This window comes from Sus scrofa, chromosome 5 (genome assembly GCF_000003025.6).
Source record: "Sus scrofa isolate TJ Tabasco breed Duroc chromosome 5, Sscrofa11.1, whole genome shotgun sequence".
NCBI classification, from domain to species: Eukaryota; Metazoa; Chordata; class Mammalia; order Artiodactyla; family Suidae; genus Sus; species Sus scrofa.
Window position 1 is genome coordinate 29,436,228 of NC_010447.5, and position 144,179 is coordinate 29,580,406.

At 39.6% G+C, this 144,179-nt stretch overlaps 1 protein-coding gene across 1 annotated transcript; it reads right to left on the reverse strand.

The window, feature by feature from the left end:
- Positions 14,215-107,686, reverse strand: WIF1 (WNT inhibitory factor 1). The gene is made up of 10 exons (NM_001315718.1): positions 107,080-107,686; positions 106,462-106,601; positions 51,728-51,836; positions 40,482-40,622; positions 39,493-39,588; positions 26,916-27,011; positions 21,998-22,093; positions 19,223-19,318; positions 18,607-18,702; positions 14,215-15,063 (listed from the first exon to the last, which is right to left on the reverse strand). Exons 1-10 carry the CDS (start codon positions 107,225-107,227, stop codon positions 14,942-14,944), a joined length of 1,140 nt encoding a protein of 379 aa, NP_001302647.1. The 5' UTR covers positions 107,228-107,686; the 3' UTR covers positions 14,215-14,941.

Sequence of the window (144,179 nt, forward strand, 5' to 3'; positions counted from 1 at the left end):
TGATTTTCTTAGATTTCATGGAGTTACTGACACAAAGGAATAAATTTTCAGGATTCTTGATATATATTATCAAACAGTGTTTTAGAAAAGTTGTTCTGATTTATGCTTTTAGCAGCAAAGTCCATCTCATTGCATTAACACATGCATTAAGTATTATTTTAAAATATCTTTGTTAATCTGAGAGATGAAAAACACTACTCATTTCAAAATTTTACATTAAAATTTTTTACAACTATTGAATACTAGTAAATTTGGAGTTTTTAAAATGAGCTTATTAGTTATTGATATCTTTTCTTCTGGGGACCATCTGATCACATTCCTTATTGCTTTTTTTTTTTTTTTTTTTTTTTTTTGGTCTTTTTAGGGATGCATGTGAGGCATATGGAAGTTCCTGGGCTAGGGGTCAAATCGGAGCTACAACTGCCAGCCTATACCACAACCACAGCAATGTCAGATCTGAGCCATGTCTGCAATCTACACACAGCTCACGGCAACGCCAGATCCTGAACCCACTGAAAAAGGCCATGGATTGAACCCACGTCCTCATGGATACTAGTTGGGTTCATTACTGCTGAGCCACATGGGAACTCCTTTATTGATGTTTTTGTAGTGAATATTAGGATTTATTTTCATATCTATTAGGAATAGCTTGTGCACACAAGAGAATGTATTTAGAGAAATAAAATAAATACTCTTGAACTCACCACCCATTTTAAGAAATAAGATATCGGAGTTCCCATCATGGCTCAGTGGTTAACGAATCCGACTAGGAACCATGAGGTTGCAGGTTCGATCCCTGGCCTTGCTCAGCGGGTTTAGGACCCGGCGTTGCCGTGAGCTGTGGTGTAAGTCGCAGATGCGGCTCGGATCCTGCATTGCTGTGGCTTAGGTGTAGGCTGGTGGCTACAGCTCCGATTCGACCCCTAGCCTGGGAACCTCCATATGCCGCAGAAGCAGCCCTAGAAAAAGCAAAAAGACAAAAAAAAAAAAAAAAAAAGAAAGAAAAGAAAAAAGAAATGATATCATCAATTCTTTTGAAATCCCAGTGCAAGTCTCCAAGTCCCATTCCTCAATATTTTCACAAAGAAACCATTGTTTTTTTTATCTATCCCCAGTGGCATATTGTTTCTTTTTGTCTCTTTTGAAAACAGTCATACTGCGAGTAGTCTCCTACATTCAACATGGTTTCTAAAATTCATCAATAATTGACTTGTGGGAGTTCCCGTCGTGGCGCAGTGGTTAACGAATCCTACTAGGAACGATGAGGTTGTGGGTTCGGTCCCTGCCCTTGCTCAGTGGGTTAACGATCCGGCGTTGCCGTTAGCTGTGGTGTAGGTGGCAGACGCGGCTCGGATCCCGCGTTGCTGTGGCTCTGGCGTAGGCCGGTGGCTACAGCTCTGATTAGACCCCTAGCCTGGGAACCTCCATATGCCACGGGAGCGGCCCAAGAAATAGCAACAACAACAACAACAACAAAAAAGACAAAAGACAAAAAAAAAAAAAATTGACTTGTACAACTGCAGTCCATGTTTTTATAGCTGTGTACTATTCTCTTGTGTGTATATATTGCCATTTATTTATCCAGTGTCCTGTCATTGGGTAGGTTGTCGGCTTGTTTCTAACTCTCTAGTGTGACAAATGATATGGCTGCAAAGAAGCTTACTCATGATTCCTGAGGTTTTATATGCAAAATCTTTGTAAAGTTTGTACCTAGAGGTGGAACTGCTGTCATAGAGGATGCATAGGTTCAACTTTTCAAGATACTGTGAAACACCTTTCCACTTGGTTGTATCAATTCATATTCCCACTAGCAGTGGATAGGCTCTCCTGTTGCTTCACAATTTTTCCAATGCTTAGTACCTGTACTGGAGAGGCTGAAAAATGTGTCTCATTTTGGTTTAAATCTTTCAAATAATTATTGGCTATTTACCTTTCCTCTCCTTTTTTATTTATATTTAAAGTGATAACCATCGTTACCACAGTCATTGGCTGGGTACTAACTACTTTGTGTGTGCCAATCCCTGCCCATGACGTTATTTATTCATCAACCTTATGAAGTAGTTACCATCAGATTTGGGGGCCCCAGAGAGATTTTTAGCAGAGTGTATATTACAAACTATATTTCTTCCAAATGATGGCTGTCACATCTTTATAACATGTGCCTTGAGACCCAGGACAAAACTGTCATCTTGTTAGACTGTCATTTGACAACATGTATCTCATTTCTAAAGTCTGTCCTAGGAGTTCCCGTCGTGGCTCAGTGGAAATGAATCTGACTAGTATCTATGAGGACCTAGGTTCGATCCCTGGCCTTGCTCAGGAGGGTTAAGGACCTGGCACTGCCGTGAGCTGTGGCATAGGGCACAGATGTGGCTCGTGTCCGGCATTGCTGTGGCTCTGGCGTAGGCCAGCGGCTACGGCTTCAATTAGACCCCTAGCCTGGGAACCTCCATATGTCATGGGTGTGGCCCTAAAAAGCCAAAAAAAAAAAAAGAAAAAAAAAGAAAAAGTCTGTCCTAGATCTTTCAGGGATTTAAATAAATCAATAATAGTTGTACAAAAGAAAAATTTCTAGAGTTTACCTTCGAGGCCGTTTTCTTGTTACCTTAGGACAAAGGAGGAAGTCAGCGGCAGTTTTGCTTATGTCTAGAATAAACTAAGAAATCACATTCATGTGAAAGTACCTGGATCAAGGTACGTGCCTCTTCTCAGAGGGCTTGTCTTTGAAAAGAATCTATTATTATTTTTTCAGTGAATAATTTTTTCCTGTTGGAATTCCAAAGGGGAGTTGGCTGGTGGTTATACAAGCCTGGAATTTCAGAAAAAGGGGATGTCGTTATTGTTTCTTTGGAACAAATCAATCCAATAAGCCTCTATTTTGGGTTACTTTATAGAAGACCCTAGACACAGAGGTTTGAGAGAATGAGAGGATATCATTCCTGTTTCCTATTAAGTTGGGAAGTTTCAAACTCTCTGAAAGAGGATTCATTCACTTTTATTTATTGCAAATAAATTTTCTGTCATTTATGGGTACCCATGGTGTGTGATAGTTAAGCCAAGTTTAGGTTAGGGAGTTTAGTTGATCTTGAAATACATGGAAAGTCATCATTTTAAGAAATATGTTCAAGAATTCCCCTTTTGGCTCAGTGGTAATGAACCTGACCAGTATCCATGAGGATGCTGGTTCGATCCCTGGTCTCGCTTAGTGGGTTAAGGATCCAGCATTGCCATGAGCTCTGGTGTATGTCGCAGATGCAGCTTGTATCCTCTGTTGCTGTGGCTGTGATTATGCCTGCAGCTGCAGCTCCAATTCAACCCCCAGCCTGGGAATTTCCATATGCCGTGCATGCGGCCCCAAAAGACAAAAAAAGAAAAAAGAAAGAAATGTATTCAACAATGTTAATGGTATATGAGAGTTGAACAACCAGCCCAGAACTTCCTATCAACCTTCCTGTGAGAAAATCCATAGGAAATAATGTGGGACCGATCCAAAGGGAAGGTGTTATCATTCTGCCTTGAAAGGCTTTGGCTAGACCCCAGCAGGCTAAGCAGGTGTTGTCTCCCAGAGCCTCCCTCACGTGATGGTTGAGGCTTCAAGCAGCCCGATGAGAGCTATGTATGTGAGCATGGAGACAGGTGACATGCTTTGCTGACCTTGCCCTTTGGGCCGAGCTAGGGTCAGAAAGTCCATGGGCCACAGGCCCTCTGGATCTCCAGCAGCAGGCCAAGGGAGGGGAGCAGGAGGTCAGGAAAGGGGTGGAGGAAAGAATGACACTATGGGCCACGGGGCCAGACCTGAACCTGAGCTTTCCCATTTCACCTCTTGGTGCATCCTCTCCCCAAGGTGCTTGTCCGTCAGCCCAAAATCTCTCTCACACACACACCCCATATATTCCACACTTATATCCTTTTTTTCAACCTTTCTATCACTCACTTTACCATTAGCATATGTGACCTTGTGCCATATTCGCTTTTTAAAAAGTAATTTTATTGAAGTATGATTTGCATACCAAAAAAGTTACCCATTCAAAGTGTATAATTCAATAATTTTTGGGGGGGTAATTTACTGAATTTTTCAAGCATCACCAAAATCCAGTTTTGCAACAGTTCCCTTACCCCAGTAAGACCCTTCTTATTCATTGGCAGTCACCCTACTTCCTATTCTCCAGGCTCAGATCAACCAGTAATCTGCTTTCTGTCTCTTAGAGAATTGCCTTTTCTGGATGTTTTGTATAAATGGAATCATGCAAAGTGTGATCTTTTGTGTTTGATTTCTTTCCCTTAGCGTGAAGTTTATGTTGCAGCATGTATCAATTTTTATTTCTTTTTATAGCTGAAGTGTTCTATGGTTTGGAGACACCTAGTTGTGTTTATCACTTATCAGTTGATGGTCATTTGGGATGTTTCCACCTTGGGGCTATTATGAATAAGGCTCCTATGAATGTTTACGTGTAAATCTTTGCATGGATGGATGTTTCCATTTCCCTTGGGTATATACATCAGAGTGGAATTACTGGGTTGTGTGGTAAATTTATACCTAGCTCTTTATGAAACTGCCAAACTGTTTTCACATCAGCTGCGCCATTTTATGTTCCCTGTGACTGATTTCTAATGAGTTCTGTCTCTCTTCATGGGCTATAGGCTTCTTGGGGATAGTACTATTGCCCGAAGCTCTTTGTCACCATAACTCTCAGGCTAGAATAGGTTTGTGGTCATTAATGGTGATTGTTGTAGTGGGCTGAATGGTGGCTCCAAACATATATCCACGTCATAATTCCTAGAACCTGGGGATATTATCTTCAATGGTAAAAGATGTGATCAAGTTAAGGCTCTTGAAAGGAGGGGCCCATCCTGGAATATCTGGGTGTGACCTAAATGTCATCACCAGTGTTATTTTAAGAGCATAAAGGCAGAGGGAGCAGGCACAGATACAGCGGAGAAGGTCATGTGAACACAGAGCAGAGAGAGAATGGGCCACAAGTCAAAGAATGCTGAAGCTGGAAGGGGCAAAGAACAGATTCTGTCCTAGATCTTCTAGAAGGATGACACCTGATTTCAGTTCAGTGAAACTGGTTTGGACTTCTGGCCTCCAGAGCTGTGAGAATAAATTCCTGTTGCTGGTAATTTGTTACAGCAGCTGCATGGAACTAATACAATTGCTAAAAATGGTAGCTGAATGGAGAAAGAAACACAGCATCTCTGGAGGTTGTCAACATAGTCCTGGATGTAGGAGAGAACAAGTTTTCCAGTTCTTTAGAGTAAGACTTTATTAAGAACGAAATGCATCCATGTACTCATTCAGTCATTCATTTTCAACCATTGAAGTTCTAGTGTTTGGAAGGGAAAGGGGTGTAGTAAAGACCTACCTTCATATTCTAGGGCAGTTCCTTCAGAAGGGAGCTGTGTGGAATTTTATTCCCGGAAAATATTTCAGGGGAAAAAAGATCTCTGACCAAGCTGGTTTGGGAAATGCTGCACATTAGTCCCCTCTTGGAGATGTAAGAGCTCGGAGCAGCGCAATTGGAAAGACACCTCCTTTAGTGTAACTCCCCATCTCTTAGACTTATTTGACCCCAGAATCCTCTTTCCACATAACCCCGATTAATATCTCAGGCAACCTATGCTTTCTGGGACATGATTTTGGAATCCCCACACCTAGCATCATTATTACTGTTTCTAAATGGTTTTGCGATCTTCAGCAAATCCGAGCCTCACCTCCTCCTTTGAACTCAGAACCCCCTCACAGAGATGCTATGCACCAAAACTGCCACAGAGCGGTGTCCTGAAAACTTTGGAATGCTACTTCTGCGTTGGGCTAATGTTCATTACTGAAAAGCCCCCTGTTGGTTCTCCGGTTACTTCGCTCTGCCAGACTCTCAGCAATGCCCTTCCATGGAATGTCCATCCCAGGTTGGCCCGCACAGAAAAGCACAGACACTCGGCAAAGGAAGCTACAGCTTGCTTCAATTTCAAACCTGATGGTCTGTTTCAAAGGTCACTTTTTTTTTTTTTTTTTTTTTTTTTTTTCCTTCTCAAGGCGCAACCACTGTGGTCATTTCCTTTAGTACATTTTTAGCCACTTCCATCGAGACAAGTTGTCATGGAACAATGCATGTTCACATCATCATTTCAAGGGTGGCTTAAATGTGGAGCCGGGATGGCTGCAGCCTTAAGGCTCACCTCGGCTTGTTGCTCTGAAGCTGCCTTCTCAGTCTGGTTTTCGTTTAGAAACAAGGTAGTACGTAATCCAAATAAACAAGCCAGGGCAGAGGATCCAAAGGAGTGAGAAGCAAAGCAGCTTTAAAACTCCGCTAGGATACTTGGGGTTTAGCTCTTGTGACACAAGTCAAGGATTCATTATTGAACAAGGTGCCCCGTAGACTAGGTGTGTGTGGCTGGCTTGCTGCCGCAGAGGCAGCATTTGCTTCTTCTCAAAGTGTGTTATGTTTTAGGCTCAAATGCAAACTCTAAATAAAAATTAATCTTTACAAAGTAGGAAAAAAAAATTCACAGATTTGCTTTATAGTTTTTGGGTGTTTCCTTGACGTGAGGCAAGACTAATTTGGACTTTGAGGACATTTGCCTTTGGAGTTTCTGGAGAGTGTCATATGAATCTTCATTGTGTCAAGCTTCCATGGGTGGAGATGAACTTAATTTCTGTCACAAGGCTTAAGATCCCAACTCCAGCCAGGTTTCTGCCTTTCCTTCTCCTAATAAAGAACAGCGGTTATAAATTAGAAAAGCCCAAAGATTATCTTTTTGGTTAAAATGGATTGTTCACAGAATTCCGAAACATAGCTTTCCCCTTATGAGCTCTAAACATAAAGCTACAAATTCTTTCTCAAGCAGGAACTGAAGTTCAAAGAACTTGACTGGCCTGAAACATAAAGCAATACTTATTTGTCCCCTTAATTTGCCCTGTCCTTTCTTTCTTGTTTTTGTGTTTGCAATGCTAATACAGGAGAAATTTCGTAAATGGTCACTGACTTGGGTTTGAGGGCCACTCAGTCCTGTGTTCTCAAGGCTTGAGTTCTGGACTCGAGAGAAGAAAAGGCAAGGGAAGAACTCTTTTGGCCAGTATCTAAGGAGAGGCTAGTGTTGTGCATTTTATCTGAACCTCCTTGTCCATGAGCCCAAGACCTTGCTCCTGGATGGGGCCAGCTCTCTGGATATGTGAACTGCATAGTTGCATGGGGCCCCCACACTGTAAGGGATCCCAGGTTTGATTCAGTGCCCCCTTTGCCACCATTGGAGTACTTTTTGAACCCTCATCTCACGTTTTCACTTTGCCCTGGGCTTCTCAAATTTTGTAGCTGGTCCTTCCCAGGATTACAGCTGATTAAGACTCTCTGCTCTCCCCTTGCCTTTCTATCTCACCCATGGCCCCAGATCTAGTCTCAAAACCATGTTGAAGGCTGGACTGTCCAGTATCATGTCCACTGGAGCAGGAAGCTGAGTATTCACCCTGCCGTGAGTCAGCTTTCAATGATCCTCCTATGGATTTTATAGATTATTTGTGATTTTAGAGTAGCTTTCCTTGGTTTGAATTTTTGAGACACGCTAGGTGATTTGAACAGTTGTGCAAGCTCAACATGCTTAGGAAGGGAAATGCGTTAATAAAGAACAATCCTGCAATGTCAAGGCTGACTACAAATTACTTTTCATTTGTAATTTTTATACTCTTATCGATGATAAACCAGTAAACAAGTGCAAAATCAATTTACATTGAGTTTACGTAGAGAATTTTTTAAAATCTTGCGGAACACCTGGATACTTTGTTTTCTGATGTCGGTTTCCTGTGTATGGTTTCTATTTTTTTATGTCGAGCCACGTGGGGGACACTTATTCAATCTGCTTCTTAAACTCTTCATACCCCTTGCCTAAACTGCCTAAACTTATGATGATGAAACTCCTGTCTTTGGATAGTCACTTGTTTTCGTTCCTTTTCTGCCTTTCTATACTTTATTGGCTCAGGAAATTCTTCTGAAATGGCCGTGTTTCTCATTTACCCAATTCAAAAATTTCTCGCCTTAACAGCAACCCCTCGCCTTCTCTTATTTTGGTAGAACAGCTTTCCTTAAACTGTACTTTATTGTGATGCTTTGTGCCTTCTTGAAGAAGATGGAAAGAAGCAGTCCTGTCACTACTCTGTCTATATTACTGGGAGTGTTGTGTGTTGTGTGACACTCTGACCTCTTTTTGAGAACCCACAGGAGGCATTACTCTTTGCTCTCAGTTGGAACTGGTGTAAAGGCTGGTTCATCTAGGGCTATGCCTAGCATATCAGAGTCAAATTGTGTAGTTAGGCTCACTGGACATGGACTGAAACGAGAAAAAAATCTAGTTAATAAAAATCCTTTGAGGAGGAGTCCTGTGTATGGTTGAGGGAAATACTTTGAGATGTCATTTGCAGAGGTGTTAAGAATTTCAAGGAGCGTGATCATGTAACAGTATGCTCAAAAAACTTCCCTCCAAGTAGCTTGGCTGGATTTAACTGCACAGCTTTTGTTTGCTGCGTGGGGCATAGAATTCTACAGTCAGAGAAAACTTGCCTGGGATACTGGATGAGAAGCTCAACCCTGTCAGCAACTCTTCTTTGTGTTTTTGTTTTTTTTTGTTTTGTCTTTTGTGGACTGCACCCTCGGCATATGGAGGTTCCTAGGCTAGGGGTCTAATTGGAGCTACAGCTGCCAGCCTACACCACGGCTCACAGCAACACCAGATCCTTAACCCACTGAGCGAGGCCAGAGATTGAACCGGCAACCTCATGGTTCCTATCGGATTCGTTTCTGCTGTGCCACAGTGGGAACTCCAGCAACCCTTATTTAAAAACCTTTTATTCATGCAGTTCCTCTATAAATAAATGTGGAAGAGCTATTTTAGAGACTATGAGCTTGAAGGGATGCCAAAAAGTAGCTTTCCCACAGACCTCCCTCTCTTGATTCAGTCCTAAGGTAAATTCCTTGTACAGTTTAACTTCTCCCAAGCAACTAGTTAGCTTTTGTGTTTAGGTCTTTGGGGCTCGCAACCAGCCATAATTTCCTCTTCAAGATGCTAGAGCAGAGCTTACAGTTAAATATATGGTCTTCCTCTCACAAGTGTGAAAAAGTCTCTGTGCATCTGCGTCCTAAGCTCACTCCTGGATCTACATATAGTTAACTTCGTTGGCTGCTTCCCTAGGCATTTGTCTCTTGATAAAATAGTATGGCCTTTACTGCTTGGTAAATCGATTGGGCCCTTCCTCCTTCCTTCCCGCCACCATATGTATTATGAATCTTCATCCAAATTATACCCTTTGATCATTTTATTGTCTAACGTTTATTTCCCTTTGCCTCATTTCTCCTACTTATTTTATCTGCCACATGGTGTGCATCTTCTCAGACTGCCTTCACTCCATCCTACTTCAACTGTTACATTATTTTTTAGATACATCTTATATTCTCGTCCTCATCCTTCTCCTTTTTCTTTTCCTTCTTCCTCCCCTTCCTTCACTTCTGTGGCAACTTTGTAAGAGTAAGAACAATTATTTCACATCCCCATATTATTGGCTTTGTTTCAAGAGCTGGCCTCCCATTGCGGTGATGCTACATAAACTGGAAAAATGATCAAAGGGTATAATTTGGATGAAGACTCATAATACATATGGTGGCGGGAAAGAAGGAGGAAGGGCCCAATCGATTTACCAAGCAGTAAAGGCCATACTATTTTATCAAGAGACAAATGCCTAGGGAAGCAGCCAACGAAGTTAACTATATGTAGACGCTACATATAAAACACAATAAAACTCAAGTGAATCATACTGCATATACATAAAGCTATTATGTATATTTTGATTAAAAGTCATTCAATATATAATTAGTATTATTCATTTATCATATGGCTAATTATCAACACACTTTTGGCCTAACCTCCTAAACAATATTTCCAAATGCCTTAGGAGGCATTTCCACCAAGATGTCCTAAAGGCATATCAAACTCAGCATTTTCAAAAGCAAACTCGACATCCCTGGAAACCCTCACACCTACTCACTCTTGTTCCTCCTTAGATATTAACATCACTGTCCAGATTTGTCTCTTTTTTCTTCTTTTTTTTTTTTTTTGTCTTTTTTTGCCTTTTCTAGGGCCGCTCCTGCGGCATATGGAGGTTCTCGGGCTAGGGGTCCAATCGGCGATGTAGCAACTGACCTACGCCAGAGCCATAGGAATGCCAGATCCAAGTCATGTCTGTGACCTACACCACAGCTCACGGCAACGCTGGACCCTTAACCCACTGAGCGAGGCCAGGGATTGAACCCACAACCTCATGGTTCCTAGTCGGATTCATTAACCACTGAGCCACGACGGGAACTCCACCTCTCTTTTCTTACCCTCTAATTCAATTGGTAACTGGTCTCTTGCTTAAATGTGAAATGTCTCTTGAGTCCAAACTCTCCTCTCTGATGCTGAGGCCATTTCAGACCCTGTTTACACCTCTCACATTTATCCGAAGTCTCCTCTGGGATATGTGTGAGTACTCCAGGTGGACAGAAAGATATCTTTGGGGGGGGGGGGAAGTGAAGAAAATATTAGAGCTGTTATCTATATATTTTTTCCTCTTCCTTTTTTTTTTTTTTTTTTTTTTTTTTAGGGCTGCACCAGAGCGGCATATGGAGGTTCCCAGGCTAGGGGTCGAATTGGAGCTGTAGGTGCTGGCCTACACCACAGCCACAGCAACACCAGATCCAAGCTGCATCTGCAACCTATACCACAGCTCTGGCAACACCGGATCCTTAACCCACTGAGTGAGGCCAGGGATCGAACCTGCGTCCTCATGGATGCTAGTCAGATTCGTTTCCGCTGCACGACAACAGGAACCCCATACCTCTTCCTTTTAACATTTCTTGTGTTTATAATGTGTATATTGGTATCATTACATATGTATTTACATATGTAATGAATATAAATAATAGTCATATACAGGCCTATGCGTTCATAAATTTCTACTAGGAGGGTGGTGCAATCAAAATGGTTTAGAGATGACTAACCTAGACTATGGCAGTTGGTCACCATTCCTTCAGTCTAACTCCTTATTCTACTCTTCATTATGAGTTAATACAGGTAAAGTGTTTAGAATAAACTAAGCACTACATAAGTGCCAACTATTAACTTTCTGCCTACCTCTTAGATTCTCACTATCATGCATCTAAATTTGTATGTAAGTCTTTAATAAATAAGTCAGTTCCCATATTAGGGTACCCAGGGTTAGCTCCCTCGCTCCTGTCCTGCTCTGCCAAGTCTGCGTGAGCACAGGCTGACAACCTGGGCTCTGGCGAGTTAGAGAAGAAAGGTGGCTGTGGTCTCGCATCGCAACAAGATGTGTTCACTCTGCTTCCAGCCTCTGCCTGATCTCTTCCCGTCTCACATCACTGCCCTAAATCACACAGTTGTTTATGCCACTGCCTAGCACAAGAAAACCTGTGGACTTTATCTATAAAATAAGGTAAAGATCTATTGGAAAGTTGCACCCAAGTTTCTGGTATTTGTGAATTTTGTACAGCAAACTGTAGAGCGGTTTTATTTCTGCTGTATTTGCTGAGAAACACAGGAGGAAGAAGAGCAGTGTGTTAAAGCTTCAGAAGAGGATGCCATGGATTCAAACCTGTCCCTATCAGGTGTGAGTAAATTGCTTCCTATCTCTATGACTCAGTTTTCTTACCTGTAAGAGAGTGTAATGGTAACCATCCCACAGGATTGTAAGGTAACACATCAAATGTCCTTGGGAAACAAAAGACAATTTTTCTTAAAATTTTATTAAAGTATAGTTGATTTAAAATGTATTAATTTCTGCTATACAGCAAAATGACTCAGTTATACATATACATGAATATATATATATATGTGTATATATATATTCTTTTGTATATTCTTTTCCATTATGGTTTATCACAGGGCATTGACTATAGCTCCCTGTGCTATACAGTAGGACCTTGCTTAGCCATCTTATATATAATAGTTTGCCTCTGCTGTCCCAAACTCCCAATCCTTCCCTTCCCCACCCCTCCTCTCCCTTGGAAACCACAAGTCTGTTTTCTATATGAGTCTATTTTTGTTTCACAGATATGTTCATTTGTGTCATACTTTATTTTTTTTTAATTTTAATTGAGTATATTTGACGTCACAAAGTTATGTTTCAGGTGTACAAAGTAAATCAACTATATGTATACATATATCCATTCCTTTTGAGATTCCCCTCTTATATAGGTCACTACAGAATATTGAGTATATTTCCCTGTACTCTACAGTAGGTCCTTGTTGCTTATCTGTTTTATATGTAGTAGCATGTATACATTAGTTCCAACTCCCTAATTTATCTCTCTCCATCCTGCATATTTTCCCTTTGGTAAACATAAGTTTAGTTTTAAAAGCTTTGAGCATGTTTCTGTTTTATAAGTTCTATGTATCACTTTTATTAGAGTCCACATATTAGTGATGTTTTTATGATATTTGTCTTTCTCTGACTTCACTTAGTATGATAATTTCTAGGTCCATCTATGTTACTGCAACTGGCATTATTTCATGCTTTTTATGACTGGGTAATATTCCATTGTATATATGTACCACAGCTTCTTTATCCATTCCTCTGTTGATGGACATTTAGGTTGCTTCCATGTCTTGGCTGTGTAGTGTTGCAATGAACATTAGTGAAATAATGTATCTTTTTGAGTTAGTTTTTGCTGGATATGTGCCCAGGAGTGAGATTTCTGGGTCATATGGTAGTCCTATATTTAATTTTTTAAGGAAACTCCAGTGTCCTTCATTGTGGTTGCTCCAGCTTATATCCCCACCAACAATGTAGGAGGGTTCCCTTATTCCACACCCTCTTCAGCATTTGTTTGTAGACTTTTTGATGATGGCTATTCTGATTGGTATGAGGTAATACCTCATTGTAGCTTTGATTTGCATTTCTCTAATAATTAGTGATGTTGAGCATCTTGTCATGTAATTTTTGGCCATCTGTCTACTTTGGAGAAATGTCTATTTAGATCCTTTGGCCTTTTTTTTTTTTTTTTGTCTTTTTAGGGCTGAACCCATGGCATATGGATGTTCCCAGGCTAGGGGTCGAATCAGAGCTGTGCTCTACACCACAGCAACAGCCACAGCAACACCAGAACCAAGCCAGGTCTGTGACCTACACCACAGCTCATGGCAACGCCGGATCCTTAACCCACTGAGCAAGGCCAGGGATCGAACCTGTGTCCTCATGGTTATTAGTCAGATTCATTTCCTCTCAGCCACAACAGGAACTCCCTTCTGGCCATTTTTTTTTAATACAAAGCTGTATGAGATGTTTGTATATTTTGGAAATTAATCTCTTGTTGGTCACTTTGCAAAGGTGGTCTCCCATTCGGCAGGTTGTCTTTTCATTTTGTTTATGGTTTCCTTTGCTGTGCAAGTCTTTAAAGTTTAATTAGGTCCCATTTGTTTATTTTTGTTTTTTATTTTCATTACTCTAGGAGGTGGATCACAAAAGCTGTTGCTGTAATTTGTGTGTTGTAAGCTATGTGATTTCATATGGTATTTGTCTTTCTGACTTGTTTCACTTAGTATGGTCATCACTAGGTCTATCTATGTTGCCACAAATGGCATCATTTCATTCTAAGGCTGAATAGTACTGCACTGTATATGTATACCATATATTCTTTATCCATTCCTCTATTGATAGACATTTAGGTTGCTTCCATGTCTTGGCTATTGTAAATAGTGCTACTCTGAACAGAGTGGTGCAGTTATCTTTTCAAATTGGAGTTTTCTCCAGATACATGTCCAGGAGTGGAATTGCTAGGTCGTATGGCAACTCTATTTTGAGTTTTTTGAGGGACCTCCATACTCTTTTCCCTAGTGGCTGCACCAACTGCCATTCCCAATTGGTAGCACGTTCATTTGCAACATTGCACGCTAATGGGATATTTAATACATTCTAGTTGGAGTTCTTAAAAGAAATGACAACTAGAAAGTCAGGAGCTGACATAAATAGGAGTGTTGCATGCTATGACAACAGAATGTAGTGTGCCTGGCTGGAGCAGAGACAGAACAGGGAGGGAGAGGCGAGGCTGGAGAGCTAGGACAGGGAGAATGGAATATCTTTTTATGATACAGCAGAAGTTTATCTTCCATGCACTTGCAACCAACTTTATTTCCATAAGAGAGCACAAACACCACTCCATACAACACTCAGAAAACTAAAGCAGCACCTTTATTTTATACATACAAACAGTATAAAATGCTTATTATGTAAGAGCTGTGTTTTGTTTACAATATATTATATTGCTTCAAGCCAATGCCAAAAGTTCATACATTATATTCCCTATTTTATTGTGTTTACAATATATTATATTGTTAAATGCCACTACCACAGTGTTCTCTTTTTTAATATGCAATTCTCTGGAATCATGGTAAGGTCAAAATATAGTGTTCTGTGAGTTTAAAAATAAGAGGGATTTTTAAAATGTGACACATGTTCGAATACATGACAATACAACGTGAAATGCTGTTTAACTTCAGTACTTTCAAACTGCTTCATCCAAACCCTTGTGATTTATGAATTTTTGTTGCATTTATCTTCTCTAATGTTGCCCAGCCCCTCTACACCACGAATGCATTGTTCTTTTGGAAACTATCTGCCAGCTGCACATGGAGAAGACAAAAATTTAACCTGATCGACTGACATAATACAAAATCGGTTGCCAAGCACTGAAACAAGAAAATCTATACCATCATGCTACAGACGTACTTAGAAAACTTAAAAGGAAGAGTAAATATCAGCTCAGTGATTTATAATGAAGCTAATAAAATTCAGGCCAGTATTCTTAACTGTAATGAACATTATTTGAACATTCAACACATGAAAGGTTAACAAAGGCCATGAACTTGGTGTAACTTAAAACGTTTCAGATGTCGGAGTTCACCAGATGTAATTGGATTCAGGTGGGTCCTGCCGCTCCTCAGCCTTTTTAAGTGAAGGCGTGTGCTGCCTGAGTCGGGCGCCTGCTGGCCTCAGGGCGTGCATGAGGCTGGCTCCGTACCCTGCAAAATTACTCACAGCTTAAAAGAAAAGACGCTACAAAAACAGGCTCTTCAGATTCATTATTAACCATTCAAATGAAATCCATTTCCCCTTTTTAACCCGGAGTGAAAGGCCACAGCGACCACAAAGAGCTACCTGAGTGAAGACATGTTACAGGTTCAAGATCTCTGTAGAAAGAACCTGTTTGACGAACTCTATCAAATCTGCCTTCCATCGAATCTGATTCGCTATATATTTTGGCCATGCAGACACTTCTTTTTACTTTGGTTTAAATTGAAGTATAGTTGATTTACAATGTGCCAATTTCTGCTGTACAGCAAAGTGACATTCTTTTTCTCACATTGTCCCCCGTCATGTTCTATCCTGAGACTAGACACAGTTCTCTGTGCTATACAGTAGGACCTCATTGCCCAACCATTCTAAATGTAATAGTTTCATGCAGACACTTTTTTCTTCTTTTTTTGTATTTTTAGGGCCACACCCATGGCATATGGACTTTCCCAGCCTAGGGGTCGAATCAGAGCAGTAGCCACTGGCCTACACCACAGCAACGCCAGATCTGAGCCACGTCTGCAACCTATAGTAGAGCTCACAGCACTGCTGGATCCTTAATCCACTAAGCGAGGCCAGGGATCGAACCTGCATCCTCGTGGATACTAGGCAGATTCGTTTCCACTGAGCCACGACGGGAACTCCTCATGCAGATACTCTTGATGCAAACTTTGGATGAATGTGATTGAATGGAAGGATGATCTCCACCTCAAGGCTGGTAAGGATCTAGTGCTGAGGTCTCGATAGCAGGAATGCTTCTGCAGATGATTTGGTCATTGACCCTTTTTGTGTGTTACAGAACCGCCTCCACCGCATTGACCTAACAACTCCCATGCTTCATATAGATGGCATGATTAGATGTGGCTATTGCATTTACACAAAAGAGGAATTGTCTAAGAATTAAGGGCTTCCAGTATACCTGTTAGAGAAGGGTTACGATTTGAATTGACTCCTTATTGACGGGGATTTGTGAACTTCAGTCGAGGTGGGCTTCTACCCATGGCATTTCCAGCTCACTGCAAGTGGAGTGTGTATCACTGAGTTACATGACTTAAGGCCTCTTGTAACTTGTGACCTTCTGGAGATGCGTGGGGCATGGACTCATTTCTACTGATTTGCTAAAACTGATCCAAGACAGCAATCAGACTTTAAAAATCTGCCTCCATCTTCCTGAGCATTAGATTCAAGTTCGGCATTTCATTTGCTCCTTGTGGTTTTTAAATGCAAGCACCCCACTAAATAACTACTGAGCACAGAATACTTTGTTCCCGAATGTGTTTCTTTGAATTGTCAGGATGTCAGCTAGTCGCTCCTAGAACAGCCAGAACAATGAACCAAAAATGCGCTGGAGTAAATCCCTACCCTGCTGCTTGTTCTGCCACCCATGAAGCCCAAACCTCCCTGGTGAGGGGTGCTTAGGCCAGAAAGTCTGTCTGTCTCCAGTATCCTCCTCCCCACTAGGAGTCTGGGTGCCTAGGACCTCCCAATGTGTCACCCCACTGGGAATCTTTTCTCAGCAGAATTGTGCGCCTCAGTGCTTCCTCGTCACCTCCCTTTAGTCAAAAGAAGCTTCATTTTTTTCAGGCTGATTCTCTTAACCAATGTACAAAATTGTTGGGTGGCCTCTCCTGGAAAATGTTTGCATTTTAATCAAGAACCAGAGCATCTTCTTGATGTGCAATGCCAGGTTCTGAAGGAGGTGTAGATGATAGAAGCTTTTAGCTGCAAGGTCCACCTTGGTGCTTTTGTGGGGCTGGCAGACCTGGTAGAATTGCTCATTTAAATGACATACATGACGGCCGCTAACCTGCCTTCATTATGGAAGAATGAACAGAAATGTTGCAGGAACAGTGCCTCTCATATTCTGCTCCATCATCGTTGGTGGTCACCAGACCCCAAATGTGAGTCCTGGAAGACCTTTGTAATAGAGTCCTGGGACTTGATGGTCTCACCTCAGGTCAGCGCTAGGCTCAAGGGCTTCTGGGGACTTTGGTTTGGGGACTGAGTTCCTGGTTTGTATTGTGAGTTAAAGGTGGCATAAAGGGTTTAACTCTTTTCCAAAATGGTGTCAGAAATGGTTAGCTTTCTATAGGTCTTTTACTCCAAGGAAGGTTCCCCCCCACCCCACCCCAAGTATGTCCTAACAGGGATACCATTCAGTCATTCCCACCTGGTGAAGGAGTTCTTTTTCCAGAGGAGCTGCACGTCTTGTTAAGCTATGCCCCCCTGAGGCCACTTCTGTCTGTCACCCAGCTAATTCAATGGGCGAGACAGATTCAAATCAATGGCTTAGTGTAGCCTAGACCAGATACCAATTTACCTTAAAATAAGCAAATAAACATGTATGCCTGCCTATAAATGGAATATCTACACATCAGAATAATATAACGTGAATGTTATATGCACAGAAATTAGAGGTTAAGATATATAAACATCTACTTATATATTTATACAGAAATGTAATAAAAATATAAAATATAAAAAATGCTTTTCAACTAATATTTTCCCTTAGAGCCCCAGCTGATCATTCCACACTCACTGGGCTACACTTACACCCTTCGGAGACCACTGATCTAGGAAAAGATCTGATGTGAAAGTGATTCGTTCAACTGACATCCCTTATTTTGCAGACACAATACGACAGACACAGTCTAGACCTCTGTTACTGAAAGGAGTGGCGTGACTGAATGAAGCCTTCCTTTCCTCAAAGGAAAGTGAACAGTGAGCCCACACTTAGGAGACTGAATTCCAGCTGCAAGATGTTCTGAAACTACATTTTTTATTTCCTTCAGCTACTGACTGACTGTCCCTCCTTCTTGAACCTGGGCTCCACCAGGAAAGGCCTTTTCTGTCTGCTCACTGGTTTGTCCCCCATGGCTGGATTCATGCTTCGCACAGAGAAGATACCAATCAACATGGTATGATTGGATTTATCAGGTTTCATTTTGTGTATGAAACAGGCCAGTAATTTATTATCCATATAACCAGTTCATTTTTGGTAGTCAATACATTTGGAAAAAACACAGCTCCACGATAACATCTCTTCCGTGCTTAGTTTTCTCTTCTTCAAAAGGACTGATTTAAAGACTGTATTAACCAATACAACTTAAAGATTTTACAGCGCAAAACCTGTTTTATATGCTCATTGCTCAATCCTGAAGGATAGAATTAGAACCATATAGGTACTGATTCTACATTTGATTTAAAAATTTACTTTCACTTATTTTTATCAGAGTTAACATACCCTATTACCAAATCATTCCTATCTAATTTAACCTGGAAGATATTTGTGAAGCTATTTTACAGTGATGCTTTCCTCTTTACATGCTAAAGCTTAGGCTCTAAAATTTAGAGTTGCAGGGGTGGGGGGAGCATGGGGGAGAAGCAGCAAAGAAGAAAATGCTTTTATGAAACAGAAAATAGGGCTGAATTATGGCTTGTCTATCTCCCTTTGGAGCTGGGAAACAGTTGTGAAGGAGGCATGTACTCACTTTTATTGCAGTATCTTCCATGCCAGCCTTCTTGACACTGGCATTTGTTGGGTTCGTGGCAGGTTCCGTGTGCACCACAGCCAGGCTCACAGACAGCTAGAGTCAAAGGAAACAAAAATAATGTCTCCTGTGCCTTCATTTGTCAACAGAATGATGCGGCTGCTTTTCCTGCAGTTCTTTAGAATGTATTAGTTTGCGCTTCATCCCCTAATTCTTTTTCTGTCTAGGTCAATCTCCAGGTAGAAGTCAGTTTCAGACTTTCTGAAAAAGGCCTGAGAGTGATCTTACACTAGGCTTGATACTTCTCATCCGCAGATGCTCAGAAGGCCTTTGAAACCACTGGACAAGGGAACTTTATCTCCCTTAAGAAAATCTCTAAGAGTTAAACAGGTTGCTTGTGTATATGAATGTGCCTAAGTCCTTTTTTTCTGCATGCATGGATTTCATACAATGTCTTCGGGCTACTTCAAGGAAACATATATGTCAGCAAGGAAAGATTAATTGTGATGCCTAAACAACATGCAGTAGGTACAGAAGTTATAAAGTAAGAGAGACGAGACTCCTGCTAGTTTAATTATCCTGTAACCCAGATCCACTGTGCGGCTGGGGTACTTACGCTTTGAACAGAGGTCTCCTTGGTAACCTTTGGAGCACTTGCATTTGCTCTTCCCAATGCATTTACCTCCATTTCGACAGGGCTGCGGGCATTTGCCTGAAATAGAGAAGAGAGCAAATAAGCCAGGAACCGTGCTTCATTCAGAGGCAATTACATTTTTTTCAAAGGAGTTGCCAGGCTTTGAGAGGATAAATGCTTTTAAGTGGCAGCTATTTCCACTTATTTCAAGTCTACCCTGGCTTTGTTACTGTTGGGTTTCATTTGTGGAACCCACAGGCTAGTATTTTTCACTTAGGATTTTGGATATCTATCTTTTACAATGAATATGTTGTTCAAATGCTGTACTTACATTACTTTTTAAAACAAACAGAATTACGTTTTAACTGAGTCATAAACACTTGTCATTTAAGAAATACTGAAAGTGAAGACACGAATGACCCTCTCGGTGATCTTCTCTCCGGGTTGTGATTTTTGCCACTTTTTCTGAAAGCAGGTCTATACCTGGACATGATAATATCTATCTTAGCCTGGAATTCTCCAGAAAGCAAGGCCTGAATGCAGAGAGTTTATCTGGGGAGGTGATCCTAGGGATCAGGAATGGGGGTGCCGGGAGAGTAACACAGCGCGGGAGGGAAAGCCAATACCCAGTGATGGCAGTGGGTTGGTGATTACTACAGCCACTGGGCTCTATCCTGCTGCACCTTCTGAGGAGCCAAGTGGTCTGACTACACCTCCAGGCTGCCTGTAGGCAGGGAGAAGGGGTCATTTAGCATCTGCACTTGTCTCCCACTGCGCAAAGTTCACCCCATGCAATAACTTTGTTGCCCTTCCATTCCATGACTATGTGAATGCAAACTGTATATATATGTATTTTTTTCAGGACTCCAAAGGAGTCTCTGGGTGGAAAACAAGGGAAGTGTGACACAGCTAAGGTGCAGTTAGGCTATGCCTGTGCAAAATAGGTGGCAGCACTAGCCGGGGTGAAAGGTTGGCTGAGAAGGGGCACAAAGGTGCCTGATACCACACCTGTGCATTTTATACACTATCTTATATCCTAATGATACATGATTCTTTCTTTTATCTCTGTGCCAAATGACTATTGCTAATGTTTTCACAGATCTTTGAATCACAGGATTTTAGAGCTGGAATAGGGTCTTAAATATAAAAATTATAGAATATTGTTCTTCTTCCCTACTCCGGAAGCTATTTATCCTCTCTTTGCCATCTAGAACTTGCCATCCTAAGGAACAGAAAACATTGCCTTTGTTTGTGGAAAGGTCATAAACCTAAGAGCATGAAAGAGCATAACCACACGAAATGAAATGAACCCAAGAAATAAGATTCATAAACATGAACTGACAAAGTATGCAAAGTCCAAGAGTAAGTACAGGGAGAAACTTGAGGGGAGTTAGCTCAGAGATATCTTTATCAGGGCAAGGTAATTAATAAGAACAGAAACCACATCCTGGCAATTAATTACAGGTTCTATGGAAACTTAAGAGGTATTTCACTTGAACTCCATAAAAAATCATCACTTCATCTACTACTCATTAAAGTACAAAAACCCACAAATAAATTAGAGGTTGAAAGTTAAAATAGAAAGTCAGTATTATTTAATGTTGAACTTGCTACAACTTCAGAACCTGGCTGTACCAAACACAGTGGTGTTTTATGGATACAATACAGCTGGAAGTGACAATGCCATATTCTAGAACTTCCAGAAAGGCAAGGACACAGCACCTGCACGTGTCACCCACCCTCCTTTCGCTCCTTCCTGAGCGGTGTTGTCTGTCTTCTGGGTCAAGAAACAGTTGCGGATGGACTTGGCTCCTGTGCTTCAGTGATATGGCTGGGAGTGACAGGGCTGGGGCAAGCAGCTTCATCTCCTGATTCCCACAACAGTGATTACTTACCACATTCCACCATGAAATGTGTATTTTTTTTCTTGTATCAAACCATGACAAACATTGAGTGAAAAGTATAGTGTGCACTGATTTAAGGTTTATAGCTCAACTATTTTTTTTACACAAATAAACACTCATGAGACATGTCCTCAATCATGATATAGAATATTTCTGAAACCCCATAAAGTTCCTTTGTGTCTCCAATCACTATTCTGGTTTCTATCATCATCCATTATTTTTGGCTGTTCTTAAACTTCATAAAAATGGACTCATGCTCTTTCTTGTGTCTAGCTCCTTTTACTTAGCATAACATCTGAGTGATCCTTTGATGTTGTCGTGTATGCTAAGAAGGTTTTTTTTTTTCCTTTAATTGCTCTACACCATTTTTCCTCTTTTTTTTTTTTTTTGAGTTTATCTTTTTCTCTTAGATGGATTACTAGGCTCTGTCTGGTTAGGAAATGTGGCAGTAATGCCAGAGAAAAAACTCTCTATGCCTGCAGGTAGGTGTACAAATTCCAGCTGTCCTAAAGTTCTGGTCCACATTTCTTGGCTGAAACAATGGCGGCTACACAGTGTGAAAGGAATCATATCACTAACAAGGAACATTGCACTACCTAAACCTAGGCATAACTGAGTCAGAGAACGTTCACTCTGAGTCATCTGAGCTAGGCTGTCACTCTTTGCCCCACCTTTAGCCAAAATGGATGGTGGCTGAATCTAGTGGGGGGAAAAAAAAAGCCACTGGCCTGAGACCTTGGACAGGCTATACATTGTCTCCAGGCTTTGGATTCCTCATTGACAATATGAAGGGGTTAGATGGAGCTTCCAAGGTTCCCCCAAAACAAAGAGGATGCAGAAGGTCAATACTCACTGATTTCACACTGTTCTCCCTCTAGTCCTGGGGGGCAAATACATTTTCCAGGGTAGAAACAGGTCCCTCCATTAAAGCAGGTGGTTGAGCAGTTTGCTTTTAGAATGAACAACAGGGTATTGCATTAGATAATAGGTTAAATCTAACAGCAACCAAATTTCATTAAGTGATATTTCTTAGACATATACTACTTTCTCACTTACTTAATAAAATTTTATATACACAAGAACTGTAACTAATCACTGGACCATTTGCAGATTCCAGCAACATAACAGGATACCACACACATTACACTGTACTCACCTCTAGGGATTTACTGCCTAGTGAAAAAAGCGCAGTGTGTAAAAAAAAACTATCTTTTTGTTTTTCTTGTAAAAAAAAAAACTTATGCTAGTAAAAGGAGAAGAATGCTGTAAACCCAAGAAAATATTTTTTAGGATAAAGGAAGAGTAAAAAAGATAAAACTTTCTTAGGAATAGATAAAAGGGAAAGAAGTCATAAACGTTAGGATCTGATGAAGGAGAAAGCAACTTCTTTACTGAAGAAGAACAGAAATGCATCTTAAACAGTATGAATTTGTTTTTTGGCTGTTCCTATGGCATGTGGCAGTTCCCACAGCATGTGGCAGTTCCCAGGTCAGGGATCGAACTTGCGCCACAGCAGTGATAGTACTGGATCCTTAACCTGCTGAGCCACCAGAGAACACCAACAGCAATTTTTAGAAAACAGTCTTTATGACATTTGCTAGAAGGAGTGATTGTGTTCAAGAAAAGACAGACAGTTGTCCCTTGTGAACAGGCAGGGGAGTGGCAACAGCATGAGAGATGAAAAACTTGGGGACCTAATCGTGGAAGTCCAATTAACTAGATTATCCAGGTTATAATCATGCTGCCTGTGATTCATCTTAAACCCCCTCTCTTAGAGTCAACTTCTGGAGTTTCACTGCTCACTGGCACCTAAAAATAGAGGGAGGACAGAAATGGGGAAGAGGGAGAGCAAGTACCTAAAAACAGACAAGTTGGCTCATTCTATGAAGGAGACAAAAATAAGAACTTGGATTCTCAGTGATTCCAGTTTTAAGGCCTATTTGTCCCCATCCTCTATGAAACAGGCCAACATTGGCTAGAGGTGAATGAAAGCCAAACTAAGCTTCCAGGTGGAAAATCAGAAAAGAAATCCAAAAGGTCTAAGTATATGCTTTCTTTGTGGAAAAGAAGTCCAACTAGAATATTCTATGAAAATCATGCTGCTTAAATTTAAAGCTTTTTATTACAAATCATAAATATCTCTCAGCTTAAGGCCACACTGTATTTGCTTTGACAAAATCAAGCCCCCCAGCAGCACTGCGGGATAGGATTTAGGATATAGAAGGATCCGCCTTTTGGGCTTCCCAAAGCTTTGCCACTTGTTACTAGTGTTGTTAGGGCTGGACAGTTGTTTTGTTTTGTTTTTGCCTTTTTAGGGCTGAACCAGAGGCATCTGGAGGTTCCCAGGCTAGGGGTAGAATTGGAGCTATGGCTGCCGGCCTATGCCACAACCACACCAGATCCAAACCATATCTGTGACGTACACCACAGCTCATGGCAATGTCGGATCCTTGACCCACTGAGCAAGGCCAGGGATTCAACCTGGGACCTCACAGATGCTAGTCATATTCATTTCCACTGAACCACGATAACAACTCCTGTTGTGTTTTTTTTAATTATGGAATTCTTCACAAATTTGTGTGTCATCCTTGTGCAGGGGTCTCAATGCTAATCTTCTCTGTATTGTTCTAATTTTAGTACGTGTGCTGCCAAAGCGAGAACAGGACAGTTGTTTTATGTATGGCCCATCCCTGTTTCTCCTGGGGATAACAAGAGATGAGAAACATTAGGATCCATGTCCACTTGCCCTGAGCCATCCTTTAAGCCCTCTGGGCACCATCTCTTACTAACGTATAAAATGCAATGAACCTGGGAATTCACTCAAAGGTTATAGAGAATGGCCAAGCTAATTATGGAATTTGGCCTCATTTTTAGTATTTGAGTAGTACTTCACCATATGGATCAATCTTCTCTACATTTCTGTTGTGCGATGATTCTTGATGAAGAAAACAAGCCAGAGACACCAAGTGACTTTCACTGGGGCTGAGGGTTTGCTGGGCAAGTGTTTAACTGCTCAGTTGTTACGGTTTGCAGCAGCTGTCCCAAGAGCCAATGAAAGTTAATCTTCAGTGTTTTTTTTTTAACATGTAGTGCTAAAGTCTAGCTCTGTGCCAGTAATGGAACCATTTTTCAGAAGCTCTATACTCCCTTCTGGATAATAAATGCATCTTTTTGTTGAGGCAGTAAAAAACCATTATTTTTTAATGTTCCCAGATCTCTGGTGAGACCAAGTGGAATTTCAACAGACTTTCCGAAAGAATTTTTTAAAAGTTACTGGAGACTAACAAGGAGGAAAATCTTTCATCTGAAAGGTAAAATATCACAAATGTAAAAGGAACTAGAATACGCATACTTTCCTTCAGCAGGGACCAGGCAGTGTTTGTTATGCCATAGCATAGGACAAGTGTTATGAGTGACAGTCCACTGTGCAAACCACACTGATAATAGCCACATCTATGTAAGCAGGCCTCACAAATGGTCTCTTTAAATCTGATGATACATTTGTTCTTCACATACATTTCTGAAGGATTGGCTCTATTTCCTAATAGTTTTGAGATAATATGAGTTTAATTCTGCTTCAAGAATTAAAAAAGAATGTATATATGTATGTGTGACTGGGTCACTTTACTATACATTAGAAACCTGACAGAACACTGTAAACCAGTTATGATGGAAAAAAATAAAAATCATTAAAAAAAGATTCTGCCCAATTTTAAAGTAGCAGGGATATACTAAACGCTAAATTTAGACAAACGAAAAGAAGCTTACAAGAAAGGATTTTATGCACTGGCTATTATCAGTGTCATTAATGCTTCATCTTTATGAGGACAAAATTTAAAAATTGTTTTCACTCCAGTGCTATAGTTTTAGATGATGACTACAAATAAAAGGCTGACATGCTCTCACACGTTATCTCAATTAGCTTAGAGGTATGGGAGCCAGGGTTCAATGGCTTAATTTCCAGTTTAGAGACAGGAAAAGCATGGCCCACAGAGATCAGGTTCTCTGCCCAGCAGCAGAGTCACTCATAGAGGAACTGGGATCTGAAACAGGTAGCTTGAGTGACAACAAGGTACAGTGGAGGATGTGAATTTGGGGAAGCTACCCAAGCTCTATAAACCTCATTTTTACTTATCTGGGACTGAGATGGATAAAACTTTACATATTTCAAAAGACTGCTGAAAGCAAATTTAGGTAACTATATGAAAGTACTTTATATATCTCAAAGTAACAGAAAACCATAAATGATTATTCTGACTCACACTAAGGGCTCTTTTTTTTTTTTTAAAAAGAAGGAAAAGCTAATCTGATCATTTCAATCTTAATCATTACTAAAAAGAGACACAGTTCTCAAAAATAACACATCGTTTTATTTTGAGGCATATACTTATTTTTTTAAAAAAACAGTGCCCTACCCATGCAATTAGCATTTGATACAAGGATGATTTGATTAAATAATACACTTTAAAGATGTTATTTTTTTCCATAAAAGATGTGAATTGGACAGAATAGACAGGTGTCTTATAAGGAGAATGAATCATTCAGTTCAATTTTAGAGTCAGTTTTGAATCCACGTTCTCAGAGTACAATCCAGCTATGATGCTGCATCATAGGAAGGAGGAACCTGATCTCTTAGGGGTGTGATCGGTGAGCAGAATTAAATTGGGGATCAGTGAACTTTTAGGCCAGGCAGTCTGGAACAGACTGTTTAATTTCAGTCTTTGAAGTTCACCCATAAAACTGATTTGGGACATACAAAAACTCCAATGTTGCAGAAGCAGCTAATGGTTCACAAAAACCCATGCTCGCTTCCCATAAAGTTGTCAGTGGGAGAAAGCTGTCCAACCAGGGATGACATTTCTCTTGCCTGTATCCAGGTAGAATCATGAAGCTAATTTTATCCAATTTAGGGACAGAGTTGGGGTTTTTTGTTTTTGTTTTTAAGCAGTGTCTACTCCAATCTTTCTTTCTGGAGTCTGAAAGATCCAGAGAGTTCTGAAGCTCTAGGCAGGACCACAGATGGAAGGTGCTTGGGCCCCTGAGTCACTGCATGGAGAACTTCCTGCCTATTGACCAGGTATTCCTCCACTGGAGCATTCTATGAGTGAATGTAAAACTTGTACTGCCTTATACTGAGTGGAGTAAGTCAGAAAGAGAAAGACAAATACCATATGATATCACTTATACCTGGAATCTAATATACGGCACAAATGAACCTTTCCACAGAAAAGAAAACCATGGACTTGCAGAAGAGACTTATGGTTGCCGAGGGGGAGGGGGAGGGAGTGGGATGAATGGGGTGCTTGCGGTTAATAGATTATACAACTACAGATGTGATAAATTCATTTGAGTAATAAAAAAATAAATAAAATAATAACAAAGTTAAAAAAAAACCTATTACCTTTGAAATGGATTAGCAATGAGATCCTGCTGTGTAACACTGGGAACCATGTCTAATCACTTATGATGGAGCATGATAATGTGCGAAAATAGAATGTGTACATGTATGTGTAACTGGGTCACCATGCTGTACAGAAGGAAAAAAAATTGTATTGGGGAAATAACTATTAACAAAAAAAACAAAAAAACAAAAAAAAGAAAAACAAACAAAATTGTACTGCCTTAAGCTAAACCTTGGGGTTAAAGTTATAGCAGCCAGCAAACTGAAACACCCTATTTACAGAGCTGTTATGAAGAGTGATGGTATATTCAATATACTTCTTTTAATCAAACATTTAAAAAGTAAAAAGAACTTGTCCTTAGAAAGTTACCTTTATCACAGTTGACTCCATAGAATCCAGGTGGACAGATGCAGAAACCAGGAGTAACACAAAGCCCACCATTCATGCATCGTGGTGTGCAAAGGGCTGATGGGGAGAGAGAATTCTGATTAAAGCCAAATAAGGATTGTTAGAACAAGACATTTTGGAAATGTCAATAATAGTTCTACATTTTCAAGGTTTGTGGATGACTCTAAAATGGTCACTCTTTAGAGATACAAGTTTGCTATATTAAAATTATTTTTGTGCAGTAAATAAGACTTTTTTAACCAATTTCATAGAAGAGAATTTTGGAATTGTTTCATGAAAAGATGATTAAAATTTGCCCAGTATCATTATTTTTAACTAAGATATGGTCTTCCTAGGATTTTTAATATTTTTTCATGCCTTATTTTCTCCATCTTCCAATTTCAAACTCAGTGCAGATAGTCAGGACAAGAGAGTGGAGAAGAAGGACCCTGAGCTCAGCTCCTTTCATGAGCACATCAAAATCATAGCTAACTGCTAAATAACCATTGAAAAAAGACTGGAGCCTACCCAAAACAATATTCTACATCCAAATGAGATGGTAGGAGGGGCACGCTTGCAATATAATCAAATCCCATACCCCCAGGTGGGTGACCAATAAACTGGAGAATAATTATATCACAGATGTTCACCCACAGGAGTGAGAGTCCTGAGCCTCATGTCAGGCTACCCAGCCTGGGGGTCTGGCATTGAGAGGAGCCCCCAGAGTATTTGGCTTTGAAAGCTAATGGAACTAGATGGCAAAAGCTCCACAGATCTGGAGGAAAGAGAGTTGACTTTTTCAGGTCACAAACAAGGCCTCATGCTTAATGGAACCCAGGAAAAAAGTGGCGACTTCACAGGATCCTGGGCCAGACTACCTGCTGGTCTTGGAGGAGGCAAGGGCAGCTGTAGCTCATTCTGAGGACAAAGACAGTGGTGGATGAGGTACTAGTGAATGTTCACCAATGTGAGCTATCCTAGAGGCTGCAATTTTGGCACCAAGCCTTGGCCCTATCCAACAGCCTGTAGGATCCAATGTTGGGATGCCTAAGGCCAAACAATCAACAGAGAGGGAACATAGCTCTACCCATAACATACAGGTTGCCTAAAGATTTCCTAAGCCATAGCTACCTCTAGAAAACTCCTTGATGTGACTCTGGCCACCAGAGGCCCAAGACCCAGCTGTATCTACCACCAGTAGGCAAGCACTGGCTACTCCGTCCAGGAAGCCTGCACAAGCCTCTAGACCAACCTCATCCACCAGGGGACAGACAACAGAAACAAGAAAATTACAATTCCCCAGCCTGTGGAAATGAGTCCACAAAGACAGGTCAAAAGCTACCCTAAGATTGGCTGGTCCCTGGCACTTGGGTGATGAGAGAGGAGTGTACTGCTGGGACACAGAGGGCAATCCCTACAGAGGGATACTTCTCCAAGGTCAGGAAAGGTAACTAACTTACTATATACATAAAATACAAATAGAAGTTTAAACAAAATGACACAGCAGAAGAATATGTTCCAGATGAAGTAGTAAGATAAAACCCCAGAAGAACAAATAAATGAAGTGGAGACAGGCAATCTACCATAGGAGTTCAAAGTAATGATCATAAGGATGATCCAAGAACTCAGGAAAAGAACAGATACACAGAGTGAGAAGTTACAAAAAGTTTTTACCAAAGAGAAACTATGAAGAAGAACTAAACAGAGTTGAAGAATACAATAACTAAGATGAAGAATAAGCTAGAAGGAATCAATAGCAGAATAAATGAGGTAGAAGAACTGATAAGTAAGCTAGAAGACAGAACGATGGACATCAATGCTATGGAAGAGAGTAAAGAAAAAAGAATGAAAAGAAATGAGGACATTTTAAGAGAATGTTGGGACAATATCAAACACACCAACATTTGCTTTACAGGGGGCCAAAAGGAGAAGAGAGAGAGAAAGGGCCTGAGAAAGCATCTGAAGATACAATAGCCAAAAACCTCCCTAACACGGGAAAGAAAACAGTCACCAAAGTCTAGGAAGTGCATAGTCCTATACAGGATTATCCCAAAGAGGAACATCCAAGACATATAGTAATCAAACTGACAAAAATTAAAGAAACAACAAAGGAAAAGCAACAAATAACATACAAGGGAATCCTCCTAGGTCACCACTTACTTTTCAGCAGAAACTCTATGGGCCAGGAGGGAGTGGCATGATATTTTTTAAGTGATGAAAGAGAAAAACCTACAGGCAATACTCTACACAGCAAGGCACTCGTTCAGATTTGATGGAGAAATCAAAACAAGCAACAGCTATAAGAATTTGACACCACCAAACCAGCTTTACAACAAATGCTAAAGGAAATTCTGTAGGTGGAAAAGAAAAAGCCCCAATTAGAATGGGAAAGTTAGAAAATGGATAAGCTCACCAATAAAGGCAAACACATAGAAAAGGTAGGAAGTCACCCACACACAAATATATTATCAAAACCAGTAATCATGAAAGGCTGAGAGTACAAATGCAGGATATTTGAAATTCATTTGAAATTAGAGATCAGCAATGTAAAACAATGGTGTGTATGTTTGTGTGTATACATCTTACTATATCAAAACCTCATGGAAATGACAAACCAAAAATATATAATAGAAAATACACACAAAAAAGAAAAAGCAATCCAAACACAATACTAAAGATAGTCATCAAACCACAAGAGAGCAAAAGAGGAGTAGGAGAAAAAGGACCCACAAAAACAAATCCCCCCAAAATTAGCAAAATGGCAATAAGAACATATATATTGATAATTACCTTAAATGTTAATGGATTAAATCCAACAATACATTAAAAGGATCATACACCATATCAAGTGGGATTTATCTAGGGAATGCAAGAATTTTTCCCCATCCACAAATCAATTATGTGATATACCACATTAAAAAATTGAAGAATGAAAACTATATGATCATCATGATAGATGAAAAAATTTTTTTTCAGAAAAAGCTTTTGATAAAATTCAACATCCATTTATTAAAAAAAAAAACTCTTCAGAAAGTGGTCATAGAGGGAAACTACCTCAACATTAAAGGTCATATATGACAAATCCACAGCTAACATCACACTTAATGGTGAAAAGCTGAAAGAATTTCTGCTAAGATCAGCAACAAGCAAGTTTAAAAGCTTTTACACGGCAAAGGAAATTATAAACAAAATCAAAGGACAACATACAAAATGGGAGAAAACATTTGCAAACAATGCAACTGATAAGAGATTTATCCCCAAATATCAAACTCATGCAGCTCAATATCAAAAAAACAAACAACCCAATCAAAAAATAACTGGAAGATCCAAATAGACATTTCTCCAAATAATACATAGAGATGGCCACAAAACACATGAAAAGATGCTCAACATCACTAATTATTAGAGAAATGCAAATCAAAACTACAATGAAGTGTCACCTCATAGGGTCAAATCAAAAAGTCTACAAATAGTAAATTGTGGGGAGGGTGTGGACAAAAAGGTACCCTCCTATACTGTTGATGGAAATGTAAATTGGTACAATGTAAAATGGAATAACAGTATGGAGGTCACTAAAAAACTAAAAACAGATGTACCATATGATTCTGCAATCCCACTTCTGGGCATCTACCCAGGGGAAACCACATAATTTGAAAAGATACATGCACCCCATTATTCATTGCAGCACTATTTACAATGACAAGACATGGAAGCAACCTAAATGTCCTCTGACAGATGAATGGATAAAGAAGATGTGGTATACATATACAATGGAACATTACTCAACCATTAAAAAAGAATGAAATAATGCCATTTGCAGCAACATATGGACATAGAGATGATCATACTAAGGGAAGTAGGTCAAAGAAAAATATCATATCACTTACATGTGAAATCTAAAAAAAATGATAAAAATAAACTTATTTATGAAAGGAAAACAGACTCAGAGAAATAGAAAACAAACTTACGGCTATCAAAGGGGCAAATCTGGGGGAGGGATAAATTAGGATTTGGGGATTAACAGATACATACTACTATATATAAAAAAAAAGATAACCAACAAGGAGATTCAGAGGTAAGACGCTGGAGTAGAAGGACTCAAACGCACTTCCTCTCATGAAAATACCACAATTACAACTAACTGCTGAACAACCACCAACAAAATAGACTGGGAGCTACTGAAAAAGATTTCCTACACCCAAAGACAAAGAAGCCACAAATGATAGGGTAGAAAGGGCACTTCTGCAATACAAGCCATACCATACCAGCCAGGTGGGCAATGTACAGACGGGAAAATAACTATCACGTATGTTCTCCCACAGGAGTGAGAGTTCTGAACCCCCATGTAAGGTTCTCGATCCTGGGTAGTCTGACATTGGGAGGAGGATCTCCACATAATTTGCCATAAAAAGGCCAGTGGGGTTTGAGTGCAGGCATGTCACAGGACTGGTGGGAAACAGAGACTATTCTCTTGGTAGGCACACACATGGTTTCATGTGAACTGGGTCCCAGAAAGAGCAGGTACCATAAAAATCTGGCACAGATTTCCTAGGAGGGTCTTCTAGGAAAGCAGGGGGTGGCTGTGGTTCACTGTGGGGCAGGACATTGGAGTCAGAGATCCCAGGGTATAATCACTGGTGTGACCTCACCTGGAGACCACTATTTGGGAAAAATCTGGCCCCACACATTAGGGCTGAGAAGCCCCAAGGCAAAAAACAAATGGGGGGGGGGGCGCGCCACCATCAGCACATAGGCTGCCTAAATTTCTCCCAGTCACACAGCCACCTCTAACCACATGTGGAGATAAAGCCCTACACACCAGAGGGACAAGACGCAGCTCCACCTACCAGTGGGAAAGCACCAATCCCACCCATCAGAAAGCCAACCGCAAGCCCCTATATCAACCTCCCCACAAGTGGACAGACACCAGGAGCAAGAGAGGCCACAATGCTGGAGACTGCACAAAGGAAACCACACAAAAAGCAATACAAGATGAAATGGAAGAGAAATATAAGCCAGATAAAGGAACCAGCCAAAACCCAGAACAGCTAACTGAACTGAAGATAAGCAACCTACATGAAAAAGACATTTTTCTTTTTCTTTTTTTTTTCTTTCTGCCTTTCAGGGCCACACCTGTGGCATATGGAAATTTCCTGGCTAGGGGTTGAATCAGAGCTATAGCTGCCAGCCTATGCCACTGCCACAGCAATATGGGATCCAAGCCACATTTGCAGCCTACATCACAACTCACAGCAATGCTGGATCCTTAACCCACTGAGTGAGGCCAGGGATTGAATGCACATCCTCATGGATACTAGTCAGATTTGTTACCACTGAGCCACAACAAGAACTTCCAAAAAAGACTTTAGAGTAATGATTGTAAAGATAATCCAAAATCTTGGGAAAAAACTTGAGGCAAAGATCAAGAAATTGCAAGAAACTCATAACAAAGAAATAGATGAGTTAAAGAACAAACACACTGAGATGAACAACACAATAACTGAAATGAAAAATTCATGAGAAGGAACCTATGGCAGAATACAGGAGGCAGAAGAACAAATAAGCAAGATGGAAAACAGAAGGGTGGAAAACACTGACACAGAGCAGAATAAAGAAAAAAGAATGAAAAGAAATGAGGACAGTCTAAGAGAACTTTGGGACAATATTAAACTCACCAATATTCACATTACGGGGTGCCGGAAGGAGAAGAGAGGGCAAAGGGACCAGAATAAATATTTGAAAAGATAAGAGCCCAAAACTTCCTCTAACATGGGAAAGGAATCACTAACACAAGTCCAGGAAGAACAATGAGAACCAAACAGAATAAACCCAAAAAGGAACACCCTGAGACATAGTCATCAAATTCATCAAAATTATAAGACTAAGAAAATACTGAAAGCAGGCAGGGAAAAGCAACAAATAACATACAAGAGAACCCTGATAAAGTTATAAGCTGATTTTTCTGCAGAAACTCTGCAGGCAAGAAGGGAGTGACATGATATACTTAAAATAATGAAAGGGAAAAAAACCTACAATGAAGAACACTCTACCCAGCAAGGCTCTCAGGCAGATTTGATGGAGAAATCAAAATATTTATGGAGAAGCAAAAGCTAAGAGAATTCAGTACCAGCAATCCAGCTTTACAACAAATGCTAAGGAACTTCTCTGGTCAGAAGATAAAAGGCCACAACTAGAAACAAGAAAACTATAAATTAAATGGCTCACCAAAATAGGCAAACATAGAGTAAAGGTAGGAAATCAGGTACAGACAGGATATCAAAACAAGCAATCATAAGAGGAGGAGGGTACAAATGTAGGATATTGGAGGTGCATTTGCAATGAAGAAACCAGCATCTTAAAACAATGTTGGGGCGTTCCCATCATGGCGCAGTGGTAAACGAATCCGGCTAGGAACCATGAGGTTGTGGGTTCAATCCCTGGCCTTGCTCAGTGGGTTAAGGTTCTGGCATTGCCATGAGCTGTGGTGTAGGTTGCAGACGCAGCTCGGATCCTGCATTGCTGTGGCTCTGGTGTAGGCCAGCGGCTATGGCTCCGATTTGACCCCTAGCCTGGGAACCTCCATATGCCGCGGGAGCGGCCCAAGAAATAGCAAAAAGACAAAAAAAAAAAAATTGGAGTGTGTATATATATATATATATATATATATATATATATATAGAGAGAGAGAGAGAGAGAGAGACTCCTATATTAAAACTTCCTGGTAGCCTTAAACCAAAAATCTACAATAGATACACAAACAAATAAGAAAAAGCAATCCAATCATAACACTAAAGACAGTCATCGAACTATGAGAGAACAAAAAAGGAAGGTTAAAAAAAATTTTTTTTTAATTAACAAAACAGAAATAAAGACAAGCATATCAATAATTACTGTAAAGGGAAATGGACTAAATGCTCACCAAAAGACAGACTGGCTGAATGGATACAAAAACAAGACTGATATATATGTTATCTACAAGACACCCACCTCAATTTTAGGGACACACACTGACTGAAAGTGAGAGGATGGAAAGACATAATCCATGCAAGTGGAAATCAAAAGAAAGCCAGAGTAGTAATACTCATATCAGACAAAACAGACTTTAAAATAAAGATGGTTACAAGAGACAAAGGAGGTCATTACATAATAAATAAGGGATCAATCCAAGAAGATATAACAATTGTGAGAGTTCCCACTGTGGCTCATCAGGTTAAGAACCTGACATAGTGTCCATTAGGATGTGGATTTGATCCCTGCCCTTGCTCAGTGGGTTAAGGATCCAGCATTGCTTCAAGCTGTGTCATAAGTCTTAGATGTGGCTCAGATCCAGTGCTGCCGGTGGCACAGGCCTGCAGCTGTAGCTCCAAGGAGACCCCTAGCCCAGTAACTTCCATATGCTGCAGGTGTAGCCTTAAAAAAATAAACAAAAAACTTGTAAATATATATGTACTCAACACAGGAGTACCTCAATATATAAGGGAACTGCTAACAGCCAGAAAAGGAGAAATCAGCAATAACACATAATAGTGGGAGACTTTAATACCTCACTCACAGTAATGGATAGATCATCCAGACAGAAAGTCAACAAAGAAACACGGGCCTTAAATGGTACATTAGACCAGATGGACTTAATATTTATAGAACGTTCCGTCTGAAACCAACAGAATATACATTCTTCTCAAGCATACACAGAACATTCTCTAGAATAGAACATATTCTGTGCCACAAATCAAGCCTTGGTAAACTTAAGGAAACTGAAATCATATCAAGTAGCTTTTCTGACCACAATGCGCTAAGACTAGAAATCAACCGCAAGAAAAAACTGCAAAGAACAGAAACACCTGGAGACTAAACAATATGCTGCTAAATAACTAATGAATTACCAGAGACATCAAAGAGGAAATCAAACAATATCTAGAGACAAATGAAAATGAAAACACAATGATCCAAAACCTATGAGATTCAGCAAAAATTATTCTAAGAGGGAAGTTTATAGCAGTATAAGCCTACCTCAGGAAACAATAAAAATCTCAAAGGAACAATATACTCTTACACCAAAGCAACTAGAGAAATAAGGATGACCAAAACCCAAAGGTAACAGACAGAAAGAAATCATAAAGATCAGAGCAGAAATAAATGAAATAGAAGTCAGAGAAAGCAATAAAGTATCACTGAAACTAAAAGTTGGGCCTTTGAAAAGATCAACAAAACTGATAAACCTTTAGCCAGACTCATCAAGAAGAAAAGGGAGAGAGCTCAAATCAATAAATTAGAAATGAAAAAGAAGTTACAACAGACATCACAGCAATACAAAGGATCGTAAGAGACTACTACAAGCAACTATATGTTAATGAAATGGAAAACCTAGAAGAAATGGACAAATTCTAAGAATCTTCCAAGACTGAACCAGGAAGAAATATAAAAGATGATTGGACCAATCATTTGCTATTGAAATTGAAACTGATTTTAAAATTTCCAACGAACAAAAGTCCAGGACCAGATGGCTTCACAGGTGAATTCTATCAAACATTTAGAGACAACTTAACATCTATCCTTATGAAACTATTCCAAAAAACTGCAGAGGAAGGGCTACTCTCAAACTCATTCTATGAGGCCACCATCACCCTGATATCAAAACCAGACAAAGATATCACAAAAAAAGAAAATTACAGGCCAATATCACTAATAAACTTAGATGCAAAAATCCTCAATAAAATACTAGCAAACCAAATCCAGCAATACATTAAAAGGATCATACACTATCATTGAGTGGGATTTACCCCTTGGAATGCAAGAATTTTTCCCTATCCACAAATCAATCACGTGATATACCACATTAAAAAATTGAAGAATGAAAACTATATGATCATCTCAATAGATGCAAAAAAAGCTTTCGATAAAATCCAACATCCATTCATGTTAAAAACCCTCTAGAAAGTGGGCACAAAGGGACCATAACTCAGCACAATACCAGCCATATATGACAAACCCATAGCTAACATCTTACCCAATGGTGAAAAGCTAAGAGAATTTTCACTAAGATCAGAAATAAGAAAAGGATGTCTACTCCCACCACTTTTTTTCAACATATTTTTGGATGTCCTAGCCACGGAAATCAGAGAAGAAATAAAATAATCTAAATTGGAAAAAAAGTAAAACTATTACTGTTTGAAGATGACATGATACTGTACATAGAAAATCCTAAAGATGCTACCTGAAAACTGTTAGAGCTCATCAATGAATTTGGTAAAGTTGCAGGATACAAAACTAATACACAGGAATCTACTGATTTTCTATATATTAACAATGAAAGATAAGAGAAATTAGGGAAATCATCCCATTTACCATCACATTAAAAAGAATGAAATACCAAGGAATAGACCCACCTAAAGAGACAAAAGACCTGTACTCTGAAAACTCTTAAGATGCTGATGAAAGAAATAAAAAGTGACACAACAGGCAGAAAGATATACCATGTTTTTGGATTGGAAGATCATTATTGTCAAATGAGTGCACTATCCAAGGCAATCTACAGATTCCATGCAATCCCTGTCAAATTACCAATGACATTTTTCACAGAACTAAAACTAAAGGTTTTTAAATTTGTCAGAAAAACAAACTATCTCAAATAGCCAAAGCAAGCCTGAGAAAGAAAAATGGAGCTGGAGGAATCAGGTTCCCTGACTGCAGACTATACTACAAAGCTACAGTCATCAAAAACAGAAATATAGATCAATGGAACAGAATAGAGGGCCCAGAAGTAAATGCATGCACCTATGGTTAACTAATCTATTACAAAGGAGGCAAGAATATACAATGAAAAAAAAAAAAGTCTCTTCCATAAGTGGTGCTGGAAAAACTGGAGTTACATGTAGAAAAATGTAATTAGAACACTAATACCATACACAAAAATAAACTCTAAATGGATAAAGACCTGAATAAAAGACCAGATACTATACTGCTCTTAGAGGAAAACATAGGCAGAACACTCTCTGACATAAACTGCAGCTATATATCTTTTCAGATCCACCTCTGAAATGAAAGCCGAAACAAAAATGAAAGCAAAAATAAACAAATGGGACCTAATTAAACTTAAAAGCTTTTGCACAGCTAAGGAAACCATTAACAAAATGAAAAGACAACCCACAGGAGGGGAGAAAATATTTGCAAATGAAGCAACCAAGAAGGCATTAATCTCCCAAATATACAAACAACTCATGCAGCTCAGTATCAAAACACCAAACAACCCAATCAAAAGCTAGGCAGAAGACAGACATTTCTCCAAAGAACAACTACAGATAGCTAAAAAAATTACATGAAAAGATACTCAACATCACTAACTATTACAGAAATGTGTGTCAAAACTCCTATGAGGTACCACCTCACACCAGTCACAATGGCCATCCTCAAAACAAACAATGCTGGAGAGGGTGTGGAGGAAAAGGAACCCTGTTACACTGTTGGTAGGAATGTAAACTGATACAACCACTATGAAAACCATTATGGAGGTTCCTCAGAAAACTAATACAAATACCCTATGATGCAGCAGTCGACTCCTGGGCATCTGGAGACAAGTGTAATTCAAAATGATACAAGATGGAGTTCCCGTCATGGCTCAGTGGCAACAAACCCAACTAGAATCCATGAGGGTGCAGGTTTGATCCCTGGCCTCACTCAGTGGGTTAAGGTTCTGGCATTGTTGTGAGCTGTGATATAGGTTAAAGACATGGCTTGGATCCTGCATTGCTGTGGCTGTGGTGTAGGCAGGCAGCTACAGCTCTGATTCAACCCCTAGCCTGGGAACTTCCATACGCTAGGGTTATGGCCCTAAAAAGACAGAAAGAAAAAAAAAAAACAATGATATATGTACCCCAATGTTCACTGTAGCATTATTTACAATAGCCAAGACATGGAAACAATCTAAATGTCCATTGACAGAGGAATGGATAAAGAAGATGTGGTACATATATACAACGGAATATTACTCAGCCATTAAAAGAATGAAATAATGCCATTTGCAGCAACATGGATGGACCTAGAGATTATCATACTTAATTGAGCTAGACAGTGAAAGACAAACATATGATATCACTTATATGCGGAATCTAAAAAAATAGATACAAATGAATTTATTTGCAGAACAGAAACAGACTCACAGACTCAAGCTCAGGGTTTCCAAAGGGAAAAGGTGTGGGGGAGGGGTGGATTGAGAGTTTGGGATTGGCATATGCCCACTGCGGTATATGGAATGACTGGCCTACAGGGACATGCTATACAGCACAGGGAACTCTACCCAATATTGTGATAATCTACATGGGAAAAGAATCTAAAAAAGAATGGATATGTGTACATGTATAACTGAATCACTTTGTTGTACAGCAAAATTATGACAACATTGTAAATCAACTACACTTCAATAAAACTTTAAAATATGAAAAAAATAATCAACAGGACCTATTGTATAACATAGGCAACTATACTCAATATTTTGTAATATTCTATAAGGGAAAAGAATCAGAAAAAGAACATACCTATATGTATATACACCTGAATCTTTTACTGTATACGAAGCTAACACTACATTGTAAATCACCTATTCTTCAATAAAAAAAAAAAAAGAAAAAAAAAAAACCTCAAACAAGAAAAATTCTTGTTTCTTGAAGATGAAAAATATTTTGGGAGTTCCCGTTGTGGCTCAGTGGTTGACGAACCTGACTAGCATCCATGAGAATGTGGGTTCGATCCCTGGCCTCGCTCAGTGGGTTGAGGATCCAGCGTTGCCAAGAGCTGCGATATAGGTTGCAGACGTGGCTCTGGTCCAAAGTTGCTGTGGCTCTGGTGTAGGGGCTGGTGGCTACAGCTCCGATTGGACCCCCTAGCCTGGGAACCTCCACATTCCGCAGGTATGGCCCTAAAGAGACAAAAAGACCAAAAGAAAAGAAGAAGAAAAATATTTTGGTTACTCTTGTCATATAAGCTTTTAGTATTTGTGAGCTTGTGGTTAATACACATTTCCTATCTTGTTTCATTTAGCTTTCTTAATTATAATTTTACCAAAATACACATACTCACTACACAAATGATTTCCATCCTTTTTTCTTTCCTAGAGCACTTTTCTAACCCAGGTAGAGACTTAACTGTGAATCAAACTACTTTTAATTGGAGTAGATACCTTCAAATCAGTCACAATGCTAGCTTTTTAAAACCAATTTAAGTGGAGGGGACAAAACTCAAAAACTTTCACAAGACTATGTCAAAGCATAATGTGTATAACCCTGAATTTGGGGGTGGGAGGGGAGAAGGAAAGTGGCTCCAGAGAATGTAGACATTGTGCCAGTTTTCTTCGCCTGTCACCATATATTGGATTTAACAGAAAACCACTCCTAGAAGAAATACTTTCCAATAGCTTTCCTGTGGCTTTTTAAGACTGCACCAATCCTCCTGAGGTGACCAGAAAAATAATTTCAGGGGATGTGTTAAAAATACATGTGGGGCTCCTGCATGACATCCATTTCGTTAGGAAGCAAGAAAAGGAAGTTGGCTGTTTTCTATTCTTTACCTTTCTCACAGTGAGGTCCATAGAAGCCATCAGGGCACTCACAGATGCGTCTTTCATTACAAAAGCCTCCATTTCGGCACCCTCCTGGGCACTCAGCTTCGCCAAAGAGAAACAAGGCTTACACAGACATCTTTCAAATCATGTTGAATGAATTATAGGGAGCATGAAGAGGTTAACAGTCATTTTTTCCCCCAGTGCACCAAGTGTCACAATTTATCAAATACCAATACTTCTACCTCATTTGCTCCACACCTCGTACTTCACTAAGTCCTCCTAACAGTAAGATTTTGCCTCTCTCAATCCTACTTCCATCAGTAGCAGGGGGCTCATGGAAGAAGGCAAAGCAAGTTTTGTATTTTGCCTTCATCACCACCTCTCAATCTACTGTACCTTCTTAGATTCACATTGAAATAGAATGAATGATATTACCCTCAATATTCATTTTCAGAGGGTAGGATGACCTCTGGTACACCTTTAGGGCACTGAAAGCCTCCAGAGCTTCAATTCTAGCTGGAAGTGTTTGTATCAGGGTGGGAAAGGAAACAGGTCTTCAGACTTAACTGGGCACCCTGGCTGTGGTGGGGAGGCACTTTTGCTTGGCAGATCACTGGCATGATGATGGCACTCTGTCTTCTGTGGAAGTCAGAAGCACCGAGCTTTGGGCAGGGGGTATGGGTAGTAGCAGCTGCTGCTAATGACTGGTAACCTTGCAATGAGGTTGGAGACTTTCAAAGGTTGGGCTGGAGAAGGGGAAGGAGAGAGGTGGCACACAAGGCATTCTGAAGGGGTACTAGAGTTCTTAAAATCATGAGCAGGGTCAAAGCAGAGGAAGTCTGTCTTGGTGCTATTACTGGACCCTGTGCTTACCAGCCCCTCCTCCCCTTGGTGTGTTATAATTACACAAAACATCTGTCTCGTTTGCTCTAATTTTGCCCACCTCAGACCAGGACGCCTTAGGAGCCTTCTCTCAAATCACCATCACTGATTACCTTGTTGACATGTTTTAAAGAAGATGGCGTTCTGAGGCGTCTGCAGGATGGCGTTGCCTTCAGAATTCATTACAATCACATTCACTTCAAATGCTGCCACTCCATCTTGTTTTCCAAGACATGGGAAACCAACTTGCACGACTAAAGAAAAAGAAAGTAGGGAGAAACAGTTTATCTAGTTGACTCCAGTTTTATGGAAGTCTTGGTAAGAGAGGAAGAACAAAGCAAAAAAAAAAAAAAAAATGTTCTCATTTGACATTCTTGTATCTCCACTAGAGTTTACATGTTGATTATCTGGGCCATCTCCACAGAACTTGTACATCATGCAGGGTGGAGAAGGAATTAATGACCCTCATGAATTTGTACCCTACTAATACGGAATTGGGGATATTTTATTCATAGTCTGAACTTATACAACCTTGACAAAAAGATAATTTTCTCTGAAAAGTAAAGGTGCAAGGAGGCAGCACAGATGGATTAATTCCGAGAAGAAGCTTTGTCAGCACTGTCACCAGCCTCCATATAATTAAAAAAGAATTGATTAAAAAAAAAATCAACATTCCAGAATCCATTAAATAAAGCCCATAACAATACCCTACTGGTTTATTTTTACTCTGCATGCTTCAAAGTGACAAGATATCATCTCTGAAAACATTCTATGACTCTAGCTAGACTCCAATCATTGGACTGAGTTAATCAAGTTAGTATTTTCTCAGGCTATTTGTGAATATTAATAAGTGTCCATATCTTGATGATCTAGACGAGAGTTTGTTGTGGTGAAATAATCTCATGAAAGCCTTCTATCTAATGGTTTAGGTTCCTAAAGAGGAGCCACTTTTACATACAGATGCTTAGCCTTACTAATTATTAGAAAACTGCAAATCAAAACTACAATGAAATGCGACCTCATACCAGTCAGAATGACCTTCATCAAAAAGTTCATAAACAATAAATGCTGGAGAGGGTGTGGAGAAAAGGGAACACTCCCACACTGTTGGTGGGAATGTAAGCTGCTACAATCACTGTGGAGAACAGTATGGAGGTTCCTCAAAAAACTAAATATAGAACCATATGGCCCAGCAGTCCTACTCCTGGGCATGTATCTGGACAAAACTATAATTCAAAACTATACAAGCAACTCCATGTTCATTGCCTATTTATAAGACATGGAAATATAGAACCATATGACCCAGCAATCCTACTCCTGGGCATGTATCTGGACAAAACTATAATTCAAAACTATACAAGCACATCCATGTTTACTGCCTATTTATAAGACATGCCTATTTACAATCACTATGGAGAACAGTATGGAGGTTCCTCAAAAAACTAAATATAGAACCATATGGCCCAGCAGTCCTACTCCTGGGCATGTATCTGGACAAAACTATAATTCAAAACTATACAAGCACCTCCATGTTCATTGCTTATTTATAAGACATAAATGTCTATCAACAGAGGAACAGATAAAGAAGCTGTGGTATATATATAGAATGGAATATTATTCAGCCATAAAAAACATGAAATAATGCCATTTGCAGCAACACGGATGGACCTGGAAATTATCTAAGAGAAGGCAGTCAGAGAAAGACAAGTATCATGTGAGATCACTAATATGTGGACTCTAACAAAAATGATACGAAAGAACTTTCACAACCAGAAACACACTCAAAGTTTTTGAAACTAAATTTATGGTTACCAAAGGGGAAACATGGGGTAAAAGGGATAAACTAGGGGGTTGGGGTTGACATATAAACACTATTATATATAAAATAGAGAGGTAACAAGGATCTATTGTGCAGCACAGGTTAATCTACTCAATACTTTGTAATAACCCATATGAGAAAATAATCTGAAAAGGAATGGATATGTATCCATGTTTAACTGATTTACTTTGCTGTACCCCTGAAACTAACACAATTTAAGTGAACTATACTCCAATAAAATTTACTAAAAAAAAAAAAATAAAGAGTTCCCATTGTTGGCTCAGTGGGTTAAGAACCTGACCTAGTGTATGTGAGGATGTGGGTTTGATCCCTGGCCTACCTCAGTGGTTAAGAATCTGGCATTGCTGCAAGCTGCAGTGTAGGTCACAGATGTGGCTCAGATCTGGTGTTGCTATGGCTGTGGCGTAGGCCCACAGCTGCAACTCTGCTTTGACCCCTAGCCCGGAAACTTCCATATGCCTCACGTGCACTGTAAAAAGGAAAAAAAAAAAGCCACTTTTTTTTTTTAGTGAGATTAGCCATCACTTGGGGGCATAGGTATGGACTAAGCAGAGCGTAGGAATTAAAAATGTTGCTGTACAGTGAGAGCTAGGAGTCCATCACTGTGGAATACCCACAAGTTGGAAATTAGTTCAAGTCATTGTCTGAGAGAATGACTACAGACATTTCTAAAAGCCACTGTATTATCATAACTTATCCATTGGGAAGATTAATCTAGCTGATCCACTAGACACTAGTTCTTCCCTACAAATAGAAGAAATATTGCTAAGAGGTATACATATGAAATTCTGCTTTGTTTCTATGCAGCAGGATATGGTTACTGCCAAGCTTAGGAAAATCCAAAGCCAAGAAAAACCATTTCCCTTCAGAGTTTTCATAAACCTTTCACCTAGGTTTATAAGAAGAAATGAGCTGGAAATTGGTCTGCTCCTTTCCATAAGGCATTGCCCAAAAGCTGGCCATACAATCTTAACGTGCTTGGCAACCAAAACCACCTCTCAAGGCTTTGGCATTGTCGGTGTTCATTACCATGCAATTCTCCAAGTAACAATGATTTCCAGTTCTCCTGAATCTTGAGATGTGAGCATTGCAAATAATGAATCCAATGATAAAAAATATATAGATATTTTAACAGAAATTAAAAAAAAAGAAAAAACCAAAGTCGTGTCTGAAGTTCCCAAAGTAAAATTTTCCCCATTGAAAATCTTGGTTTAATGAAACTTTACATATGCAAATACAAATTTATGAAGCACAAAAATCCATTGTAGGGATTTCCATTTTAAAAGGAAGTGAAGGAGCTGACAAGTAATATCTTTCAATTGTTAACTCTTCCAGGGTGTTTTCAGTTGGTTCAAGTAGAAAATGTCATTTATCTTTCTCATAAATCTTTTGCATGGATGGATAGGCCAATAACTGTCCTGAGGCATAAAAAGATGGAAAAACCTGAGACAGTATTTTTAGAATTTTCTGAGCCACGTGTTATCATCTACTACTATCATCAACTACTATTTCCCAAGTGTATCTTTTTCTTGGACCTCACTGCGCCTCTACTTTGCAGCCCACCTCATTCTTTTAAAAAAGGCACTTCAAAGTTATTTTAGCTTTAAGAATCTTGGTGTGGAAGAGAAAATGCTTGTAAACAAACTCATCTTCATTTCTGTTTATCAGCACTGTCAAATTTCAAAACACAACTTGGATGTCAAATACCAAAAAAATCTTATAATAGATATATGAAATTCAGTTAAGAATAATGACTCAGTTTGTCCATGTTTTCACGATGTGCTACAAACAAACCATTTGCAAATGTGAATAAGTTCTGACTATATGTTCACAGGCTCCAATCAGCAGGGGGTCTTCTAGAGAGTCTGAAGTGCTCACACAGGGAGTGTGTGATTAGCTGTAACGGCCTCTAAATCAATGAATGTACAGAGATGCACAGAGATCTCTGGCCTGTGGTGATCTAAACAGGGTGTTCCTGAATCATCCCAGGGAAGAAAAACATGGATGCAAAATCCAAAAGAACAAAAACATGCCCTAAGTAACTTCTTGAGGGTTTTCAGGATCAACAAAATGAACAAGACAAAAATCCCTGCCTTTTGCAGCACTTACACGTCAGTGGTTTATTTTGAAGACATTTCATGACAGCCAAATATTTTAACCGTTAAAAATGTATAGGAAAATAAAAACACCAACACATGTCTAAACCACAGATTTAAATTAGAATTGAAAGTAGTGGCAGTGTTTGTTTTGCGTCTGTAACTACTGGATTCTTTGGGTCTTGACTTTTATAGTCTAAGTTCAAATTGCTTGTATATTAGCTTCATTACAAGTGCATACATGACTTCCGAAAATATTGTATAATGCTTAAAACAAGGATCAGGTAGAGAATTGCACTCTCTATTATCCACTGATTTGGGGTGGTATGGTTAAGATCCTTAGCCCTCAGTTCCTTTATTTGGCCATAAGGCTAATAAATAATCCCATTAAAACAATTTTCAGAATTTTTTTGTGTGTGGAAAGTCCTGTTATTTGACTGTTTAAAGAAAACTATGTTACTGTTCACCATCAAATATGTCTTTCATTTAAATGAATTCCCTGGTGTCTCAGTGGGTTAAGGATCCAGCTTTGTTACTGCTGTGGCGCAGGTTTGATCCCTGGCCTAGGAACTTTTGCATGCCATGAGTGCGGCCAAAAGACGTCTTCCATTTAAAAAAATCTTATCGGAAAACTCACATATATAGCATAGTTACACAAAATCATACCAAATGCAAGAGAGAAGAAAAAAAGAATCTTTCATATTTTTTAATAAGAAAACTTCAGGCAGAAAACTTAAAGATGTAGCATCTTCACCTGCTTAGTAAACCAACAGAAAAGCTAAGAATTATTTTACCAATTTACAATTATGTTCAATCAACATTAATATTAATACAAAATATTTTCTATCTTCAAAGATCTAACATACTCTAGGTTTAAAATTGTAGTATTTTCCTTATATATTTTTAATTCCAACCTGATAAATTCAACTCCAGTTAAAAATGAACAAATCAAAAATCCCCTTACCATAGGCGGGAAAGTTTCACCCAAACATATTCAACTCTTTTGATATAGGAGGCAATGTAAACGTATTATTGTCTGAACCCTAAAATGGAATGATTTGAAAGGAACTAGGAAATAAAGTTCAGAATTTAGAGAGGCACATAGTTTGAGTTTCAGTGAATTAACTTTAAAAAAATGTTTGTTAAAGTATAGTTGATTTATAATGTTGTGTCAATTTCTGCTGTACAGCAAAGTGACCCAGTCGTACATATATATATATATACATTCTTTTTCTCATGATAGAACATGATGGAAGATGAGACAAGAGATTGGATATAGTTCCCTGTGCTACGCAGTTCAATGAATTAACTTTTAAAGTAGAGATTAATGAAAGGTGTATAAATTGCAGTAATCACAATTGTCCATTTTTCAATTGTGAAACATGAAATGGAAATCTGAGTCCTTTTCTGCCCTTTATGTGTCTTTTTTTCCTGCTTATAAATTCTATCTGTAAGACCATTCAAGTAATAAGAATTATAATGGAATACTTTTTAAGGTTTTTCAAAGAATTTTGAAAATAAAACCTGACTTTAGTTTGCCTCATTTTCAGTGATTGGCTTTCGTGTAACCTGTGCGCCACCTAAACTAGCCTGCTTTCAGTTCCCAAGCATGTGGTGCACGTCCACAGTGCCTGACTGCCCACCCATCCTGCTGCCTGCAATGTTTTCTCTTTTCTCTCCAGCGTTCTCCCTTCAAGACCAAAATTAAACAGCACTTGCTCTCAGCTGCCTTCCCAAACACCCCCTGCCTAAATCATTTCACATATATTTCACAGACACCTCTCTATATGACTACAATATAATCTAATCATTTAATTACAATTCTGCATCCTTGGCTGAGGATGAGATTTTCAAAAGTAAGGACCATACCTTCTGTGTTTTTGTAATCTCAGCATCCAGTACATTGTCTGTCACAAACTGGGCACCAACAGTCACAGATATGTATACCTTATGGGGGACACATCCATTTACATATACACACGGACACACACTTGTGCATATATGTGCACACTTGCACACCTACACAGTAAGAGAAAGAAATTCACCTTAGACAGTGGGAGAGAGAGTAAAGCACAAACAACATACACTCTGAAAAACACAGGCGTACAAAAAAACAGACTTCAAAGGCAGAAAGAGCACAGACTCATGACTTCCAAGGAATGAAAGAAATGTCAAAGTTACCTTGTGCTTTTGCAACAATGAGCATATGGGTCGAGAGCCACTTTTACCAAAAGCTCGGTGGAAATTAGGCCAGATGTTGTGGATTCCAGTGCAGTCTAGGTTATACCAATGAGACCCTGGTAAATTAAACAACTCCGAAAAGCTAAAGCAGATTGAACATAACTCGCACGGCTTTCAAACCACACTGATGTGCCACTGATTGCACATCAACTCGCCCTTCTAGAGAAGCAAATAACAAACTTATTCTGATTAAATACCTCTTTCTCACTGAGACGGGCACAGTGCTCACACAGCCTCAGCCTCCATCACGCGAGCCACTGCCTCGCAGCAAAGGAAGAGATGAGAAAGGCAGGCCAGAGCTCATTCTCAACCCCACAGGATTATACGCTGCTCCACGGATATCAATCAGCCAGCCGTCATCAGTGCCCCCACACTATGCTGACAGCCACTTTTTCGCTCAGCAAACACTGAGCACCTAGCCCGGGCTTCAACTTTCTGCTAAGGATGGGGGTCACCAAGAAGATGGTCCTTCCAGCATCAGCACCTATCTGACAATTTCTGCACATCTGATTCCTGACGGTCTTGGTTGAGAAACAACCCTGGCTCTGGTGGTTTCATGGGAGGACGGAGACAGAGCATCCTAAGAGGCAAAGCCCGAGGTGGATGGAAACTGTTTTTCGTTACCCAGCTCAGGAATTTTACTGAACCACCCTGCAGTTTGTATTTCCTGTTTTTGTTCTCTTCAGATGCCAGAAGGCAGGCACTTTGTTACTGTTCAAGATCAAGAGTTTTCTTTCTCATGCAATGTTTAGGTATATGAGCGTCTGTAGGATAAAAGAATGGTTTGGCAGCTTGGATGTTTTACATAGACCAGCAGAGTAAGGAATGCTACCTGGATGCTTAGAAGCAAGACACACTGATTTGGTTACTTTTTAATAATTCAAGGTACCCTCACTGCTCATGCTGAGAGGACTGAGCCTAATGAGGCTAATGAGTAACTGCCCTGCAATGGGCTAAAATTCCCATAAATTTCTTGCACCTGCATTTCTGCAAACAAATCCTACATCTGCCTCTAAAAACCTATGTGCGTATGGGGCGGGGGAGGGTATAGGGTTATTACACGAAGTATGTGTATGTACACAAGTCACTTCATCCCAGATGGCTTGTTCTTTTTAGTGTCACCTCATCCACAGCATCATCCATGTTTTCCTTACATTTTATTATTTATAAAGATTCTAAATTATCGGCAAAAGATGTTTTCTCTAAACATGCCCTATCAAGATATTCTCACATCATATATTCAAAACCTTACTGTTTTAATATCCTAAGAAGGAGAATTTCAGTAATCTTTTTTTTTTTTTAACTAGACACAAAAAGACTGATAAAGCTGGAAAGATGTAGGCTACAACCATTCTATTAAGAAAGCCAGAGATGCAGGATTTATTGTAAGCTGAGCAGGTATAACTGTGTCATTAATTAATGCATTTTTTTTGGCCACACCTGCAGCATGTAGAAGTTCCCAGGCCAGGGATTGAACCTGTGCTGCTGCGACTTGCACCACAGCAGTAGCAAAGCCAGATCCTTAACTGATGCACCATAGAACTTCCAAATTAATGCATTTTAATGGACTACAATGAGTTTCATTAATAAGCAGAAAAAAAGGAAAAATTCAAAGATACAAAATGGAAATTGAGGAGTTCCCGTCATGGCGCAGTGGTTAACGAATCCGACTAGGAACCACGAGGTTGCGGGTTCGATCCCTGCCCTTGCTCAGTGGGTTAACGATCCGGCGTTGCCGTGAGCTGTGGTGTAGGTTGCAGACGCGGCTCGGATCCCGCGTTGCTGTGGCTCTGGTGTAGGCCGGTGGCTACAGCTCCGATTGGACCCCTAGCCTGGGAATCTCCATATGCCGCGGGAGCGGCCCAAGACCAAGAAATAGCAGAAAGACCAAAACAAAAAAAAAAAACAATTTCAAAATGGAAATTGAGAAACATGTTATGTATTTATCTTATTCCTGAGAGCTGCTTAAAGAGCAAAAAATATCATTAAGAAATTTTTAGAGAAATTATCTTTGAGGAGTTCCCATCATGGCTCAGCAGTTAACAAACTCAACTAGTATCTATGAGGGTGCGGGTTCGATCCCTGGCCTTGCTCAGTGGGTTAAGGATCTGGCGTTGCCATGAACTGTGGTGTAGGTCGCAGGTGTGGCTCAGATCCTCTGTTGCTATGGATGCGGTGTAGACCGACAGCTTCAGCTCTGATTTGACCCCTAGCCAGGAAACCTCCACTTGCCATGGGTGCAGCCCTAAAAAGCCAAAAAGAAAAAGAAAAAGAAAGAAAGACAATTATCTTTGACCAAAAAGGAATACCAAATGCCATGACAAGAGACTGAGCAATGGCCTATTCCAAGAACTTGGTGGCCCTATTCTAAAACCTTTCCTGTAACAGTATGCAATAGCACTAGCATTACCATCTGAGTGCAACTGGGATGTCCATGTGTCTGGAATCGGACACATATCCTTGGGGCCACAAATTTCAGGTGAGTGAATCTCCAGAACCCAAGGCCTTTTCCTTTCCTAAGAGCTTCCTAGAACCTAAACCATCTAGGCTGGAAGCAAAGCCTCTAGGAAGGCTCCTAGTCATACCTATTGCACTGGAATGACCCAAGAGAAACTCAGATTCACACTCTTCTTGTCTATGCCCGTGGGGTACCCATGCCAGGAAGTTAGAAAAACTGTGTGCCTATTTAGACCTCAACTCTTACCATGCTGGGATGCAGTAATATAGAGCCATTGGAAGTAACAGATAACCACGACCTGAAAATGGACTTTGTAAAGGTGATTTCCTGATTATTTTATCAAGTTAAATTAGCTCCTAATGAGATATTCATTTGACATCTGACAAAATTATTATAACCTTCCTCTAAAAGAATGTCTAATTTTCTTTTTTTAAAGGAGAAAGGATTGAGCTGTCAATTATTTTAAAATATTACAGAACTACAACTATTATAATATTAGAACAAAAAGCAGGCTTTAAAACCAACTCTCTGTATAAAAGAACTTACTGTAAAATAAAGAGCATTTTGAATCAATCCAATGTCTTAAACTGGAAAAGTTGATGAGTCAGAAAAATAATTCAGGTTAGAGCCCTACCTCACACTATTGCCAAAATAAAGTTTTATAAAATATTAGAAGCATGTGTAAATGATCTCTGTTCTCTGGAATAGGATTAATATAAAAGTATAAACATAATAGGAAAAAATAATCACAAAGGAAAAAGTAGTTTTGACCATATAGAATTTTAAAGCCTCTGTACACCCCCCCCTTAAAAAAGTAAACATATGAGTTCCCACTGTGGTGCAGTGATTTAAGAATCCAACTGCAGTGGCTCATGTTGCTGTGGAGGTGTGAATTTAATCCCTGGCCTAGCACAGTGGGTTAAAGGATCCAGTGTTGCTGTAGCTGTAGTGTAGGTCATAGCTATGGCTCAGATTCGATCCCTGGCCTAGGAGCTTCCATATGCCATGAGTGCAGTCATTAAAAAAGAAAAAAAGTAAATGCATATAGATTGAAAAAAACTGCAATCAAGAGTAAATAAGATGTAGTGAGCTTTGTAAACAGAACCACACTATTTCAATATAAAAATGAGTACAGTACATAGACATTTTACATTGACTAATAGATATAAGAAAATATCTCCCACCTCAATAGGAATTTTAAAAATCAATTTGAAAGAACACTGAGAAACCACTTTTCACTTTTTAAGTCAGCAAAGCGGCTAACATGATTAATAACCCATGTTGATGAGGTTACTCTAAGTCAGGCACTCTCCAGGGTACAAATGGGTACAACCTTTGAGGAAAGTAATTTGGTATTCTTGGCAATCTTTTCTAAGAGCCTTTTAAAAAGTTCATAGTTCATATCCTTTGACATAATAATTTTTCTTCTAAGAATCTATTTTAACGAAATAATGAGATGAACTTCAAGATGTTGCTACACACATTAATCCAACAAGTATTTTCTGAATGTCTGTTTTGTTCTGGGCCCTTGTTGGCAGCTGTGCTAAGACAAACAGGGCCACTGACCATCTATTACTTTAAAAAGGATGTTTATTGTGATATTTCTAGTATGCAAACCTTAAGAACAATCGAAGTGACACCCAATAAGGCAATGAGTAAATAAATTATGGTATGTTCATAAAATAGAATATTTTAAGGGCATTTAGAACTTTTGGAAAAATCTATAATGACACGAGAAAATGTTTAAATTTTTTTTTTTTTTTTTTTTTGCTTTTTAGGGCCACACCCACAGCATATGGGGGTTCCCAGGCTAGGGGTTGAATTGGAGCTGTAGGCCTACACCTCAGTCACAGCAACTCGAGATCTGAGCTGAGTCTGTGACCTACACCACAGCTCACGGCAATGCCAGATCCTTAACCTACAGAGTGAGGACAGGGATCGAACCCACATCCTCATGGATCCTAGTCGGGTTCGTTAACCACTGAGCCACGAAGGGAAATCCTTTTTTTTTTTTTTTTTTAGGTGGTATCTATATATTCCTAAAAGTCCTAAAATCTGGGCTCTGGTCTAAGCTCCCCTACTTATTACTATTACGTGATTTTGGGAAAGTCAGTGAACCTCACGAGCCTCAATTTTCTAATTTGTAAAATGGAGCTATAATTCAGGCCTTGACTCCCTCCCAGAATGCACACTAGATAATACATGAATTGGTGTTTTGTTAAGTGGAAAAGTTTTAAACAAATAACTGCATACTATTATTTTCCTAGCAGAGAAGGATGATGAGATCTGAAAGACTGAATCCCTTTCTCCCACTTTTTCTTATCTCTTTGCTACTTCAAATTCCTATTTAATACAATGTTCCTTCGGGAGAAGTTTTTCTTGACTTATCCCATCTGCCCTCAATCACTCACTTTGCATCTTTGCCACATTTATATGCACTCCCGTACTTTATGCCTACTACTGGCCCAGTATATCTCCACTTTCTTTTTCAATATGAAATCATTGAGGAACTGAGTTTTTAGGAAACTCTAAAACCTCCATTTCTTCATCCCATGCTAATCTTTTGCTCAAAGGAAATAGGGACATAACAACTGGTCTGCCCTAAAATCAACAGACCTTTTCAGGACAACATTCTGTCATCCCTCTGATGGTGGGTTAAAATAGTCTTCCCATCATTATATAATTTTTAAGTGCAAACTTTTTTCTAAGGCAAAGACCACCCACCTGATGCCTTGTGAGGCACGGTTCCCAGCAGAGGGACATTGACAGTTGGGTCTGCCATGATGCCTTTATCCAGGGAGCGCAAGGACAGGAATTCATAGAAGTATTCGGCCTACAACAAAAGGCATGACAATCAGTACCATGGAAACCACAGGGAGCAGAAAGGCACTTCTCAATTCATCATCCCTCTGATGGAAAACCAACATTTTCACCATAGGAATCTTGGAGCACATGACACCTAAAATACCATGTAGGCATAATTCTCTCTTCTGCGTTTTAGAACTCTAGAATTAGACTCTGCTTGGAGAGAAGTCATTCTTTCAAAACATTAATAACACATATCTAAAATACTCACAAGGTACCCTTATAGCTTAAAAGGATTGAGAAAAATGCCCTTAAGGAAACAGTGAAGTCAAGGCAGTCTTCAGGTAGCCCTTAGAAAATCCATCTCAGCTTCTTGAGTCATTCTTTAATTCTTTCCAAATCCAAAGAGAGTCTTTTGGACCAAAATTGCAAAGAAGCAATAAGTGATAATGAAAAAGACATCGAAGTCCAAAATTTAATGATCTTGCTGTTAAAATTTATTTTTCAGTATCAATCCCTTTGGAAGGTTTATATTTAACAGCTCAATTTAATTTTGGAGAGAAAAGCCTAAATGTGTAAAAACCACTATAATATGACAACAAACCATAAAACTTTATATGGTAAACATGTTCATTTTCCAAGTCTAATTAAGAAAATGCTTCATGCTACTTGAACGGCCATGAAATACAGAAAGCAGTGATGTATAATCTCACTGTAGAGCTTTGATGCTTAACTGATTCTCAGCTGGGTTATTATAAAAGGGTTTATAATGGAAACAAGGTGTTCTTGCTTAGGAATAAAGATCAATCAACGAATAGCACAGGTACCAAATTAGATTGAGGGGTTTTGTGGTTATCTGTAGAGATATCCAGAATTCGGATGGGTTAATTAACTAAAACATGGATTAGAAAGAGGTTTACGAAAGAATGTAGCCTCATATGCAGTATAAAATTTATTTTCTAACATGGAAGATATAAGGGATATATGCAGACACTCATAAAACTTTCTGCTGTAAGTTACAATTTCAATATGTTAGGCATCAGGGACTGTAACATGAAGATGATAATGCAAAAGGGTGATCTCAGCAGCTATATGGACACTGTCTACATGTATAGCAGTTGAAAAGCACTTCCTGGTTTCACTAAGTCAAAAGGAGCACCTTCATTGGCCAAATTCCCACTGCAACTGCTTCTTTGAATTGAGGCAGTGGCTCCAAAAAACCACTAGGAAGGGTTCCCTAGGTGGATAAGAGAGTCATGAATTAATTTTACTAAATTCATTCAGTACGAGGGCCCTGAGGATAAAGGGTCCTAAGACAGTTCATTCCCACCCTAAGGGAAGGCAGAGGATTGCAAGAAATGCGATGAAAGGAGTGTCATCAGGAAAAGTCATTCAGTTGTAATAAATTCCTTTGAGGAGTTCCCTTTGTGGCTCAGTGGAAACAATCTATCTAGCATCCAAGAGGATGCAGGTTCAATCCCTGGCCTTGCTCAGTGGGTTAAGGATGGGGTGTTGCCGTGAGCTGTGTGTAGCTCACAGACATGGCTTGGATCTGGTGTTGCTGTGACTGTGGTATAGGCTGGCAGCTACAGCTCCAATTCGACCCCTAGCCTGGGAACCTCCATATGCCATGTGGCCCTAAAAAGACAAAAAAAAATTATTTTAAATAAGTTCCTTTGAAAAAGAGAATATTACTTACGTCCTTTCAGGAAAAATGACTTTTAAAAGTGGGCTACTTTTTTTCCTCCATTCTGCAGCATGCAGGAGCTCTGGAACCCGAGCCATAGCAGTGACCCAAGCCACAGCAGTGACAATGCTAAGTCCTTAACCACTAGGCCACCAGGGAACTCCAAAAATGGGTTACTTCTTAGATGGCATTTCATGAATCCAGGGTTTTAAATGACTTCGACCAGCTGTACTTTCCTGTATACTTTTCTAGATAATATCTGTCATTTCACTTTCTGTTCTAAAACATACTTCAGTTGGCATTATGAAAGAATTTAGTACTGTATGCCCTTATAATTAATAACTTTTGTTTTTTGTTTTTCGGGTTTTTTTTTTTTTGTCTTTTGCACTTTTAGGGCCGCACCTGTGGCATATGGAGGTTCCCAGGCTAGGGATCTAATCAGAGCTGTAGCCGCTGGCCTACACCACAGCTCACAGCAACGCCAGATCCTCAGCCCACTGAGCAAGGCCAGGGATCGAACCCACAACCTCATGGTTCCTAGTCAGATTTGTTAACCACTGAGCCACGACTGGAACTCCACTTTTGGTTATTTATATTACCAAGGTCAGTAATAACAATTAGCAACAATAATACAACCACTGTGTAATGCATACCATATGCTGAGACTTACTCGAAATATCTGTATTCTTAGTACATTTAATGATGGAAAAGAACTGAGTGAAGAGATTGCAAACATGTTGAAAATAAAACATTTCAGTAGCTATACTGCTTCAAATACCACATGTTCTTATTTGCTGCTCCATAATCATATCTTTGAATGTTATCACATTATAAATTAAATCTATGTTTACATGGGTGATATATTTTAACTGCATTTGTAAGAACTAATATAATTTCAGTGAGTTGTAAAAATCATTTTTTCCTTAAAAAAAAGGATGAAAGACTAGACATTAGGATTAAAAAAATGACTATGTAGGATTGATGGTAACTGATGTTTTTTCCTTTTCTCTCTTTTCCCAATTTTCTAAATGTGGTGCCATGTCTTTTATAGTGAAATAAACACATGTATTTAATAACAGGCATTAATCATATATCCTGCTTTCAGTTCTGTGTGGCTGATGATAATCATTGGCACTCTGATCATAGATGAAATATTCTTCTTGCGCTGCTATTTACTGTGGCTGTGTTCATGTAACAATTTATTTAACTCTCTTGCAAGTCTCTGAGAAAGTGTGCTTCAAAAGAACACCACGCAGTATTTAAGCTTCTGAATGTCTCTTTCAAAAGCGTTTGATGATGTTCACCGAATGTGGAACTGAAACAATTTCACTTGGAGTCCAGAAACATAACTTGAGAGAACCTTTAGGTCTCCTGTTGCTGCTTTTGAGGATGGTCACCTAAAGTAGGTTGAGAAGCATGAACCCATTACAGTTAGTAGCAGAGAGTTTATAACCAGCATTGGCATAACTGCTCAACAGGATGCAGCTAGGTTTAATAAACGTCTCTGGCTGGCCAATACTATGGTCTTACCAATAACAAATTTCACACTAGAGGTTTTAGGAAGTCCCTTTGATTTTGTGGAGAATCAGTAAACATCATGACTCTTCTACTACAATTCTAAAACCGTATCTCCAGGCAAAAATTGGACAAAACTGTTTCTTCCTTGGATCTCATCAGCAAAAGGCAGTTGCCAGAGAAAACCATTTTATTTGTTTGGCTTTCTTTTTAGAGGTAATAATGACGCTCTAATCTCTAAAATATATAATTTTCTTGGTACCTGGTATATATATATTTTTAAAAGGAGTTTGTCCATGCCCATTGCCATCTTAAAAAACACCAACCTGAAAACCACTTAGAAACTGACTGACTCTTTGTCTGATCTTGACACTGACTTCTTTCAAAGTTTCACTTTGTCATTATAAAGCAATCTACCAAAACCAGCAATATCATATAAATATTTTTACAAATAAACTATCATCACCATGAGGTAGAGATGAAATATATTCCTCATTTAACTTAAATATTTCCCCCAGAGTCACAGAAAATGGCTGATGAAATAACCTACAGATGTATTAATGTCATATTGTCACTTCTAGGCAGGACTTCTCTGTCTTTACTCTAGTTATAATAAATATTCTAAGTCCCAAACGTTTCCCCTGGAAAAATTTATTCGGGGGCAAATAAAACCTAAATTCTATGCCAAAGAGAACAGAGAGCTAGCTCTCAAGTTTGGGAACAAGTTTTACAAATTGTAGATTTATTACTGAGATAAAAGGAACTCAGAGCATGAACTGTAATAGGGAGGTGGCATATTGGAGCACATAAAACCTCTAATAGGAAAAAGTACATTTAGTTTCATTAAATGACACTAGTGGAAACTCAGGTAGAGGTAACTAGGGTGCTTACTTGGGAAACACATGAAAAGACTGCCTTGTATTCAAACAAAGAATGGGTCTATTCAGAAGAAGAAGTCACTCCTAAAGTAAAGTTGCTGAGAAATCTTGTTGGCCTGGTTTGCCATGCAGTAAATTTTCCTTTCATAGTGAAGTATAAAAGACACTCAAATATTATCAAGAAAGGAGTGCTGGAGGACATTTAACTTGCTTCCAAGCGACTTGGCTGAATATTAGGGTTGTTCCTTCCAAAAGAGATCAAGACATCATTTCAACAGCAACATGGGACAACTCCTAAGGCCTTCACTCTGGCACTGGGGAGACAGGGAGAAAGGAAGGAGAGCATTGCATTAACCATCGGAAGGAATGGAGAGAATCCAGCCTTTCTTTTCCACCTTTGAAGTTCTGGGTTTATGGTGTACACTTAATCTAATAAGCACAATAATTGCGGGAACCTCTGAGTTAAGAATCAAAGATTCTTCATAAAACCATGGCTCTCAAACCCCTTTAAACTTCACGTATTATGATGTGGACCTAAGTGTTCATGGGAAAACACTAAAACAATAAAGGTATCATGTTTTTCCCAAAGAAAATTTCAGGTGATTTAAAAATACAGAACATGTTGCCATAAAGGTTGAAATGTTATAAATAATTTTTGTTGTGTGTTTACTAGACCCTAGTCACTGTTCATTTAATTCTCACAACAACCTACTATTATGACAGCATACAAGCCTGTCCAGATTAGCCAGGCCCTGAGTCTGAGAATTACTAAAGGCATATAAAATAGCTCCTACGTGGTACGTGGAAGGCAAGAAGAAATCTTGCTAAAATAAGCAAGAAAGGAAAATAGTTCAATGTTGAAGTCCCAAACAAAACGAATAAGCATGCCCAATGCTTAAAATAATCTGACGCCTGAATGTCTAGACTGAAAATTGCCAGATCTCACATTCTTTCTTGGCATTCTTCTTGTCACCTCTCTGCAAAATTTCATCCTTCAAACTCAAAACTCGTTATCCTTGGATTCCGTGACTGTCTGCTGATTCTTCTCCCATGTTTTGATTTTCCTGAATGTTCTTGTTAAAAGTCTCTCAGCTCACCATCTAAGAAAAATCATTAAGACTCAAGCCTCAGCTCTTCACTCTCCATATTCTGTCATAAACTCCTGCACTTTCACAGACTGAACTACTTCCTTGTGAACAATCAGTGTGCAACATTCCCATCGCCTCGTGGCCGTGCTTGTGTGCATGGAGCTTCATTATCTTCTCAACGCAGCTCCACCACCTGATTTCTTTGTATCTGTCATCAATATTATTGATTTTCCAATAACAAAGGTACCAAATCTCAGAGTTGTTTTTTGCCTCTACCTCATTTTCCAATAGCCAGACTCTAGCCTGATCCTTTCTCTATTCATAATCTCTTTTGATTCTGCCTCTTCCTTTACATTCCCACTGCTTCTACCCTAACCCAGCCTTTATTTCCTCAAGGTGGTATTATTGTAACATTTCTGAAATATTCTTCTTGCCTGCCTCTTTAAAATACCTGCCATACACCAAAATATCTAATTAAAACATCACTTCATTTTTGACATATAGTTGATTTACAATATTGTGTTGGTTTCAGGTATACAACCCAATGATGCACTATTTCTGCTGATTATATTCCATTATAGGTTATTGTAAGATGAGCATAATTCCTTGTGCAATACACAGTATAACCTTTTTGCCTATCTATTTTACTTATAGCAGTTTGTATTTCTTAATCCTACACCCCTAACTTGCCTCTCTTCTCTTTCTTCTTCCCTTTGGTAACCACAAGTTTGTTTTCTATATCTGTATGTTTCTATTTTGTATGTACATGTATTTGTATTATTTCTTAGATTACACATAAAAGTGATATCACATAGTATTTTTGTCTGACTTATTTCACTGAGCATAATATTCCCTAGGTCCCTTCACATTGCTACAAATGGAAGTATTTCACTCTTTTTTATGGCTGAGTAATCTTCCATTGTATGTATAAACCACACCTTCTTAATCTAATCAACTACTGGGCACTTGAGTTGCTTCCATGTCTTGGCTATTATAAGTAGTGCTGCTATGAACACTGGAGTGTGTGTGTCTTTTAAATTAGTATCACTTTTGCTATATCACAATCCTTTCCTGGCTTTTCTTATCTCCAGGATAAGGCCTTTAGCCTGTCTAAATGTCCTCCACAATTTGGTTCTACATTTCTTTTATTTCTTACTACTCTCCAACAAGGATACACTGATGGAGCACAATGGGCCCACTCTGAACTTATCAGAGCCACACATATATTCCAGTGTTTTCATTGATACTGACCCATAGAACTTAAACCCATTAAGACTGACCCATGATAAGACTTAAACCAGCCTGGCCCTTAACATGTATTGCTATATTTCTATGAAACTTTTTACATGTGTATATCATGTATTTTCATACATGTTTTGGATTCTTCATGTTAAAGACAGGATTATATTTTTTTTCCGACCATCTATTGGAAATTCACTCATCCTTGTACACAGCAAGGTATTTTAAAAAGTATTTGCTGAATAAATGAATTTGCTGAATAAAAGCATCCAAACGCAGAATTACAGCGCATTCCAGAACACACTGTTGTGGTGAAGGGCACTAGCCTCTAATTCTACTGATAGGTAACAGCTTCTCTGTTTTGGCAACTGCTAAATTACTTTCATGGGTCAAAAGATTCTCTTTTACTTTGCTGTGTGGCCAGTCACAGCAGCATACATAGACAATAGAGAACACTTTTTGGGGGAAAAAAGGAGCAATCAAACAAGTGTTGACACTTGATATCCAGCCAATCTGGACATAGTTTGTAACTGTTTTAGGCTTGTGTGGAGACAAAACCTTGGCAATCAGGCTCCCAGAAAGAATATAAGCAAATAGTGTAAACAGAGTCCAGTTCTGAAACATAACTTTGTCCAATGTTCTTCTGGTTCATATTTTTTACTTGCGTCTCTCTTGTAAGTAACATGTATTTAATTACAATGGCATGTAATTATATACTTTTAAAAGTTTATAAATTTTATAAAATTGTATAAATTCACATAAATGTTGCGTTCTTTAAATTACAGTATGCAATTGCAATTTCACTGAAATATCAACAATGGATTTTTTTTCCCGCTTTCTTTTGAAAATGGCTCTAAGAGAAACTTATTTCAAAAACAAAAAGAAAAGGCACCTTCTCATGCAGACTAGTTAATTATGTAGCTGGCCTTGGATTAAACTGACATTGAAATTAATATTACTTAAGGAGAGAACTTCAATCCACCAAGTTCTGTTCTCGTAATTGTTTTTTTACACACCAGACTAGAACACCGTCAATGGGCTGGGTTGAGTGAGTGAAGTTATTGGAATATAATGGTAATAGTAAAAGTTAAAGTCCAAGTAAACACACCCAGGACCATGAGAGTTTTGTAAGCTAAAACTGGCAGGAGATCACAGAGTTTGGCTTCACATGAATCTGAAATATCTAAGACATTTTCCATTTTTTTCCTCCTGAGGTTTGGAACCATCATTGCTCATGCAAACCAAAAACAGACCCAGTTATCTGACAAATCACTGGCTAGTCACTCTCTTTTAAGATTTCTAAAGATAGGAAAGTTATCTTTCCTATATAGAGCTATATAGCTATTTTGTATTAGGGAAAACCAAAAACCTAGGTTTTTTTTTTTTTAATTTTAATATGTAGGGAAGCAAAGCATTGGAGAATGGAAAGGGTGTTGTTATTTATTTATTGGTTCTTTTGAAGACTGAAAAAAAAGGGGTATTGGTATAAAGACCATGTAGGCCCTAAGCAAAACATGGTCCCCGTTCAGGACATATGCAACAGACTGGCAAAATTTTCCATGGAAAGAGGCATTAGGACTTCCGAAAGCTTCATTCCTCTTTATTCCTCAAGGCTTCTGGGACAAGTGCCTCTTCCTCACAGTAAGCCTGCCCTAGTTCAAATATTTGGAGGTTATGGGTCAGTGCCAACCTAAAAACTGGGCACTAAGAAGGACAGTATTGGGCAACACTGAGTGAGGGTAAGATGAGGACCTGAGCAAAGAAAACATCATTACATTGGGAGTTTGAGGTTAGCAGATGCAAGCTATTATACAGAGGATGGATAAACAACAAGGTCCTACTGTATTTATTGCACAGGGAGCTATATTCAATATCCTGTGATAAACCATAGTGGAAAAAGAATATGAAAAAGGTCACTTTGCTATATAGCAGAAATTAACCCGACACTGTAAATCAACTATACTTAAATAAAATTTAAAAAAGAAAAGAAAATGCCATTATACGTGGTGCAGCTGGCACTCTGGGGACTAGGATGGTCTATATTCAGGAGGTATGGGAAGGAAACAGTGGGGAAGAACTTGGGAGCACCGCTATACTTTCTCCTAGACACTAAGACAGAATCATTCTGCAGACTATGGAAGAGCTAATAAACAGTGGTGTAAATGTAGGTGTTCTAGAGGAGATGGGAGAGGGAGATTTCAGTTCTGACAAAGAAAAGGGAACACTTTTTCTATTTTTTTTTCCTTCACATCTCAAGATTTATATTTGAATATTTCTTAAAGCTTCAGAAGCCGTCATTGGGTATTTATTTATGGGGGGAGATGAACAGAAAATGTGCTAAGAGCTATTTCTTTGATAATAATTTAAAAACTGAGCAATCACCCTTACATTTCATGCAGTACATTTTTTCTTCATCAGTACCTCACCTCCTTATTCTCCCCCTTCACACAGTTCACGTGGTGGTAGATTTCAGCACATCACATTTTTGAGGGGGAATGACATGTATAAAACGTACCAATAGGAGTTCCTGCTGTGGTGTAGCAGAAACAAACCCAACTAGTATCCATTAGGATGCAGTTCGATCCCTGGCCGTGCTCAGTGGGTCAAGGATTTGGCATTGACGTGAGCTGTGCTATAGGTCCCAGATGTGGCTTGGATCCCGTGTTGCTATGGCTGCGGATAGGCCAGCAGCCATAGCTCTGATTCGACCCTTAGCCTGAGAACTTCCATACGCCGCATGTGCAGCCCTAAAAAAAAAAAATAAATATAATGTACCAATAAATTTGAATAGTATGTATAAGTAGCTGAAAAGAGACAAAGTTAATGTTCCATTTCTTTAAGAGTTTTTCATAATGTATAGTAATCTCTAGAGGTCCATATCTATTTCATTCTATTGATAAAAAGTAAGTGTTTGAAATTTTTAAGACTTAGAAATGTCAGGAGATATTCTCAGTGATGGCTTTCAAAATATTTAACATTAGGTCATATTTTTCTTAGTTTCAGCTTCAGGTAATTTTCTGAAATTCTTTAATGTATTTTTCATTGAATCCATATGGACAGTATTAACTTCTTTGATAAAAACCAGAAAAAAAAAAAAACCTATTTTCCCCCTTTATGTCTTGAAAAGAATGCATTAAACTACTTTGGTAAAGGTCATGAGATATGCCTTAATTTGACTTCTTTGTTCATATAATTGCAATTTCATGTAACTTGTCAAATATATGTGACAAGATATCCTCCAACGGCCAGTTGTTCTGTTCCTAAGAGCCAAACAGAAGAAAATGTTTGTAACTTCACAGATTTTCAAAGTCCAAAATGTAGGGAAACAGCAAAAAATTCAAATAATGGTAACCATTATAAATTTTTTTTATAACTCAAAAAAAAAATCCACTGCCTAGAACATATAGTACATCAGCCTTTTTAATCTCCTAAAATCCTCTAGATATTTACTGCCTTAAAATTGTTACTCGGGAGTTCCCATTGTGGCTCAGTGGGTTAAGAACCTGACATAGTGTCCACGAGCATGCAGGTTCGAGTCCTGACTCAGTGTGTTAAGGTTCTAGCATTGCCACAAGCTATGGGGTAGATCACAGATGTAGCTTGGATTCAGCATTGCTGTGGCAGAAGCAACAGCTGCAGTTCCATTTCAACCCCTAGCCTAAGAACTTTCATATACCACAGGTATATCCATAAAAATAAAAAAGAAAGAAAAACATATAAAATTGTTACTCATACCAGTCATTCCGCTTTAAGAAAAAGAATCAGAACTGAAGCACTTTCCAAGAGAATACTAATGCTGAAAATCCATAATCTGACAACTGGCTAAATCTCTGTGGCCAAAAACTGACCCCAAGGATCCCTCAGCAATTCTTTTAAACATCCTTAGTATTTCTCCTACACACAAATCCACAGATTTCCCGAAATCCTCGACCCCATTTCTGTCATCTTCACTTAACTGATGACAACATCTCATACAGAATCAAAACAGAGATTGTTGGATTGGAATTCTCTAAACTTTCCTCTTTCCACCTACAAACAGACCATATCCACAATCAATCCTGCTTCCTTCTCATATCCTCTGAGACTGGGTCCATCAATAATGCCACCTTCTCACATCTTTATTAGTGTGATGAAAGGTTAAAAACCCAACCTTGTCATCACAACGCTTCCAGAGGAGGCTATATTCATGGCATTGGATTTCTTGCACGTTCATATTCAGCTCACTTCACCACACCATTTGCCACCACTACTATTAAAATGTTTTCCTAGGAGTTCCCGTCATGGTACAGTGGTCAACGAATCCGACTAGGAACCATGAGGTTGAGGGTGATCCCTGGACTTGCTCAGTGGGTTAAAGGATTCAGCGTTGCCATGAGCTGTGATGTGGGTCGCAGACTCGGCTCAGATCCTGCGTTGCTGTGGCTGTGGCGTAGGCCAGTGGCTACACCTCCGATTAGACCTCTAGCCTGGGAACCTCCATATGCCATGGGAGCGGCCCTAGAAAAAGGCAAAAAGACAAAAAAAAATGTTTTCCTAGAATCTTGAACTCAGACTTGGGAAATGACAAGGTGGAATAAAAGGATTCAAGCTCACCTCCTCTCACAAAAATACCAAAATTACAACTAACTGCTGAACACCCATCAACAAAGTAGACTGGGAGCTACCAAAAGACATACCCTACACCCCCAAACGAAGGAGGGGTGCTTTCATGATATAAGCAATCCCATACCTGCCAGATGACAACCCACAAACTGGAAAATAACTACACCACAGAGGTTCTCCCACAGAAGTGAGATTTCTGAACCCCATGTCGGGTTCCCCAGCCCAGGGTCTGGCTTAGGGAAGAGGAACACCTTGAGCATTTGTCATTGAAAGCCAGCGGGGCTTGAGTGGAGGAGCTCCATAGCACTGGGGGAAACAGATTCTCTACCCTTGGAAGGGTGCATGCAAGGTTTTATGTGCACTGGGTCCTAGGGCAAAGCAGGAACTTGATGAACCTGAGAGTCACTGAGGATCTCCCGGGAAGGCAGGGTCAGCTGTGTCTCACTGTGGGGGAAAAACAGTGCAAGGGGAGGTCCCAGGACATATTCATGGGCATGAGCTCTCCTGGAGGCTGCCATTTTGTAAAAATCTGGCCCCACCCAACAGTATTCTGGCACCAGCACTGAAAAGATCCAAGGCCAAAAAACAAAGTGGGCACACAGCCATACCCATTGGCAGACAAACTGCCTAAAGTCTGCCAAGGCACAGAGCTACCTCTAATCACACTCAGCCACATGGCACTGCCTATTAGAGTGAAAAGAATCAGCTCCAGCCACCAATGGGCAGGCACCGTCCCTTCCATTAGAAAGGCTGCCACAGCCCCCTATATCTCACTTCACTCTGTAATAGGCACACACCAGCAGCAGGGCAGCTACAACCCTGTGACCTGTAAAAAATGAGACCACAAAGATGGAAAGCTATACAAAATGAAATGGGAAAGAAATATGAGCCAGATGAAGAAACAAGACAAAACCCCAGAAAAACAACTAAGTGAAGTAGAGATAAGCAGCCTACATGAAAAAAAGGCTTTAGAGTAATGATGGTAAAGATGATCTAAGATCTTGTAAAAAACCAGAGGCAAAGATTAAGAAATTACAAGAACAGTTTAAAAAAGAAATAGAGGATTTAAAAAGCAAACACACAGAGATTAAAAAATAGAATAACTAAAATGAAAAGAAAACTAGAAGGAATCAATAGCAGAACAGGAACCAGGAGAAAAAATAAGCAAGATGGAAGACATATGGGTGGAAATCATTGACACAGAACAGAATAAAAAATGAATGAAAAGAAATGAGTACAGAGTAAGAGAACCCTGGGACAACAATAAACACATGAACATTCAAATTATAGGGGTGCCAGAAGGAGAAGAGAGAGAGGAAAAAAAGGCCAGAGAAAATATTTGAAGAGATAATAGCCAAAATCGTCCCTAACATGGGAAAGGAATTACTCACTGAAGTCCAGGAAGCACAATGAGTACCATATAAAATAAACCCAAGGAAGAACACCCCAAAACATATTAAACGAACTGACCAAAATTAAAGACAAAGAGAAAATATTGAAAGCAGCTAGGGAAAAGCAACAAATAACATACAAGGAAACCCCAATAAGGTTATCAGCCGATTTTTCTTCAGGAACTCTGCAGGTCAGATGGAAATGCATAAGGTACTTAAAGTAATGAAAGGAAAAAACCTACAAACAAGAGCCCAGCAAGACTCTCATTCATATTTGAAGGAAAAATCAAAAGCTTTGTAGACAAGCAAAAGCTAAGAGAATTCACACCATCAAAACAAATACTAAACGATTATCCAAAAGGAGTTCCTGTCCTGGCTCAGTGGTTAACAAACCTGACTAGCATCCATGAGGATGCAGGTTTAATCCCTGGCCTTGCTCAGTAGGTTAAAGATCTGGCGTTGCCATTAACTATGGTGTAGGTCACAGACTTGGCTTGGATCCAGCATTGCTGTGACTCTGGTGTAAACTGGTGGCTATAGCTCTGATTGTACCCCTAGCTTGGGAACCCCCATATGCTATGGGTGCAGCTCTAAAAAAAGATAAAACAAAAAACAAAAACCTTATGGTAACCACAGAACAAAAATCTACAATAGATACACACACAAATAAGGAAAAGGAACAGAAACACAACACTAAAGATAGTCATCAAACCACAAGAGAAGAGAAGAAAAAAGGGAAGAAAGATTAATAAATAAATTATTTTGGGTTTCAAAACAATTAACAAAATGGCAGTAAAAACACATAATAATTACTTTAATAAATGGACTAAATACACCAACCAAAAGACATATAGCTGACTGAATGGATACAAAAATAATACCCATATATATGCTGTTTACAAGAGACACACTTTAGTTCTAGGGACACACACAGACTGAAAAGAATGGAAGATGGAAGAAAATATTCCATGTGAATGGACCGCAAAAGAAAGCTGGAGTAACAATACTTATATCAGACAAAGGAGACTTTAAAATGAAGATGGTCAGAAGAGACAAAAAGGGCATCACACAATGATCAAAGGATCAATTCAAGAAGACATAACATTTGTAAACATATATGCACCCAAACAGGACCACCTAAATATATATGGCATCTCTTAACATAAAAGGAGAAGTTGACAATAACACAATAATAGTGGGAGACTTGAACACCCCACTTACAGCAATGGAGAGATCATCTACACAGAAAATCAACAAGGAATCACAGGACTTAAATGATGCATTAGACCAGATGGACTTAATAGATATTCTCAGAACATTCCATCCAAAAGCAGCATAACACACATTCTTCTCAAGCACACATGGGACATTCTCTAGCACACATCACTTTCTGGGTCACAAATCGAGCCTTGGTGAACTTAAGGAAACTGAAACCATATCGAGCATCTTTTCTGACCACAAAGCAGTAAGACTAGAAAACAACAAAGAGGAGTTCCCATCATGGCGCAGTGGTTAACGAATCCGACTGGGAACCATGAGGTTGCGGGTTCGGTCCCTGCCCTCGCTCAGTGGGTTAACGATCCGGCGTTGCCGTGAGCTGTGGTGTAGGTTGCAGACGCGGCTCGGATCCCGCGTTGCTGTGGCTCTGGCGTAGGCCGGTGGCTACAGCTCCGATTCAACCCCTAGCCTGGGAACCTCCATATGCCACGGGAGCGGCCCAAGAAATAGCAACAATAACAACAACAACAACAAAAAAAGACAAAAGACCAAAAAAAAAAAAAAAGAAAAGAAAACAACAAAGAAAAAACTGCAAAAGTAAATAAACACATGGAGAATAAATCATATGCTTCTAAACAACCTATAGATCACTGAAGAAATCAAAGAGCAAATCAAAAAACATCTAGAGACAAATGACAATGAAGACATAATGATCCAAAACCTATGGGATTCAGGAAAATCTGTTCTAAGAGGTAAATTTATAGCAGTATCAGTCTACCTCAGGAAACAAGAAAAATCTCAAAGAAACAACCCTAATCTTACACCTAAAGCCACCAAAGAAGAACAACCAAAACCCAAAGTAGTTAGGAGAGAAATAATAAAGCTAACAGAAATAAATGAAATAGGAATGAAAAAATAATAAAAAAGATCAATAAGGAGTTCCTGTCGTGGCGCAGTGGTTAATGAATCCGACTAGGAACCATGAGGTTGCGGGTTCAGTCCCTGCCCTTGCTCAGTGGGTTAACGATCCGGCGTTGCCGTGAGCTGTGGTGTAGGTTGCAGACACGGCTCGGATCCCGAGTTTCTGTGGCTCTGGTGTAGGCTGGTGGCTCCAGCTCCGATTCGACCCCTAGCCTGGGAACCTCCATATGCCGCGGGAGCGGCCCAAGAAATAGCAAAAAAGACAAAAAAAAAAAAAAAAATCAATGAAACCAAAAGCTGAGTCTTTGAAAAGATCAACAAAATTGATAAACCCTTAGCCAGATTCATCAAGAAAAAAAGGGAGAGGGCTCAAATCAATAAAATTAGGAATGAAAAGAAGACATTACAATTGACATCACAGAAATACAAAGGATCATAAGAGACTACTACAAGCAACTATATGCCAATAAAATGGAAAATCTAGAAGAAATGGAACAATTCTTAGTAAGTTACAACCTTCTAAGACTGAACCAGGAAGAAATAGAAAAGATGAATGGACCAATCACAATTACTGAAATTGAAACTGTGATTTAAAAACTTCCAACAAACAGAAGTACAAGACCAGATGGCTTCACAGGCGAATTCTATCGGACATTTAGAGAGAGTTAACACCTATCCTTCTGAAACTATTCCAAAGAACTGGGAACACTCTCAAACTCACTCTATGAGGCCACGATCACCATGATACCCAAACCAGACAAAAATACCACAAAATAAGAAAATTACAGGCTAATATCACTGATGAATATAGATCCAAAAATCCTCAATAAAATAAGAGCAAACCAAAATCAACAATACATTAAAAGGATCATACACCCTAATCAAATGGGATTTATCTCAGGGATGCAAGGATTTTTCAATATCTGCCGGTCCATCAATATGATACACCACACTAACAAATTTAAGAATAAAAACCATATGATCATCTCAATAGATGCAGAAAAAGCTTTTGACAAAATCCAACACCAACTTCTGATAACAAACCTCCAGAAAGTGGGCATAGAAGGAAGCTACCTCAACATAATAAGACCATATATGACAAATCCACAGCTAACATCATTCTCAATGGTGAAAAGCTGAAATATTTCCCACTAAGATCAGAAGCAAGACAAAGATGTCCACTCTTTCCGCTTTTTTCAACACAGTTTGGATGTCCTAGCCATAGCAATACTAGAAGAAATAAAAGAAATCCAAATTGGAAATGAAGAAGTAAAATTGTCATTGTTTGCAGATGACATGATACCATACACAGAAAATCCTAAAGATACTACCAGGAAACTTTAGAGCTCATTAATAAATTTGATAAAGTTGTAGGATACAAAACTAATATATGAAATCTACTGCATTTCTATGTACTAACAATGAAAGGTCAGAAAGAGAAATTAGGGAAACAATCCAATTCACCACTGCATCAAAATGAATAAAATACCTAGGAACAAACCTATCTAGAGAGACAAAAGATCTGTACTCTGAAACCTGTAAGACACTAATCAAAGAAATCAAAGATGGCACAAACAGATGAAAGATACACCATCTTCTTGGAATGGAAGAATTAATACTGTGAAAGTGACTATACTACCCAAGGCATCCACTCAGCCAAAAAAAAAAAACCAAACAAATAAACAAACACAATTATTTTCATTTGCAGCAACATGGATGGGATGGATGGGCCTAGAGATTATCAGAGTAAGTCAGTTTATTCAAACAGTGAAAAGACAAATATATTACATCACATACATGTGGAATATTAAAAAAGGATACAAATGAACTTATTTGTAGAAGAGAAACAGATTCACAGACTTTGAAAACAAACTTATGGTTACCAAAGGGGACAGACTTGGGGGAGGGATGGACTGGGGGTCTGGGGTTGACATATGCACACTGCAGAATATGAATGGTTGGTGAATGGAGACTTGCTGTATAGCACAGGGAACTCTACCCAATATTCTTTGATAATCTATATGGGAAAAGAATCTGAAAAGGAATGGATGTGTGTATATGTATAACTGAATCACTTTGCTGTACAGAAGAAATTATCACAACATTGCATATCAACTACACGTCAATAAAACTTCTTAAAAAATTAACTCAAGAAGTGTTTTCCTAAAAGGTCACTGATGACCTCCAAACTGTTAAATCCACCAAACACTTTGCTATCTTTATCTCTCCTGTATCCTCTTAAATTTATTATAATCAACTTCTTTTTCTCTTCCTCTATTTTACCTATATATAGCAATAATCTGAGTTTTCCTTCTTCTTTGATGGATCTTTCTCTATGATTTTCACATGCTTCCCTTTCTATAACTGCACCTTACAAAGACTTTGGAACATTGGCCCATACACCATTAGAGAATCTAAATTTTTTTGTGTGTGTGTGTGTATGACTATAGTCAAATATATACATGACTATTTTCTTGGGAGAGTAGACCCTAGTTTTTATCACATTCTTAAAGGCATCCATGACTTAAAAATAGTTAAGAACCACTGCTTTCAAGGATGATGTTTCCAGGATACAACTTCTTGTCTGCTCTTCTTGCTTCGGCTCTCTTCTTGGGGTATCTTATCTGTTTCCATGACTTCAATTTACACCTACATTTCCATGATCTTCAAATTTTTATCTCCAGTTTTCATTCTTCTTCTGAGCCTAGATTCATACTGACTGCTGTCTAACAGACGTCTCCCCTTGGACTCAACATGTTTGAACAAAACTCATCTTCCTAATGAACTTGTTCACATATTTCTTTAGATAAAAAGCACTATTTAACCAATTATCCAAGATATACACATGGCATTCTTTCTATTCTTTCAACAACCACCTCCATAAACTCTCAGTGATTTCTCAAATACATCCCTTTCTTTTTGTTTCCATTGTTAATACCTAAATTCAGTTATTTCTCACTCATGTGCCTGTAATTGTCCCCTGACCTATCTCCCTATTTGTTAATGACCTCCAGATGTATCCCCTCCAATCTACGTTATCATCCAATTTTTCCTTCTAAATACCAGCTGGACTATATCACCACTCCCACTTAAAACCCTTGTTGATTTCTACTGACAAGGAGGAATTTAGCTTTACATCTGTCTCTCCCCACCAGCCTCTTGTTGCATGTCTTCCCTCACAAGTCTTTGATCCAGCCATAGCAAACTTTGTGCCCACTACACTTCCATGCTCTCTTATAAGCTCTGCTCCCTACTCCACACTTGGAATATCTACACTCTGCCCTTTTCCACCAAGCAAAAATTTTTTTGTCTTTTCTAGGGCTGCACCTGTAGCACATGGAGGTTTCCAGGCTAGGGGTCCAATCAGAGCTGCAGTCGCTGGCCTATGCCAGAGCCACAGCAACTTGGGATCCGAGCCATGTCTGGAGAGGTGAGTTGGATTCATTAACTAGTGAGCCACGATGGGAACTCCCACCAAGCCAACTTTGACTCACCTCTCCAGACTCAGGTGAAATGTCACCTCCTTGTTAGAACTTTACCACTCCACATGCTTCTTTCCTGTACTATTCCTTATCTTTACTATTGTACTTATGCTACAATCTATTTCCTTGTCTTCTCACTCTCCTCTAAGGAAAGGACTTTGTCTATTCTTATTTTAATCCCAAGTGACTAACATACTTTTTGTAGCTCAAAAATAAAAAATGGATACAAGGAGTTCCTGGTGGCCTAGTTGTTAAGGATTTGGCATTGTCACTGTTGTGGCTCAGGTTTGATCCCTGGCCTGGGAATTCTTACATGCTGTGGGTGCAGCCAAAAAAAAAAAAAAATGGATACAAGTTTAAGTCAAATTAGTCCTATTCTTAAAAAAAAAAATGTACTGTGTCTTACCATTTTTAGTCATGACATTTCGGACTAAATGAAACAGAAGCACAAGTATACTTACGACACCTTGATTGAGAAAGGCAGACATTGGGATTCCAATCACAAGTCAGCAGGAAGCAGATGATAATAAGACCACACAAGCAAGCTAAGCTGGCCTGAGCTGGCTCTCCACAGAGGCAGCTCAAAGTCCAAATAACACCACCCAGAGGCTGGGATGAATTTGGGCTACAATCAGACCAACTTGGCTCAAATTGTAATTCCACTACTTACTAGCTGGCCTTGGGCAGTCTCAGCCTTTTATTCATTTAACACAGATGCATTGAGTGTGTCAGGCACTAGACACTGTGTATGCCTACACTGCCAAGGATGAGTAAAAACAGATCTAGTATTTGTCCTTATAGAGCTTGTAGACTAGAAGGGAGATGATCCTTAATCAAATAATTATGATAGGGAGTTCCCGTCGTGGCGCAGTGGTTAACGAATCCGACTAGGAACCATGAGGTTGCGGGTTCGGTCCCTGCCCTTGCTCAGTGGGTTAACGATCCGGCATTGCCGTGAGCTGTGGTGTAGGTTGCAGACTCGGCTCGGATCCCGCGTTGCTGTGGCTCTGGCGTAGCCCAGTGGCTACAGCTCCGATTGGACCCCTAGCCTGGGAACCTCAATATGCCGCAGGAGCGGCCCAAGAAATAGCAACAACAAAAAGACAAAAGACAAATAATTATGATAAAGTGCTCCAGAGGAGAAGTATGTAGTGTTTTGGGAATAGGTAATTTGACTTAGTTTGGAGGTCAACAAAGGCTTGCCTGAGGTCTGCTGAATGAGTGAAAGTTAAACAGGTGAAAGAGGGGGTAGCATTTTCAGCAGAAGAAAGATTAGGTGCATAAGCTCTGACAGGATTTTGGCAAGCCTGAATGAGGAACCAAAAGGAGGCTAGCACCTACTTCACAGCACTGTTGCAAGGATTAAAATAAGTAACATGTATAAAGTAGACAGCTAATGTTCTCACATAGTAAGCATTCAACAAAGAGTAGGATCAATAAGCAAGTCCCTTATTGATGGGGTATGCAGGAGAAGTTTCTAGGAGTTCCCATTGTGGCACTGTGGAAATGAATCTAACTAGTAACCATGAGGTTACAGGTTTGATCCCTGGCATTGCTCAGTGGGTTGAGGATCTGGTGTTGCCATGAGCTGTGGTGTAGGTCATAGACGCAGCTCAGATCCTGCATTGCTGTGGCTGTGGCATAGGCTGGCAGCTGTAGCTCCAATTCGACCCCTAGCCTGGGAACCTTCATATGCTGGGGGTTGGCCCTAAAAAGAAAAAAAAAAGAAGATGACAGTAGGATCTGGGGATTTGTGGGTGTTTTGGGTTAGAGGAGTGTGATCAAGAGGGATTTCACGGTCCTAAAGGACATTGGCCAGATGTTGTGGTTATAGGGAGAAGAATTCAAAGGAGAGCAGTGGCTGTAAAAATAGTCTTAAAAACTTTTACTTTTCTACTTATTGCAGATATGAGTTTAGATTATCCTACATAGGGACAAAATTGTAATTACCTTATTTCTTTAGCTTTAAAACAAGTTAGAAATGTTTTATCAAACTATTAATTTATAGGAAATTCAGAGGATAGAAAAACAAGTAACACCATACTACAAAGAAGTCATCAGCAACATGTAGGCTATGAGAAACCCTATAGACCAAAATCCAGTCTCAACAAAATTTTGATAAATAATAATTTTAAAAAGGGGAGTAATAGAGAAGTATGGGTTAAAAGACCTAAAAGACTTATCAACCAATCACAATGTGTGGACCTTATTTTTGAGTTTCTGGGGGTTTGTTTGTTTTGCTTTTTAGGGCTGCACCCATAGCATGTGGAGGTTCCCAGGCTTGGGGGTCTAATCATAGCTCATGGCAACGCTGGCCACTGAGGAAGGCCAGGGACCAAACCTGCAACCTCATGGTTCCTAGTCAGATTCATTTCTGCTGCGCCATGATAGGAACTCCAGACTTTATTTTTGGATCCTCATCTAGTCACTTGTGATGGAACATGATGAGGATAATGTGAGAAAAAGAATATATATATATATATATATATATATATATATGTATGTATATATATATATGTGTGTGTGTATGACTGGGTTGCTTTGCTGTATAACAGAAATTGACAGAACACTGTAAATCAACTATAATGGAAAAAAATAAAAATCTTAAAAAAACCCTAAACCTTTAAAAATGTATGATGCTTATAAGAGAGAGCTGGAAATTTAAACACTATCTGGATATTTGTTTATATTGGAGAATTATTTTTAATAATTTTGAGGGTTTTTTTAAGTTACCTTAACAGACACATGCTAAAATATTTGTGGATGAAATGATACAATACCTGAGATTGTTTCAAAATACTATGGGAGCACAAGGAAATATACCTAGTCACTTGTGATGGAATATTATGGGGGATAATGTGAGAAAAAGAATGTATATATATGTATGACTGGGTCACTTTACTGTACAGCAGGAATACTGTACAGCAGGAAATTGATAGAACATTGTAAATCAATAGAAAAAATAAAAATCTTATAAAAAATACTATGGGAGGGGAAGAAGGTGGGGAGTATAGATGAAATAAGACTGACCATGAGTTTATAATTCTTGAATTGGGGTGAGGGGTGTCCATTTTCTTATTATGTCTTTATTTGTATATATTTGAAATTTTTCAAAATAAAATGCTTTTATAAAAGAAAATGAAATCCCATCTTGGTGTCTGTATTGAATGAATAAGCTTCAATTCACAGAGAATAACATCCCAAGTGATATGGCAGTGCTTCCCCTATGGCTGGATACTCATAACCAAGTCTCCCCACCCACTTTCATCCAGACACACTAGATTTCTTGCTGTTTCCTTAACATGTCAGGTACCTTCCCATCCTGAAGAGCTTGGCACTAACACTAACTATGCCTTCTTCTAGGGTGCTCTCCCCAAGATATCCACACAGCTTGCTCCTTAAATTTTATTCTGGTCTCACGTAAAATGTCATCTCATTCAAGCAGCATGCTTGTGCATTCTTTCTGAAAATAGCAACCCCATCATGCATTTTCTTATTTTTCTGCTTCATTTTTTCCACAGGGCACTTATCATCATTTGATACATGTCCATTTAAATTTTTAAAAATTGTTATTTGGAGACAAGATGGCAGAGTAGAAGGACTCAAGCTCACCTCCTCTCACGAAGCTCACCTCCTTTCATGAAAACACCAAAATTATTTGTAAATCAACTATACTCTAATGAATTTTTAAAAAACCCAACTACCTGCTGAATAAATATCAAGAAAATAAACTGGAAGCCTCCAAATAAGATATGCTACACCCAAGATAAAGAAGCCACATGGAGATGGTAGGAGGGGTGCTTTCATGAGATAAGTAATCCTACAGACTAGAAACTAACAACATTGCAGAGGCTATCCCACAGGAGTGAGAGTTCCAAACCCCACATGAGGTTCTTTAGGCCAGGATCTGGCACTGGGAGGAGCTCCCAGAGCATTTAGTACTGAAAGTCAGCAGGGCTTGAGTAGAGGACCTCCACACAACTGGGGGAAACAGAGACTCCACTCTTGGAGACTGTACACAAGGTTTCATGTGCACTGAGTCCCAGGGCAAGCAGGGACTCCATAAGAATCTGGATCAGACCTACCTGTGGGTCTTGGAGGGTCTCCTAGGAAAGCAGGAGGTGGCTGTGGCTCACTATGGGGGGCAGGATATTGGAGGCAGAGATCTCATGGAATATTCATGGGCGTGAGCTCCTGTGAAGGCTGCCATTTTGGAAAAACCTGCCCTCATCCATCAAGGCTGAGAAGCCCCAGGCCAAACAACAAAGAGGGTGGAAACACAGCCTCACTTACCAGCTGACAGTCTGTCTAAAGTTCTCCCAGGCACATAGCTCCCTCAAATCACATCCAGAGACAAAGTCCCACCCACAAGAGGGACAAGACTCAGCTCCACCTACCAGTGGGCAGGCACCAATCCCTTCTATCAGGAGGCCTACCACAAACCCTTGAATCAACTTCACCCACCAGGGGGCAGACACTAGAAGCAAGAGAGGCTACAACCCTGTAGCCTGCAAAAAGGAGACACACAAAAAGCTAAACACAATGAAAAGGCAGAGAAATATGAGCCAATGAAGGAATAAGACAAAATCCCAGAACAGCTAAGTGAAATGGAGATAAGCAACCTACATGAAAAAGACTTTAAAATAATGATAGTAAAGGTGATCCAATACTCAGAAAAAAACAGAGGCAAAGATCAGAGAGTTCCCATCATGGCGCAGCAGAAACAAATCCAACCAGGAATAATGAGGTTGCGGGTTTGATCCCTGGCCTTGCTCAGTGGGTTAAGGGTCTGGGGTTGCTGTGAGCTGTGGTGTAGGTTGCAGACATGGCTCAGATCTTGCGTTGCTGTGGTTCTGGCATAATAGGCTGGCAGCTGTAGCTCCAATTAGACCACTGGCCTGGGAACCTCCATATGCCATGGGTGCAGCCCTAAAAATACAAAAAAATATATATATATATGTATATATATCAATAAATTACAAGAGGAATTCCTGTCGTGGTGCAGTGGTTAACGAATCCAACTGGGAACCATAAGGTTGCGGGTTCGGTCCCTGCCCTTGCTCAGTGGGTTAACGATCCGGCGTTGCCATGAGCTGTGGTGTAGGTCACAGACGCGGCTCGGATCCCGTGTTGCTGTGGCTCTGGCATAGGCCGGTGGCTACAGCTCCGATTCGACCCCTGGCCTGGGAACCTCCATATGCCGCAGGAGCAGCCCAAGAAATAGCAAAAAGACAAATAAATAAATAAATAAATTACAAGAAACATTTAACAAAGAAGTAGAAGATTTAAGATTAAACAAGCAGAGATGAAAAACACAATAACAGAAATAAAAAATTCACTTAAAAGAAACCAATAGCAGAATACATTAAGCAGAAAAAATAAACAAGGTAGAAGACAGATGGGTGGAAATCACTGACACAAAATAGAATAAGGCAAAAAGAATGAAAAGAAATGAAGACAGGAGTTGCCATTATGGCTAAACAGTAACAAACTTGTCCAGTATTCATGAGGATGTGGGTTTAATCCCTGGCCTCACTCAGTGGGCTAATTATCTGACGTTGTCTTGAGCTGTGATATAGGTCATGGCTTGGATCCCACATTGCTGTGACTCTGACACAGACTGGCAGCTACAGCTCTGATTTGACCCTTAGCCTGGGAACTTCCCTATGACAGGGGTATGACCCTAAAAAGACAAAAAAAAAAAAAATGAAGACAGTCTAAGAGAAATCTAGGACAACATTAAATGTGACAACATTGACAGTACAGGGGTGTTGGAAGGAGAAGAGAGAGAGAAAGGGCCAGAGAAAATATTTGAAGAGATAATAGCTGAAAATGTCCCAAACATTGGAAAGGAATTACTCCAGGAAACATAACAAAGACCATATACAATAAACCCAAGGAGGAACACCCTGATACACATATTAATCAAACTGATCAAAATTAAAGACAGAGAAAATATTGAAAGCAGCTAGGGAAAAGCAACAAATAACATAAGAAGGAAACCTCATAAGATTATCGGTTGATTTTTCTGCAGAACTCTGAAGGTCAGACGGGAGTGGCATGATATACTTAAAGTAGAAAACCCACAACCAAGAAATATTCAACCCAGCAAGACTCTCACTCAGATTTAAAGAGAAAAGCAAAAGCTTTAGAGACAAGCAAAAAGTAATAGAATTCAGCACCATCAAACAAGCTTTACCTAAATGCTAAAAGGACTACTCTAGGCAGGAAATAAAAGGCCACAACTGGAAACAAGAAAACTACAAATGAGAAGGCACACTGGTAAAGACTAACATATAGTAAAGATTGGAAATCGCCCAAACCCAAATATGACATCAAAACCAGCAATCATGGGAAGAGGAGGGTACAGATACTGGAGATGCATTTGTAATTAAGAGACCAGCAACTTAAAACAATCTTGTGTGTGTGTATATATATAGACTCCTATATCAAAACCTCATGGTAATCACAAACGAAAAATCTGCAATAGATACACACATGTGAGAAAAAGCAATTCAAATACAACACTAAATACAGTCATCAAACCACAAGAGAAGAGAACAGAAGAAGAAAGTAAAAAACAAATCCAAAACAATGAACAAAATGGCAGTAGAAATATACATATCAATAATTACCTTCAATGTAAATGGACTAAATGCTCCAACCAAAAGACAGACTGGTTGAATGGATACCAAAACAAGACCCCTATATATACTGTCTACAAGAGACCCACTTCAGTTCTAGGGACACATACAGGCCCAAATAAGAGGACAGAAGAAGATATTCCATCCAAATGAAAACCAAAAGAAAGCTGGAGTAGCAACACTTTTATCAGACAAAATAGACTTTAAAATAAAAGATGGTTACAAGAGACCACCAAGGACATTACATAACAATCAAAGGATCAATCTAGGAAGAAGATATAACAACTTCTTGTATATCTCAATATATAAGGCAATTCTTAACAGCCATAAAAAGAGAAATCAACAGTAACACCATGGTAGTGGGAGATTTTAACATCCCACTTACAGCAGTGGACAGATCATCCAGACTGAGAGTTAACAAGAAAACACAGGCCTTAAATGCTGCATTAAACCAGATGGACCTAATAGATATTTATAGAACATTGTATCCAAAAGCAGTAGCACATTCTTCTCAAGCACACCTGGACAATTCTCTAGGATAGATCATATTCTGGGGCACAAATTGAGCCTCAGTAAATTTAAGAAAACTGAAATCATATCGAGCATCTTTTCTGACCACCATGCTATAAGACTAGAAAACAATGACAAGAAAAAACTGCAAAAAAACAAAACAACAAAAAACCAAATACATGGAAAATGAACAACATGTTACTAAACAGCCAATGGATCACTGAGGAAATCAAAGAGGAAATCAGAAAATTCCTAGAGAAAATGAAAACAAAGACACAATGATCCAAAACCTATGGGAGCCAAAACGGAAAAGCCGTTCTAAGTGGGTAGCTTACAGCAATACAAGCTTACTTCAAGAAACAAGAAAAATCTCAAAGAAACAACCTAATCTTACACCTACAGCAACTAGAGAAAGAAAACCAACCAAAACCCAAAGTTAGAAGGAAAGAAATCATAAAGATCAGAAATCAATAAAATAGAAACAAAGAAAACAATATAAAAGATCAATGAAAGGAAGAGCTGTGTCTTTGAAAAGATCAACAAAATTGATCACTTAGCTAGACTCATCAAGAAAAAAAGAGAGGGAGCTCAAATCAATGAATTAGAAATGAAAAAGAAATTACAATGGATACCACAGAAATACAAAGGATCATGAGAGACTACTACAAGCAATTATATGCCAATAAAATGGACAACCTAGAAGGACAAATTCTCACAAAGGTACAATCTTCCAAGACTGAACAAGGAAGAAATAGAAAAGATGACCAGACCAATCACAAGTACTGAAATCGATGGAGTTCCCATTGAGGCTCAGCAGAAGCAAATCTGACTAGTATCCAGGAGGACACAGGTTTGATCCCTGGCTTCTCTCAGTGGGTTAAGGATCCAGTGGTGCTATGAATTGCAGCATAGGTAGCAGACGCACTTGGATCTGGTGTTGCTGTGGCTGTCGTGTAGGCAGGCAGCTGAAGCTCCAATTCAACCCCTAGCCTGGGAACTTTCAGATGTCTCAGGTGTAGCCCTAAAAAGAAAAAGTACTGAAATTGAAACTACAGTCTAAAAACTTCCAACAAACAAAAGCCCAGAACCAAATGGCTTCACAGGTGAATTCTACTAAACTTTTAGAGAAGAGTTAATACCTACCCTAAAACTATTCCAAAAAAAATTGCATAGGAGGGAACACTCTCAAACTCATTCTATGAGGCCACAATCACTGTGACACCAAAACCAGACAAAGACACCAAGAAGTACAAAATTACAGGCCAACATCACTCAAGAACATTGATGCAAAAATTTGCAAACCAAAACCAACAATACATTAAAAGATGATATATCATGATCAAGCGGAATCTATCCCAGAGACTCAAAGATTTTTCTTTTTCTTTCTTATTTTTTCTTTTTAGGGCCACACCCACAGCATATAGAGGTTCCCAGGCGAGGGGTCAAATCAGAGCTGTAGCTGCTGGCCTGCACCACAGCCACAGCAATGCAGGACCCAAGCTGCATCTGCAACCTACACCACAGCTCACAGCTACGCCGGGTCCTTAACCCACTGAGCAAGACCAGTGATCAAACTGGCACCCCTATGGAGGATAGTCAGATTTGTTAACCACTGAGCCATGATGGGAACTCCTCAAGGATTTTTCAATATCTGCAAATCAATTGGTGTGATACTCCACATTAACAAATTAAATGAAAAACATATGCTCATCTCAATAGATGCAGAAAAAGCTTTTGACAAAATCCAACACCCATTTCCGATTAAAAAAAAAAAGTTTCCAGAAAGTGGGCACAGAGGAATCCTACCTCAATCCCATCTCATATAAAGGCCATAGATGACAAACCCACATTTAACATCATTCTCATGGGTGAAAAGCTGAAATAATTCCCACCAAGATTAGGAATAAGACAAGGATGTCCATTCTTGCCACTTTTTTTCCAGCATAGTTTAGATGTCCTAGCAACAGCAATAAGAGATGAAAAAGAAATAAAAGGAATCTAAATTGGAAATGATCACTTTTCCAGATGACAAGATACTATACACCAAAAATCCCAAAGATGCTACCAGAAAATGGTTAGAGCTCATCAATGCATTTGGTAAAGTTGCAGGACACAAAACTAATACACAGTAATCTATTGCACTTCTCTATACTAACAATGAAAGATCAGAAAGAGAAATTATGGAAACAATCCCATTTACCATTGCAACAAGAAGTGTAAAATACCTAGAAATAAATCTGCCTAAAGAGGTAGAAGATTTGTACTCTGAAAACTCTAAGACACTAATGAAAGGAATAGAAGATGACACAGACAGTTGAAAAGATATACCATGCTCTTGGACTGGTAGAATCAGTAGTGCCAAAATGACCATATCCAAGGCAATCAATAGATTCAATGCACTCTCTATCAAATTACCAATGGCATTTTTCACAGAACTAGAACAAAATTTTTAAAATTTGTAACCAGATGGAGTTCCCGCAGTGGCACAGTGGTTAACAAATCTGACTAGGAACCGTGAGGTTGCAGGTTCAATCCCTGGCCTTGCTCAGTGGGTTAAGGATCCGGCGTTGCCATGAGCTGTGGTGTAGGTTGCAGACGTGGCTCAGATCCCGCATTGCTGTGGCTCTGGCGTAGGCCAGTGGCTACAGCTCCGATTGGACCCCTAGCCTGGGAACCTCCATATGCTGCGGGAGCAGCCCTAGAAAAGGCAAAAAGACAAAATAAATAAATAAATAAATAAATAAATAAATAAAATTTGTAACCAAAGGTACAGTGGGTTGACTGTATTCATTGCATTGTGCCATGTTATATACTCAGGGACTGAAGCACTGTCGGATTTGGGTATCCATGGGGGTTCCTAGAACCAATACTCTGTGGATACAAAGGGATGACTGTACTCTTAAATCCGTAAGTTAAGTTCAGGCAAATAATATTATTTTCAGAGTTTTTCAAAGACAGAAGCTAAGACCTCTCCTGCAGCTCTCATCCTACTTAACACCATACCATACACTAGACAATTCAGGCAATAAATACCACTGACTTACACTTATGATGGAGCATGATAATATGAGAAAATAGAATGTGTACATGTATGTGGAACTGGGTCACCATGCTGTACAGTAAAAAAAAAAAACTATTGGGGAAATAACAACTTAAAAAATGCAAAAAAAAAAAATACTACTGATTTAAACCAGTACTTTTAAAAAATATATAGGATCTGTTGTCCTTGTCAGAAAAGTTTCTCTATCAATACAAGTAGGTGAGGAGTTCCCATTGCGGCTCAGTGGTTAACGAATCTGACTAGGAACCATGAGGCTGCGGGTTCAACCTCTGGCCTCACTCAGTGAGTTAAGGATCCGGCGTTGCAGTGAGCCGTGGTGTAGGTCGAAGATGTGGCTAAGATCCCATGTTGCTGTGGCTCCGGCGAAGGCCGGCAGCTACAGCTCCGATTAGACCCCTAGCCTGAGAACCTCCATATGCCGTGGGTGCGGCCCTAAAAAAGACAAAAAAAAAAAAAATACAAGCAGGTGAATATGAGTGTTAGAAAATTTGTAAATAATTGAACTCATATCTGGGAGAAGAGCATGTCAGCAGAAGGGTTAGTGTCAAGTCTCTCAGGTGGTATGGCACCTGGGATGATCAGGAAACTACAAGGCCAGTGTGGCAGGACTAGAGTATTCAGGGTGCTATGATTATGAGCATCCAGTTGGAGGGGAAGCATTGCCTTGTCACAGGAAAAGAGGTCAGATCCTTCTAGTGGAGGAACCCAGGAAAGCATTCATAATAACAAGATTAGCTTTAAACATCCCCTGGGGCCAGAGTTAAACTGTGGATGATACCACTGCCCTGCCTCTTATCTCACACACCCCCCACACCCCATGGCCCCTGCCTGCACCCCCGACATCCAGCCAGCCTTCCTTGGAGGTGACGAAGGTGGTCTAGTGAGAGGGGTCAGCCATGGTGCCTTCCAGGTTGCAGCTACGGGAGGGGAGGAGTTTTGACCAGGTATAAAGATCAGAATTTTTACTACTACGCAAATAATATTTTAATTACTGAAATGAGAATAATCTTAGCACTAATCAGAGGATATTTTATTATCTCTGGCTAACTGGAGAAATTCCAGGATCGGCCTGAGGATTCATTTAAAGGCCCAGAAGAAGCCTAACCTACATAGTAGGTTTGGAGGTGCTGTTGTGAAAAAGATTGCTCTCTGGTGTTCTACTTATTTGATGTAATATTATTAAGCCCTTAGATTCTTGCAGAAAGTTTTTTTTGTTTTTTTTTTTGTTTGTTTGTTTGTTTTGTCTTTTTGCCATTTCTTGGGCCGCTTCCACGGCACGTGGAGGTTCCCAGGCTAGGGGTCAAATCGGAGCTGTAGCCACTGGCCTAGGCCAGAACCACAGCAATGCGGGATCCGAGCCGTGTCTGCAACCTACACCACAGCTCATGGCAACGCCGGATCCTTAACCCACTGAGCAAAGCCAGGGATCAAACCTGCAACCTTATGGTTCCTAGTCGGATTCATTCACCACTGAGCCACAACGGGAACTCCAGAAAGATTTTTAAGACCCAAAGAGAGGGCAGCATATTTTCCATCTGAATGTTAGCCAACCTCCCAGCCTCTCTATTTTGCCCATGTAAAAACATGTCAAGTATCAGGACAAATCTGAACCCTCCTTTATTACTTTTTAACTGTGTTACATATTTGCTTTCTCATTTCTAAAAATTATTCCCTGGAGTTATTTAATACTTTTGGTTCCTCTTCCCAGAGGTAAACCTAATTAATGATAATCCCTCTTTTCCAAAAGCACAGGGGATGACAGAACTTCACAGTTAAAATAAACAGTTATGAGGCAGATGCAAGGAGACACCACAGTTAGTCAAGCTGATTCACTAAAAAAAAAAGGGGGGGGGCGCATATTAAAGCTGAATGAACTGTCATCTTTTAGTGATGACTGTTGATCTGATGCGATGAGAGAAGTTCACACACGTGGATGGGCTGATTCAGCTCCCGGATGGTCTGGAACATCGTTAACTCATACAGACTGATTCTGGCCCTGGTTCAAACTTCTAAGCCTTTGTTCTTGGGGCTCAGAGGCCGGCTTTGAAGTTCAGGATAAAGCTCTTCTAACACACCATTACCAAAGAATAACCTTTTGATTATGATCTCATGAAAGTATAATCAATAACTTACATAAGTTAAAACCATGGCAAACAGTGACGGTCCTGTAATTGGACCTTTATGAATTCCATATGTTACAATCTCTGTATTAGCTAGCGGTCTTGCATAATACATATATCTCTTCCCCAAACATAGCCATTGAACTTTCTTAAAAGGCTATGAAACTTTTCATGGCTACTGAAAAGAGTTCAGCCTTGAACTCTTCAGGCCCCTAAGCTAGGGTGTGGGTACCTAACAGGCAGGATTTTTTTGGAAAGCTTAAAAGGATATTTCCCCCAAATCCAATAGACACTCATTTGGGTAAAGCAATTTAATCAAAGCCAGTAACCTTTTACTTAATTGCATAGCTTGTGTGCTTTTAAAATAACACCAGACGACTAAAAGACCTTTCCAACAAATCACCGCTAAAACATAAGTGGAAAATACATACAGTTAGCAAAAGGCATGCTCTCATGTGACGTTCTCAAATGACTGGGACCCGGCTAGCAAGCCATTATGTCGTTATTCATACTAAGACTTCTATTTACTTCTATCTTTCTCTTGTTAAGCTAAACTACACTATTACTAAATTTAAAATGTGGGTATTTAGTGTTGCTTAGTTGACTTCACTTTGGGGGGAAGGGCAGTAAGCATTGCAGAGAAGATTTGGGAAGAAAAGTACCTAATCCAGAGCCATGGCGTTAAAAAAAAAAAAAAAAAAAAAAAGCAGAGTTTTCTAATCTATTTAATGGGACAAAGAAGTCTCAATTGAAGGAATACTTAAAAAACAGTACTACTAAACCTTTGTAACTCTACTGCTACTACATAGAAGTTCTCCACTTGCAAATATGTTACTAGATTTTGAATTAGAATATGAATTACTGACTCAGTGAACCCCATCTACTCGCTGTACCCATCTACAGAGAAATGTGATATCTGGCTTCATATCACCTCGATTTGATTATAATTCCTAAAGGCTGAGACTATAACTGCCAATCTATTTTCAATGGTCCAACTTCATTTTAGACATAAATTCAAATACCGTGCACATGCGCATGTGCACACACACAAAGGGATGATCAAAGACGACTACTAACACCAAAGGGGAAAAGGATCAAGCTTTTAACATCCTTGATTTAACTGTTTTTAAAGAAAGCATCAGTGAGCTGATTTTGGTCCCCAATTGTGACAGAGGATAGCAGTTTACATAAAAAGCAAAAGAAACAGACCAGTAAGAGCCTGTATAATCTGAATCATGATTTGTGTGAACATGTGGAAATTAAAAAGCACTGAGAAATGGGTCTCCTGTATTTAGGAAAAAACAAACAAACAAACAAACAAACAAAAACCAGATGGCTCTGGAAATTATAGACTAGTCAGCATCAGTATCTGTTTTCTTTTTTTTCAGCCATGCCTGCAGCATGGGGAAATTCCCAGGCCAGGGATTGAACCCCTACCACAGCAGTGATCTGACCCACAGCAGTGACAACTCCATATCCTTGACCTGCTGAGCCACCAGGGAACTCCCCATGCCTCTTTTAACACTTAAAAGAATAACTGAGACATCAACAGAGTCACAAGACACGAAAAGTGCTTGCCTAAACAACTGTCCTTCCTCTAAAGAGAAGATATGACGCAACGGAGAGTCTACCTCTATTTCAAAATCACTCTTGATTCCTTCCCACAACTGGGATGTCCTGTCTTTATACCTTCCATGGGATGGCTCAGCAATCAGTTGCATCGTTCAAAACTATTTCTCCCATTCTGTAAGTTGTCTCTCTCTTTTTTTTTTTTAATGGCTTCCTTTGCTATGCAAAAGCTTGGCTCGGCAATCAAATTAAGATCCACACTCAAAGCATAAATCTCTGTCAGCCTGGTCTGCATTCTGGATGGTATTTCATTCAGATTAATTTTAGAAAACCAACTTACCAGATATTCTTATTAGTGACTTTTACAAACAAAAAGTGAATTTGCTCACAAAAGCTGTAGACTTTCTCAAACAAGTAGATTTTAATACTCTGGATGACAGAAGTATCCAAATCTTAACTAAAATACACACTTTTAAAACTAGGATAAAATATGCCAACCAGTGAAGCACAATGGAGCAACTGAAATTAGGCAAATCAATCTGGAAAATCATAGTTTATCACAACCTGAATCTGAGTAACTTTATGCTGTATGAAAAGAGTTAACCTGATTATGAAACTTATTGTGGGTAAAATCCTCATTAATTGTATTAATCCTTATTAATTATATCTATGCCATGCATTAGATATACTAATATCTATTCTAAATGATATAAATGAATCTGAGGGATTCAGAGAAGCATATCAAAAGATTAAAACCATATAAAATTATTTATGAAGGACTGTTTTTGAAAATTAAGAATTCAGATTGATTACTTTTCTAATTTCATTTTTGTCTATTATTCTTAGTAGGTGCCTTTTTTTTTTTTTAACATATCATTCTAGAAAGCCAGTCTCCGATGTCAGCAAATTTATGCTACATGGCTGTTCTCAAGTCCTTAAAGGTACAACAAAGAGAGGGAAGATTTCTTTGCAGCAAGTAAGATTCTGGATGGATATAAAGTGTGGGCCATCAACGTGATGAGAGTCTGGATAGCTAAAATGATGGCTGAGTTCTTACAGAAGATTCTTAAAGATTTGCCCTGCATGCTTCCGGTAAGAGGTTGACATCCCTTCCAGCTCTACTACTCTATAATTGGTCTCTTCATTCACAAGCACCCTGCTTGTCAACATTTCCTCCCTACTCCTCCCACTCTGAACTGGTGCACTGTCTACTTCTTGTTTTGACTTTTTCCATCCCCAGACTTTATCATTTGTTCATGCTACTCTTGTATCATTCTTTCTGATCCCTCCAAAATCACTTTGTTCTAAAAACAACAACAAAAAACACAAATTCTTATGTAACATTTATTTCTTGAGTTACCTCCTTCCCCCAAAGTAAGTATTTCCCAGACTCTATCTGCTTTAAAAAGAAAGAACTCACCATGGTATTATCTCCTATGTATTTCTGCCTCTGGTGTTTTCGTTTATTATTTTTTTTAATGGCTCTACCTGCGGCATATGGAAGTTCCTGAGTCAGGGACTGAATCTGAGCTGCAACCTATGCTGAAGCTGTGACAACGCCAGATCCTTAACCCACTGTGCCAGGCCAGGGATCAAACTCAAGTCTCCACAGTGACCCGGGCTACGGCACCCAGATTCTTAACCCACTGTGCCACAGCAGGAACTCCTTCCCTCAATTTTCTTTGGTGTGCCATGTCACTTTGGTTGATATTATCAGATGAAATTAAAGTAACAGAAGTTCTAGTTCTATCAGGGGAAATCATGTTAATTAAATGAAAGAAGGAAGGAGGTATTCCCATTGTTGAGCAGCAGAAACAAACCCTACTCATATCCATGAGGATGTGGATTTGATCCCTGGCCTCACTCAGTGGGTCTGAGATCCGGTGTTGCTGTGAGCTATGGTGCAGGTTGCAGATGCAGGATGGATCCACGTTGCTGTGGCTGTGGCATAGGCTAACAGCTGTAGCTCTGATTCAACTCCTAGCCTGGGAACTTGCATATGCCATGGGTGTGGCCCTAAAAAGAAAAAAAAAATTAAAGAAGGAAGGAAAGGGAGAGGGATTGTAATTCTAAGACTGGTAGATTCTGGGGGAAAGAACTTATCCCCAAGAAAGAGCCAACATTCTAAAACAAATTAAGAGAAGAACAACACAACATAAGGGTCAGTACACGTTGTACTAACATAATATCTTTCTTCCTCCTTAGGCGATGGACAAAAGACAAAGCCAATCTATGAACCCAGGCCAACTTTTCAAAGTCTTGTAAAAACAGTGCTATTTTTAAAGATATATATTATCTGACTATTAGGTACCTTCCAACTCTCACTGAAAAATCAGTATCTGTCATTCCTTTCAAGGCTGTTGGAATTTCCACAACTCAGGATCTCAGAGAGCTTTGTAAATAGACCTTCACAAAACCCCTCCAAGGTAAACTGTAGAATAGGACATTTTAGAGCTGGAAAAATTCTAGATCATCATGTGGGGCAACTGAAGGCCATAGAGGTTATATTTCCATCCAATCAGGGATATGCCAGCATCCTTCCCAGGATACCACACCACCAAACATTTCCATTGTGCTAACACTGAAATTAAAGGAGAAAAACTCACATTGATATGAGCCTAAGATCTGGGGGATGACCACTATTAAATGTCTACCATGTCCTAGGCACTGTGCGGGTGAAACATACCATGGCCAGAGCTGAACAGTGCCTATAATCACCCCATCCAGGTACCATCCCCAAATTGAACATTAAAATATGAGAGTGAGTGAATGTGAGTGAGGGGGAGAGGAAGGGAGGGAGAGGGAGGGAGAGGGAGGGAGAGGGAGGGAGAGGGAGTGTGTGTATTTACCGGGCTGGATAACACAAGAACAGGTCAAAAGACTTGTCAACTCCACTCTGGGAGAAACACTGTAGGCAATTCGATTCTTCCACATTTTATGGGACCATTGAATTGTGATGTGTTTATGCTGCACCTTCTCATAGCTTGAAGTTTCAGACTACAACAGGGGAGAAAGCTCTGCTTTGGCTGCTATAAATTGTGTGCTCTTTTGCCAGCTCTGTGGCTAACTTTCTCTATGATCCTCAGAAAATCAGTCATCTTCTCCGGTCTCTGATTTTTTTCTCAAATGAAAAAATAAGATGTTGGGAGGAAACTCTAAGATTCCTTCTAAGAGTTTACAATTCTAAGTGGAGAATTGACAAATTCTTCCAAAGTTTAACCTATAGACTCCCGAGATTTAGGGAAGAATATAGGTCATTCTGCATAGATGACTAGCTAGAGAATTGGGATCAATAAAGAGTTAGTTCTCAATGTTAAAGTCTCAGCATATTAGTTCTGGGCTCTTAGTGACCTAAGACTCATTATTTGGCAGAGTCAGCTTCTCGGAAGCATGTGCAAACCTGGCATTTGGCAGCACAAATATCCTTGCATGCATGCCTCTTTATCAATATCTGATGTTTTCAAAGTGCAGAGATACATTCTGATAACCACTTGAGGAGGTTACTTGGAGCTAGCCAACGAGATGGTTGAGAAGGATTTCCCTCCGACAGACCTGCCCATTTCCCCTCTGTTCACCACGTGTTCACGGCAGGAGATCTCACTCAAAGAAGGATGTGAGAGCTCCTGCCTTTGAAGTGGCTGCAGAAGATGCTCGGCAGCAGAGAAGCCAGAAGTTTATAAACAATAATTTGAGTCTACCTACCAGGCTTTATTTCCCCCCTGAACATTTTATTCCACAGAGAGTAAATTCAGCAGAAGTTAACAGACACTTCAAAGGCTAAAATGCAGAGTTCAAGACTGCTGGATCAAGTGAAACCAGCTCTTTCATTGCCTGAGTACTTTCTCTGAAATACTCTTTTACTCTTTCTCCTTCCATCCACTTGGATGTACAGCTCTGATTAGCAAACTAATTTGTCCTTCCTCTTACAGAACACCCATAGGAATTCCCCGATTTTGATAAATGTAGCAAATATAACCTTCTTCCTCTTAAAAAATGCTATCTTCTAGCCACTGATGACAATAACACTCTAGGCTTTGAAGCTCATCTACTTGCTATTCTTGCTCTGCTTCGTTCCTGTCAAAAGGGAGGAAATTACACCACTGAGTGTTGGGAGAATAAATCACTTAATATATTTTTTAAAAATTGTAAAGTGTATTCATGCAAAAATAAAAGGTTCCAATTACTGTTACTTCAAAATGTTTGTGGATAAATATATATCTACATATGTACCTGAAACATGTAGAGAAACTCCACATTTATTCATATTCACTTAAAATTAGTAGAAAATGTGTTTTGTTGCTATGTTAAAAAGGAAGTGCCTGTTTTATTCTTTAGAAATCTCCCACAAGTTTTTGGATTTGTTGACTAGCAGTATAATTTATAATTAATATTCATGTGAAGAGTCTTATTTTCATAATTAGTTCCCATATCTATGCAGAGCTTTTTACCTTGGCCGATTTAACATCCCTGTATGGAAAAGGAGAGCCGCTTACTGATCCCCCACTGCCCCCTACAGTATGAAATTCCTACTGAGATAAGCTCATCAGACCTTAGCAAAATGCAGGCACAAATCAACAACCATCAGTACCATTTGGAAAGCTTCATTTGGAGGTTTAGAAATAAGCCTAGAAACAAGAAACAAAAAGATACTGAAAACGACACCCTTCCATAATCCTGTGCAAATATGGAGTAGCCATTACAAGCCATTCCACAATAGCATTTGTGCCAAGAGCCTGTACAATGAACAGGTGCTTTGACTCAGAAATTCTACTTGTGGAACTCAGTCCTAAGGAACTATTATTAATATCATTCACCCTAATATGAAAAAAACTTATGCATTAAGTTGCTTTTCAAAGTGTTATTTATATAGTGAAAAACTATCTAAGACATAATCGGAATTTCCATTGTGGTGCAGTGGTTACAAACCCGACTAGTATCCATGAGGACGTAGGCTTGATCCCTGGCCTTGCTCAGTAGGTTAAAGATGTGGTGTTGCCATGAGCTGTGATGTAGATCACAGACGCAGCTCTGATCCCACGTTGGTGTGGCTGCGGTGTAGGCCAGCAGCTAGAGCTCTGATCCAACCCCTAGCCTGGGAACCTCCATGTGCTGTCAGTGTGGCCCTAAAAAAAATAAATAAATAAAGACATAACCAAAATAGAAGAATGTTTAAATAAGCAGAGAATGAGTGTTCATAACATGGGAAACTGCCTCACTGTCCTTAAGCAAACAACAAAAAAGGACACAAATTATTACTTCAGTGGAAAAAACTAGATAAAAAAATACCAAAATTCTAACATTGCTTAATATAAGTTAACCACATATGACTCCCCCCCGCCATTCTTCTCTTCTTCTGTATTTTCCAAAAATTTTTAGAAGTGTACAAGTTTATAATGGAAAAAAGTAATGAACTTAAAACTCTGTAAGGATTCATAAAAAAGAAATGGTTGTACCCAGGAAATTAAGTACTACAAACGCTAATGAAGTCCAGTTTATGTTCCTGAATGAGTAATGGGTTTTGCAAGTTATAAGTACTACAAAGACAGTTCACAATGAAAAAAAAAATCTCAATTTGTAACAGAGACAAGATCTCAGAGCTGATTCCTTGGTTCTTTGTAAAGAGTCAAGGCAGGGATGGATGCTATGATTATCTAGAAAGATGCTATAATTTCAGGGTCTTAAATATTAGTAATTTAGCTATCCTGTCTTGCATGCCTCAGAGTTTAACTCCAAATTGAAGGGACTAAAACCAAGCCAATAGGAAAACCAGAAAAAGGTTGTCAAATAGATTTTTGTAGATGTGATTAACATTAGTAAGGCAAAAAAGATTTTGAAAAGTTAATTCTGCTCCAAGTTAATTTTTTGTTACAATTAATCATCCAAACTGTTTTACTTCTTGTGATTTGAATTCAAACACAAAACCAAGAACAATGGAGGAGATGGTAATGACGAATATAATAAATCACAGACATTTTAGACCTGAAAGGAACCCGCTTATTTTACAGATGAGAAAGAAAATGAAATACTTGTCTGAGGTCCCGGATAAATGGTGTGGGAGCCGGGCCAGAAGCCAGGTCTCCCAAGGCCAGCTCAGTGTGACACCCGGAGTTCAGAGAGTGGGACGCCCGTCACTTGGAGTGGAATCTGGGCATCCTGCCAGCACACTCCCTCGCCTGGGATCTGGCGGGCTACCTTCCTCTGGCCCCATGGCTCCCACTTAGCACTAACAGCTCATTAATACAAAGGGAAGAAAAGACCTTACTTTTTCAGTGTCTACTATGTGTCAAGTACTTTGTATACACTATGCCACAGCATTTTGCTGCCACTACAAAAAGTAAATGAATTATTTTCCTTTAGGACTTGAAGAAACCAAGGCCCCAAGAGTGTAAGCTGATCGAGATTTGGCCCAAGCTGCCATTTGCCTCTCTTTGATGGTAACTTCTCCCACTGTTAGGTAGCTAGCACAGAAAACTAGATGTATTAGTCAGAGTTCTCCAGAGAAAAGGAAGCAAGAGGATAAATATATAGATAGATTTATTATAAGGAATTGGTTCAAACAATTGGGAAGACTGACAGCAAGTTGGAGATAAAGGAGAGCCAGTGGTGAAGCATCCAATCAGAGTCCTGAAGGCCTGGGAATGAGGACAATCCATGCTCTATGTTCCAGTCTGAAAGCAGGCAGGCTAAAGTCCCAAGAAGGGCCAATCTTTCAGTCTGAAGGCAGTTGGGAAAAAGTTCCCTCTTATTCCTGAGAGAGTCAACCTCTTTGTTCTTGTCAAGCCTTCAACTGCTTGGATGAGGCCCACCCACACTGATGCAATGTATGTGGGGCACACACTCCTCAGTTTACCTATTCAAATGTCAGCATCACCCAAAAGGCCCTCACAGATACACCAAGAATGATGTTTGATCAGAAGTCTGAGCACCCGGTGGCCTGCTCAAGTTGACACATCACACATGGTATTCGTCAGAATGTTGAGGACCCGGACTAGGGGCAGGTAAGCAAGGTACCCAGAGCCCACATTTACAGAGGCACTCATGCCTAGGTTCAACAAGCATCCTGGGTGCCTCACCTGTCTCGCCCTAGTCCATGTCCCACTCAAAAGAGCAGATTCAATAAGCTTTCTTAAACTGAACCTGTTCTATATTGGGGAACAACTTTCCATAATCATGTAAATACCATTCTAGAAAAGTCTTGAGTATGCAGAGTTTCTCAAGAAATTGATGGGAAAAAAATGTCTGAAATACCAAAATAAGAAAACAGATGAAGGGTAATTATTTCTTTGCTTACTATGGGGTGGAATGATAACCCACTTATAGTTTCCACTGAAAATGTTTCCTCATAATTTATTTATTGCATGAACCCTTGTTTATTTTTATTGAAAGGCAGAAGCTGTTCTACAAAATCACAAACACAAATGTTCTGTGCATTACAGAAAGATACACAGCTACTAGACATTAGGTTTGAATTATTTTACTTTTGGCTGAAGGCCACACACTGCAGTTTATCATAGTTACTCCTCATATTTAGTTACCTATGGTTTCATTAATGCATGGTTTTTTCTTAGGGATTGGGAGGACTGAAACCTAATGAGATCATATAAATGAAAATGTGTGTTCAACTATTAAATGCAACATAGAAAAGTATCACTTCTATTAGCAGAATGATAGAACCACCTCTTACCTCAATTCAGGAGAGCTGTACCAATTTATATCCTCTCCCTCAATTAAGTAAATGTTTCTTCAAACCCTAGACAACACAGGACATGCAATGATAACTCTCCAAACCTAAGCCCACAGATATCCAATAAAGATAAGTTTAATGATCAAACTTTGGGAACCAAATACATTCAGCCAATCTAGGATCAAGTTCTATTTGGATATGAACTAGATCTTGACTCAGATGATTTGATGTTTACCTTGTAAGATAGGTCTCTCTACATGACATGGCTTGCAGAACTTAATACTGGTGTCTTCAGTTGAGGTCCAGGGTCTTTTTTTTTTTTGTCTTTTTGCCTTTTTGCCTTTTCTTGAGCTGCTTCTGCAGCATATGGAGGTTCCCAGGCTAGGGGTCTAATCAGAGCTGTAGCCACCGGCCTACGCCAGAGCCACAGCAACGTGGGATCTGAGCCGCGTCTTCAACCCACACCACAGCTCACAGCTACGCCAGATCCTTAGCCCACTGAGCAAGGCCTGGGATTGAACCCGCAACCTCATGGTTCTTAGTCGGATTTGTTAGCCACTGAGCCACAACGGGAAATGCAAGGTCCAGGATCTTAAGCCGTGCTGTGTTAGGTACCAAGTGACAAAGTTCAATGCCAGGCAGACAACAGGGGCAGACACCTCCCTTCTGCACAGAATACCAAGCTGCTCTGAGGCTGTAAGGCCTGTGGAAAATATGGCCCAGCTTGACACCTTGAGTCTTTAAAGTTTAGGGAGCATGGAGAGGTTGAATCTGGACTCAAGAAGCAGTCTTCTCTCAGGGCCTCACTGCAGCAGCAAAGGTCAAGACATATCCCCTCCAGGAGAGCATGGGTAGAGCCTTTTCTAGAACTCATAGAAAGCTACTCTTTGCTAGGGAAAAAGTAGGAGTCAACAAACCAAAGGCCCCACAGCAGCAACGGAGAGGGTAAGTCAGTAAACTTTAGGGTATAAATGCAAAGCAGTACTCTCTGAATGTGAGTCAGGCTGGTCACGTCTTAGGATAGTCAAGTCACACCAGGAAGGCAGGTTTGGGCCCATTACGAAGAAAACTTTCTATGATTGATACAATCAACGTTACTAAACAAAATCTGCTTTAATAACTTCCCTGCCACAGAGCATGTTCAACTAGGGTCTGAGCAACCATGATTCACAGATGCTTCAAAAAAGGTTGGGATTCATGGGGTGGATGAGCTCTGAGATCTCTTCCAATTCTGCTATTCCGGGACATCTAAAGATGTAGCCAGAGAAAGCAAAGAAAAAACTGGATGAACATAGATAACCTTAAAGCTTGCCTTCTGTCTGAGGTTGAGCAACTATTTAAAAGGAAGAAATAGCTAACTGATGTATAATGAAATAATTCATGTTTTTAATTATTTAGGATGAGTCCTCAAACCTATGAGTTTTAATGTTTTCAGGAGCATTGAATTTGAGCAAGTCGTTTTCTTACTTGATGAATATGTTAATGGTCTACTGAGATGATTACATAAAGGTCACAGTAATGGGTCTGTTAGACAGAGAGCCACCCCCGCAGCTTTTGAAAATGTTAAGGTGGAAAATTACACAAAGAAGTAACTTTGACATTGCCATCTGCTGGCTACTGCTGTAAGTGGCAGCAATGTAATACGATCTCAAATCCTAATCAAATTCCAACTGGAAATCGGAATACTGACTAAACTTACAAATGATAGGAATTGAATGACTTCCCTAAGCACTCTGAAGCCACATACCAGAGTACTCTTGCAAGGCTCTTGGGGACCTGTCTGGTTATTGCCTTATGTAGGAGATGTCCTACTTGGTCTTGTGAACCCTTCCAGTGGTGCATCCATGACCAGTACTGAACTAGCTCTAGGAAATGAGGCATCCTAACAAGTCCTACATTGGAGGATTATTCAGGTCTAGCTTCAGGTCCCACAGACAGTTTCCTAAAAGTAATTTCAGACATTCAATTTGGGAGAGCTGACTTACTCTGTCACCTGGTGGTTTAGTGACATTTGTGACATTCATTTCATATATATATATATATATCTCGCCAGTGAGAGGCAAAATATTTTAGGCCAAATTATCTCAGGTACATAAAAGCCACAAGTTCAGCAGAAAGGCTGTTCCAAATGCACTGTCTTAGTTTTCAGGTCTCAGGCTATACCCTGAAGAATAGCAGGGACCCTATGCTAATAACTCACTCCTCTCCCAACAGAGTTAAAGCTCCCTCTTCAGTCCTTTCATAGCATCTTGTTCATATTGCATTTATAACACGGTTGCTATTGTATTATTGTTATTTTCGTTCATATCTGTCTCTATAGGAGATCACAGTCTCCTTGAAGGCAAGCATCATACACAGTTTACATTTTTTTAAACCATTCAGCACATGCTTTGGCATTAGGCAGGCCCTCAATAAACATTTATGGAGTTGAGGTCAAAAGAAGGAAGGAGAGAGGAAGAGAAGAATCCAAAGCCTCCAAAATAGTATTTTTGTTCTATCCCTCATGTCTTAGCTCTAGACTCTACTTTTCAAATGCATACCCGACTATGCCACCCGAAATGTTTGGCAGAAAATTTGTGTTCAGCAACTTCCAAATGGATCCTACCATCTCTGTACTTCGAATTGTTCTGCTCTTGCTCCTGTAATTAATTTCTCAGTTAAGACATAACTATCTGTCCAACCGAGTCACCCTCTACTCTCTATTTCTACAATATCCACATCCCGTAAGTCCTGTCAATTATACTGAAAGAGCTCTCTCAGTGGTATCTTCCTCTTTCCTTCCTCTCTCTCTCTATTGCCTCCCTGAATTCACATCCTTGTCACCTCTTAAGTAATTTTCCAACTGGCTCCTGTACTCAGCCAGGTACCTCATCCCCCCCTCCATCTGCCACCAAAGTTATCCTTCATTCAGATGTGATGTTATCATCTACTTTTAACTTTCAATGGCTCCCCACCTTCTACAAGGCAGGTCAACTATGGCATACAGAGGTCATGGTAATCTTCCCAAATTTAGTTTCTTAGATCTATATTCTTTTCTTTTTAAATCTCCTTTATCTGATATTAATCACCATACCAAACTTTCATTTCAGTGTTTGCATGATATGTATTTTCCCATACTTTTAATTTATTGGATCTTTATATTTACTATTTTTTAGAAAGTCCTTTTTTTTTTTTTTTTTCTTTTTAGGGCCAACCCCGCAGCATATGGAGGTACACAGGCTAGAGGTTGAATCAGAGCTGTAGCTGCCGGCCTATACCACAGCAACCTCAGATAGAAGCCACATCTGCAACCTATACCACAGCTATGGTGAGGCCGAATCCTTATCCCACTGAGCAAGGCCAGGGATCGAACCTGCGTCCTCACAGATGCTGGTCAGATTCATTTCTGCTGAGCCGTGACGAGAACTCCCTCTTAGATCTATATTTTTCAGATCTGTTCCATAAACCCTAACCACTTTGAAGTCACTGTCATTCTCCAACCACACCAATGATTCTCAATCCTGTGTGCCTCCCCAACAGGTCATTCAGTAGACCTAGAAGGTCCATCCACTGGCCTTGACCACTCTCTGCCTACTAAACACTTTTTGTGACCCATTTAGATGTTACCTTTTCTGTGATGTCTACTCCAGAAATAAGCAATTGCAAATCTGCAACTGCCACTGATCAGTGGCAAAAACCCTCTGGCTTTATGCTCCCATAGCACTTTTCTTAGAGCATTTAAGCCCATGTAAAGGCTCTGTGCAAATTAGGCAGAAGTGTCCCCTCTGGGCAAAGGCAGCTCTATGTCAGGCTTTAAGACCTGACATGTGAAATAGGGGCCAGATTTCAGCTTGGTCAAATTGAGCTTACTGCTTTGGATGCATTCCCTTAAGCAGTGAAAAACCTTGTCCAACTGCACATGTTGGCCCTGAGCACTTACCACAATTATTATGATTGCCTTATGGATGCCCTGGTCTTCACCTCCAGTGGGTGAATTCCTAGAAGGCAGTTAGATCAATCAAAATTTGTATTCTCAGAACCTAGGGCACATAAGCGTTGGTACGTGTTCTTTGAATTGCCTTTTTTTTTTTTTTTTTTTGAATGACAAAGCTCTCTGAAGTACAGCAATGTGTACATAAGTGTTCTTAGCTGTAGTGTAGTCTGGGGCAAGTAATTTGACTTCCTTAGGCTCTCATTTCCTCTTCTATAAATTGAATAATAATAGTACCTACCTCAGGATTGTTGTGAGGATCTGATGAGATAGTATCTATAAAGTGTTGGGACAGTGCCCAATCCAGAGTATAGAAATATTCACTATTATTACTCACATAGAATAGATACAGGATTCTGAGATGAATCTTTTTAAATCTGACAATTTTGAAGGAAGAATCTGCCTGCCTTGATTTAAAAGAATAGATATTTCAGTCTGCATGAAGAATTATAGTTAATGTTAAATGATTAATGATATTTAAGATAGAATCATAATATTTCAGAATTTGAAGGAGTTTAGAGGTAATCCAAACTGCTTTTCTTACGAGAATTGGATCAAGTGACTTTTTCATGGGTTTGAGTGTTCTCTGTCTGGTCCTTAACCAAATGTCCAGCCTCCTCTCTCCATCTCCCCACCTCCCTGGCTCCCAATATTCTCCCTTCTACTCATCAAGTCTCAGGCTCTGTCACCATCAGTCTTTCCCAGAATGCACTTTGACAACTCTCTTTGCCTCTGCCTGTGATAGCCCTCCTTCCTGTGCCCTAACTCCTATCTCAGGTGATTAAATCTCATGCACATCCTTCAAGTCCCAGTTCTTTCCCTATGTCTTCTCTGATGAAGCCTTCCCCTACTTCCTCAGCCAGAATTAGCTGCTTCCTCCTTTATGTTCCCAAGAGCTTGCTCTATGTTCATACCTCTACTCGGCACTTATCAGAGCAAGAGCTCTGGACACCCCCTGCCCAGGTTTAAATCCCAGCTCTCAGGAGTTCCCGTCGTGGCGCAGTGGTTAACAGATCTGACTAGGAACCATGAGGTTGCAGGTTCCATCCCTGGCCTTGCTCAGTGGGTTAAGGATCCGGAGTTGCCGTGAGCTGTGGTGTAGGTTGCACACGCAGCTCGGATCCCGCGTTGCTGTGGCTCTGGCGTAGGCTGGTGGCTGCAGCTCCGATTCGACCCCTGGCCTGGGAAACTCCATATGCCACAAGAGCAGCCCAAGAAAATGGCAAAGAGACAAATAAAATAAAATAAATCCCAGCTCTTACAACCTGTGCTTCCTTTGCTCCTCTGTGTCTCAGTAGCTTTATCAAATAAGAAAAATAATATATTCAATCACTCAACAAATAGTTATGGACTGTCTATTGTGTGTCAGGACCTGTTCTGGGACTTGAAGCTACATGACAAATAGTGCAAAGTCCTTGCTCCTATGAGCGTACATTGGAAAAGTCAAACAATTAAAATCAAGTATAATCAACTATTAAGTGCCATGAAAAAAATACACAGCAGACAAGGAGACTCAGAGTGACGGGGGAGCAGGTTAGCTGTTGCTTTAGAAGGGAGTCAGGCAAAAAGAAAAAAAAAAAGGGGAGTCAGGGAAGGTTTCTTAGAAGGGGTGACATTTGATCAGACATGGGATAAATCAGGGAGCCAGCCACAAAGAAATCTGGCTGGAATACATGTAGGCAGAGGAAACTTCATGTGCAAAGGTGCTGAGGCAGGAAAAATGAGCTTGGAAGTAGGGAACAGAAAGGCTAACAGGGCTATCGCCAAGTTAGTAAAGCAGAGTGGAGGAAATAAGGCATGCCTTATTCCTAGCACGAAGACAATTAAGATTTTTGTCTCTTAAATGTTTTTCCCCAATCCATTTATTTTTCTTTTTAGGGCCACACCTGAGACATATGGATGTTCCCAGGCTAGGGGTCGAATCAGAGCTGCAGCTGTTAGCCTATGCCACAGTAGTAGTGGATCTGAGCCACATCTACAACCTACGCTGCAGCTTGCAGAAACGCTGGACCCTTAACCTACTGAGTGAGGCCAGGGATTGAACCCCCATCCTCATGGCTAAAAGCTCGGTTCATAACCTGCTGAGCCACAATGGGAACTCCTCCCCATTTTTTTCTTATCTCCATCCCTGATTTCTCCCTTTGCTGTTGACTCCCCTCAAAGCTATCCCTCCACCCTGCTAACAGGATAAGCTAAACTATAACTCTGACTCTACTGTCCTTTGCTTTTATACTTGTCATGGACTGACTCCACACCGTCTACGCAGTACGTCTCAGATGGCTTAACATGAAGGACAAGGTCCTCTGCCCACCTCTCCACTCCCTACCCTGCAGACACTCCAGCCACACCGAAGTACTTGCTCCCCGCATAATGTGCTTCTCGTCTCTATGCGTTACCTTGTCTTCTTTCTCTAAGAACCATCCCTTCTTCCACATCTGTGCCTGGCTAACTCCATAGTCAGACTCAGTGCTGGTGCTACTTCTCCTGAGTGCTTCCACTCTAAGTGAAGCCTCAGCACTTCTTCCGCACCACTCACCAGGAATTATTAGGATGATCTATTTATATGTGGCTGTCTCTCCAGGTAGCTTCTAATTTTCTCAGGGAATTGGTTCTTCCTCATGTTTTGCACCTGAAGCATGATCCGAGTTCTGGCCAAGAGCAGCTAAGCAAGGAAGGGGTCATGTCCTTTCTCTGCCACTGAAGAACTCCTTTGCCACATCTGTCCCTTTGTCCCAGGCCCACAACACATTGTTGCCCTGGGAGGTTTTGTCCAGGTGAATGGGTTTCAAAAAAATACCTGATATTTTCCAAGATTTCAAAAGATGCCGGATATGTTCCAAGTCTCTTTCATCAGATCCGTCCATAAAATCCCCAAAGAAGACAAAATGTACAGCTCAAAGACAAAGATATTCATGTGCTTATCTGAAGAAAACAGAGATGAATAGAAATTGTCCTATGACTTCAGAGGGGTTGTGTGTGTTTCAGGGCTGCACCCACTGCATATAGAAGTTCCCAGAGCTACAGCTGCTGGCCTGTGCCACAGCCACAGCCATGCAGGATCCGAGCCACATCTATGAGCTACACACAGCTCACACCAAGTCTGTATCCTTAACCCACTAAACCGAGCCAGGGATTGAACCAGCATCCTCATGATACTAGTCAGGTTCATAACCCTCTGAGCCACAGTGGAACTCCATGGAGTTTTAACTAATACATTTTGAAAGAAAATCAAAGTATTTACTTGAAGAAGCAGGCTTAATTTGCATTAATCCATTTTCAGTGTTCGATCTCTCATTATTTCAACTGAAGTATCATCTGCCAAGTATAATTTCTGGATCTTTATTGTACTTTTGACACTTTGAAAGGTTTTCTTGACAATTAGAAATATAGCATAGCCTGGGAACCTCCATATGTCATGGGTATGGCCCTAGAAAAGACAAAAAGATTAAAAAAAAAGAAATATAGTATAGGTGTTAAGCAGAGATACTAGGTCAATTCTTCAAATTAACATTACTTTCCTTATTCAAGCATCCTTGAATCAAGTTTAAAGTTCTAGATTCCACTAGAAAATTAATTTTGTGTCCTATGCACTTACAAGAAGCAATATTGTTATAGTCCTATGCCCTAATCACCTAAAAAAATAAATAAATAAATAACCTGGAGCTGAGACTGATCATCACAAACACTCCCAAAAGCTTAATAAGAAAGAAGAGCTAAATGACATTGTTGAAGAGCCACTGTCTACCCAACATGGACACCAAAGATGTACTTGACACATCCCTGGGGAAAAGCTGCAAAATGTGGAGACCAATCTTTTCACAGCAGAGGAGAAACCTCCCTTAATTGTTTCTACTTCCTTCTCCTCCCCCAGAACACTTCTCCATTACTTGACCTTGACATCCCCTTCAGTGAATTTCCATTACCTTGGTCCATCATGATCACTTGGAACGTGCCTTCCTTTAAAGCCTCCATGCACTTGACCATCCTGAGCTCTCCACATTTGGAAGGCATCTTCTTCTTGCTGGACTGATGAGCAATTACTCATCCTGCAGGACATCACCTGCTCAGTGAGTTCAGGGGAGACTCCTGGCTCCCTTCCTCCTCTAGACAGGGAAATGGGTTGCCTTCTTGGTGCTCTCAGCCAGGTCTAGACTTTCTTTCCTCATATGCATGAGTGTGATGGATATTTGTTTCCTAGACTATGAGGTCCCTGAGGGCAGGGCACATGTTTACTCCTCTTTGAATGCTCTCTGTGACTGAATTCTATGTTTGTTGACTGACTGAGTGCCAAAGGCAGAGAGAAAAGCTGCCTGGGAGAACTCCCCATCCACTAAGCGTTCAGGGGAATGTAACCAAGTTCATCCCAGGTTGGAGAATGGAATAAGTTGGCTAAAACTGTAGTGAAAGAAGCCCCGATCTGACAATACCTCCTCCAAAGATCCAGCTGAAGGATGAAGGGCATTTTCATTAAACTCCTAATCCCTAAAGTTTTTTCCTTTTAACACCCATTCTATTCATGAAGGACATTTAAATTAAATGAGTTTAATCCAAAACAAAACGCTGTACCGAATATCATTCCTTTCCACTTCACCACAACAATTTAAAAGATTTTTAAAAGTCAGGAATAAACACAGAGGAGAGCGGCTAAGCATTTGTTTATGTGCCTTTATGCCACCGTGTAAGGAGGACATAGTGGGGGTTTACATTTATGCCATGTAAATTGCTCTAGAACCAGATGTGGCTTACAAGGTACCTTGTAACTCATCTCCCCTAAGCTATAAAGTCTTTTTTTTTTTTTCCTGGCAAAAGTTTGAGAAACTTACTGCTGTTTTCTATCAGCAGATACAACAGATGGCTGGCACATGCCTGCCTTGCTAAATGAAATGGGCCCTCTGCAGAATTACTCTTTGATCCCTAGTGGCATGTCCACAACACCACAATGCAAAATACCACAGCATAGCAGAATCTAAACATTAAAGGTTTAAAGCTGTGCTTTTGATAGGAGTACCTTCTTAAAAAAAAAAAAAGTCATGCCCACGATATGTAAACATATTCACATTCCCACTTTGACACCATGGAACAGGGGTCAAAAAAATGAGGCATTTCCTCCTCCGGGTGACATAAAACCACTGCAAAGGTATGACGGCAAACCCCAGGAGTGTGAAGGTATGCAACTACTTGGGTTGTAACTACCAAACACAATCATAACTCCATTAGGAAAAAATGTGAACAGTATATATTAAGGGATTGAGGTAATAACAGTAAGTGTTACCATAACTTCAGAGTTGGGAGGAGGTGTTTAAGGGCATTTGGCAGTTCCTTTGAAGAGGGAGAGGAAGTACTTGAATGAAAATTCACTCTCTATTGTTTTTCTTTGACTTTTTTGTCAAGGGGAGAAAGGAGGGAAAAAACCATTTTAACACAGGTCTCCTTAACTCAACCAGACCAAGGGGAAATTTGAGACTTCATACTGCAGCCAATTTTAGGGGGCCGGTGTTACATCATATCAAACACTACGTTGCAAAAACAAGCTATCTAGAGCTTTAAGGGCATTTGAATGACAGAACTGGATTATCCGGCTGATCTTATAGACACATGTCAGTAGAGTGATTTTTTTTTTTTTTAATTAGCAAACATGTGAGTCAGTTGTCCGGAAATTGGCCTGTTTCTGACTTCTTTTTTCCAATGGTACTTTCCTCATTTAAAAGCTGAGCTTAGATATGGATGTACACAACCATATATAAAACGGATAAACAACAGGTCCTACTGTATAGTACCGGGAACTATATTCAATACCTTGTAATAACCTATAAAGGAAAAGAATAATACACATATATGTATGTATACACATACATCGGAATGTATACATACACACACATATACAATCTGAACCACTTTGCTGTATACCTGAAACTAACATAACATTTTAAATCAACCTTACTTCAACTTTTTAAAAAGGGCTGATTTTGAGTGCTACTGACTGCAATCATCCACAAAGACAGCTAACCAGGCAAAGTTCTCAGGCTTTCCTTACATTTGATTTTGTATTGTTATTATTTCTGGCAGTTTTCAATAATTCAAGAAGCTCTTTTTAAAAGATAGGGAGCTAGGAAAGATTACCAGTACATTTATAATTAACCTTATAGGTTAGAAAAAATTTCATTTCATACACTGAACCTTCAACACATCTAATATTTTCTATTTTCAATGATCACACATTGATCAAAGGAGCACATCTCTGCAGTTTAACCAGTAAAGTCAGATTTCCCACAGTATATACATGACCAGCCACTTCCCCATAGTGGCAGACAAAACTTTCTTCTTCCTTTCCTGTATCCACAGCAACACTTTGAAGTTTCGTTTTTAGACATCTTAAAATTGAGAAAAAATGAAGTTACATCACTGACTTCTAGTGGTTATAACAACTGTGACCGCTATAGTTTACTTTAGGATCTGGACAGGTGGTTAGAGCTTGCTTAGTAATCCACGTGGTGGGTTAAAGTTAATACCAGCCCAATATCTTCATCCAGAGAATTTCTAGTCCATAGACACCAGTTTCACTCCACCCCTTACCAAACTTTCCAGGCATTTGGTCACAAGGAGGTCAAAAAAACTAGATGGTTCAGTATAAATTCATCACCATTGCTTTAAAAATGCCAACATAAAGAGAGATGCCCTATTGACAAGGCACTAGATTCATAGCACTTTAGCATCTTCATGCATGTGATATATCATAGTAATTAAGATCAAGTCTATATGATTTTTATAAATAAATATTTACTTATATGATTTCTACAAATAAAAAAAATTGGGGGCTGTACAGCAAATTGGTTCATATGGAAATCAGCAGTGGTGTCCGAGTATTAAAATTGAGATTTGTCTAACAAAACTTCTCATTACAGTTTTATTTGAAAGCCTTTAGGTTTAGAAAGGGTTATTTTCCAAATAAAATCTTTAATTAGTTTGTAGTTTAGAAAACCAAAGTGGTTGCTCAGGGTCCTACTTGTCTCAAATTTAGGGAAAAATTAGAATAAGGAATGCCTCATTGAAAAATATCAACTATTAAAAGTTATACATGGTAATAAAGAGTATTTTCCCTTTAATTACCAAAAATCCTTTAAGCCTAAGCCTCTTTAGTAGAAATTCTTCTCTCATCTAAAAGCCTTGAGAAGGGGCATGTCAGAAAATGAGTATTTTAAATGGGGGATAAAGTGGAGACAGGATTTTCCATGGAAAATGGGGATTTCAGGGAGAGGGAAGAGGTCAGGGAATCTGATTTCAGGCACGAAAGCTTTCCAAAGCAGATTCTTAAAGATCTCACAAGAAACTGGTGAGTGAGAATCAAACAGCAAATTCTTTGGGCTCCATGGATTATGCTCAGCCATGAAAAAAATTCCTTTACCATTTTGTTGAGTAAGATGTAGTATAAAAATGATACTGGATAATAAGTATAACTACAATACAGATCATACAATTTCAAACTCTAAAGTACAATGTTTTACATACACATAATATAAAATAAAATTTAAAATTACAAATCAATACATATTCACCACGGTAAAACCAAAACATAATACATGCAAATATAGCTAATGTTAACACATTGGAGGATTCGACATTTATCAGACATGTTTTCCTAGGTCTGTCTTTTTTTTTTTTTTTTGCTTTTTAGGGCCGCACTTGTGGCTATGGAAGTTCCCAGGCTAGGGGTCGATTCAGAGCTACAGCTGCCAGTCTGTACCACCGCCACAGCCACGCAGGATCCATGCCACGTCTGTGACCTACACCACAGGTCACAGCAATGCTGGACCCTTAACCAAGGATCGAATTCACATTCTCATGGTTACTAGTCAGGTTGTGAATGCTGAGCCCCAGTGGGAATTCCACGCCTACGTATTTTGTGATGGAACCAGACAAAATATACTGTTATAGACTGTTGACTTAATTTGCCATGAACATCTTTCCATGGCATTGAGCAGATGTCTAGAATTTTTTTTTTTTTTTTTTTGTCTTTTTGCTATTTCTTTGGGCCGCTCCAGCAGCATATGGAGGTTCCCAGGCTGGGGGTCTAATTGGAGCTGTAGCCACTGGCCTACGCCAGAGCCACAGCAACGCGGGATCCGAGCCACGTCTGCAACCTACAACACAGCTCACGGCAACGCCGGATCCTTAACCCACTGAGCAAGGGCAGGGACCGAACCCGCAACCTCATGGTTCCTAGTCGGATAGAATATTCTTATTGATGCTTCCTACCACTATCACAGACCTCTAGGTTCTGCCCATTTTATAAACAGTACGACGAGGAATAATAGGCCTGCACAAAAAATATTATTCATATCCAGGATTATTTTCTTAGCATGAATCTCCAGAAGTAAAATTTCCTAATCAAAGGTTCTACGTCAGGCCTTTGGCCAGAGTCAAACTGCCCTGCAGAAAGGCTAACACGGACATCAGCCCCATATGTGTAATTCTCCACATACTGAAAGCACTTTTTAAAAACCTGACCAAACTTTTAAAAATGTGATGTAGGGAAAGGAATCTCATTGTAATTTTTATTCGCACTCGTTTGGAATAAAACATGAAAGTTATTTTAAATGGCCCCAAGAGGAGTTCCCAACGTTGGGGCGACTGGTATCCATGAAGATACGGGTTCGATTGCTGCCCTCCCTCAGTGGGTTAAGGATCCAGCATTACTGTGAACTTTGGTATAGGTTGCAGACACAGCTCAGATCCTGTGTTGCTGCTGTAGCTGTTGTGTAGGCCAGCAGCTACACCTCGGATTTGACCCCTAGCCTGGAAATTTCCATATGCTTGCAGGTGTGGCCCTAAAAAGCAAAAGAAAAAAAAAAAAAAGATGGCCTCAACAACGCCTTGGGTTACTTGAGAAATAATTTATTGAAGTGGGTTACACCTACTGACTCTACTAGCTCTTCAATCCTAAAGTTATTTCAACTTTTTCCAGGTGTTGCCAAAACACTTAAATCTCAAGTTTAAAATTTCATTAGCTATGTGTTTTGCTTGTGCTGAAATCCCTAAATGTTTGATATTATTTTGGATGAAATAACTAGATAATGCGATGAACTTTTCATTTTCCATGTAGATGTTTTGATGTGGTTTGGCTTTGGCCAAAGATGCCTTTCAAAATATTTAATTGGTATTGAAGTCATTATTTTTCCCATATTCAAAATTTCCATGCATTTCAGAAATTATGGTGTTGGAGTCATACAACTCTCCCCTCCTAGTTACCTCCCATCCCTACCCCAGGAAAAACAGACACCAGATTTCACACAGTTACCTGTGATAACCTGTCTGGAGCAGATGAAACAGAGTAAGATAACTGAGGCACTAACACTATCCTGCATAATAAGATTATCCACATAGGTAATCAACACCACGAGAGAAAAAGATGCTACAATCTTCCTCTCTATGCCAGTTCCACCGTCTTTTCTAACCCCCTACAGGAAACATTCTTGAGATTGTTTGCTATGCAATCCATTTTGTACCCAACAATATGCCAATGTTTGCAAAGGGGAGAGAGCATGGAATTTAAGCCTTCATTCCAAATTCCATTCTTCAGATGACAATTCACAGGGAAAAATCCATCCATCAGAGTTATTGACATTTTCTACTTCACCTGCAGTTACTGAACCCTTTCACCTAGGGAGGGATGCAAGTCAACCTTCTAATGACTCACACAGGTCCATAAAAGTTTAAGAAAATATTCTTTTTAAAAACAACCAGTATTGATCCCAACTGACAAGTGGTCAATCACAATAGAGTCTGGTGAAAAAGGACATAATTATAAGGCCATTCCTTGATTTATTATTGATTTCACTACATTTCAAAATTAGTTGTCCATAAAGTAGGAAGAAGGAACTGTAGGAAGAAAAAAAATAATCTCCCTATAGAGCAGCAGGAGCCTCAGTGAACTTATCTACAGAATGGGGATATTAGAATAGATGACCTTTCTGTTAGGACCTTTGGTGGATCCGAAACATCTATTCTTTTGTGACAACAGTGTTGAAGGGTTTGATCTATTTCAGAAAGGAAAAATCAAAGAACACACCTGAGGAGGGGAAAGGGCGCTCAAGTGGTCATGTCCATACTACATTAGGTAATTAGAGGGAACTGATGTGATGTCTCAATTAAAAACAGCTACTTTTTAATAGATCACATTCTTTATGTAAACAGCCATGTAAGTAGAAGTCCTGAAAGTGTGATTTTAATTATAATTACCATGATTTTTCATAGGAGATAACATTTTGCCCGCTAACATAAATTCTCTTGTATTACTTACCATTTGTCCTCTAGAGTAAATCCTCCAATTGCACAAAAGAAACTAAACTCACGTGACATTTATTCTCCCTTTCTTTCCCAAATTAGAGGTCATTTATGTAATACTGCAAATCATACAAAAGAGGTCAATGTGCTAACAAATAAAAGGACTTTTTCCTTCAGAAAAAAAAAATAGAGCAGTTCTCTTTTTCCATACGAAAGTATCGCAACGGTAACTTAAAAATAGCTTGCAATATTTTATAAACATTCTTATATGACACTTTGAGTCTGTGAACTTGTACCAAAAATATAGTGTTCACATCATTCCAGTGATTAACACTCAACATACCATTTTTTTTCCCAAAGGCACAATGTTGAAAATACTTATAGACTTTAAGATTTGCTATAAAGTGTAAACAGTGTCACAGGTGGTTGGTATTTACTACAGATTAAGAAAAGAGTCCTTTAAATAGTATGTTAAATTTTAATGTCAGTGATCACAGAAAGGAAGTAGGTTGCTATTTAAGGTCTTTGTGTTTCCAGCAGCCTGAAGACACTGAGACATCAAAATAGTGATTTTAGGCACTTTGCTTACCCTTTTGAGAATCTTTAATTTCTGTGATATGTTTAAATAAATGGGAGTTAACTCTTTATTTGCTTTGAAGATCAAATGAGAAGTCACTCTTAAAAAACTGTTAAAATGTAGCAGACTACACTATAGTATTAGTTCTACCTGCATTCAGGTGCTGGAAATATTAAAGGGTAATTTTCTTCAGTCTTTCTGGTTAATGGAACTTACCCGCCCTGCAGCTTGCCAGGTGAAATTCATGGAATGGATGTTGACAGGAATAGCTGGCATTCTCTGTTGTGCTTTCCTGAAATCATGTGTAAAAGGGGCCATTTTCCCCTCTGAAACAATCAAGATATCTTCTTCAAACCCTGGTTTTCAAAAAATAATAAAATTATCAAACTAGATAGACTTAAAAAGAATCCAGATCAGAACTTGCATGCAAAAAGAGCACCAAAGAATTAGCAATAGGTTATTTCTTTACATAAAGCATCTGCCTTGGTACCAATAATTCTTCCTTTCTGTGATAAGAATGATACCAAAGATACAGGTTTTCAGGCAAAGGAGTGCACGTGGAGTTAACTAGTGCTAACAAACGCTGGGTCCACCTAAAACGTAGGGGAGCAGAAATAGCAATAGCATGATCAAAACACTAGGTCAGCTTAGGTTTCTTGAGAGACGTCTGCAAGCTTTTAGATGGAAAATACCTAATTAAAAGGGGGGGAGGGTAAACTTCCTTGGAAATTAAAGTTTTAAAACCATACTAAACGCATGCTTCTTTAATGGAAAGGTGAAGACCCCCGGCAGGGGAAGAAGCAGAAGCTTCAGGGTCGGGCGCGGAAGCCTTACCTATGAGCACTCTTGCCTGGTGAGCATCGATCCACAGGTACAGGCTCTCTTCCGGCGGCTGCCCGACCTCCGCCCGCAGCACCAGCAGGCACGGGAGGATGCTCCAGAGCTGGAGCGCGGCGGCAGCGAAGGCGCTTCTCGAGGCCATGCTACTTCAGCTGGTAGCTTTCGCCACTGAAACCCCTTCTGCCGCACCTACCCAACCTTCAGCGGTTAAGTTCTCCCTCAGCTGAAGCTTGTTCTCCAGTAGACGCCTAGGCGTGTAGCCTTCTGGCTCTAGTACGAGTGAGCCGGAGAGGCGGGGGGGAGGAGGAGGGACGGGAAGAACCCGCAAGAGCTGGACAGGAGAGAGAGTACAGCAGAGACGCAAGCCTGGCAAAGCCGAAGATGCCAGCCGGCGGAGCGAGGCTAACAGTCAGAGGGTTAAATACAGCGGGAGAGGAAGAGCGGGAAGGGCAAGCGCCAAGTGCGGTGCAAGCGAGGAGCGATCTAGACTAACCAGCCACCACCGGGGGGCGCTGGAGGGACGCGCGGGGTGGGGCAGCGCAAGACCCCCGGCGGCCGCGTTCTCCCAGGGGTGCGCCGCGTGGGAGTAGGCGCGAGAGGTGAGCGTGTTGGAGGGAGACGCGGAGAAGAGCGTTTAAAGGGACCCCTGAGACGTCACTCGCCGCTGCCTCCGGCTTGATTGGGCGCAGATGATAATGATGATGGTGATAACGCCCACATCTACCCCAGTACTAAGGGACGGTGTATATTCTTCCACTTCTCCCTTTCCGCCACTTCATTTCTCCCTCGGCAAAGCCCACCCTTTTCCATCCGCGCTATGCTGCCCCTTGGCGCATTCCCATTCATTTAAAACCCGAGATTCCATCGTCCAGTGGTGCCCTGATTGCTTGGCGCGCGTGGCTTTCATTCCTCACTTGTCTGACACCACGAGGACGCTTTTAACAGTTGTGGAGGCGCTTCTCCTGGTTCCCTGGAAGCGCCTGGAAGAATTCCCTGAGTGTCGGATGACTAGGCGTACCTGACCTCCTGGGGTAGGGGTCCCCAAAGTCGTGAATATCTTCATAGTTGCTGGCGTTTTGAGAAATTTGGAGGCGGCGCTGCGTTCCTACTGAAATCGCAGCCGCTTTAGCGCAAGACCAAAGCTCTGGCCTTGCCCCTGGCAAGAGTAGTTTGGCTGGCAGTGGGCTCCAGCTTAACCACACCCACCTGACCCCAGCAGAGAGGATTTAATTTGCCCCCAGCCTAATCCTTTAGATGCGCAATGAAAGCGGAAGCAAAAGGTTTTGAAAGAAAAAAAAAATAAAACAAAGATTTCAGACTCAGAAAAGGGTTGGCATCCAAATGCTGCGACAAATGCCCCACAAGGATCAAGTGTATCCAGCTGGGCGTGTTGTTTCACTCAGTGTCTTGTAGAGAAGTGGACATCTCACCAGGAGAGAGCAAACTGGGAACAAAAGAAGAGAAGCTGAACACCTGCATGCATTCAATTAAGTGTTAGGTCAGAAGTTACTAAAAACAACAGAACATGCATTTCCAAGTACGAAATATTTTTAGCTGTACAACTGTTGATCTTTAAAAAGAGTTAAACAAGAAACCTACAACGGATTTGAACTTTGTGTCTTTATTTAAAAAAACACTTTTAATTGCGTATTTAATCCTTACAAGTCTTTTAAGTAGGTACTATTATTAGTACCTGTTTTACTGATTGGGAAACAAGGCTCAAAAAGGTCCAGTAAGTTTCCCATTTTACTGATTAGAAAACAAAGGTTAAAAAGTTCCAATAGGGAGTTCTCTTCGTGGCTCAGTAGTCAACAAACAGGACTAGGATCCATGAGGATGCGGGCTCCATACCTGGCCTCACTCACTGGGTTAAGGATCTGGCAGCATTGTGGTGAGCTGTGGTGTAGGTCACAGATATGGCTCGGATCCCATTGCTGTGGCTGTGGTGTAAGACCAGCCGCTGTAGCTTTGATTGGAACCTTAGCCTGGGAACTTCCACATGCCACAAGTGCGGCTCTAATGAGCCAAAAAAAAAAAAAAAAAAAAAAAAAAAAAAAGTTCCAATACGTTAGTTGACTGTGGTTACCCAAAGGTAACTGTGTTTACTTACCCGGTCAGTGGCCAGTGGCCGGGTCAGGGTCCAATCCCAGGCATTTGATTTGAAAGCCTAGTCTCTTAACCACTATACTTCATACTGACAAGTAAATCATAATTAGGTTAGTTTGCATCTAAAACTTTGCAGCCTTCTTCAAGATAATATTTACCTCTTTTCAAAATTTCATTATTTTTCATTTCAGTGAATTTCTTTGTATAATATACATTTGGTAACCCTTAAAACACATTAGCATTGTGATGCCAACTGTCCCTCAGTTCAAGATAATTTTGCAACACAATGGATATTTTCTTTTACTCCAGAAAGATAGTTTTAATTGAAAATATTTTTTCCTCAGTATTACTCAAGCTCCTATGGCTCTTGATGCAAGGACGCCATCTACAGGCTGTTCTAATCCAATACTAATTGAGAAACATCCTTCGTAAAATTTACTTTTTTGTAGAGAAAAAGGACTAAATTCCCTTCTACTTCAACTTTCTCTGAGTGAGGTTGAATTTGGGGTTGGTGATACTGATAATATATTATGGCCTAAGGAATTTTTTGTTTCCAGAACTGTTGGTCACTGTTCACTTCAACCCAGCAGTGGACATTTTTTTAAAACTTATGTTTTATGGAGTTCCCATCGTGGCGCAGTGGTTAATGAATCTGACTGGGAACCATGTGATTGCAGGTTCGATCCCTGGCCTTGCTCAGTAGGTTAAGGATCCGGCGTTACCGTGAGCTGTGGTGTAGGTTGCAGACTCAGCTTGGATCTCTCGTTGCTGTGGCTGAGGTGTAGGCCGGTGTCTACAGCTCCGATTCGACCCCTAGCCTGGGAATCTCCATATGCCGCAGGAGCGGCCCTAGAAAAGGCAAAAAGGCAAATATATACGTATGTGTGTGTTTTATGATAGATAAAAATGTTATTTTAAAAATATTGGATTTGAGATCTTTTGGTTTTTAAAGGAGAGGAAGGAACATATGTTATACACTAGTCAGCTCTTTTCAAGAGTAACAGGGTATGTCTTTTGGGGGGAAGGTCCATCTAAGAGTTGAAGCAGGCTGGACTCTCCTTGCTGCTGTTCTTAAAAAGCAAAGAAACTTTTCATTTAGAAAAAAATCATGTTTTGAGATTTCTCTACTCAAAAATCTTACAGTATTTATTTGCACATTACAAAAATTTGAAAATAATGTGCTAGGAGGTCTTACAAGTCAACTTTCATTTAGTCTGAAAACTCTACCATTTATTTTCCAGTCTATTACCTTCCTTCCCTTGTGTAATTCACTCTCATCAATTATATTTGCAGGCAATTTCATAGATTTGTTCATTAACTGATTCACTCATTCAACAAATATTTACCAAACATCTATTTTGTGCAAGACACTGTCATAGAAACAACAGGAAAGACAAAGGCAGTGAAAAAAAAAATCATGAAACTACATGAGAAATAAAACATGATCCCAGCCCTTTAAGAATATTGGAGCTATTAAAATGATTAAAATAAGTATCCAAGTAACCATGACACAAAGCAGAATACAGTGATGGTTGACAAGACAGAAGGACTGGAAATTCAAAGAAATCTCATATCTGAGATTGTGAAAGTTTTTTAGTTCATTCATTCATAAAACACTGATTATGTGTCTGATTATGCAAGGGGATACATCAGACACAGGTACAACTACAGGGGATAGAAAGGCAAGTAAAAAGAGCCCCTGCTTTTGAACTCAGTCTAACAGAGGCGATTTCTAAGAATGAATGATGAGTGAATGTCATGATGGGAACATACACAGGGTATCTGGGGACTGGAGAAAAGTCCCTTAATGCAGACTGGGTTCTGGGAAGACTTCCTAAGGGACAGGGTACTTGAGGAAGCAAGCAGTCCTGAAGGTTAAAGGGGACTTGAACATTCAGGGAGTTGGGGGTGGAAAAGAGATATCCAGCAATAGTAAGAACAAAGAGAGAGAAAGAATGGTACCATCCAGAACCCGTAGGTACAGAACTATAGTATCATGAGCCTGGCATGGGGAAGAGAGGGATGGATGAAACAAAAAAGGTAAGTAGGAGTTGGTTATGGAAACTGTCCTAAGAAGAATTCTCAATAATTTACGGAGAGATACTGCCTCAAGGAGGTGGAGCATAACTCCTCACTCCTTAAATGTAGGCTATGCATAGCGACTTCCTTTCATTTAGTTCAGTATGGAAAGGGCTGGACAAAAGAGTGATCTTACAGGGGAAAGACCAAACAGACATGACCTTGCCTGGGTGACGGAGGTCAACATCGACAGCAGTAAGTATACACCCTGGATATGCTGTGATGAAAATGATACTTACCCTCTGTGGCCTTCTCTTGAACACCCGTAACTTCTATCTAACCATGAGAAGAATACCAGAAAAACCCAACGGGGGGATGCTCTACAAAATATCTAACCGGCATTCCTCAAAACTTTCAAAGTCATCACAAACAAGAAACCATCTGAGAAATCATCACAGCCAGGAGGAGCCCAAGAACACATGACGAGAAAATATAACGAGGTATCCTGGGTGGGATCCTGGAATAGATAAAGGACATCAAATAAAAACTAAGGAAATCTGAATAAACTATTAAGAATTATGTATCAACATTGGGTCATTAATTGTGGCAAATATACTATATTAATGTAAAATGTTAATAACAAGGGAAAACAGGGTGCAGGGTATATGGGAACTTTCTGTGCTATCTTTGCTATTTTTTCTGTAAATCTAAAACTGTTCTAAAAAAATAAAGTTTATTTCAAAAATAAAAGGTAAAGACCCAGATACATTCAAAAACACTGAAACTCTGACATTTGAAAATCAAAAGATTTCTCATAAAAATTCAGATTTTCAGCTTCTCAAGGCTTTTTCTGGCTTCTCGTGGCTTTTTCAAGGAAAACTGAGAGATCTGGCAGTATTCCCTTCCAAGGGGATGTGTGTGAGAAGTGATGTGAGTACAGTTACAACACGCTTCTTCCCAGCCTGCTTTACTCATTTCCTTGACTCGCAGGGCTTCTGGAGGCCCAAAAAAGTTTGCAAAAGATGGGAGCAGGCACCCCTGTAGCATACTTGTATGGAAAGGGAGCCACAGACACAAGATAGCAAGCGAAAAGAGCACGTTGCCAAGCATTATTTTAATGCAGCCCTGTTTTTAAAAAACAAACATGATTATCTATCTATCTATCTATCTATCTATCTATCTATCTATCTATCTATATCTTAGCTAATATGTAAATAAAACAATGCATAGAAAATGTCTAAAAAGCTACATACCAAAAGATTTCCAGGGGTTACCTATGAGGAGTGAGACTGGGACTAGGGAATGATTTTCATTTTCTGCATATTACAGATGCCCTTGTAATTCAAAATGATTCTGAAGAAGAAAGGTTGCTTCTCTCCTGCTTCAGTCAGTTTCTCCCAAAGCAGGCAGCTGTCACCAGCCTAGGCCAGCACTTCTTGCTATGCTGCTTGCATACTTTAACACTTAAGAGCTGTACATCACAACACATGACAGCTCATTACTGAAGCACAGCACAGCTTGCGGATTCCACATCATCACATCGAACGCTCTTGCTCTTCTTTCCTCACATGATGGCATTGCCAAGCAGCCTAGCAAATCTTGCCTTCCCACAAGCCATACCTATTATTTTCTGTACAACCATGCTATTTCATCCCTATGGCATTTAACAATGGTATTTTTTTAATAATAGGGAATAAAAGGAAAACGATTTTATTGCCCAATATTAGAGAAATGGAAAACAAATTAGAATACCTTCATAAGATAAAGTATCCTTAAACTATTACAAAATTAATGTTCTGACATGTATTCGACCATGAAACTATCATCACAATCAAGATAATATCCATTATCCATCATTCCCCAAAGTTTAACAAGTCAAACACTTTAAATATATGCAGTTGATTAGATAGCAACTGCATTTAATTAAATCTGTTTAAAAAAAAACATTTTTAGAAATAAAAAATGGGAGTTCCTGCTGTAGTGCAGTGAGTTAAGAATCGAGCTGCAGCTCGAGGCTCAAGTCACTGTGGAGGCAGAGGTCAATCCTCCCTCCCTCTCCCCCCAAGAGTGGGTTAAAGGATCCGGCACTGCCACAGCTGAGGCTCAAATTCAGTCCCTGGCCCATGTGCTGTGGGTACGAAAAGAAAGAGAGAGATAGAGGGAGAAAAGAAGGAAGGAAAAGTATTGTTTCATCAGGACACAAAAAACACTAACCATAAAAGAAAAAATTGGGAGTTCCCGTCGTGGTGCAATGGTTAATGAATCCTACTAGGAACCATGAGGTTGCGGGTTCGGTCCCTGCCCTTGCTCAGTGGGTTAACGATCCGGTGTTGCCATGAGCTGTGGTGTGGGTTGCAGACGTGGCTCGGATCCCACGTTGCTGTGGCTCTGGCGTAGCCCAGTGGCTACAGCTCCGATTTGACCCCTGGCCTGGGAACCTCCATATGCCGAGGGAGCGGCCCAAGAAATAGCAAAAAAGACAAAAAAAACAAAAAAATTGGTAAATTGGGTGATACTAAAATTAAGGACTTATTTTTATCAAAAGAGAACATTAAGAGTGAAAATGGAGAAAATACTTGAACGTCAATTAGGACTCTTGTCTAGAATATAAGAAAAAGGAAAAACAAGAATCCAGTAGAAAAATGGGCAAAAGGCTTGAACAAGTACTTCTCAAAAGGGCAAGTTAGCATATGAAAAGCTACTCAACTTCATTAGCCATCACGACATTAAAAAACCCCAGTGGGAAACCAATTCACCACATCAGAATGGTTAAAATGAAAAAATAAAGACTATATAAAGTGGGTGAAGATGTGAAGCATATACATCTGGTGAAAGTGTAAATTGGTACAATCATTTTGGAAATAACGGGTAAAACTCGACTCAGCAATTCCACGCCTAGGAACAACAAAAAAAGTGGACTTTTTCATTCAAAGACACGCACTTTGGCCCCCAAATGGAAACAACGCAAACATCAACAGTGGGATGATTTAATATTATCATCATTAGTCCAGTGGATGAATATTATTAGTATTGGTCCAATACTGTACAATAATGAGAATCTGCAAACCGTAACTACACACAACATGGGTGATGGTCATAAACACCAGGCTGAGCTAAATAAGCGCCAACGGTTCATACTACATGATTCCATTTACTAAAAATCCAAAACTCGGAAAATCTTATCTGTAATATTTTATCAGGATACTGAAAGGATTACCCCGGGGAGGTGACGGTGGTCACAATTGGAAGAGGATCATAAAAGATGCTTCAGGGTGCTGGCAATGTTTTGATTCTTGATCTGGATGTTAGTTACGTTGGAATGTTTATTTTGTGAAAATTCATTGTTGGACACGTATGAATGTATACTTGTCTATATATATTTTTTAATAAAGCATTTACTAAAATTAGTGTATCATGTAAAAAACAAAATCATCAAAGATTAGTAGAACACATAGGTGAATATATTTATAAACTTAAAATGAGAAAGATCTTTCTAAGCAAGACACTTGAAAGCTATAAAAGATAAATTTAACCTGAAAAAAAAAAGTTACTTTTTTTGTATTCTAGTAATGGATAACAATTACGGATGTAACCTGATTTTAAATCATTTTGTTTTATTTTATTTACTCATTTTTTTCTATTTAGGGCCACATCTGTAGGCATATGGAAGTTCCCAGGCTAGAGGTCGAATCAGAGCTGCAGCTGCTGGTCTACACCATAGCTATGGCAATATGGGATCCGAGATGCACCTGTGACCTAGGCTAAAGCTTGTGGCAATGCTGGATCCTTAACCCAGTGAGCAGGGCCAGGGATCAAACCTTCATCCTCATGGATACTGTGTCTGTCAGCTTCTTCTTCTTCTTCTTTTTTTTTTTTTTTTTTTTTTCTTTTTCTTTTTAGGGCTGCACTTGTGGCATATGGTGGGTCAAATCAGAGCTGTAGCTGCTGGCCTGCGCCAGAGCCACAGCAATGCCAGATCTGAGCTGCATCTGTGACCTACACCACAGCTCACAGCAACGCTGGATCCTTAACCCACTGAGCTAGGCCAGGGATTGAACCTGCATTCATGGATGCTAGTCAGATTCATTTCTGCTGATCTAGGACAGGAACTCCTGTGTCAGGTTCTTGATCCACTGAGCCACAGTGGAAAATTTGGGAACTCCAAAAAAAAAAAATATTTTAAATAGGTACGTAGTAATTAAAATAAAAATAGCTACACCACAAATACAATGCTGGGGAAAATACCTGCAAACATATAACAGACAAAGGGATAATTTTCTTAATTTCCAAAATGCTTATACTTACCAATAATGCTTATACTTACCAGATCATTTAGCAGAAAAATGGACATGAGTATAGATTTCTGTTTCACAAAAATAGAAATACGAAAGGCTAAAAGGTGCTTAACTTCACTCATAATGGAAGAGGTGCAAACCAAAACAATGAGATATTGTTTTGTTTTACTGATTGTGCAAAATGTGGAATATTGATAAACATAAAATTAAATACATTGAAAATTAGAGGAAGTTCCCATTGTTGCTCTTGGGTTAAAAATCTGCTTGTATCCATGAGGATATGGGTTCAATCCCTGGCCTCACTCAGTTAAAGGATCCAGCATTGCCACAAGTTTTGGCATAGGTAATGGATGTGGCTTGGATCTGGTGTTGCTGTGGCTGTGGTGTAGGCCAGCTCTAGGTTCGGCTCTAAAAAGACCAAAAAAAAAAAAAAAGAAAATTAGATAAATTTAAAAATAACCAAATATAAAGTATTGTCAAGAACATAGGAAAACAGATATTCTCATATATTATTTTTTAAATTCAATGTTTATTATATTGGAGTATAGTTGATTTACAATATTGTGTTAGTTTCAGGTGTTCAGCAAAGTGTGATTCAGCTATACATACATATACAACTATTCTTTTTTTTAGGATTGAGCAATAACTTTTTTTTATTAAAGTATAGTTGATTTACACTGTTCTGTCAATGTTCTGTCTGACTGCAAAGTGACCCAGTCATACGTATATATACGTTCTTTTTCTCATATTCATGTATTTATTCTTGACCATGTAAATTGATTTAGGCCCTTTGGGAAAATAATATCTAATTTCCTAATATTCATCAAAATTCAAAATGCATACATTCCTTGACACAGTAATTCCACTATTAGGAATTTTTCTTTTCTTTTTAGGGCCACACCTGAGGTACACGGAGGTTCCCAGGCTAGGGGTCGAATCAGAGCTGCAGCTGCCGGTCTACGCCACAGCCACAGCAACACCAGATCCTTAACCCACTGAGTGAGGCCAGGGATCAAACCCGCAACCTCATGGTTCCCAGTTGGACTCGTTTCCCCTGCACCACGACGGGAACTCCGGGAATTTTTATTTTCTTTTTTTATTTTTACTTTCTTATTTTTGCTTGTTTCAATTTTCCCTGCTTACTGTTATTTTCTAACATCTGAATAACAAAAAAGTATTTAAATATTTATTGAAAATTATTGCTAAAATAGTAGATATGGATTCTTGTGGAAGGAATGAAGGACACTAAGAGTCACATTATCACGACTATGCCTGAAGGCATTGGTTTTACTAATTTCCTCCCCATGAAGTTTCTGTCAGGGAGACGTTATGCATATTTATGTAAGAGGCTCATTGAGGTTGGGTACCTTGTATAAGGTCACATGGCTAAAGTTTATGACTACAGACTTTTAAATTATTCAGGAGCCCGGTTCCAATGAAATCCCTAATTAAAATTCCTCCCATAGAGTCTGGAAAAACATCCCCTGAATGAGAAATTGTGTCAGGAAGGAAGGCATTGGGATATGAAGTAAGAGCTGGAGTTGAGTGGAAGGTGGACAGAAGCTTGGGCCTAGCTAGGAAGGTAATTTTCTCAGGCAGGAGACAGAAGGGCTAGAAAGGAACTCAGAACACAAATGTGTTGTTTCAACAGTAACTACATAGTTCATGTGAAAGCACTTTGTCATCTGCAAAGCCCCATTCGTAGCTGGTATTTTATAAGTTAGCAGCAGTGGTCTGAAAAGCTAAGACTCAAGGTGTGGCCTTGAGTTTTAGCTATCAGAGGCCATCCTGAGGACCTGGGGCTGGGGTGGGGGGTGTTCTTGTCGTGGTCACCCATCTCTGAAGTCTCCAGAATACTGTAAGCCATCCTCCCTTGAGTCTTCTCTCTGGCTTCTTTGCTAATCTGAGTTCTAGACCTTCACCCATCCCCAAAGTCATCACAGACACAGATATCCCAGAACACAGACACCTGAAGCAAGGGAAAATCCTCCTGGTGACAGAAATACTATGTGAAGGAGCTTAATTTGGAAAGAGCCTTTAAACAACTGTTTGTGGACTTCCTGTTGAGGCTCAGCGTTAAGAACCTGACTAGTATCCGTGAAGACTCGGGTTCAATCCCTGGCCTCACTCATTGCTGTGAGCTATGGTGTAGGTCGAGGACGTGGCTCAGATCGGGCGTGCTGTGGCTGTGGTGTAGGCCAGCAGCTGTAGCTCCGATTCGACCCCTAGCCTGGGAACCTGCATGTGCTGCAGAGGCAGTCCTAAAAAGAAAAAAAAAAAAGGCAGCTTGTGATGGAGCAGTTTTGACATAGAGCATGGATGAGGTTGCTTTGCCTAGAGCAGGAGCAGACACACCACTCTCGCTCATCCTTTTGCTACCACCACAAGGGAATCCTTACCTTTTTCCTTCCCTGAGTCCTCCTCTGTCTGGTGAGGTTGAAGGATGACCAAGAGCTGATGCGTGGGGTGAAGACATATAGTTTGTATACCATCTGGGGAAAGAAAATCTTAAAAATGTGGTGGTTTGTAAACATTCTAGAAAAAAACTCAGGGGAGCATTTGGCAACCTTTCTAAAAAACATACCAGATATATATGGACATAAATCATATATATGTACCAGGTACATATATAAAAGTTATGACCATATTATCTTTACCTTTATATGGTTTCTGTATATACATACATATCTCTCTATATATGTATTTATATATTCATAACTATATCTATACACTTGGTGATATAACAAATAACATTAAAAGATAAGTGACATCCTGAGGGAAAAATGTTGGGTTAAAATCCTTAATATAATACAATTCTTGCCAAAAATTTTAAAGAGAGATGAATATCCCAATAGAAAAATGGCAAATATGGGAGTTCTTGTTGTGGCTCAAAGGTAACGAACCCGACTAGCATCCATGAAGATGCAGGTTTGATCCCTGGCCTTACTCAGTGGGTTAAGGATCCAGGGAGCCTTAAGCTGTGGTGTGGGTCGCCGACACCACTCAGATCCCACGGTGCTGTGGCTGTGATGTAGGCTGGCAGCTACAGCTCTCATTCCACACTTCCAAATGCTGTGGGTGCAGTCCTAAGAGGACCAAAAAAAAAAAAAAAAAGAAGAAGAAGAAGAAAAACGGCAAATATTGTCAAAGCTCTAGGTAACAGACATACACATACAAATAAGTTAAAACCAATGGTCACTGAACATTTTCAAAGATATTCAACCTCACTGTTAACCACATAAATGCAAATGCAAACAATGAGCTATTCCTCTTTTCCTTTCATTAGATGAAAGACGAAATGATTGACAGCATTCACTGTTGCTGAGAGCAGGAATTGGTGCAATCTTTCCAAAGAGCAATATAGTATCTTGTACCAATCTTTTAGATAAGCATGTTCTTTAACAAAAATCTTTACTTTTGAGAATTTATGAATTAGAGATGCATAAAACATATATGAACAAGAACGTTCTTGACAAACTTTCCTATATTAAAGAGTTAGAAACGATGCTCATAAAAACTGAACAAATGAGCGTAGAGTAGAACACCACGGTGCAAGGTAAAATGGTATGTAATGGAATCTATTTGCATAAAAAGAAGTCCTGATTATTTTAAGTGAAAAGAGAATGGACGATCATGGTATAATCAATAGCACAATTACAGAAGGGTTGAAAATGTGCATACTAACATAATTATGTGTATCTGGATGTTACTTATGTTAACAGTGATTAACTGTAAAAAATTACGTTATTATAAATTTTCACTTATCTTTGGTTATATTATCTTTTTACCTCATTTAATTAATTTATTTTTAGTGGCTGCATCTCTGGCACATGGAAGTGCGTGGGCTGAATCCGAGCCACAGCTGCAACCTACACCACAACTGCAGTAACGCCAGATCCTTTAACCCACTGTGCTGGGCTGGAGATCTAACCCATATCTCTGCAGTGACCTGAGTCACTGCAACCAGATTCTTAACCCACTGTGCCACGGTGGGAACTCTTAATTGTATTATCTTAATCTTTTACAATAAAGATGCATTCATAAGGAAAAGTAGTAAAGCTATTTCGCTTTGAAAAATATTTAATGTTGTTTTTCTTACTTTCAAGCAAAGGGATTGAATCAAAGTGTGACGTACATCCATGAATGATGACTATATTGGAATCTGCAATAGCATTATTTGAGGTTACCTATCAGCAAGCTTCTGGAAAATCAGGTTTTACAAAGACTGCTCTCATTTATGCAAGAATACCAAGGAAATGAATGCTGTTTAGAGCCTTGTTTAAAATATATTTATAGTTCCCACAAAATTTCACCATCTCTTTAAGGCTTTCAGTACCACTTGGGAGACAATGTAGAGTAATGGAAAAAATAAAAATTGCAGAAACAGGACAGCCTCCTCCCTCCCCCAGACCCTACCAATTGAACATCTGAGGATACTTTGATTAGCTACTTCAACTCAGATTTAGTTTAAGGAATGCTTCTGGCTTTAAAATGTCTGAATTGGTATTTCATGAGTGTTTGTTAAATATACAAAAAGGCTTAATGAAATATTTGGATCAAAATGGCTATGGTTGGTTCCTACTTGTAAATTGCTAGCTTCTTCCAAGTTACTGCAGGCTGCCTGCAAAAACTTACTCTTAACAGAGGTTATTCTAATGGCATCAATACTTTGAATATTTACCACTAACTTCTATGAAGTCATATAACTTGTGCCCAAGAGGAAATTTTGCTCTGCTCGTTAAATATCGCAATAAAAACTTTACCATTAATGGACAATATGGGCAGAGGTCTAGCTTCCTCATCTCTGGAACTCTAGCAGCATCAACTAGGATCTCAGAGCCATGACTCTAAAAACTCTTCCCACATATGAAAAAATCATCTTTCTAGTTTAAAAACTTTTACCAAGCCTTTTAAAGAATATGTTGTGGGAAGTTGCCTGGTTAATAACTGATAACCCCAATAAGAGGTTAATTCTTCTATCTTGCGAATACTCGAGTTTCCTGAGGCATTTTTCTTTGGATCATCTGAACATGACACATTTTCCTTCCATTCATGGGGATCATCACAATCAGGCAATGCCAGTTGATGTGACTGGCTTCATTTAGGCAAAATACTGAAGAGCATCTTGCCTGTACTAACCTTTAACAATATGCACACGTGAATTTTGGAAAGGACATATTCAAAATTTCAAGAGAGATCAGCTAATCGTGAAAGTAAGACCTAATGTGGGGAAAAATGCCTTGGCAGAGTTAACACAAAATAGGAAATTAATTTTGTGCAGACAAATCTCAGTGTTGTTACTTTCAAGTTGACCAGGACCTCAGAGATGACTTCAAGCCAAATTCAAAACAGAACTGGGATAAACCAAAACGATCATTTGTCATTCTCTAATATGGGGAATCTATTTTGGGAGACTAGAATGCAAAAGTCAGTGCTCCAGGACATCGATTTCCTAGTATGATGCTATCTGCAGAAGTCACTTGGTAATCAGAAGAGTGGTGAACATTGATCCCAGCTAAGAGTATTGGATGATGTGAGAGTTACTTCACCTTGGCCAGGGAGTCTCACCTGCCCCCTTCCAGGAGGCATTTTAAGAAATGCCTTGTGGGGATACTTTTGGATGTTACAATGACTGGAGGGTACCTTGGGCTCTTGCAGGGTGTGAGCAGGGATAGTAGATGCCTTTCGATGCACTAGACAGGACCACACATGAATTGTCCCACAGTGTTCACATTCTTTGATGACCCCACTGGAGATTCATGTAGATGAAGACTTATTATTATCTGAACCTGGGAGCTCCCTAGTGGTATCGTGGTTAAGGATCTGGTGTTGTCATTGCTGTGCTCGGGTTGCTGCTGTAGCGTGGCAGATTCAATCCCTGGCCTGGGAGCCTCCTCATGTCATGGGAGCAGCCACAAAAATTATCTGAACCTAGAAACCCAGCTCTATTTTACTTATAAACATGCAGTTTTTAATATACACTGTGTTTTCCAGAAATGCAACTACTGGGAGTAGTAAGATTTTGTGAAAAGTAAGACTGTACTTGGTTTTGTTTAGCTCTTTACCAAGAATTACTCACATCTTGAAAAAATCAGATTATACCTCTGCTTTTTTCTTTTTCCTGTACTTTTATACATAACAGCTTTGATCTTCTTCCCTTAAAACCAAACTTTTTCATTAAATTAGATGTAAGCCTCTAATTACTTCATTAGGTCTAGAATAGTTGGCCTCAACCATTTTCACTTTGAATAATATCATTTCATAATTGATTTTTTTTTTGCTTCTTTTATGTATGTTAGAGCATTATACTATTTTGAAATTATGTGTATCAGAGTAGATAATAGCTTTGAATTCTATTTAAGGATTTATGAGTAACAGTGTCTATTGTAAAAAATCAGCTTTGGGTCCATCTGTAAAGGCTATATACTATGTGGTTACATTTATGTGACATTCTGGAAAATCAGGGGAATATATTAGCGGTTACCAGAAGCTAGGGGTTTCCAGGAAGGTTTAATTACAAATGGGCATCATGAGGAAATTTCTTGGGGTGGGGTGGGGAGGCAATGTTGACTATTCTGAATCTTGATTGTGGTGGTGATTACTACATGACCGCATGCATTTGTCAAACCTCATAGACATGTATACCAAAAAAAATGTATTTCACTGTATCTATGTAAGTCTTAAAATGTTTAAAAACTGGGGGGAGGGGGGATGACACAAACAAAACACAGAAAATAAAACAACCGAAATGGTAGCATTGGGTCTTAGTGGTGAGAACCACTGAACTAAGCCACAGATACCCCTGATAGTACTTAGGCCCTTAGAGTTCACATCTTTAGTGACTGAACTACTCATTCTCATCATTCTCCTGTGAATAGTGTCAGATATGTGGAGAGATATAAACTCCTTTTTTTTATAAAAGTCATGGCAATGAATGAACTATATCTCCATCAAAGTCAGCACATTGTTGGCAGTTAGGATTAAAACCTGGCCACTTAATTCCAGTGATCATTCACTACACTACACTACACTGTGTTCTCACTAGTTTCGTGCTTAAATGGAAGGCTACTGTGAATTCTTATGTTTTTCCATTCATTGCTATGCTCCAACTCTAACGGTAAAACAAAATAAAATACCAGGACTCATATCATATTACCTCCTGAGTTTACGAAGAAAGTGAAAAAAATGTTTTTTTCCTAAAACAAAAGTGTACTATAATGTCACGTCTACTGAGGGAAAATACAAGTCTCTGGTATTTTTATAAGGTGTTTACAGTTGGTTTATGTTTTGGCTAGGGTGTTAAAGACTTTTTGCCACTCACAGTATTTATTCTTCAGCCTTCTGAAACTACATTGGGAAATTTTAAAATGTTTAGTTCACTTATTGCAGGTGATTTTAAATGGTTAAGGGAGGAACATTAAATATTAAATGCCTTAATTTAGGTAATATCCAAATAATAGATATCAAAATGACAAATTACCAGCTTTTAAAATTTTCTTGCCTAACAACTATTTAGCCAATTAAACTCCATGAATAAGTAACAAGAATGTAACATTTAGATAATCATTAATTGATACCTGTGCTAAGAATCTGTAATGCATATCCAGGATGCTGGCTTTCTAAAGTAAGAACCAAATAATTGCCACTTTAATAAATTTGCTTCACAGTAACTGACATTGGAATTAAGTGTGAATTCAAATGACTTAAAAAAAAAAAAAAAAAGCTGTACCTCTATTGACTGTCAGCTGAATGATGGATTTGAAGGCAAGATAAATGTTCCAGTGCCTACACTGTAGGTTCTAGCATCTGTGGCACAACATTAACCTTCAATGGTACTCCTACTTTATTCATAATTGGCATTACCATTATCCTATCTGCCATCAACTAAAAATTGGAGGGGTAGGAGTGAGGAGGAGTTATAGATGAAATGAGATTGGTCTTGAATAGATATTTATTGGAACTGAAAGTTCCTCTTCTAGCTATGATGGAGTAACTGGTGCTGGATTTATCTTCTATTGCAAACAACTACAAAATTTGGACAAAACAAAGTTTTGTTTTTCTGTGTAGACTGAATATATCTATCCCTTATTTCAGTTACCCATTTTGAAAAAAATAGTTTATGCTATGAGTTTGAATTGCTCTAAAGGACTGTCCCCTTTCTTTCGGGGTTTACAAACTTAATGCTTCCTATTGTCCAATGTCTTAAAAAAGATATTTCTTATATTTTATCCAAGGCAGCTGAAATTTGTGAAGCAAAGATATTTAGAGAAGAGATTATGTTAAAAAACAAACAGGAGTTCCCATCGCGGCTCAGTGGAAACAAATCTGACTAGCATCCATGAGGATGCAGGTTCAATCCCTGGCCTCACTCAGTGGGTTAAGGATCTGGCATTGCCATGAGCTGTGATGTAGGTCTCAGACGCGGCTTGGATCTGGCATTGCTGTGGGTGTGGCTGTGGCAGAGGCCAGCGGCTACAGCTCTGATTCAACCCAGATCTATGCTAATATATACTCAAGACAAGATATATTAGCATAGATAATATTTGAAGCTGAGTGATGGATATACGCCAGTTCATTATACTGTTCTATCTGCTTTTAATTTACTTGACACTTTTCATTAAAAAACCATTATAAATTGAAAGAGGGGAAATATGTGTTAAAACAAAGTTTTATGCTATGAGTTTGCATTACCCATCCTGGTACTATAAAGATCTACTTTTTTCTTTTTTTCTTTTTTTCTGGCTGGGTTTGTGGTGTGAGGAAGTTCCCAGGCCAAGGATGGAACTTATGCCACAGTAATGACACCACCAAGTCCTCAATTGCTAGGCTACCAGGGAACTCCAACTTGTCCCCTTTTCTATTACATTAATTTCTCTTTTAATGATTATAATATGTATTTTTGAATAATGATATTTAGGGGAATTAAGGTTACCAATTCCCCTGGTGAATGTCGATACTGGGTTCTGGAAAACTATGGGTGGATTTCAGTTTTATAGAGTTCCCACAGTTACTACATATTTAGAACACTGTATTGCAATTCACATTTTATAGCTATTTTTTCAACATTCCAGAACAGAAAAGAATGTTTTCCATTATTAACAGAAAATTTTTCTTTTTTTTTTTTACAAAAAGAGAAGCAATTTGAAAACTGCCAGATTGAAAATGGCATATAATTTACATGACAATAAAACATTTCACAGAGAATTGCTATAAATGGCATTTAGCCCAGTTTAGAGAAGATTTTGTCATTTAACTTCCATCTCCTCCATTGTTATTTATCACCCTCATGGGAGTTTCAGACAGTTTATCACAGATAAGCATAATTTCCAATCTCAGACAAGGTTTTGTAGATAAGCATTAAGCTATTTTTCTCATATTCAGAAATTTATGAATACTCTAACCTAATTCACTAGGTACCATTCAATAAATTTCCAACAGAAACTGGAGGATAATATTTAACAGAATTTTACCAAATACATTGCCTTAAACATAAAGCAATGTTTGTTATAACACTGATATCTCATATTTTCATGAAACCATACTTACACATGGTAATACGCCATCATTTATTTGGCAACTATCATGTGCCAAATACTTTCATGAACACGAACACAGTTTTAATTTATACCCCGACTGTTTCAAGGGAGATTTTTCAGTGGTTTAAAAGATACACTGACTATAACTGGCTTGAATACAACTGGTTTTATTTAACTTTAAGGGATTGTCTTAGAGTTTAAATCAGAACATATGAGTGATCCACACCTTGCAAAAGCTTCCCTTCCCTCACAGAAAGCAACTTTTCAGTTGCCTACATCACTCACATTAGTGGTTCTCAATCCTGGCTGCCTATCAGAAGAATCTCATTGGTCTCTTTTAAAACTCACCCATGCTAAGGTCCTAGCCCAGACCAATTACATCAGGGTTGGCAGCATCAAGCAGGGGCTTTCCAGGTGATTCTAACATGTAGTCAGTATTCAGAGCCTCTGCCTGTACCCAATACGCACCCTTCCCAGCTCTCTGCCTCCTTCTCCTACAACCTTACCCTCACTCACTCTAGCTACACTGCCTTCTCACTGATCTTCCAACCCATCAGTCACACTCCCTGATTAAGGCCTGTGTCTACTATTCTCTCCACCTGAAAGGTTTTCCTCCCAGACAGCCACTCAAACTCATCTTTGCATCAGGGGTCCCCTGTCCCCTCTATTTAAAACCATACCCTCCACCACCCTGCTCTGACACCCCCTCTTCTCCCCTCTCTGTGATTTTGATGGGTAGTATTTATTGCCCTCTGACCCATCTTATTTGTCTTTTGTCTTTTTAGGGCTGTACCCGCGGCATAAGGGGGTTTCCAGGCTAGTGGTCAAATTGGAGCTGTAGCCGCCAGCCAATGCCACAGCCACAGCAACAGGAGATCTGAGCTGCCGTCTGCGACCTACACCACAGCTCACAGCAATGCTGGATCCTTAACCCACTGAGTTAGGCCAGGGATTGAACCCATGTCCTCATGGATGCTAGTGGGGTTCGTTAACCACTGAGCCACGATGGTAACTCCGACTGCCCTCTGACATATGCACTTAATACACTCTCTCTTGTCTCCCCATCTTCACAATTTCCAAAACTAAGTTCTGTGAGCAGGGATTTTTGTCTGTTCTGTTTCCTGCTATGTTCCCAGGACTTCAAATAGTGCCTGGCACTTATTTGGCACTCTATGAATATTTGCTGAATCAATTAAGGAAGAGAGAGAGAAAAAAAAAGCCCCGTATAGGAGTCTTATTTGGAAACCCTATCTATGACATACTTCAGAGTTAACCTTTTCTGTAACATTAGGAAATAGATATAATTTTTTTCATAGCCTCCCTCCAAGGTCACCTCCCTCTAATACGGTATAGAAGGGACTTCTCTGGACCACCATGCATTTTGCTCCTTGTTACTACATGAAATTCCAACTCTATTGTCATTGCCACGTGATGCTCTCAGCTCCACACAAGTTATCATGAAGAAGTGACTGGGGGTATGCCACACTTCCCACGCTGGCTCTTTATTCCCCACTCATTCACTTACAGACAGACCAGACTTCAGTTAAGTCTTGGGGAAGGAAAGGAGGTTTACATCAAATAAATGCAAACAAACATAGGCTTAAATATTAGACATCCCTTTTCCTCAAAGTTCTTTACTAGTTCACCTTAGAGTTCCCATGACTAACTCTCTCCACAGGCCCTAGTTTCCCGCCTTGTCCACTCACCCTATTTTCCTCTCTTCCCTCCCGCATGTTCTCCCTCACCTCTAATCTGTTTATTTCTCCATTAAGCACAGTTGAATTAAATTTTCCCCTTTCGTACATGCGCTGAGATCCCACTTGCATTTCTCACCTACTGTTAGAATATTTTCCTAAATGAAAACAGCTCTCTCTGACCTTGGAGAGAGAAATCACTCATGTCTGTAGTGAGGGTTATAGAAATCACTTTTCTTCATTAAAAAAAAAATATGTATAATGAAGGGAAAGAAAGAATTAAGTGACTCATTGGGATTCAAACCTAGATCATCTGTGAAACTTGTACTTCTTACTATGTTGACGATAAAAGAATCCTGTGTGGGGCAGAGAAGAGTGTGGCTATTTCACAGAGGAAGATACCAGCTCACAGCAGCAGTACCTTATTATAAATGTGGATCAGCCTAGGGCACTGGTGGTTTCATTATATCATATTGTAATAGCAGCTGCCCTACCTTATGTTGAGAAACTAAGTTTAGTTAATATCCTTATAACTCTATTAGTTAATATAACTAAAATGTCCATAATATTTTCTTTTAGAAAAACTACAAGTTTAGGGGGATATGCAATTATAGTCAACAATTATATGGCATTTACCAGGTGTCAGGCACCCATCTAAGCATGCTACGTGCGTTAGCGTATATAACTCATATAATCTTTGTAATGACTCTAATGATGATGACTATCCTCACTTTATAGTCGAGGTCACACAGCTAGTCAATGATAGAGCTGGGATTTTAAACCAAAGAGTCTGGCTTCAGAGTGTGTGTGCGCTTGATCTCTCCACAATAAAAGGAAACCGCCAGCCCTACTTTACATTCTGACTCCACCCACACATCGGAGGAGTGAATGCCTGCCAGGCTATTCAGGTGCATTATGTTATCTCATTTATTTATTTATTTATTTTTGTCTTTTTGCCTTTTCTAGGGCTGCTCCCGTGGCATATGGAGGTTCCCAGGCTAGGGGTCGAATCAGAGCTGTAGCCACCTGCCTACGCCAGAGCCACAGCAACGTGGGATCCGAGCCGTATCTGCAACCTACACCACAGCTCATGGCAACGCCAGATCCTCAACCCACTGAACAAGGCCAAGGATCGAATCTGCAACCTCATGGTTCCTAGTCGGATTCATTAACCACTGCGCCATGACAGGAACTCCATGTTATCTCATTTAATCCTTATAAAGTCCAGTGAGGTAGGTACTCTCACTCACATTTTATAAATAATGGAAACTAAGACTCACAGAAGTTAAATTATTCATATAAGATCATGGAGCAAATAAAAGGTAGAGCCAAGATTTGAACCCAAGTCTTATTTACTATACCATATTCTCTTTGCAGAATATATAGTACATATATAAACAAACCTATACAAATATATACATACCACATGGAATCTAAGTTCTCAATTAGCTTAACATGTTAAGAAAAAAGACAAACACATGAACGTCTGGTTTTACTTTTGATTTAAATATTTGGAACTATGTTTTCCCCTTAACCTTGAGGGCAAAGATGATGTCCTATTTCTGTTTGTATCCCTAACACTAAGCACAGTATAAGTGGGTGAAAAAAGAAAATGTTTGTTCCCATGAATAGGAATTTACTTCTTAAACTATGAATATTAGAATATGATGGACCCCCTAAAAATGACTTTTAACACTTTAAGTGTGATGCAAATTGGAAGTGATCATAAATATAAGTGATAGTGTAATATTTGGTAGATGTTTAATGTTGCAAATAAGTTTTAGATATTCAATATAGTTCATGGGACTCAACCAAACGTTAAGTCTAAAGTCAAATAAGCTATGGATAAGGTGAATTTGGTTATAGAAACTGCTCTTTGTGCTATGGAGAAAATCATCACAGTCAACAATGTAGTTGTGGGTGATTTACCAAAGAAAGGGGATGATAAAATGGTCTTTGAACAAAAGGTAATTTTAACCTGGAACGAGTGCCTGGAAAATGTGCTTTGAAAGAGAGTAAGGGCAGCCTTCCTGGGTGGGCTTCTACACTGGCCCATGCTTCGCAGGAGCTAGAATGAGGTGGTAGGAACAGTGACGGGCAGAATAATGGCCCCCAAAGATGTCCATGTCCTAATCCCCAGAACCTGTGAATACATTACCTTATGTAGTAAAAGTGTGATTAAGTTAAAGATCTCGAGTGAGTTCCTGTCGTGGCTCAGCAGAAACAAACCTGACTAGAATCCATGAGGAAGTGAGTTCGATCCCTGGCCTCACTCAATGGTTTAATCTCTGCTGCCTTGAGCTCTGGCATAGGTCACAGATGTGGCGCGGATCTGGCATTGCTGTTGCTGTGGCATAGGCTGGCAGTTGCAGCTCTGATTTGAGCCCCAGCCTCAAACTTCTCCATGTGGCACCTGCAGCCCTTAAAAAAGTTAAAGATCTTGAGATGGCGAGAGTGGCCTGGATTATCCAGGTGAGCCCAGTATGGTCAAAGGATCCTTATAAGTGAAAGAAGAAGGCAAGAGAGTCAGAGAAAGAGATGTAACAACAGAAGCATGGATTAAAATGATGTGCTTTGATGATAGAGAAGCCCACAGGCCAAGGCATGCAGGCAGCCTCCAAGAGGCAAGACAATGTTTTCTCCTCCAGAGCCTCCAGATGCACCACAGCCCTGCCTTAATCTTGGTTTTAATCCAGTGAGACCCATTTTGGATTTCTCACCATCAGATCTATGCAATAAATTTGTATTATTTTAAGCCACTAATCATGAGGCAATTTGCTACAGCAGTGATAGGAAACTGACACAGAGCCAAGTTATCAATCATCATCACAGTCCAGAGAAATCATTTTTAAAGACGATAAGGCTAACCAATCAAAAGACTACAACAGCAAGAATAAGATTAATAAATTTGATGATGTAAGATTACCACATACCCAAAATAAAAGACAAATGACAAACTGAGAAGAATATGTGCACCAGATATGATGAGAAGAAATCATCTTAGTATTGAAAAATAGCTCTGTCAAATTAGAAAACGGCATCCTGATGGAAAAGTGGGCAAAGGACATAAATAGATAATAACCAGGAGGAATGCAAATGGCAATAAGCATATGTTTTTTCAAAAATGATCTCATTTTAAATGAAGAAATGCAAATTAAAATACAACTGAGATAGTTTTTAATTTACAAAACCAGACCGGACTTTTTTTTTTTCAAACTCATATGCGAAGGTAGCAAGAATTCTACCAGACTAGCAGTCATAGAGACTTCTGGTAAAAGTGTTTACTTATGACTACTTTACGAAAAAAATTTGCTAGTATATATTAAAAGGTATAAAAATGTTTACATTTTTGATCCGGGGATTGGCAAGTTGTTCTTCTTTGGTCCCGAGCTGTCACCACTCCACCCTTCTCAGGCTTATTCTGTGTTGTCTAGGGGAGATCGCTGGGCTCCCTTGCCTCCTAGCTTCTAATTGGGTTAGCCAGAGAGGGCACTGAAAGGAGAAGAGGGGACAGAAAAAGGGAGATCTGGGGACATTTACTTTCCACCACCTCATGCCTCTCTGCAGCCATGGTTTGGGAGCAATTTTATTCCTTAAGCCAGTGCTTTGCAAACTTCAGTGCATTAGAATTATCTGGGGGCCTCGTCTCCAACTTTGTAGGATGGGAGTAAGACTTGAAAATTTGCATTTCTATAGGTTTCCAGATGTTGCTGGACACGGGACCACACTTTGAGAAGTACAGCTTTAAGGCTGTGGTTCCTGTGGGGCAGCCCTGATTGCTCAGCTGAGACTTTCTCTGTGGGTCAGTAATAATGTAGCCCTTCTCTCTCAGGTTAGGCATGGGAAGGGCATATTTGCCAGTCCCTGAGTGCTTCACCATTCCTTGTTGATTCCTTTAACTCTGCCCACATCTCTTATAATCAGTCTCTTCCTGAAAGTCTCTTGAATTAACATTTGGAATATGTCATTGATTTCCTGCTAAAACTCTGGTTGATGTGGGGATTTCTCCTTGGGAAATAATCAAAGGTGCAAACATAGACTCTGGGGTCAAGAATGTTCTTTGCAGCATAATTTACAATAGCTAAAGCGTTAGAAACAAGGTGCATTCAACAATAGGGAAATGATGGAATATAAAGCAGTTACTTAACGGCTAACTGCATAACTGTATTAACTAACCTAGGGAATGCTCACAAGGCAATGTTTAAGTGAGAATGAGATGTAAAACTATACTAGGGAATATGCCCAATTTTTATAATTTAGTGCAGATGTGCTTGTATAAGATTCAAATTGAGATAAAGTTCGAAAGAGAGGGTAGTTTCTTGAAGGAGGATTTGATTTGCCATTGTATTTATAGTTTTCTGATTGAGTGTATTGAACCACAGGTAATTCCAATTGTATTTCCTCTTTTATTTCCAGTTGGTTTCAGAATTAATACTGTATTTAATATTTGTAAACTATGTATATTTAATTGATTTAAATTCTATTATATTTAATTAATAAAATTAAAATGTGCTTAAATACAAAGGAATATGAATTAATTCTTCATGTCATGACCTCTTTCTTTACGACCTCCCCCTTCTTTATTTATTTATTTATTTTTTTTGCTTTTTAGGGCCTCACCCATGGAATACGGAAGTTTCTAGGCCAGGGGTTGAATAGGAGCTACAGCTGCAGCCACAGCAATGCAGGATCCGAGCCACATCTGCGACCTGCACCACAGCTCATAGCAATGCCAGATCTCTGACCCACTGAGCAAGGTCAGGGATTGAACCTGAATCGTCATGGATACTAGTTGAATTGGTTTCTGCTGCATCACAATGGGAACTCCATTTATGAGCCCTTTTATTTTATTATTTTATTTTTTGTCTTTTTGCTATTTCTTGGGCCGCTCCCACGGCATATGGAGGTTCCCAGGCTAGGGGTTGAATTGGAGCTGCAGCCACCGGCCTACGCCAGAGCCACAGCAACGCTGGATGCGAGCTGCGTCTGCACCTACACCACAGCTCACGGCAACGCCGGATCCTTAACCCACTGAGCAAGGCCAGGGACCGAACCCGCAACCCCATGGTTCCTAGCCGGATTCGTTAACCACTGCGACACGACGGGAACTCCATGAGCCCTTTTAAATATGGGGACTCAGACAAATTTTATCCACAAATACTTACCGAGTATCTGCCCTTAAGGAAGTCTTGGAAGGCACATAAGTCACAAATAAAGATCCATGTGGCACAGTGGAAAAAACACAGCTTGAGATTAAAACACTAGGGTTTGATTCTAGGCTTTGTCACAACCACAATTAAGCAGCACATGAAATCTTTTGCAGAATATGTAGTAGAGCATAAATTATAAAGCTCAATTATGTAATCAGGGAATCACGAAACGCTTTTTCATCAGAGTCTGAATGCTCTGTGGCATGCATAGCAAGCGTGTGTTTACAAAGCCAAAGTTAACATCAGTCTGTCTTTTTAATTCTTCTCTGCTTCAGAACAGACATACACATTGTTCTCTCTGCATATGCATAATTACAAAAGTTTTGGCATATTAGTTACATTGAGAATGAAAACTCAAAAGCCAGAGCTGATAGTTAAAACAGAGTTGGCATTATTCTTCAACAGGAAAATGGGTATCTTATCCCTAACTCTTAATGAAGGTATGTTTCCATCTAGAGAACTGAAAAGGCTGCTTAGGAATCTAGCGTATAGAAAATAAGCAATCCAACATGTGTATGAACCAGAGAAAAAATTATTTAAAAAAATTAGGAGTTCCCATCGTGGCTCAGTGGTTAACGAATCCGACTATGAACCATGAGGTTGTGGGTTCAATCCCTGGCCTCGCTCAGTGGGTAAGGATCTAGCGTTGCCGTGGGCTGTGGTGTAGGTTACAGACGTGGCTCGGATCCCACATTGCTGTGGCTGTGGCGTAGGCCGGCGGGTACAGCTCCGATTCAACCCCTAGCCTGGGAAACTCCATGTGCCGTGGGTGCGGCCCTAGAAAAGGCAAAAAGATTAAAAAAAAAAAATCAAAAAATTATACAATAGGAAAAAAAACAACCCGGTTATGAGCTAATGGCATCAAACATATGACTGAGGGGTTCAAATAAAATGTGAATGTAGGATAAACTCGAAACATTGAATTAAGCGATATGAGCAACTAAATGCAATGAGATTCCCAATTCTGCCCTTGCCCTTTCTAATCAGAGCATCTGGATGTTTTAATCATCTATTCTTTCACTACTGAATCTATTTGTCCAAATAATAAATTCGAGTTTTACTTTACCCTGTTCTTTCAGAATATCTACCTGCTGCAACCTCATTTATCTCCTTACACAGTGTGATGCTATGTCAGTGTTGCCCATGTCTGAACACTAGATTGGACCCTCTCGTTGCCCAGCTTGTGCTGTGGTCCGTCTGGCCAGACTTCAAGCTTAGGGATCCCTAATGTCTGTTTTCTTTGCTCATACTCTGAAGCTGCCAAACTTAGCTGTGGAATCACAGAACTCATCTCACCTTCTGCCTAAAGTGATGATAAATGACACAATGAAAAAAAAAATCTCTTCCAAATTCTCTCCTAACTAACCAGGAAAACATATTAAATGAGAAAACTCATCTATGAACTTAATGTAAAAAAAGATAAAAGACATAGGCAGATTTTGTAACGAAACAAAAGAATCCTATCTATCCGTGAAGTAAGAGTTGAAATTTAAGAACCTTGTTCTTGCTCATTACTTGTTGCCATAGTGACCATGACTCAGTAACTAAAGGCAATGGAATTTCACCCATTCTGAACTACCTAGGCCATTTATTACCAGGTAGGGAAGCCACCGATTGGTATTTTTAGGTATCCAAGGACTTAGAAACCAAATTGTCTTCCCAAATAAATGTCTAAAAGCCTGCTTCAGAACCCCAACATACTAATACAAATTTAGATTCAAGAAAACAAAAGTGGTGGCTAAAGAGATTAGAATAATCAATAAGGTAAGTTACCTATCTAGACAGAAATTGAATTTTTGAAAATAGTGTATACATGTAAAATAAAGTTACTTAAAACAGATGATTTACGCTATTTAACACAAAGACAATGATGTAGTTTACGACTACAGTTTAAATGAAAAGGAAAAAAAAAAAAAAAAAAAAACAGCTCCCGACCCAGGAAAAAAACACAGGTGAGAAATGAGAAGCTTCACCAAAGGAAATCAAAGCCGTGGGTTTCATATCCTTCTTAGTGGGCAGGAAAGTTCTTACATTGTTCTTGATTTTAATAATTAGATGACAAAAGACTAAGAATGGTTTAACTGAAACAGAATGCTTTCCTTCTTAATTACTGCAGAGAATAAGAACTAACAGTCCATGTCTAAAAGAGGAAAGGGATTAAGACCTAGGAAGGGTAAAATAAGACCTTTTTTATTAATTGTTAAAATATCTTTTTTGCAATTAAAATGGTCATTTACTTCTTTTCCTGCCTCGTACTTACCCCTGAATTCTTCTGAGAAAAGTACCCCTGGTCCTTATCCCCACTGTCACCACAGACTCCAAAAGAAGATAACATCGTCTTACACGACCTTATGGTTCCTGATCTAGATTATGTAGAAGTGAGTATCTGACTTGAGCTGGGTCAATCCTAGAACCTCATCATCCCCACCCACGCATCACCCCAGCTGGGTGTGTGTATACTGGTTGAGTACATAGGCAACCAGACATCTGGCACAAACAGTGAACATCATATTCCTTCTCCAGGGCTTGTTCACCACGACGTATGCAAAAGGATTTTTTTTTTTTTTTTACTGGGAAGATGGGTGGAGATGTGTGTGTGGATAAGACTAGTCAGAGAGAAGCAAAGAAGGGAGCAGAGCAAGAGGACCTTGGTAGCCTCAAGTCTCTGGCTTAGGCCGTCTCTAGCTGCACTCTTGCCCTTTCTGGTTGCAAGAGCTAATGACTTTCCATTTTGCCTAAGTTACTTCAAGATTAATTTCTACATCTTGCAACAAAATACGTACATGTAGGAATTATGATTATAAAAGTAAACGAGCTGAATTCTCTTAGTAAAAAGACAAAGACTCAGATTCCAAAGGAAAATAAATCCAGTCCTATGGCCCCCTCCTCACTATTTGACATCTTGAAAACATCTGAGATTCTACTTCTAGAGATGTTTACATTGCATGTTAATAATGAATAATGTTCACAGGTGCCTTTATTGTGATAATTAAATAAGCTAGTGCATGAAAAGTATTTGGCATGATTCTCAGCACACACAAATCATTCAACAGTGTTTGCAATGACAATAAGGGTTATCAATATTATCAAAAAAAGGTACAACCTTGTAAACCAACTATACTTTTTTTTTTTTTTTTTTTTTTTTTTTCTGATTAGGGCTGCGCTTGCGGCATATGGAGGTTCCCAGGCTAAGGGGTCGAATAGGAGCTGTAGCCACCAGCCTATACCATAGCCACAGCAACACCAGATCCAAGCTGCATCTGTGACCTACACCATAGCTCATGGCAACGCTGGATCCTTAACCCACTGAGTGAGGCCAGGGATGGAACTTGCAACCTCATGGTTGCTAGTCGGATTCATTTCCGCTGTACCATGACAGGAACTCCACAACTATACTTTAATAAAAAAATATTATTATCATTCTGCACAGAGCCCTTCTCTGCCTACAAGCTCTCTTTTTGTGATCTTATCCTCAGCGTTCGCTATCACAACTACCTGGATGATTTCCAAACCTATATTACCTACTGGGATACAACTCCTGGGCTCCCTTATTTTCAATTTCTATTATAAATCACCACCTAAATAGTCTACCAGAATATCAAGCTCAATACATCCAAATTAAACTATCTCCTAATTTCCTAATTCCTGTTCAGAACAAGCATTCTCCCCATCTCCTAATCTCAAATCCTTTGTTGCTGCTCCTCTTATCTTGCCTGCCTGTCCCAGCAAGATAGTTGAGCCCTATGCCTGTATCACAGAGCTGCACCTTCATGCTAGTCTTCTTCGGTCTCCTCCTTTAACACATTGCTGAGCCTTGTGAAAACTTTTTAATTTTTTTTTTTTTCCTTTTTATGGCCATACCCGAGGCATATGGAGGTTCCCAGGCTAGGGATCTGATCGGAGCTATTGCTGCCGGCCTACACCACAGGCACAGCAACTTGGGATCTGAGCCATGTCTGTGACCTACACAACAGCTCATGGCAATGCGGGATCCTTAACCCACTGAGCAAGACCAGGGATTGAACCCGCAACCTCATGGTTCCTAGTCGGATTCACTTCCACTGAGCCACGACAGGAACTCCTGTAAAAGCTTTTTAAAATGCCACTTCTATTTACCTTCCTCTTTATGACTCCCTCCTCCCACCATATTACTTTTTACCAGTTTTGAGTTAGACTCCTAGTTTTCTTCCTTTTTTTCCAATTTCTTCTCCCTTCTGCTCTCCTTATTTAGTCCTCCTCAAACATCATGCCAAGCATGCATTTGTTGTATATTATCTAGTAGGTTCCTTGCTTTGAATTTAAGTCTAAACCCCTCAGCCCATCACATCAGTTTTTCCACTGACGTGGGTCTAACCTATATCACCAACTACCCCATTTATAGACATGATGGCTTAGTTAACCTGGCACACTAGTTCTTTCCCGATAACCTCAAACACTCTCTGAGCTTGTTGGTTTTATCTCTGATATTCCTGCTGCCTAGAAAGTGTTCTTGAACCATCTTTGCCTGTCAAATCCTGCCAGTCCCTCCAGGACTTTCTGAAAAACCACCCTTGTCAAAATTGAATGATTCATGCACCAGACTGGACTTGTTCTTTCTTTAAGCCACTAGAGCATTTTGTATGCCTCTAGCAGTGATGAAAATATTTTTCTTTAAAGATTTTCAGGATTTATTATCTTGATCTCTTACTAGAATGTAGTTGTTTAAAGGGTTTTGTCCCACTTATGATTTTCTGTAGGCCCTTATTAGTACAGCATATTTCACAAAGTTGGCACTCAATAAATATTTGTTAAATTTAATAAAGATTGTATTATTTAAGACAGAAGAAAATTATTCTGAAAGCAGACTATGTAAAATAAAGACTTGTTCAACTACAAAAGGCTATTTACTGTACATAAGTCTTCGCTTAGAGACGGGACTAGCTAAATATGTCTCTCTAAATAACACAAGAAAAGGCACATGTACATGAAAGAAACATGTTCTTTGCAAGAAACACCTGTAGCATATGAATAGAGGTCTTTCTGAATATTTAATGAAGTGCCAAAGGTTGCCTGTTGCACACAACTTATTTAGAAATATTTGGCTCTCCATGTTACTTTTGTTAATGCAGAAATAAAAACAGCTTTCAAACATTACACTGTACAGCCTGAATAGATGTGAGAAAATCTTGGAATCTAGGTCTAGGAATGCAGATCGCAGCAAAATTCTGGAGGACCTTGAATGCTGGAATTGGGATTTTATTTAGTAAGCAACCCATTGAAATGTTTTGTTGTTGTTTCTTATTGTTTGTTTTTTGATCCTAAAACCATTTGCTCATAGAGATGTGCTTCAACAAAATTAACTACAGAGCAGAGGTTAGGTTGGATTGAAAGGAGTGCCTAGAGGTAAGAGCTTAGCTGGTCTACTTAAAGTCATAAGAAGTCAAATGAACTAAAATGGCAGAAGTAATGGAGAGGAGGGAATGGATGCTAGCGCAGGAACTATTACAAAGGATTTGGCAAGCGATGTGTAAATGATTATGGTGGTCAGGAGTTCCCGTCGTGGCGCAGTGGTTAGCGAATCCGACTAGGAACCATGAGGTTGCGGGTTCGATCCCTGGCCTTGCTCAGTGGGTTAACGATCCGGCGTTGCCGTGAGCTGTGGTATAGGTCGCAGACGTGGCTCGGATCCCACGTTGCTGTGGCTCTGGTGTAGGCTGGTGGCTACAGCTCTGATTCCACCCCTAGCATGGGAACCTCCATATGCCGCGGGAGCGGCCCTAGAAAAGGCAAAAAGACAAAAAAAAAAAAAAAAATTATTATGGTGGTCAGGGTAGGGAAAAACCAAGAATAGCCCCTAAAGTCTTGATTTGGAGAGCGGAAACAGTAATATTGTGTAGAAAGAGAGAGACCATAGAGGAGCTGGAAATGTTCATGCTATTTCCTCTACTCCTGTGAAAACAAGTTTTCTTACTTTTCTTATTGTTCCTTCTCAGTCTTATATATTGGTTTCTTTTCCTTTGTTTGCCCTTTACAAGTTACCTCTTCAGACAAGGCACTAATATCTGGACAATGCAAGCCAGTTAGATACCACTTTTTGCACAGCAAAACAGCAAAACAGAACCCAGTTTTAAAGAATTTATCACCTGCAGTGTTATCAGTAGAGAAAAATAAAGATATGGTTATACGCTCCTGGGACAGGGGGAGTATAAATTGGGAATTTGTTTTCTATGTAGAGGTAGATATGCTATATAGTTTGGGGTTTTTACAGTTTAAATCAACTTTTTTTGGGGGGGGGGCTGCACCCATGGTGTGTGGAAGTTCCCAAACAAAGGCTCAAACCTGCACTGCCGCTGCAACCCAAGCTGCTGCAGTGAGAATGGCAGATCTTTAACCCATTGGGCCACAATGGAAATTCCTACATCAAGTTTACTGATAAGTACATATAACAGAATACGCCCATTTAAGTGTGTTAGGTTTTTTTTCACCTTGTTAATGTAGCTGTCAGAAAATTTTTATCTATCTACTTATTTATTTAATACTCTTTTCCCATTATGGTTTATCATAGGATAATGAACACAGTTCCCTGAGTGTTAGGTAAGTTTTGATGAAAGTGTATCCATGTAACTATTACCCTGATTAAAATAAGGGAGACTTTGAAAAAGTCTTGCACCAGCTCAAGCGCCTTTCTGCTGCTTGCTTTGGGCCTCTGGCCTTACCTTGGCTTGAAATGGACACCGGGTGCTCCTGCTCCACTGATGGTTCTGACACCTGAAATGCCAAAGGTGCAGATGCTCCTGCTACAAGAATGGCTGCTGTTCCTGCTGGCTGTAGGGCTGTGCCAAGTGTGCCCAGGGCTGCATCCACACAGCAGCACTGGACAAATGCAGCTGCTACCCCTGATGTCACCAAGAGCCTGCTCCAGATGGAAACAGAGCACCATGTACAAACTTGTATTTTCTTCCAAACTGTCTAACGGGATTGCTACATTCTTTTCTCTAAAAAATATCTGAATGGCAGTAAGCTCATTTAGATTCTTTAAAAAAATTTTTATAACGCCCCCCAAATTCACTCATATCTCTTCTCTATCATTTTCTCCCCCCCACAAAGAAAAACATTATTCCACTTTCATTTTTCCTGTTTTAAAATTTCAAATAGGGGTTCCCGTTGTGGTGCAGTGGTTAATGAGTCCGACTAGGAACCATGAGGTTGTGGGTTCGGTCCCTGCCCTTGCTCAGTGGGTTAACGATCCGGCGTTGCCATGAGCTGTTGTGTAGGTTACAGATGCGGCTTGGATCTGGTGCTGCTGTGGCCCTGGTGTAGGCTGGCAGCAACAGCTCCGATTAGATCCCTAGCCTGGGAACCTCCATGTGCCGCGGAAGTGGCCTAAGAGATAGCAAAAAGACAAAAAAAAAAAAAAAAAATTTCAAATAAATGGAGTAATATAGTGTGTATTCTTTGCATCTAGTTTTTAATTTAAAAAAAAAGTTTTGAAATGTCTCCAGACTGATGTGTATCAGCAGTATAATATCCTTAGTATATATATATATATATCCTTATATATGTATAAAATATAATAATAATACACTTGTTATTACTGAGTAGTTCCACCATAATTTCTTTATACATTCACTTGTTGATAGATTGTTTCCAGTTTTTACTTCTTATGAAAAGAGCTGTTATTAACATTTATATTTAAATCTTTATGTGAATGTGTTTCATTTTTATTGGGCTAATATCTAGGAGTGGAATTGCTAGACTATATGGTAAGTATATGTTTAATCTTACGAGAAACTACCAAATTGTTATTCAAACTGGGTATACCATTTTACAGTCCCACCAGCAATGTGTGAAAGCATTGGCTACTCCATATACTTTTCAACACTTGATATTATCACCCTTTCAATTTTAGCCATTCTAGGAGGTGTGTAGTTGTCTTTCACTGTGTTTTAATTCTCATTACCCTAATAACTAGTGATACTGCACATACTGCTATGTGTTTGTTTATTGGCCATTTGTATATCTTCTTTTGAGAAGTGTCTGCTCAATACTTTCCCCATGTTTACATTTGGTTGCTTATCTTCTTATTATTAAATTATAAGTATTTGAGATGAATTCTTTATCAGGTATACGTATTATGACTATTTTCTCCCAGTCTGTGGTTTACCTTTTCATTTTATTAAATATGGTCCTTGAAGAAGAGAAGTTTTTAGTTTTAATGACATCCAATGTATCACTTTAAAAAAAATGACAAGAACTTTAGGAACTCCAGCTTAAGAAAATGTAAACCTCAGCTTAAATTTGCTACCTATCTATTATTCACCTGGGATGCTTGCAAACTGATGAATTAAGCTAGCAGCTACATAAATCTTACACAAGTCCATGAGTATGACTGCTACTTTTATGCCAGTAGCTATCATTTTTTGGGTATATAGAATGCAGTAGGCAGGGTACTAAATACTCCATACACAATATTTCATCTAATCTTTTTAAAAACCCTGAATGAAAAGAAAACTTGGATTTAAGACTATTAAGATAAATAGACTAAAGTCTTAAATATTATCAGTGGCAGAACTAGAGTCTACCTGACTCCAAAGCCCTTTGAATCTAAATTCTATGTAGTATCCTGTCTAGCAAATCTTTGTATATGTCAAAGTCATAAAGATATTTTCCTACGTTTTCTTCTAGAAGTGTTAACATTTTAGTTTTTGTGCATGTAATCCATTTGGGTTCATTTTTGGATATGTATGAGGAAGGACTGAAATTCATTTCCCGGAGTTCCTGTCGTGGCACAGTGGTTAACAACTCCGACTAGGAACCATGAGGTTGCGGGTTCGGTCCCTGCCCTTGCTCAGTGGGTTAACGATCTGGCGTTGCTGTGAGCTGTGGTGTGGGTTGCAGATGCGGCTTGGATCCCGAGTTGCTGTGGCTCTGGCATAGGCCGGTGGCTACGGCTCCGATTGGACCCCTAGCCTGGGAACCTCCATATGCCGCGGGAGCAGCCCAAGAAATAGCAAAAAGACAAAAAAAAAAAAAAAAAAAGAAAGAAAGAAAGAAATTCATTTCCCCCTGTGGATATCTAGTTGCTCTGTCATCATTTGCTGAAAAGACTATCCTTCCCCCCTCTGAATTACCTAGGCACCTTTCTGTGGAGAATCAACTGACAGTTTGTGTGGGTATATTTCCAGAAACATTGTTCTTTTCCACTGATCTAATTCTCTGTGTTAAATCCCTTTCTGCTTAAGTATATCAGGTGGCATCTCTTTTCGGCACTGAACTCTGCCTGATACACACAATCAGGAGAGATGTTCAACAAAGGCTTACACGACCAGTAATCAGCAGATGTGGAAATAAAGAGGCAGCTCAGGGACAAGGAATTAAGTCTTTGGAGAGACAGGTGAGCCAGACAGTCTCCATCACAAGAAAAAACACACTGCCCTAGTTATCAGGGAACCAAAATCAACTTCAGGAAAGGCTGTGCTGCAGTGCAGCCTGTATGCTGAGTTGGTGAACCTCAATCCTAGGACTCTTGGTGGCTCCTGCCATTCCCTATCCTCAGGAACAGGTTTGACCCCAAATTGCTGGGCAAGATTATGCCTTTACCTTAAGACAAAGCTATCTCAGTGGGAATAATTTGAGAGATGCAGGGACAGGGAGATAAGCATAGCAGTTTAAAGCTTACAAGAATAACTTCGAGACTAATATAAGGCAGAGCTATTTCAGAAAGCACTTAGGAGATATATAGTACTCCAAGATGTGAAACAGACATAGTTTCCAATGCATTTTTCTTCATAGACCATGAAGAACTCTAAGTAGTCAGACAAGTTATTGAGCCCATCTGTCATCCAATTTAGAAATCCCCTCAATGTTACTGACAAATGGTTATTCAGCTCTTGCTTAAACAGAGAGACAGAGAGTTCATTATTTCTCAAACATAGCTAGTCCACCTGTCTAATCATCAGAACTTTATTTCTTTTTCACATTGAATACCAAATCATTTCTCTACATTTTTTTCTGTCTGAGGATATGCACATGGTCTCTTGCTACATATTTCTGGTTCAAAGTATCTCTAGTATCCGTTCCCACTCACAAAAGGCCTCAATTTCATTTCAGGAAATCACATATCTTCCATGGTGTACCATTTTCAGAGGAGAAAACCTATATAACTGTGTCCCACTTTATTTTTTAAATTTCTTTATATATATTTTTTTCTACTGTACAGCATGGTGACACAGTTACACATACATGTATACATTCTTTTTTCTCACAATACGTGTTCCATCATAATTGACTAGACAGAGTTCCCAGTGCTACGCAGCAGGATCCCATTGCTCATCCATCCTGAAGGCAACATTCTGCATCTATTTACCCCAAGCTCCCAGTCCCTCCCAATCCCTCCCCTTCTCCCTTGGCAACCACAAGTCTATTCTCCAAGTCCATGATTTAGAAACAAAGGGCACATCTTTCCTTTCCTCACCCTCATAAAACCAGTCTCCTCAGTACGTCTCCTAGGTGTGGTCAACTTTATACTTTCCCTTTAGTTTTTTAATCTTAAGGAAATGTGGCATAAAAAGTGGTAGAGGTCATTCAGCTGCAGTTACAAGACAGTGGCTGCACTTTCTGCTTCCAGATCAATTTGTGTTACCTTGGTTATTGTTCATTTCAGAATGTGGTTCTCTAATCTCAATTCTGAATGTTGCCAATAGCCTCCCAATGGTTTAATTATCTTTAGAGTTTATTTCTGTTGCTTGTAATTCATCTCCATAACCAAAACACGATATATGAATCAGTAGCTCCCCTCCCACTCAGATGATTAGTCTGCTTATCTTAGTTAGGGACAATTTGGTTGCAATGGACAGAGCTCACTCCAGCTGACTTAAAAAAATGAGAGTTTTACTGAAAGAGCATAAAGAAATCTCAAGGCACTAAGGATAGGAATTAGAGCTGGGTCCAAGGGAATTGAAACGGGGAAATGGGGCATCAGGAACTGTGATTACCCTTTCATCTCTCAAGGATCAAGCATTCTCCTTCATATGTGTGTCTCTCTCTCGGCTTCACTGCTATTTTCTGTGCTTGTATTCTGCTCTCTATTTTTGCTAGGTTCTTGTTTAACCACCTCATACTGACCGTTCATGACCTTTTAGCTTAACCTATATAGTCAAGTGATGACAGCACTATGTTTTAGTTCAAATTATCCAAGGGAAAAAAGTTTGCTCTTTGGCCTGCCAGTAGATGGGCTGTTTTTAAGTTAGGTATTCACCCTTAGCCAAATCAGCTAGGGAACAGGTAGGGACAGGTTAACTGCATATCCCTGGAGGCGATGGATGTGGCAGGTCAAGATAGAAGGTGCAGCTGAGACTATGTAGCAAACTGACTGACTGGTCTAGTATATTCTTGATGGGTAAATGCTCCTTACAAGGCCAGACATTCTGAAAAATGGTAGCACAGGAATCGGAAGTTATGCTCTTCTAAGAATCATCCAAGGTTTTCATCACTAAGAATAATCTTTCTTCCAAAGGACACCTACTTGTTTGTAAGTAGTCATGCTGATTCTAGTCACTAGTGTTGCCCTGAACAGGCTGAGAGAGACCTATTGTTTCTCCTCAGTGGTTCTCTGTCACATTCCAAGATTGCTTTTTTTTTTTTTTAAGGCCAAACCCATGGCATATGGAGATTCCCAGGCTAGGGGTCAAATCAGAGCTGCAGCTGCCAGCCCACGCCACAGCCATAGCAATTCTGCATCCAAGCTTCGTCTGCAACCTACATCACAGCTCACAGCGATGCTGGATCCTTAACCCACTGAGTGAGGCCAGGGATTGAAGCCATATCCTCATGTATCCTAGTCAGATTCATCTCTGCTGAGCCATGACAGGAACTTCCAGGATTTCTTAAAGTGATATCCATGGACCATCTGCTTTAGAATCTTCTGGGAAGCTTGTTTAAAATGGAGATAGAGGAGTTCCCTTGTGGCTCACTGAGTTAAGATCTGGTGTTGTCACTGCTGTGGCTCTGATTACAGCTGTGATGTGGATTCTACCCTGAGCTCAGGAACTTCCCCAGGCTGTGGGTGTGGTCCAAAAATAAAATAAAATAAATGAAATGAAATGGAGATAGATTCTTGGGATTCACTCTAGCTCTGTTGAAGCAGCATTTCTGATTCAGAAAGGAGCTGCAGAAGTAGAAGGAGCTGGCCATCTGCATTTTTAAAAATTAATTAATTAATTTATTTATTTATTTATTTATTTATTTATTGTCTTT

Excerpts from the sequence above, each read along its gene's own strand:
- WIF1 (NM_001315718.1), bottom strand. The coding sequence starts at position 107,227 with ATGGCCTCGAGAAGCGCCTTCGCTGCCGCCGCGCTCCAGCTCTGGAGC. Across the intron at positions 40,623-51,727 it reads CGTGCCTCACAAGGCATCAG|TCGTGCAAGTTGGTTTCCCA; the intron begins GTGGGTGGTCTT and ends CTTTTTCTTTAG. Across the intron at positions 19,319-21,997 it reads GGGAGAACAGTGTGAAATCA|GCAAATGCCCGCAGCCCTGT; the intron begins GTGAGTATTGAC and ends TCTCTATTTCAG.